Source organism: Pelmatolapia mariae, linkage group LG22, assembly GCF_036321145.2.
Source record: "Pelmatolapia mariae isolate MD_Pm_ZW linkage group LG22, Pm_UMD_F_2, whole genome shotgun sequence".
Lineage (NCBI taxonomy): Eukaryota > Metazoa > Chordata > Actinopteri > Cichliformes > Cichlidae > Pelmatolapia > Pelmatolapia mariae.
In genome coordinates this window covers 10,852,132-10,993,953 of record NC_086245.2, presented here as the reverse complement: position 1 = coordinate 10,993,953, position 141,822 = coordinate 10,852,132, and the positions used below count along the sequence as shown (strand labels likewise).

Here is a 141,822-nt window from a genome sequence, read left to right as displayed (position 1 = left end):
GGAAAACTGTAAAGTATTTAAGTTATTTTTTTATTGTTTTGTTATAATGAAGGTTTCTTTATTTCTCTCGCACTGAAGAAGTTTGGAGGTAGCACATAACAGAAACCAGATAAGTAAGAACAAACTTTTGACAGATTTATATTTTACACATCAACATTGGCTTTGAGTGGAATGGAGATGATCTGTACATCCCCAAATACTACAGTCCATTTTACTGTGTGCTTTTTTTCTTTTTTTTAATTGAAGAAGAATGGCTTCAAGCATTGTCTTTTAATATAAGAATTAGCTTGAAATTATAGGTGTATTCGTTATTTCGCCAAGTAAAACTTTGTCTGAGTTGTTAATTTGTTGGCACAGTGAAGATTACCTGATATAGTCATTCAATGCTGAAAACAATAGGGTTGCGCTTGAATCCAAATTATATCATTAGAATCAGATTTGATCATAATATTCTCGTGTCTTTCTTTGTTTTTGTTTAGTCGGTTTTAGTTAATTGTATTTCTTTTGCAGTGACCAATCATTCTTCTTTAGTTTGTGGTTCCTTGTCCATCCACTTAATAGTTGTTTGTTATAATTAATACTTTAGGAAGATATTTTTTCTTAAATGTACAGATCAGTTAATATATTACCTAAATGTCAAAGGAAGCTAAACATTTTTAATCACTGAGTTGACTAAGTCAACATCTTGATGTTTATCTGTGGAGGAAAGTGTTGAGTTTCCAGCAGTATATGCCACACCATCAGGACCCCACTCTCTATTTTGGGTCCATTAATGTGCCAGTTTAGACTTGTGAAAAAAGAGATCCTTAGAAAAATAAAATTCACGAACGAGTTCATAAGTTTGGATAGAAAAAAGATTAAAAAACACTTAACAAAGTGAAGAAAAAAATATTCAACTTTACCTTGTGTCTCCACACGTTTTTTTTTATTATTATTATATGTTTGATATTGTAAAAATTATTTGTCCCTGTTGAATGTGGCCTCACCTAATTGCTATTTTTTTTAACTGTCACAGCCACGAGCTTGATGTAAAGCAGTGGTCGTAACCTGTGTTTTGTGAGAGCTGTTTTCTCTTGCCCTGGGGAAAATGTGGTCTGTTGAGACTAGAGAGCAGAGACTACAATCATAACCAGCATAATTGTTTGACTTCAGGTGCCTCATACACACTATTCAGACATAAAGAAGTGATATCTTTTGTAAATGAAAAATTTTCTCCACTCTGCTTATTCAGAGTTTGATCATTGTAACTGATCATTTGCAGGTGAGTCTCCACAAGTCCATTAAGTTTTGCCTAAATGAGTAAAATCATAATTGGTGTAAGGGTTTAAGGTTTCAAAAATGAGCGCAGATAAAACAAAATAAAGAAATCAGCAAAATAATGCATGATATATCATATTTGGTGTTTTTGCTAAACATTTTTTCGTCACTAGTTTCAGATGTGATCGAGCCCAAATGACTATCATGTCTAACAGAAAGCAACCTGAGCTCGCTTAGTTTCCCCACAGATATGTCATCTTGCAAAGATGCATTTGTTCTGCCTTGGACTCTCTGTCTTCCTCCATATTTTACTTTTTGCTTCAAGTATACTTCTACCCTTTTGCCCATTTTCAAATCATCTCAACACTAGTATCCTTGTATATTTTGTCTGTTAACAAAACAGTAGCTAATTAATCCCAAGTTCCAGTGGTCACTGTCTGAATTAAGCATATTCATCCTGGAGTAATGAATGAACATACCTATAAATATTTTAATTTCTATTTTAAATTAATTACACTCTTCTGCCAGTATTTGCAATCTCATTTGGCTTAAGGGAACAAATGATAAAATCACCAACTAATTCAAGTAAGACTAACCATATAAGGTAGGTTTACTCATCCAATTTAAAAATGTATTTTAGTTTCTACTTGAAATTCATTTTCTTTGCTCAAAATGAAAATGAAAACATAGTAACAGAAGCCCTAAGTGTGCTGATGACACGGCAGCGCTGTGGTGGTGCTGAAGAGGTGGTATTACCGAGGAGCTCAGGTGGGAATGAACTCCCACCTGAGTTGGCACATGTGTTTGTATCATTGTCAGCTTGAGACACTCATGTTAAATCAGCAGATCCATTTTGACAGAGCCAGGTACATTTGTCAGCTTGTTGTGAAAGGTGACTGAGGGTTCTCCCTCTGAGATTTCCTGTAACACCTGAGCCTGCAGGCCTGTCTCTCACCCTCACTACGCAGATCTGCTGAATGTCTTATCAAAAAACTCTGGTTTTGACCTTTAGTGTTGTATTACATCTTTTACACAACAAGACAGCCAAACCTGAGGTTTCCAAACACTCAAATTACTGCTACTTTATCTGTGTAATTCATGCAGATGTTATATTGCAATATATAGAGCTGGGGTTTTTTTTCAGTACCTTAACACTTTAATATTAATTAACCATTTTATTTGTCTTTGTGTTAAAAATGTCCCTGGTGACTAATTTGCTAGTAGCTAAAATATTTTAAAAAAGACTAGCCGAGTAGTTTAGTGGCTCTTTCTCATAGAAAGTGATCTGCTTTTGGTACTGACTCTCATTCTTCGTGCATGCTGTATGTATCCGCTGTGCTATGCTTTGATGCCTCTGTAGACTGTTCATGCACAGTGCAAGCTATTGGAAGAATGAACACTTGAGCTCAGTCAGGGTTAAATGCAGTCTGTAGAAAGATTGCATGTGTTTTTAAGAGTCCTGAGAAACTATTTATCACTTTCTTCTGTAGTCAGTTTATCTTTTCACATTCTTCAATTATCAAGTTCAATTTTAAATTCCAGTGACATGTGTGGCACTTCAGGCCATATATAATGTTGTACACATCCAGAGTTCAGCCTCCTGATAGCCTGGTGAGTAAAGCGGGGATTACAGGGCAATACTTAATGCAAGTGCACTAAGGTCCATTTGGGTTCCAGTGACATAAATTTCATCAGTCAGTTTTTGCAAATGTCCCTCCAACATCCATTTGTCTGCCTTTTTTTTTTCTTGACTGCACAGACTCATGTGCAGAAAATTTACATTACAGTGCACCAACTATGCAGACTTCAAAGAAATATAAGAGGAATGACTGCTGAGCCATCAGGTCTCCAGCTGACCTAAGCTTAAAGCTGTTCAGCAGTCTAGCACCTGGTTTCACTTCTTTTCACTTCACAACTTAAACCAGTTGTGGAATATGGTTGACCCCCCCCGAGCCTGATTCTGTTGGAGGTTTCTTCCTGTTAAAAGGGTTTTTTTCCTTCTCACTGTCACCAAGTGCTTGATCATAGTGAGGGGATTTCGTACATCATATCTTCTCTGTGGCTGGGTGATGGACCAACAACAGCACAAGCATGACTACCCCACAGATTGGTTGTGTTTTGGCATGGCCCCCCATCTTGACAACAGACACTCTAAAGGTAGACGAACGGTCTACACGTTACCACAACCGAATCATAATTTCCCCATATGCACCAGATCTTCATCATGCAGGTTGTGATACCAAATTGACTAAAACAAAATACGTTTCCTACCCTTTTTTTTTTATTTATTTAAGGTTTATATTTTTATTTTTATGTATTTTTTTTGCATATACAATATGATGTCAGTTAGTTCTGGTTTTCTAGTTTTATTTTTAGTTCTGTTAACTGAAATTTTATTCTGCACATAGCCAAAACTAAATATTAACACTAACCATAATAATCCTGCTTGTTCATTATTAAGTCAAGAATAATTAGTTTAACTAACTGTGAGGGCAGCATCCCACACTCTTACTTTTGTGTTGGGGGGGGGCCTTTATTTCTCATTTTAAGAAGTTGACAAACATCTCTCTGATTGGCCTTAAGAGCTTTACAGTCTATCGTGCACACAGCCTTCCCTGTCCTTAAAGCCTTAATACAGATGTAGGAAAACTTTTTGACAAGAACAAAATATGCCAAAGGGTTTAACTCATCAATGTTACAGACTTTGGCCTAAAGTTAAAATAGTGTCCTGATCGGGAAATCATGAAACCAAAAAATGTCTGTTTCGATACTTGATGCGTGGAAACTTCTCTAACTCTTCACAGAAATATGTTTGGATTTATAAAATGTGATATTTTTTTTCTCTCTCTCCAAAGGGGAATTTCTGACATCCCCCTAAAGAAGTTTTAGTCACAGCTAAAAAGTTTTATAAATAAAGTAACATATTCTTGAGCATACTTTACATTTTTGTTCTCAGAAAGTCAGAAATGACAGGCAAATTAATAGGTGCTCATCAGATAAGGTCACACATTGCTCTCACGAGTTACTGCGACTTTTTTGATTTTACAGAAACAAAATCATTTGTCTTTATCGAGTTTTGTTTTTCTAAAAACATGCTATTATCTCATTGAGATTTTATTCATGGTTGTTCATTTGTAGCCCATTCAACCAAAGTACAGATGAGCTCATGCCGTTCGCCTGTCCTTCCATAGTTCACAAGAATCACTCCTACAGTATTGATCAGAACTTAATCGAACTATAGCCTGCTGTAGGTAGGAGGAGGTAGAGAAGGTCACGTAAAAGGTTGGTGGTTCGATACCTGGAGTCTTTAATCTGCATGTTGGCAAGAAACTGAACCGAGTTTTCCCAGCCATTGGTCTGTGAATGTTATAAAAGTGCTTAGGCAGAGAAAGTGTGGGTATGAATGGCTGAATGAGGTGTTTTGAGTGCTCATATGGAGTAGAAAAGCGCTATACAAGTACCGTTTCATTTACAGTTGGGTCTTCAGCCAAACTGCTCATATTTATTTTCAGTGTTGTCAGATTTTATTTGTCCTGGAGATGACTGTTTGTGATGTGATGAGAGTCGTGGACTTCTCGTTGGAGTTTAATTCTCCTTTGTTTTTGCAATACAGCCAAATGATAACAGCAAAACTTTTCACTTTCTTTCTGTACTTCACATATTACAATAACATGTGAATTGCAATACCTTTCCTGAAAATGTTTTAATCTATGTGTCAAGTTCTTTTAGCTTCTGTACAGTAAGAGGAGATGCTGAAGGTTTCTTCCTGTTAAAATGGAGTGTTTCCTCCCTTTGTTGCCAAAATGTGTTTTGTAGGGTCCCTACCTTGTAATATAAAGCACTATGGGGCAAAAGTTTTTGTGATTTGGCGCTATATAAATAAAATTGAATTGAGTCAGATTACATTTTATTTTTCTGCAGAGATTGCAATGTCTGAATCTTTGTTTTATGCATTTAGCTTATAATGTGAATTTTCCTATGAAACCAAAGCATTATACTTGAGTAGCTGGAACTAGAACTGCATAACATTTGGATATTTAGTTTGAACAGTTGCTTTAAAGTTCAAACTAGTCTAAAAACTAATGATTTAATTTGTTTTAACCTGCAGTACACATGCACAGTTTCGTTCTTTTTCTTTTTTCTTTTGTTTTTTTAAACTGTCTACTGAAGACATCTGTATGGTCCTCGATGCATCTCATGCAGTAATTTGTTAAGAGTAGTGTAGCCGCTGCCTGTCACAATAGCAGGAGGGTGAAAATAATTACAAAAAACAATTAGTGTGGCAGAGAAGGGAATGTGGGACACATCGAACGGGGGATAGGGGCAGAGGAGCAGCAGCAGGAGGAGTAGAAGAAGTGGAGGTCTCGAGGGAAACAGCTAAACCCAGAAGACAACAGCACACTGACTGGAGTGCGAGAAGGAGTAGGAGTCAACATACTCACAAAATACAATATACATGCACACAGAGGGACCTATAGGATCGAGATGGTTTTATTCAGTCAAGGTTGTGCATGTTGTGGGATAACATTTATATTCATGCCTTGCCATAAGCTGCAAGTGTATCGTTATTTTTGTGCCTCACGGATATGAATTTGGCTTTATGAGTGCAGGATTTAGTAATGCTGCGTTCTCAGGAGTGCTCAGAAACTGAAGCAATAGCACTTTCTCTTCTGCATCCCACACCTTCCTCCAGCTATGCTCTCCTCACATTCATCAACCTCCAGAGTACACGGACATTTGCAAATTATGTTGTATAAACAAGTTTTTTTGTGCCGCTACCCACCCCTCCATCCCCCCGCAGAACATCTTGTATATGTAGAATAACTAATGTGTCGTGTCTTTTTGAGAGTGAAACTGAGAAAGAGATCCTTGGCTGAAGTCTTGAACAGTCTACTGGGTGGATGTTATGATACATATTGCCATTCTGTGTTGGCCCTGAAGTTTATTTTTGGGTCAGTAATTGCTACCTAAAATAAATCTGAGCAACGCAATTAATGCAGCATTTATGTCAAGACTTCAAGTCATTGATTATTTGTAAACAATTTTTCTGTTTAATCTGCTTTTTTTTTTTTTTTTTTTTTTTTTTTTTTTTTTTAAGATGAACAAAAATATCAACAGTGATATACAGAGGAAAGGTCAAGTTTCACAGTGGTATAGGTATAAACAAATGATTCAGGTTATTAAGAAAGAAAAGGAAATTTGAATATCATTTGACTATCTGAAATCAGTGAATTTGGGATCATTTACCTGAAAAAATAAAACGAAATAAACAGATTTTTCCTTCAGTAAATTTGGCTGACATTTCTGCCCACTATAATTATTAGTCAGGATTGTTAATCTGGTATTTTCGCTTTGATTTTTGGTGGTAAAACTTGACTAATGTGTTAACTGAGTACCGACAGATGACCAGTTGTGTCTCTCTAATGTTTGGTCATTAACGACCACAAAACCATATGAAGATAGACATTATTTTGATCCTACAGGCCAATTTCTCATATATGGTTTGAGAGCCCATTTGTTGACTAAATCTAAATTAGATGTAGATTAAGGTGAAAAATGCCAGGAGTCCAAGGGAATATGCTGCATATGTTGAAATATATTTTAATTAATATGATTAAATCATGTATAGCTATTTTTTTTCTCGTTATGCCATCCTTAAATTATCTTTTTACCCTCCTAAAAAATTTGTGATCCCACTTCCATGTCCAGAGCCCTAGGTTAAAAACCAGTGGCTGATAAATTAATCAGTGGTATATTGTTAATTCACATGGCTTTATTCCTGCAGGATAAATTACAGATGAGTCCTTGAGTCTGAAAGATGTCATTCCCCAGTGGCCGCAGACCTCCGGGAGGTGTAGTTAGCTAAAGTCAGCAGAGCATGTCGGCGCAGAGACAGTGAAACCCTGCTCATATACGACTATGTGCTTACCAACCCGTTGCATAGAAAAAAAACAACCCTGGTAACCTCTGGAGTACTGCGTTCACTCAAGCTATAGAGAGGAGACAAAGGAGGGGGGAAAGCAGCATAATCACCTGAGGCCTCGGTCTGCTGCATGCATATTAGTAATGATATGTGTGAAACTCACCGTAGAGCAAAGATCCAGGGGTGAATGCTTTGCCTCTGTTTGTTTTGCTGTTCCTCTTTATGTGCTGTGATGTACGGACAGGTCACAAAGTAAAGGAAAAACCTGACCGTCTGACACAGTGAGAGGATCCGATGGCTCTGCTTTGGTATGAGGAATGTAGGAGTGGTTTACAGTCCACTTGTGCCTTTTATCAGCAGTTTATACTCACTTTTGTCATCCTGTTTTGATGCTGTGTATCAATCACAGATTAATCACCAGGATTGTTCTGGATGGACGTGGACACAGTGATGTCACTCACTGATTTCGGTTTCTGCGTTTTGGCGTGTCACAATTAATGAATGTAAAGGAGAGTCAGGCTTGGTGAGATTTAGCTTAAATAGTTTCTAGATTGCTTTTAATATTTACAGCCGTGTGTGATCCCGGCTGTTCAGATCTTTTGTAAATAAGAATTTTCCCATTTTTGTTTGCAGTAAAAGTGACTAAAATTATAAAGTTATAAGGAAATATCATGGTTGATCTATTGCTTTATAGAAACAAAAGGCAGCTTTATAGAAACAAAAGCAAACTAAGTTAAGGTGGAACATGTTTTTAGTCCCAGGACAAAACAGAAGGAAATTCCTCAATCATGGATAAAGACACTGCAGGTTGGGATCTTTGATATTGGTAGCTACAACAGGCCAAGACATGAGGTTAATTTAATGGAGGGAACCTCAAAAGGTTTGTAAATACAGCATTAAGCTGTTTTGAGGCTGATGAGGAACCTTAAATGTCCCATTTGAACAGATATATCATTCAAGTAGGTGACATTCAGTCTGTTAATTTTTTTTACCATTTTCTATAAGACTGCTGCAACAGTTAGATCGCTGCAGTGCAGTGGTGATCTACAGCTCACCCCGTATGGGTTTGTAAAATATTTTTAAGCATGGGCACACAGTGGGTACAAATAATTACTGGCACCATATTGCACGCGGCTCCCCTGCTCCTGCACAGATGAACAATTAATACAGCAGATTGAGGAGAAATGCCAATAAAGAGAACATGCCCCGGGGCAGGGTGCAAAAATAAGGGGAAGGGAGGGAGGGGGGGGAGAGATGGCAGGAAGGGAAGTGCTGGAACGTGGCAGAGGAGTGTTTAGGGATGACTTTGTGATGATTTTTTAGAAGCCTGACCTTAATTTGTGTTCACAACTACAGAGAAGTTTCTTCATGGTTTAGACGAGAAGACGGATGCCTCTCTCCTGCCTACAAAAAATAGTTTGCTAAGTTTAAATCGCACAAAGACTGGAAATTGGTAGAAAGAGCTAGATTAGGGCTTTGGAGTATTCATAAAAATGCAGATATCTGTAGGCAAGCTATCAGAAGTTTCCTGGTTTGTGTGTCTAGAGCAATATCAACCAGTCAAAAAAAGTTAAGTGTTTCTACATTTGTGAATAACCACTGCCACAGGATTAGGAAGTTTAGGGTCAGATATTGGATCCCTAACCCTGGGAACTCACAAAGGGTGTTTCTGTTAGGCCGTGTGACGAACGCAAATTTGGTCCATCATCTTCAAATCACACCAGGAGTGTTTCAGAAGTTATTTTTACTACAAGTGAGCAGATCTACCCAATATTCATAGTATCAAAACGAAACATGCACTATAAAAAATGTCTGAACCTTTTTGTGCTGACTGTCACGTCTATTTTATTTATAGGCTAAAGAACCTTTATATGAAAGGTGTGCTTTGTTGGTTAATAAGTCGTGGAAAGTAAAAATCACATTGGTTTAGTGGTGATTGAAGTGTGTCCAGAATTTGAAAATTGACGATGATTCATCTCATAAATCATGACACACTGTTCTCCCCTCCCTATCAGTAATACCGGCCCTCTATGTACTTGGTATCAAATTGATACCTGTCGTGTTCGTGTGGTTGTTGCGGGCTGATTATTAGACCTGGTGTTGTTTAGAGTGAAGTACACCTTCTGAAGTGCTCTGCAGCACTTTTGGTAGAAATGCAAACATTGTCTTGAGTGGTGACTGATTGCATACACTCAGGTTGGAGAAACGTAACACTGCCCAGGCTGTTCTTCGTATTTGTCTTCAGGTTATAGCCAGCTGGTACCCACTTGGTTCTATGTGAGCAAAAACCATTTTAAAGCTCACTGAGAAACACTAGAGCTGTTGATTATTTTATTTTTTTTAGTAAGGTGGTGGACACATTGGGGAACATGCTGTCGAGTCTGCTGACTTGGCCTGACTTGGGGAAAACACCCAATATTTTACCACTTCCTGAACAGCCGCCTTAAATAGCAGATAAGGGATATAAGCACTTTGTTTTAATGGTTTGTTTGCCGTTGTTGTTAAGGAACACACATTAATTCTTAAAACAAAAAAACATTGAGCGAGAGACTAAAAATTATAATTAGCAGATAGCCTGTGGCATTTCCGGATATGGATTAAGCCCATTTGTTGACTAAGGCTGAATTAGAAGTAGAAAAGGTGAAAAATGACAGTCATTTGAGGGAACTAGCTCCATATGTTAAAATGTATTCTAATTAACCAGATTCAATCGTCACAAATTAAAGACCAGTTAATGATCTGCTATGACAAATACTCATGGTTTTGAGACTGAAGTTCAGCAAACACATGGACTCGTTACCTCAAAGCAGGTAAAGACCGCTCAAACATGATTGGTCAGTAGAACTCGGATTACAAGCAGGAACCCGAAAACGTATCCCTTGACTACAGTTACAGTACAATCAACCATTAGTTTGTAAAGTCCGTGATGAAGCCTCGAGCTGAGTGTGTTCAAAGAGCGAGGGACAGATGTGACTGTTAGATCAACTTCACGTTTTAGTCAGTATGACCTGAAACTATCAGCTGAGCCCTTAAACTCTGAGGTCACAGGACAGCCGTTTTACCACAGATTTTTACATAAATAAAAGTTTTTGCAGTCAGAGGAGTCGCCCCCTACTGGCCAGTAGATAGAATGTAAGTTTAAGGCACATCCACATTTGTTTACTTTTCACTTTCAAAATTAAAAGCTACATGTGTCTTTTATACTCTCTGATGATACTTACAGGGTTTGTTTGGTTTTTTTTTTAATTATTGCCTCTTGAAATTTTTGTGCATGCTTTAGCCTGTAGGTCACACACTTAAATTGGTCCTGCAAATGAAAATGTGCAGTTTCCATGTTACTGTGTCACTCAGTAGCCAAATTTGTAAAGTTACACATTGGAGCTATGAAAGGAGGGGCAGTGTTGGAGTAATTCTTGGCTAGCTGTTCCTCCATCTATAGCAGGTTTGTGTCTGCTTAAGGCGATGGCATGGGTTACGAGTGAAGCCTTTTGTCTCATGGCCCAACAGTCGCCTTGCTTGGCTGTGAGCAGGAGTCACGGCAGGGAGGATTAAAACATATGATGTGTATTGTTTGCGTATTAACTGGGGTGTGAGTTCAGGTGGTAGGGTTAACAAGGTGCCTGGTTCCCTCCGAGGTGACATGGGAAAGGGAAGGTTATTTTGATGCCAAGACTGTATCATTGTTACATGTAACCAGTGAGACAGCTGTCTGGTGGGCGGGGGTGACGCCACTGGGGCGTTTGCAAGCTCACATAGGAGTTAAAACACACACACGTAAACACACACACATTAAGATATTCATCCTGAGATTCACGCTCATTGTGCACTCCTGCAAACACCATTTCTCTTTCTCAGTGTGTGTATGTGTGTGTGTGCATTCGAAACCATCGTTAAAATACACCCACATTAAAGCCTGCTCCCACAGGGAGCGCAGCGATCATCGTTGCCCTCATGGCACACACAGCGCCAACCCACAAGTCACAGAAACAAGCAGGTCGTCTCAGACATGAATTAAAGCATCAGGGCAGGTGCCTGGCGTAATGCGAGTCTTATTGTCGTTAAGAGTCCCCATTTTCCTCCTTGTGCGACACCCTTCTGCTTCTACTTCAGTCAAGAATTTAGGCCACAAGTTGTTTTAACCCCCTCCAAAAAAAAAATTAGTCCTGGTTTAAAGGGATTTTTTTTTTTTTTTTTTTTTGAAAATGAGAAACAAGAGCTTGCAACAGCGAAGATAGAAAGTTGGTGTTTTGGAGGAAGAGAAGGGAGACGAGGCTGGGAGCGTAAAAGATGTAATTTGAAAAGAGAGAGGGGGGTAGGGGCAAGAGAAACGACTTTAGAAGTTTTTAATGAGCCCTGGCGCTACTCCAGGGCACAGGGTGAAGGCAGCAGAGAGAGGAGGAGGAGGCGGAGGAGTGGGGGGGGGGCAAGTGAAAGAAGGGATGAAGACAGAGGGAGGGGGTAGGGATGGGGGGCGCTGGCTCCCAGCAGATGTCACACTGCCGATGACACCCTGATTCCTTTTTCCCCCCCTAAACACACAAAAACACTCACCTCCTCTGTCCTGTGACCCACTATCACCTTTTCTGCTCCCTCCGTTGCACACCCGCTCTCTGACTCGTCCCCTAGCGTGTCTCTCTCTGTCACACTGCTGCTTATGTTTTGTTAATGTTGCCGCTGTGTGCAGCACGCCACGTCTCTGCTAAGTGGAAAAATCAAAGTCGATAATTAGGAGCAATTTATTTGGGATAAGTTGAGAAAGAGAAGTTGCACTTTTCAAGTGCCGTCTTAATCTTGTGAGCTGGCTCCTGGAGTAAAATCATCTATGGAAGTGTTAGCACCTCTAATTGGAGCAGAGAAGTAAACTTTTTAAATGGAGACAATAAACATAGCACCGTGTTTGAAAATCGTACCTCATGTGATGCCCGATGAGAGTAGAGGCCTGCAGCTGGTGGATCCAAACTTCACTCCTCGAAAAAATATCAGAAAGCCTCTTAAGACACTTGTATCGTGTCTTCAGTGTTTCTGGAGCAGCTTTCCAGTATCTGAATAAATGCATCCAGTTGGCTTGTCAGAGGATTTCGATGGATGAGCAATAAAAGCAAGGATTAAACGCAGTAACCACTCAATCGCCCTTTTGATGCTTTGGTTTTAAGCATTTTAAGCAATAAAGTTAAAAAAGGGGGAACAAATATGATAGAAATATTAAAACTCATATCATATGATATCATATCTCATATCTGTCTTCCAGACTTACCCATAAATCTTTTAATAATCAGACAGTCTAAACGAATCATAAAGTGTCCTTGACAGAGGTAACTGAGCTTATAGTCTCTGCATTGGTTTCTGACAACTTTGAGCTGCACACGGGTAGATGTGAAGTCTTCCTACAGGTGTTCATGAGCACTGATTTATGACATTTCTGATCCTGCAGCTCTGAACTAAACCGCACGTAGGAACCTGTTTCTAGAGGTGTTGCGTTTAAAACTGAACACATTTAGTTTGTTTTGTTCACGGTTATAAACTTGAATATTAATCCTCGGCTGCCTCCTCCTCCTCCTGCGTCTCCAGACTCCATACCACGTGAACCTGTTGCTGGCGGGCTATGATGACACAGACGGCCCGGGTCTCTACTACATGGACTACCTGTCTTCCCTGGCCAAGGCCCCCTTCGCTGCCCACGGCTACGGAGCCTACCTCACTCTTTCCATTCTTGACCGATACTACAGACCAGGTCAGTGCATACGGACGCCTTGTATCTTGTTGTTTTCTCTTCTTCTCATTGTTCCTGTGAGACAGAGAAATGGAGAGGATGATGAAATCACTGCAGAGGTTATAGAGTTTGTTCACATTCGGGTCAGGAGATTGGCTCGAGGCGTGGTGATAAACGACTTTTTCCTGGTGGTGATAAATGACTTTTTTTCCTCAGTCTTACAGCACAAACTTTTTATGTTAATTCCAGCGTTTGTTAAAGTAACCTGTGACCCCTGTATGATGCACCACAAACTGTATTTTCTTTTTTCTTTGTTCTAGATCTGAGTCGGGATGAAGCGGTAGATCTGCTGAAGAAGTGTGTTGAAGAAGTGAGTTGAAGCAGTTTCTTTTTTTCATTCGCATAAATGAAAGCCGATATTCATTCAAATATTTATATTGTCAAGACTAACTTCTGACAGTTCCACACATACTCTCGGGTATTTAATAGTCATACATGTACCTCCGCAGTATTTACAGCATCTATTTCCTGTCAGAGCTATAATAGTTTTGTGAAGTTATTTCTTAGATTTTTCTTGTTTCCAGAGTAGATTTACTTGTGTTAGTTTTTTGTTTCATTTCACGTTTTTACTTATTTCACTCTTAGTTTTTGGTGATTATTTAAGTGATGTGGGAGTACTACAGTACAACCACTTGACTCACAGTCATGTAGCTGTCTCCGCTTGCGTTGAAAAAGACTGAATATAAGGACAGATGTTTTTGAGTTGACTGTAATATCTCTGATGTGGATTACACCTGAGAAAGGACAGCTGTGGAAAGTGTCCCGATCTAATTTCCGTGTGAAAAACATTTAAAGTAACATTAGACAACTTCCCCTTCTCCCTGTGCCGATGTCCCAAAGCTCACACTGCTGGCCATTTTTAAAACACTGAAAACATTTTTAGTTACTTCGGTTGTTCCAGTGTCCACAATTTTAGCGAGCTCGGTAACCTGGGAAGGCAAAAGCTCTGTCCGCCTCCTGATTTGATTGGTTGAGATTTCTTACATGATCACAGACAGATTTATTTTTAAATGTCGATATTGTTCCACAAAGGTAAAGCAGAAACACCTGTCTATTACCTTAAAAAATAATGTGTTCTTACTTTTGATTACTCTTACTATCATAATCCAGTTTTTATATGAGCGAGTTGTTTATGTTTTACTTATTATTGATTATTTTGCCTCTGTGGTGGTCTCCAAGTGTTGCCCCTGGAATTACGATTCCAGGTTATCCGCCCATCCCAATCTTGTGGTGGTGATATCTTAGGATATAAATGGACTGATTCTTATATAGCGCTATTCTACTCTCCTGGAGTGCTCAAAGCGCTTAATACAACATGCCACATTCACCCATTTAAACAAGCACTTTGTTCTACAATTTTAAGTTCTCACTAACATTCACACACATTTATATTCTGATGGATGCATCGGAGAGCAACTTAGGGTTAATATCTAGCCCAAGGATATTTGGCATGCAGACTAGGGAGAGCCAGGGATCGAACCACCAACCTTCCGATCAGTAGATGACCTGCTCTACTGACTTAAAAGAAACTATTCAAATATTCCACAAGCTTACTATCAGTTTAGCCTGTCATATTTTGGGGATGACTTTTATGAGTCGCACATTTATGAGTCAAGTCTTTTTCCTTAGGGAAGTGCATTTACTTATAATTTCTGGACATCTGTTCGAGGGTTATATTTTATGCATGAATAAATTAAACATAGTAAAAAACTGGTTGGGAATCATTTTATTACAATCCTCCTAACTGTCTTATGTGACCGCACTTGTTCTCGTCCATAAATGAAGAAGAGATGAAAATATTGTGTGTTGTATTTACACTATAACTCAACAACAGAAGAGGCTTCTGACCATATTATTACATCTGCGTAGGTTTAGATTAGATCTGGTAACCCATGTTTTGGTGCCCACGCTCGAAGCTGTGACGCAGCGTCCTCATTTTAAAACTCTCTTTGCAGAAACATTCATATTTAAAGCTTTGCATATTTTTGTGGCTACAGATCAGAATAAAAGAGGAAATGCACTTAACACCTTTTACTGAAATGCTTCGAAACGCTCGCTTCACGTGTAATGGCAACCTGGGAGCTTTGATCAGTCTTGACGGATTAATAGGTTCACATCATACAAACAGCGGGATATTTGAGTTTTTTGAACAGTGGCATGTATAGATTATTAAATATAACAGAGGTAAAAATAGCTGGAGTGTAAATTATGTCACTTTTCACCTGTTTTCTTACCCTGCTTCTCTGCATCTATTTATTTTTTTCTTTTAGATAAAGTTTGGTTTTCTGTAACTTCATCCCAAATCCTTTCATCTTATTTTGTTGTTAAATTTCCTCCTGTGTCTGCTCTCTCTCCCTCTCACAGCTCAACAAACGCTTCATCCTGAATCTCCCCTCCTTTACCGTCCGTTTGATTGACAAGGAGGGCATCCATGACCTGGAGAAGCTCACCCTCGGCGCCAAGTGACCGCACTGCAAAACTACCCACCATCACAATCGCTTCTCTCTCGTTCTCTCTTCTTTTTTTCTTTTTTTTTTTTTTTTGTACCAGTGACCTCCCTGCTTTTTCTGTTCCAATAAAAAGTGACACACAGTTGAGATACAAGCTCTTTGTCCCTGTGGTGCTTTCTCGTTCTCTCGTGTGCTCATCTGCACATTGAATGAGAACAGCCTTCTGGCTGTGTACTTTGCACTTGTACTCAGTGAGAGGGCATGTGGGTAATGTACACTTGCTTACGCTCGTACACGTGTATTAAAACACGCGTGCGCATGTAAAGAGAAAAGCAGCTTTCTTACGATTGTGTGAGATTTATGGTAAAGACAAACACGTGTAGCACAAACGAGACGTAGTACGATCACACAAGCTGTGTGAAGGGTGACCACATGTCCTGCTTTATGTGGTGCTGCACAGCATTTTTTTATTCCTCGTTCAACTTTTTCACATCTCGAGACAATGTCGTACATTTTCACTGATTATGCAAGACGTACGTAAAGTCTGGCTTTTACCCAGAACATGTGAAGGGAAAGCTTTTTATTATTATCACCTAGCACCATGCCCTTTAAAGCACCAAAAAGTCACAAGCTTTGCAGATTTTGTTGAACGTGATGAAAATGATGCAACAGTATTTTCTGAGAAATAGAGGGGTTATCTTTTTTGTTGTTAGACATATTATGAACAGAAAAAATGCTAAAAATGTTAAATAAATAAATAAATTTGGCAATCTGGGTGCATCCTCTATTACTGTTGCCAGGCTAGAAAGCAGCTCAGCTTCCTTTTAGTTTTAATGCATTTACTTAGCAAAAGAGTTGCAAAAGTTGCATTTAGATCAAATAGATGCGACTTCCTCCCACCACTGTTAATGTGTCCCACTTTGTCCCGCACAAACACTCGGTTTGTCCCACTTGTTTCTCCCCCCCGCCCCCCCCCAAAAAGACTTTCAGGGCAGGGGAAAAAGGTCAGCAGCAAAAGTGGATGGTTACAATTATGTTTTTATTATTATTATTTCCCTAATTGCAAGCTTTTAAGAAGAATTAAACACACACACAGGACATATTCTATTATTATAGGGTTCAGATGACCACCAATGATCAATTTAACTTCACGTTTAAGAGAATGAAATGAACAAGAACCCAGCATAGACATACGAACAACAAACTGCTCCTTTATTTCCACGTTACAGTCCACATACCAGAAAACAAAAGAAAAAAGAAACAAATAACAATCTGCAGGGTTACAGCAAACTATTCTGACACTCAATAAAATCCAAAACATTCACTTCTTTCATAAACCTTCACAAACATGCACTGTTTGTCTGTCGCTGTCCTATATTTCATTGAGTTTTTCTTTTCTTTTTTTTTTAAATTAATGGTATTAACCTTTAAAAAATGCTTATTTTGCGGTAATTGTTTCTTCTGGATACAAACACATTAAAAGTAGTCTGGAATATCTTTTTAAATAATCTTCTCTTACTGCCAAACAAAGAAACCTTTCCTTTATCTGCACACTTGTGTTCATATCTCCAGTATATATTTTTATTTTAACAGCTTAACTTGGCAGATGTTAAATGTGCTCAGCCAGTTATAGTGTGTTAATCTCAGGCGTGTGTACACAATCTGAGCTGCAGCACAAGCTGATTTCCAATCCTCTGCTGAGATTTCACTCACTTAAACATTATTCACTGATTTAATTATGTATGTCGGTAAATGTATCGCCGCACACATCTGTTAAACGATATTTACCTTTGAACAAGCTGAAATTGTTTGCTAGTGAGCCCTGTAGGTAATAATGGTGTGTGGTTTGTTAAATATGAGCTGCCACATTTTGATTTACCTGTCAGGAAGAGATTAAACATTAATTATCAGTCAGGTTACATTTTACAGGTGTCCTGATTGATCACGTGAGGAGGTATTTCAAAGCTAGCACAAAAACACAACTTCCCCTGAATCTGAATCCATTTAAGATGATATAACAAAGGTTATACCAGAGCAGCCACTCTGACTGGTCTCTCTGTTAACACCAAACCAGTCAATGAGCTTTCAAAATTAAGTGTTCAGTTTGTAATCAGAAGAAGGGTTAACAACAAAGAAAAACTGACTTCACAACCTCACGTACAAATAAATGATAAACTACAATTTCACTTGAAATTAGAGAAGATTGCTTCAGTTTGATATATACACCCTGAGATTTTCATTTCAAATTTTAAAGAGAAGTATTCTCATCCAAACTCAATTTCGTGCATTTGTATAAAATAGTTATGAAGTTTGTTGGCTATAAATTTCCATAAGAGGACTTAAATTTAACCAATCCAGTCTACATCAAGGTCTGAACAGTAGATAAAGTTTGGGTTTGTTTTTTTTAAAGAGGGGCACAAAGAAAAAAAAGAGAAGTAGATGAACCTTGTAAACTTTTGCTACAATGCCTAAAATAGTTTCAGATCGATGTTGGTCTGTTCCGTCTCATTTTTTTCTCTCCCTAAATATTCAAAGATGGTGTTTAGAAAGGCTAAAAAAAAGGAGTTTATCTGCTCAGAGGACGGTGGTTCATGTTGTTAATTATCTTCACTGTCCCGGTTTTTAGTTTTTCACCGGTATTGAGGAAGTGGTTACTTTTCTGGACATCAGCTGAATTTTTAAATACTTTTTTCTATTTTTTGGGCAAAAATGCTAAAGAGAAATACATCCTTGGATCATTCTGTGCCGCTGCAAAGATATAAAATATCCTTCATTTACACCAAAAGTTTGAGAATTCCTGTTACAGTAGCCAAACCCCCAAACACAGCCTTAAATATAAAAGCTTAAAGAATAGTTCAATAACAGCAAAGTTTGGCAACATAAATATCTCAATGAGGAAAAACTAAATCATGAAATGCATTTAACTAATTAGAGACAACAAAATACAGTAGAAGGCTTTATCAAGTGAAACAGCTCAAATTTATATAAAGAAAAGCAGATTAAAAATGGATTTCTAACTGTAATTAAAAGTATAATATAAACTGAGAATGAATCAAGTGTATTCAGGCTTGCATTCAGACCACATTAAATGGTTTAGAGGGCCACCACTGGACCACGGTCCACACTTTAAACCCCGGATATGTTTATTTTCACCCTTTTATATCTAATTTAAATCCTTTTATTGCTAAAAATCTGTCCAGTACTGAACCTTTAAGTGGAAATAAAAGAAATGAATCTTTGTGGTTCACTAACAAGAAGCTGAAACTCATAAAAAAAAAGTGTTCATCGGTTTTGTCTGCGTATCAGAAGCATTACAGTAAATGAGCACACTTGCATGCAGCTGGAAATAAGAAAACCAGGCCAACCTCACAGCTGAGCTGGTGTGTGTTAGAGCGACTGTAAACCCATGTGTATGAGAGAGGGAGAGGCAGCGTGTGTGTGGCTCCATCATCCCATCTCCTCTCTCCGCCACAGACAGGTGATTAATAAACATTAAACAATCCCTCCTCTCTCAAACACACCGGAATCTGACGGGAAGAGCAGCATATGTTTGCCTGGAGGCACAGGGAGAGATGGAGAGCGGCCCTGCTGAGTGTCAGATAGAGGGAGAGAAAAGGGGTGGTGGTGGGGGGAGGGAGGAGTTAGGTTACAGAGACGGAGATGAAGGGATGGGGTGGGAGGGGTGGGGGCGCTGACACAAGAGGGTAATGAGATGGGAGGAGAGAAGGGGAGATACGGCAGGTAGAGATGTTTGAGAATGTATGAGCCGGCGACGTGTATGTGTGCGTTCCCTGGAAAGCAGTAATTGTGCTGAGCGTCTCATCCTGGTTAAATAAAGTGAAGGACTGAGCATGAGTGGCGAGAGGTGGTCTGTGGGAGACGCGTGGAACAGACAGATGGGTTGAGGAGAAGCTGAGGTGTGCCTAGTTGGGCGCTGGAGGTCGTACTACTCCCAGGTACAGCGCTCAGGGCTGCAGCTGTGACACTGCTGTCTCCACAGGGGCCTCTGATGGAGGCCTGCGTGCAAAAGAGGGTCACTGACGTTTTTTGGGGCCTTTGGTGAGCCATGGAAAGTATAAAAGATGGACATAGCTTCCAGGTCCGAAAGTTATTCCAAGGTATAAGTGCCTTAAATCTGAATTTTATTGAACTTCTACCAGAGGCTGAATCCTCTTGAAAGGCTTGGAAGTCTTTTTGTTGGAACGGTCTTTGGCTTCCTCTCTCTGTGATCTCAGTAAACAATTTTTCAATTAGTTTATGTTCTCATTTAGGAGATTATGTACATGTACAATTGAAAAAAAAAAGACATTTATTTTGGAAATTACTGTCATTTTTAAAATCAGAAAGGAAAATGATCCAGGATGTGGTTTTAGAACAAAGCTTTGAGGAGTCAGCTCAAGGATTTAAAACATGGCTTCACTAACCAAAAGCTCTCTCTGGCTTTTAATAATAATGATAATAATAATAATAATAATGGTGTCACAACAGTCACAACAGTGCTGCTGGAGGCCATTTTTTAGGTCTGGCAATTCAAATCGATTCAATTCAATTTTGTTTATTTTGTGCCAAATCACAACAACAGCTGCCTGAAGGCACTTGTAAAGTATATACCCGAAAATAATACAAAGAAAATCCCAACAATTAAACAACCCCCTTTGAGCAAGCACTTGGCAAGAGTGGGAAGGAAAAACTCCCTTTTAACAGGAAGAAAAACCTGGCAGAACCAGGCACAGGGAGGGGCAGCCATCTTTTGAGACCGGTTGAAGGTGACGGGAGGAAAACAGGTGCAGTGCTCATCATTTTCCTCTTTGGACAAAGGAGCAGATTCCGGTGCTGCTAATGGGTTAACAACATTTTCCTCCCCTCTCCAGCTCTCTTGGGTAACTGTCCTTCTTTTGAGTCTGTGGTGAGACACGGCTAACCTTCTGGAAATGACCTCTATTTATGTGCCATCCCAGAGGAGCCAGATTACCTAACCCACACTCTGTAGGGTCCAAGTATCGCCTCGTGCTACCAGTAGGTACGCTGACCCCTAGCCACTGTTTTGGGGGTTGTCTAATTGTTGCCCCTCAAGTGCACCTGTTTTTAATTTCATTAACACCGAAGCAGCTGAAACTGATTAACAACCCCCTCTGCTACTTAGCTGACCACATCAATATCCCAGAATATTTACTGACTTGATACTCTGATTAAAACGTTTCCCTTTCATTTTCTTTTTTTTTTTAGCAGTATCTGGCTGCTGTTGAAATTTATCAGTGGCAGACTGATCCTGACATCTACTGATTTTCTGTTTAATAATGTAAATGTAACTTTTCTTTTGGGTTTGGGCTTTTGGTCCTAACGGCGTCACTTTGGGCTCGGGGTGATTGCTTTGTGACATTTTTTCTGAGAGTGAAGTAGACTCTTGCATCTCCTCTGGGCTCTGCTTTCAAGCTTTAGAAAAACCGGCCTGTAACTGAAGATTTTAGCCAATTTGGTTTGACACTCTGAAGACTTTCACCTCTGAGAGCAGGGTCTAAGTCATGCGTGAAGCCAGGAGTCAGTATGCTCTTATGCGTTACCTCTTATAAAGCACATACATTGTGCCTGGTGGGAGGTAGAGGAGCCAGGCTGTTTTTTTTTTCTTTGTTTCTTCCTCAAATTTAGGATTTATGTGCCTTGTGCAGATTTTTGCCTACTGCAGCTTTAGGTGTTAGTTGCAGTCCTTGCTATGACATTTCTGTTGGAACTTTGCCCATGGGGATCAATAAAAAGAAAAGGCACAGAGATTTACAATAAAGGCAAATAAAAGCAGTGGCCAGCAGCATTCAGCTGCACCTCAAGGTGCCATTGTTGTTTTTTTATACCGTATCAAAAACGAGAAACTCCACCACTCAGTTCTTAATTCTTTAATAATATATTACATTTATGCTGTAATACAATAATAATAACAACAGTAATAACATTAATAATAAACATACACAGAAAGTACAAAATGATTTGTGTTATTTTCTTAAGTTACCAACACGCAGTACTTCAAAATAAAAGAGAAAACATATCTTCTTTAGCTGCCTCTCGTGCCTTCCTTCACCCTTGCTGCTAGAGAATCCAGAGAACTCAATTTCCCATGACCACCCACCATGAAGGACTACAAATGGAAGCTGGGTTTGTCCAATCAGATGGATCAAAAAGGCTTCCAAAGTTCCAGAGAGGGGCAAAGAGCAGGTTTTTGTCTCGGATATGGCTTATGGCGCTTCCCAGATGAGTTCAGTTCAAACTTTCTTTGTGTGTGTGTGTGTGTGTGTGTGTGTGTGTGTGTGTGTGTGTGTGTGTGTGTGTGTGTGTGAGATGACAGCGGGGGCTTCTAACACACACATAATAGTGGCATGTTTACCAAAGTAAATAAAAGACAGGGGGAAATAACCAAAAGCATACTGCCGTAAGTGGAAACTCATCCTGAAAAGACGCCATCGTGACACCAACCAGCTACTGAGAAGAGAGGTCCATGCGTCATTTTGAGCGAGGTGGCTGTGGACACACATTACAGTACAGATATCATCATAAGCCCCGCCTCCTCAGTGAGAGGGGAGGGGCTATAGAGGTTTCGAGGAGGTAAAAGTCTCAGTTTGTATCCTGAGGGCAAAGGTAAAGATGCAGAGGGTGTCAGTCAAGTCTTTTCTCCCTCTTTTCTCTTCCCCTCTGCCTCTCATCCATCCATCCATGCATTCATCCACACATGTGTTCCCCTCCCTCTATTTGCGGTGCTTCATCTCCTTGTCGTGGTGGCTCTTCCCTCCACCCTCTCCTTTGTCCAGCAATTTGATCGCCTCCATCAGGTAGCTCTGGAAGGCGGAGAGCGCCGCGCAGATGGCGGGTGTACCGAAGCCGTGGGTGAGCAGGCTGAAGTGGGTGAGGCTTCCCTGGACGCCCGGCTCCAGGCAGGGAGTGGGTCGACTGGCACCGAGCGGGGAGCGGTCCTGGGACATGAGGTCCACAAACTCTTTACAGATTTCCCTGAGAAGAAACAAGATCAGCCGTCAGTGTCGTCCACCCCAGTCCACCGACACAAACACCAAACACACTCATACGCACACACATTTCTCACATACACATGGCATTTTAACAAATGCAGAACGTTTGTTAAAATGTTTTTCATGAACTTGTTATTCTTTTCTGTATTTTCTTTTATGCATTCACACCTTTACATCCGGGTATCTTTATCTTAAATATGGTCAAATTAATGGCCATCAGTCTAAAGGCTTCAGAGTGCTCCAAATGATCAGTTTCAGGCATTTTTTTCAACTATTGGCTCGCGATGATGTCACTGAGAGGGGATATCCCTGATATGGTCATTTCATGGCAGCCAATCAGAAGAAAGACAACTTGAATAGGAGTAAAACAGACACAGGATGAACTGAGGGGCTAAACTAAGACCCAGTAAAATAAAGAGTTTATTTAAATTTCATTTAAGTAATTTAGATGTGATAAATTGACTACATTTAGAAGCATTCAACTGTGATCTGTTAGACCTTCATATCTAACAGGAGTTCTCTTTAAATGGCAACTATAATGATCTCATCATTCTTCTTGCAGTCCACAAACTAACTTTTTAAATGTTCATGTCTGACCACTTCTGAGAAACAGAATGGCGCTGGTTTTTGTACGAGACTAGTTGAAAGCAAGAAGAAACACTGAATATCACCAGCCTCACGCTTTAAAAGCTATTTCATGCAAGATTAATTCAAGAGTGAAATGAGCAGAAGAAGAGACCAGCCACTCACTTGGTGGCGAGCAGCATGCTGCGTCGCGTTGGGAGCTGGTCCGGCTCGCTCTGCCTGCACAGATACTCGGCCGTGGCTCTGGCTGGGAACTCTGTTTCACACACGTAACCGAAATCCCGCGCCAGATGGACGGCCTCACCTGGACGGGGAGAAGAGGGAGTTTGGATTAAAAAGAAGCTCGAGCTGAAATCTGCAAATGGATTTATGGGGGGTTTTTTTTCACGTTCAGGGCTTCAGTTTAGTTTAAATCAAGTAATTATTCAGATAAAGACTTTTAAATATACACAACTGACTGGTGCAACTGTTCGGGTCAGGTCAAGATAAACTCACTAACCACTTTGCTCACTTTCACCACTCAAACAGTTCACTGCTCTCTGGCTACAGCTGCAGTTTTTTAAAGGACACCCTCCATGTGCGTGTGTGTGTGTGTGTGTGTGTGTGCGCGCGTGCGCGTGCACTCGCGCGCACGCATGCAGCCATCCATGCTGTGGCTGTTTATTCATGTGTGCTCACGCAGGGATTTTTCTGTGTGAATATGTGTCTCTATCTGTCAGGATGTATGCAGGTCACTGTATATGTGTACGTGCCTCTGTGTATATATGTGTGTGTGTGTTTGTGTGTGTGTTTTTCCTACCCTCCACTAGAGATGTTAGCAGAGTGACGTTGGCTGCCTTGCGTCGCCCGGCGGGCAGGTTGAGGCCAATCTTCTCCAGACGCTCTCTCAGACAGCGGCCACCATTCTTTGACTTCGCCCTGAGGGGTGGACAGGGAAACAGAGGGAGCAGTTTTAGGAGATGCTTCTTGTGTATTTGTGTGTGTGAGTGCGTGCGAGTGTGTTTGTCTTTATGAGTTTTGTTGTGGTGTGCTTCTGTGTGTCCCTCTGTACGTGTGTGTGTGCATGAAGCTAAACTCTCCCTATGTTCCCTGTCAGCTCCGATACTATCCAGTATTCTTCTCAATGTTTTTCTGCTTTGCCTCTTTATATTCCAGTAAAATTTAAAGCCAATGAATCCTGCTCATTGTTGATTTATTAAAGCTCCTCAGACCTCAATCACATAATTCATATAGACTTTATGTTTGGAGACACATACGATTTTCTTTGCAATAACCTATAAATTGAAGGTAGATGATGGGTAGTAGTATATGAAATAAGTAATTCTACAGTGTAAAAAGATATTTTGCATTAAAAATACTACTTTAGAAGAAGCATAGTAAGGCAGTGTTATCAAAAAATCCCTTAAATATTTCTACATTTCATATTAATATGAAATAGGGACTGATTTATGCATCATATGCGAGGTTAAGCCACTTTACAAACTGTAATGTTTTACAAGTTAAAATATTCATTTCTTACATGAGATAAAAATGAACCAAAACATAACGAACATACAGAGTAAAACAAATATCTTAAAAATCTGCAACACTGCACCAATTTCCAAAGTAACCAGGTACCAAATAATTGGAATAGGGTTCATTTCTTAATCTGCAAAAGCATAAAGTGGGTTAAGCAGAGGTACCTCAAAGTGATAGGCAGCGATGTATTGTTATCACTGGGGAATCTGTATCTCTCTGCAGGGGAGGCACTGGGTTTTTACGGCCCTTTAGATCTTTTAATTATGTCCTCTCAAAGTATTTCAGCCTGCAACTCAAATCATGAAGTTGTTCTCTCGCCCCGAGGCCGTAGTTCATTAAACCGCATTGCTTCTCTTGTGATTTAGTCTCATGACCCATTTTGGGTCCTCGGCGCTGGTCCTGTAGTTAGACTAAAATCAATCTTATTCTGAAAAGCTGAAAGCAGAAACGTCCTAATGTATGGTGTGTATTGTAAAGACTGAGACCGTTACAATGACTAACACGACATGATTAATGTGGCCAAAAGGAATTCACAATAGAGATATTAATGAAGTGCAGAAGAGAGAACTAAAATGACAGCTGCGTGATTCATAATTCATAATATCATAATATTAAACATTATTAGACTCTGTTTATTATTGCCATTATATAAATATTTCATTTTTAAATATCATGGTCATTGACAGTCCTCATTTATTATTTCTCCTCTATTTGATAATAAAAGAAGTTTCTACCAAGAGCCTGACTGGAGTGGTAACTTGATCCCACGCTCAAAGGTCAAAAATACAGAAAATGTAGTTCCTGTGTAGTTTTCTTGTGCTGTTGTGTTTCTAGACTACAGTTCCCATAAATACTGGTTATTGTTTGCTTTTTCATACCTCTCTGAAGAAGATAAACAAGTCACATGTGCATTTTCCTTCTTTGTCTTGTGTCATAAAGCAGCACCTAGTAGGTAAAGCATATTATATAGTAGGGGTATCAAACATAAGGCCCAGGGGCGAGAATGGGTCCGGCAAACACTTCAATCCGGCACAAAGGGCAGCCCATGAAAATTTAGACAAGGGCAAATATTTTGGACTTTAAACTGTATTTTGTATCATGTTTTAGAGTTTTTTCCTACAGATGAAGATCTCCTCCATGGACGTTCATACTATACCAAAGAAATTTATTAATTATAAACATTTAAATGACAGAATAGTTCCTGTTTTTTCACTGTCAAATACAGAAATGTATAATTATATACAGATTTTTATTTTTTTATTTTTTACATTTTCTGTGAATTAACAAAAACTTTCTGTTTTATAATTACCTAACAGTCTTGGACTTGAAAGCTACCAAAATCTTTTCTGTAATTTTACATATTAATTTCTTACAAATTAAGTCAAAAGAGTCGGGCTGTCGGAACTGCAGTTCTTCTTATCTCTGGGATTAAATGTGTAGTTAAACTTCTTTACAATGACAGAAAGAAGAGTTTCACTGGTCTGACCCCTTACTTAAGATCAAACTGGGTTTCATGTAGCCCATGATGTAAAATTAGTGTGACATCCCTGTTACAGAAGATCAAATTCAACCAGTTCAACCAGTAAGAGATGCTCCTGTTGAGGACTGCTTCGTTTTACCACATTTTTAGGTCCTAATGAGGTACAAGTTAGCATTTTTCCATTCATTAAAAAAAGAAAAGGTTTGTATTTTTCTTGTGCTTTAATCTTTAAAGACCAACTAAATAAAAACATCTTTACATCTAAGTCGCACCCTCTCGTTCCCCATCTGCTTCTCACCTGCGGAGGACTCCTCCCAGCAGAGAAGCGTTGAGGCACTCAGGTGGGGAGAGGCGTCTCTGCACCTCCCCAACTGTCACCTTGTACTTGGAGGTGGAGCTGAGCAGCGACAGGCGACCCGGGACTGAACAGAAGACCTCTGCCGGGTTGGAGACGGACCCCACTCCGAGACCCTCCTTACCGATGGACAAGGCGGACAGGGACGAGCCGTTCAGCTTGGACGGGATGGGAACTGTGGGGCAAAAGGGGGATGAAAGGTGATTATTAAAGCAACAAAGACTGGATGAGGAGGGATAAAAGGATACAGATCATCAATCTTAACATATGTCATGTGTGGCGACAATTGTGTTGTGTGAATGACTGTGTGACAGCGTGCTCCTCCCCTCCTGATTAATCTATTCAGTGCCATGTTCTCCCCTGCGTCGACAGCTCTAATTCTGGAGCGCTGCTTGTTGATTCTGTTCCTTAAGCTGCAGGTGGTTGCATTTTAACTGTGCATTCTTAAATAGCTTCGCTTCGCACCTCGAAGAGCTCAATTTGCACTTAACTATTTTAAATCGAGCTTAGAAGTTACACAGAGAAACCTTCAGGTGACTGGCCAGAGTCAGCAATCAAGGCTACTCAGGTGTAACACTCAGTGTACCTGTTGCTACCTGAGCAGCAAGGGCAGGGTCAGATTTTGTTTTTCTCCAATGTTTATGTTGTGCGATGATGAAATTACTTTCTATTTGGGCAGAAATCCTCTGAATTGAGAAGAGTGAAGGAAGTCAGACGATTTGCTTTAAGACTGCATTTCCTTGGAAGGATACAAAGAGTCCTTAGATCTGCTCCTCATCTGTTTAATGTGTTCTCATTGTGCTTTAATCTTTAGTGTTTTCAGATTTATATGTCTATAATTTTCGCCTCCTGCCACAGATTCAGTTTTCTCCGTATTCACACACTGTGGCCAAATGACTTTTAAAACATCAGCATGCTCCTTTAGAAACGATTTATGTGCACAGTAATAAAAACTGCTAACTATATGTCATCCAGAGTTATGTTAAATTTAAGTTAAATCTGAATATAAGCAGCACAAACATATTTCCATCCTCCTTCACTGCAATGTTGTGCATGCAAAATCAACAATAAACTCAAACTGTTGGGATTTAGTGAAGCGATGTGAGAGAGATAGACATGTTTATATAGAGTTAACGGTAGAGAGAGGACAGGAAATGAAGACAGAGAGAGCGAAATGAGGGCTGACAGGCTATAAAGGTCCCTGGATAGTCTCAAAATGGGGATTATGTGGTTTGTGATGAGCGCTTTAAGCGACCAAAGAACATGGAAATATGTTGTTTTATTTTATTTATTTTAATTTAGGAGATCCAGTCCTTTAAGGTGAGATACACACAGTTAAATCTCTAGTCTGAGCATCACCGATGATGATGATGACGAGAAACTTTAAATCCTAAGCCAATATTTTTGTGGAGGGGAGCATAAATAGATTTTGATGCTCATCATTTTGAGTCTTATAATTATTAATAATTATTCAAAAATCTCATACTCAGATACCAAGGACATGCAGAGGGTTGGTGTGACAGAGGATGAGATGGAAGCAAATCAGTCAAGCAGGTAATCCCTGAAGCGAACATCCGAAGGAGAAGAAGAAGAAGAAGGCATACTCTAATAGCACACAGTGTTAGGCTTAGCTGTCCTCAATGATGAGGACTCAAAATTTTGAAGGTTAAGGAATAAAATGAAGCAATCAAAGATCTTAGAAATCCAAAAGAATCTCTGGTTAAAGAAACCTTGAATCAATCTGGACGTATGTCTCTTTCATGTGAAAGAATCAGATCTTTTAGTTGAAGGTTGAAGTTGAGGACTTATTTAACTCATGTAATAATAATTCCCTCAGCCTCACTTCCTGTGGTCGTTTTATGCCTCATGGCTCTGCAATCTATCTTCTCCTTTCAGTCTTTTGAAAGAAACATTGTCTGTAAAACTGTACTAACGCTGGCGTGCCAGCTCCCTCGTTGCACTCAGAGGGCGCGCAACGGCGGGTGGCCTCTTTGCAACTCCCTGCTGTGCAGCGCAGATTCCCCCAAACTGCACACAATCTCTAAAATCGCCTCATTCACAACAAGCCGATTAACCAGGCGACAAGGCCGCAGAGCAGCAGAGTTTTTCTCCAAAGCTCCCCTCCTTTGTCATCTCCCTGCCCCTCCCTCTCTTTCTCTTATCATCTTTCACTCTCTTGCTTGACTCTTTCGTGTGCCTCCCACTTGTCGTACACCCCCCCCTTCTCCCTCCTTGCTTGTCTTCTTCCCCCCTTATACTCTATCTCATTTTTTTCTCCCTCATGGATTTTCTTATTCATGAGGGCTCTAGGTTTGCTCTGCTATCTGCTGCGAGTGCTCGCCGTGGAGAGTCTCGCTGCGGTAATTGATCAATTCTAAGCGTTTGGCAAACAAGTGGAATCACTGTCACTTCATCAAATGACTGCAGCAGAGAGATTCAGGGAGTCTGAATGAAACCAGAAATGTGTAAAGCCGCTCCCAGGGCTTGATTTGGAGAATTACACCAAATCAAGCGGCGGTTTCAGGGGAAACTTTAAGGTGTGGACGGCCAGACCAGTTAGGATTTTTAAGGTTTTGTGCAGTAAAAGAAGCACAGAATGTTTTGGGTTTTTTTGTTTTTGTTTTTTTTTTATTGTGCATGCATGTTTAAATTTGAAGTTTTTCTCGTTCTAAAGAAATACAACAAAGAACCAACGTTGCTTAAGTGTTATTTCTCTTATTCTGTCAGTCATTTCATAACACAGCGGGTGCCATCTTTAGCCTGTTTTTGTGCAAAACCTCCCTTTTTTTAAAAATGCACCTGAGCAGGGCGTCTATCTGTTTTCAAAGCATCGTGCTCGACACCAGCTACAAATCCAACATGAATTTTCTAATCGCGCCCCTGTGTCTTCTGCCACTCGGAGTCGGTAATATTAGTGTGATCATACTCTGCAAATTTCCCCACAACTCCTCTTTTATCATGTTCCCCTCCCTTTTCTTCCTTGCCCCACTTCTCTCTGCTCCTCACTCTAAGCCTAACACACACACACACACACAGACACACACGTACACACTCTCATATGACCATGAACAGTTCATTAAGAATGTGTGCCTTTGGGGTGAAGTCTGCAGCTGAGTATTAGAGGACTTCTTGACTTCAAATGAAATAGCAAAACAGAATTATTTATAGTGTGTGTGAGAGTGTGTGTTCATGTGTGCGTGTGTGTGTGTGTAAGAGAGAGAGAGAGTGCAAGAGAGTGAGAGAGGCTGGTGTTGGAGTGCCCCTAAACACAAAATCCCCTTCAGCGTGTATGGCACAATTATATAGGTGCACACTTAGACACAAATGCACACATACACAATTGATCTTTTCTCTCTTGCTCTCTGACACACACACACACACACGTGCACACACAGACGCACACGCAACTCTTCTACCTCTTACCTTTTTTAATGACAGAGTGGTCGAGGATGCCCAAGGCTGATCCTTCCTCCATTCCCTGTGTCAGACAGACAGACAGTCACTATTATTTATCCACCGGCCTCAGAGCCACCACACACTCACACACAGAGACACACTCACACACACACAGAGATATACAGCTTGTCTCTCTCAGGCCAAAGCAAGATGGAAGGTCCAACATTTACTTTCCCCTCACAGCACATATGAGCACCATCAATATCCAAGTAAATAATAAAAGCAAATTTGATTTAGTGCAAGTTGCTTTGTGCAACAGAGAAGGTAAATGAGTTGAAGTTGTGACGCACAAAGCAGTTTACATTTCTTTTTAATCAAAAAGAAGACATGTCACTTCATTTCAATTCTTTTAAGCCTAAAGCAATAAAACGTTTGGAACAAAGGCTATTTTTTGGACAGAAAAAGCAACATAAAGCAACATAAAAATCATTAATACATCTGCATAATATGTGTTAGGTAAAAATAAATAAATCTATCTTTTTAAATCATAAGAAAATGCGATTTACTGATAAGTGAAGTGTGGCTCAGCGATTCAAAGACTAAATTAGAAACATTTGAAGTTTTCTCTGATTGAAAGTAAAATCATGTTGCAGGGCCCGAGTCTCATGTTGCCTCCTTTGTGCTGACACTATGAGAGGGTTCAAACGCGGAGGATATAATCCATTAATCAAATAAAAGTCCTTGTCAAGTGGGAGCGTTTAACAGCAACATGCCCGGGTTGACTCCTCGCCCGGCGCTCCTCTCAGACGTTTCTTTTCTATTAATGACCGTGCAGATCAATTCGTCTCGGTGTGTGTGTGTGTGTGTGTGTCTGTGTGTGTGTGTGTTTTTTCTTCTGCGAGGAGGCAACAAACAGCGTCTGCAGCTGCACCTGCTGCAGGGAAGCTGACTGCTCAATAAACCATAGAAACTATTCTTCTCCCCCTAAAAACCTGCAGAAGGCAAAAAGGCTGCAGAATCACTTTGTGTCTGCGCGAGACGGAGGATAATGCTGGAGTGGATAATAAAATGGAGTGAGGCCAAATTGCTATCATTCATTTAACGAATGCAGTTTTTTATATTCATATTTTAGGGTATTGTTTTTATTGTGGATAATCCATTAAAAAAAGCTTAGAAAAAAAATTATATACAAAAAGATTTCAAGTAATAAAACTGAAAACTGAAACATTAACTGATATAAAAACTGTCTAAGACATGTCGTTATTGATCATGTCCAGCACAAACGGATAAAGCAGGAAAACAGACAACTGTAAGATGTAGAGATTTAGAAATTTAAAGACTATTTTTTTCTTGTCTTGAGAAATCAGAGTGCTGCTGTTTCCTTTGCTCTTTCGGTGTCAGACGCTAAAATTAAAGTATCAATTGTTAGGGAACAATATAAAACTGCAGCTCTGAAGGTGTTTAAAAAAAATTAAAAAACAAAAACAAATAAATAACATAAAAGATAATTTTAAATTAATTACCAGAGTTGTTAATTACACGTTTCGCTTTTTCATGTAGATGTTTTAGTGTGGCCTGCATCTTTATAAACTCTTATTTGGAATTAAAGATAAATTGCCCTGAGGCCTTTTCGCCGCACTGCGCGTTTTCTAGTATTTAGTAGAATTTAGTAGTATTTATTTACATACGCTAATTTTATAATATTTGATGATCATAAAGGAAAATTATTGAAGCACAACAAATACGAGCATTTTAAGAAAAAATTCGTGCGTCTTTATCGTGTGCCGATTGACTTTTACGCACGGACTTCACGAGCAGCAGTGCCAATGCAACACAAGCGGGAAAACAAAAAAAGTCACCTGAAGATCATCCAGGCCGTGATGTCCCAGGTGCATCCCGAGAGGACCGTCTCCGAGCGCTGCAGCCCCTTCCCCGAGACCGTGCAGCAGCCGTGGGACAGCTGGATACTCCCGACGGGGGTCCAGGCTCAAAGCCCGGTGAGACTGTGACAGTAGCCCCCCTTCCTCGGAGCGCGACCTCTGCGAGTGCCACGCTGCTTGCTGGTGCTGATGGATGGAGTTGATGGAGGGGTAGGGGTCTGACAGGTGGGAATAAGCAGAGTCCTGGCTCTGAGAGTATGGCAGTGAAGACTGTGGATAGGGGGGTGGGAAGTAGGGAGGCTGGAAGTCTGAGGCCGGAGTGTGGCAGAGCGGGGGAGCCGAGGAGTAGGCGGCCTGATTCAGGGAGGACAGCTGGGAAAGGCGCCCGCTCGGCGAAGAGCCGCTTAGTCCGTCTGCGCGGTCCTGCAGAGAATCAGAAAGTTTGTTTCATATCAGGAGCTCAACATGCTCAGAGTTTCAGGGTTAAAAACATTGAGCTCAGAGCAAAAAAAATATTTTAAACCAAAGCGTTATTTCCATAAAGGAATCGAGATTTTAAAAAGGAAAAATAAAAGAAACAAATAAGTCACAAAAACGCAAAATTAAAATATGAAAAAAAGTTTTAACGTGTCAAAAATAAAAGTCGTGAATCCATAAATAAATATTTCCATTTCATTAGGGAGGGATGGAAATAGCAGCTGCGCTTGAAGTGATGCGCCGTGGCAGAAGACGCCCTTGGCATCGCTGCTGAAAAGTGTCAGAAAGGTCACTGCCACCAAGGAACTGCACAAAGGACAGGTAACGCACAGCAACAACAACAACAGCAGCACGTCGCTCCGGGAGGAGGCTCCATCTGTAAATAATCAGGGACTGCGTCAACAAACACAAACTGACCCCACGAGTGAAAATTAAAGCAAAAGAGGGGTTCATTCAGGCTGGCAAGGCGCGCGAAACCAAACGATAATTCAATGTGACTTCACAAGTTTGACCTCTCTTATTAAAAGAGATGCCAGTATGTTCACGCTCTGTGTGTGTGTGTGTGTGTGTGTGTGTGTGTGTGTGTGTGTGTGTGTGTGTGTGTGCAAACATGTAGTCCACTAGCCTACATTTGGGCTCACACACACACACACACACACACACACACACACACACACACACACACACACACACACACATCCCGGTGAAATTGGATTTTTTTTTCTCAAAGCTGGGTCAACCTGATCGATGCTGTTGTGGTGGAAACAATGTCCATTATCTCCCTGCCAAAAATGCCGCCTTAAAAGCAGATATCGGTCAGCCCGGCACAGCTTTATTCGTGCACCGCCTTTCACCCACAGATGAATGAAAAGTGCATTTCGGGCAACAAGGAAAGAATGGGCAAAACAATTAACAGACAAACAGATATTTGCAAAAGTTTTATAACAACAAACAGCAAAATGGGTTTTTTTTATTAAAAAATACACTGTAAATATCGAAAATGTCAACAAAAGAGAGTCATAAATAATAAAGAAAAAATAAAGAAAGAGAAGAAAGGTAAGATTATAAGGTAACTGATGGGCCACAAATAAGAAGACACCTTAAGTAAAAGTGAAAATAATTATGTCTTCAGGTTTCTTCTTCTTCTTTCTTTTTAAAAAAATCTCCACTGAGGTGCAGTCCACCATTCCCTGAGGCAGACTGTTCCTGAGACTGGGACCACAGTGGCTCAGGGATGGTTCCCCATGCGTTTTTATTAAGATCCTTGGGAGAACCCGGAGGCCGGCTGCACAGAATGTAAGCCGGGATCAGCTTTGGTACATAACTATAAAACATGTCAGAGAGACTGACTGCTGCCAGGCCATTAAAACCCACTCAAATCATCTCTCACAGAAATGCAACCTAATAACTTTAAATTAATATTATTATGGGCTTTCATATTTGTGATCAAGGTCGATATTCAGTACTACAATTACTCATACTGATTGTGCGTACTTGTGCATTTCAAATTTTATTCCCCAAATTCTCTATATATTAAAAAAAAACTGCAGAAAAAGATGAGCATCCTTCCACCGTGTGGACTCCTCATGGTCACTGTCTCAGCTGCTGTGACCGTGTGCAGACAGACAAAGAGCATCGGGACAGATGCGCGGCGCAGTGTCAGTAAAGTCTAATTTTTGAAGTATCTGTGATTCTTTGGAACCACTTCTACAGGAAACCGAATTAACAGCAACGGTTGAACCACAAATCTTATATGATTTAGAAAACAATAAACATAAATTACTATTACTCTGTAAGCTGACAGCTGCTGTAAAGAATTCAACGCACTGTTTAAGTCTTTTTCTGTATCATAATATACTCCAATTTTGTTAATTTGTTTTACCGCCAGCTGCTTTTTTTTACGCACGTTCTATAAGGTTTACTGACATTTCTTATGCAAAAAACAAAATCCTTGTAAATTTGTGTTACAGTAACGACAAACAGACACCAGCAGCCCTGAAAATACTCAAAAAAACAAACAAAAAAAACAACAACCCAGAACGACTCTGTCTAACTTACCATAGCCGAATAGGTGTGGATTAACATCTGGACCAGTCTGGACAGATCCCCAAAATTTAAAATTCAACAGGAGTCGAAGGCTTCCCACGGCTCATAAGGTGTCACAAAAATGTTCCCAGATGTAATCCAGGCCTTTATTAAAGGTCCATTCAATTCAGAGGTGCTGATATTTACTTTTCCTTATCTCTCTGTCTGCCGGGGCTCTTTACGCGCAGACGAAAAGCAGCTGCCAGATACGAACACGCGCGTACAACACAACACAGAGTCCTGCAGCCTCTCCATGAGCGCACTACTTATAGGTTTTGCGCGCACCCGGCAGAATAAGGGGAGGGGTCGAGAGGAGCCACTTCTCTTAAAGAGATATATTCCTTCGCTTGCTTGTTTTGCCCCACGCTGATGGTACCGTTAGCTTTATTGTTGCCTTTTAAAATAACATCATGCAGGCTTTACGCACGAAGTAAGACTCCAGATGGGTTTTATTAGTAGTAAATATCCCCCCAAAATTCACATTTTCAACAAGGAAATCATCTCCCGTGATTATTTTAACGTCTACGTTAAAAAGTTAGTCTTTTTACGCACGAAATTTTAGAGGGATGGTTTAAAAATCTAAATTATTTTAATTTTTTCAACTTTTTTAATGCACTTTGAGTATTTCACGGTTTGAACCGACTTTAATTAATTATCTTCTGACATAAAAAATAAATACATTTTAAAAAGACGTGTGCACCTTTTTACGCGCTTCTACATAAAACATAACAGACTCACAGAGCAGCTCCAGGAATCTTCCCACCAATGAAAATAAAACTTTACCTGCGCGTTGTCAGTTTTAGTTCGGGATTTCCAGAGCATGATGGCGCTCGGGCTGTACGTCAAGCTGCAGCTGAGGGGTTAGAGATGGATGGAGAGGAGAAGAGAGGAGACAGGCTGAAGGTGCAGAGGGGAGTGAGTTACTTTGAGAGACGATGCAGTAGTTTGTATGGATGAGTCAGAGAAAAGAGCCGGGTGTGAGGAAGGAGGGGGGGTGTTAGAAAAAAAAAAAGAGGGCGGTAGGTGACACGAGTCGAGGAGGGGGGCAACTGAAAACTTTTGTCACGGTTGGTGTGAGGACCATAGGATCAGCGGTGGAGGGGTTAAACATAGCTGACTGGTGATAATGGCACGACAAATTATTAACCTAATCAAAAATTCACTTTAATATTTAGAAATATTCCAGAATTCAAAAAATTAAATTTTCCCCGCATTTCTGAGTAAGTCTAATATCCGCTACAGCATTTAATTCTTGTTGCTAGATGACTGATATGCGCCAGATTTAAGACTTTCAGCGTCCAGTAAAACGATGTCACAACTAAACACTTTGTTCTCTGTGCTGGTTTTTTTCACTTATTTTTGTTTTATTAATAGCTTCACTATAATTTAATTACCAGCCTAATTATCGAAATAACTAAAACTCTGGAAATGTGGATAGCGGAAGTTTGCCAGTAAACAAGAACTTCACCACACATTAAGTGTCATTGCGCCATCTAGTGGAAACCGACTGAATGTCTGTTCAGTAAAATAATCATTACGGTAAGGAAAATGTGCTTGGTATAAATGTACACCAGCCCAGCTCGCATTACACTGAACGTTTGACATAATACTTAAATTACAAGATTCTGTCTAATCAAATGAAGTTTGATTAGAAAGTTCATGTAATGGCCAATGCAGTAATATGACCTTTGAACAGGAAATTTAAATGTTCACATCCAACCTCATAATGCAGACCTGCATCATATTTATAATGCAATTACAGCACAACTGTCCTCAAAGCAGCAGCTAGTAAGAGAAAGCAGTTTAAACCCCCCCCCCCAAAAAAAAAAAAAAAAAAAAAAAAAAAACCCAAACCCAAAGCACAGCGTTCTCTAACAAAAATAATTCTTTATTAAAGGCATTTACATTTTCAACAGTCGCATTTAAGAAACAGCTTGTGTGCATTTTCAGCTCCTTGTGACAGGTATAGCTGTCTCTGTAAGGATTTACCTGGCTGCAGAGCTCTCAGATGTTTTCAATGATTTATGATGAAAACAATAAAGTAGGTCAGTCAGACAAACTGGGTACATTCAGAGAAATGTGCACAGAAATGCATGAGCCTCCTCATTCCTATTAAAACTCAAGACATTTTGGCAGACATCCCCAATGTAATAATACACACAAAGGGAGGGAAAAAAAAACCAAAAAACAAAACAAAAAAACGACATCAGAGCAAAGACATTTCTAACACGAGTTTGGTTTCAGCAGTTTCCCTGGTTTATTGGCTTCATTGTGCGGTTTCACTAAAAGTTAAAAGTACTCAATTAGAGAGTACACCGTTTCTCCAGAGCAGCTGGTTTTACTTCACTCCCACCGACTTCTTCAGCTTCTTCATACTGCTCAAAGCTCCTTCGCTGGATCTCGTCATCATGTCTCCAATTTCTTGTTTGCACACCGGGCACCGCTCTGCCAGGGCACACAGAGCCTCCTCCAGTGCCTCCTGGGTCAGCTGGTCAGGTAGAGCGCTACACTGATTAAGCATGGCGAGCATGTGTCTGAGCCAGCCCTCCTCTCTGATCAGGGTGGTGATTGAGGGTTGGGCACGGGCGCAGCCTCCCAGAGCCTGCAAACTCAACCTCCAGAGCTCTGCAGCGTCGTCCCAACTGTCCTCCCAGCTCAGGCTCACCTTCACTGGACCTGGACTGGAGCTCGAGTCCAGGGCGCTGCGAAGGAACCGGAGAGCTGAAGAAAGGAAACGCCGCTGGCCTGCTTCCACTGAGCCTGCAGAGAAAAGATTTGTTGAAAACCATTTAACAAATAACTAAAGTCCATTAATTTCCCAAAAACAGGACCTTTAAATGTTACAGCTTTTTGTTTAAGGGGTCTTTATTTTTTTTTATTTTTTTTTTATTTTTTAAGCATAAGGAAGCAGCGGACATTATTACATACTAATGCATACCTGGAACTATTTTTTGTAGTTATGGGAGGATCCAGATTTCATTTGTTCATATCTAAATGGGTCACATTTGTCATGTGTCACATCATAGACTAACATTGTGCAAGGCTTAGGAATCTTGCAGGACCACTACGAGAAAGACTGCAACTAGATTCTTGCAAGTTTTCCTTCTTGTAAATTTCCAGCAGAACTACTGAGCAGAAGCAGAAGGAGCTTTGGGCCACATCTGCCTGTGTCTGCGTGCAATAGTTTGTTCTGTGGGTGGTGGTTCAAAACAAAGAAAACTGCACAATGTCAACAACTCAAGGTTACTTAGGTTTGTGATCACCTTATAGCAAAGGATTGAGATGGGAACATTTGTTGGCTAGCATTATGGTGACACAGCTTTGCCAGTCAGTGCAGGGTAATCTCTACAAACTGGTTATATGTATAAATAAATACAAACTGTAGGGAAGGGAAGAGATTTTGGGTGCAGCAAGCTTTAACTTTACCATCTTTAGCCTTTTAAATACATTTACACTTGTAAACTATGAGCAGTTTGAGCCAACACTAAGTGGAGGGAAACCGAGGTCATGGCATAGATTACTGTGGTTACACTGGAAAGCCCTGAAAAACTGGCTGTTGTTCCAGTAACTAATAGCTTTAAGCAGTGTGCAGATATGTCACTGCAGAATTTCTATACAGAGCGTTTCTAGATGAAATGACTTGAAGGTTATGCAAAAAGAAATTACAACCCCCCCCCCCCCCAAAAAAAAAAACAACAACAAAAAAACAAAAAACAAAACCCAAACCTAAGAGTATAAAGAACCAAAAGCCATTTTCACCTCCTTCCTTTAATCTGCCAATCATGAGTCCCAGAGTGCAGCAATTTGCTGTTAGGACCAGGAGGCGGGGCTTATTCACCAAGAGGGGGAGTGCTTCACTCAGAAGGACCTCAAGGCTTCTGAAACACGAGTCCTTTCTAGAAAACAAGAAGTTTACAGGTTTGCATTTTTAAACACAGATGGTGTGATAAGTACTGCTCATAAACATTTGGCAGACACTTAGAAACAGACGGTTTGCTTGTCACATTGATGATTATGATGATGAACCAGCTACCTGACTCTTTCTGGCTCTGTAACAGTGAAGTTGAGCAAAGCAGAGCAGGCTGTCTCCATGCTGGGATCCCTTGTGGATGCGGCACTGGTTTTTCCCCTGAGGAAAGTCCAGCTCTGAGACAGGAAGTCCACCAGCAGGGCCGGGGTGTCGACATCGAGCAACACCTTCCTGGGAACTTCCTCTGCTGACAGGTGGCACAGAGCTGGGAGGAGATACCTAGGGAGGAGGAAAAAGGAAAAGAGGCAGTGCGACATAAAACCAGCACATTTTCTCTAAATGTTACCAATCTCCTCTCAGATTTCATCTTTACCTGAGAGCCTCTCTGCCCGTCCATGCGCCCCTGTCCTCACCAATAGACATCTTGACCATCCAGTCAGCGAGGCTCTGCTCCAAGATCCCACCCTGCAGGTGGCTTCGGGTGTAGTTGATCAGAAATGGCAGGAGTTTAGTCACTTCCTCCTTAAGACAGGAAGTCTCCTCAGCCAACCACGAGCACAGAGAGCGGAATGTGGCGAAAACGAAAGGGTCACCATAGCGGCTCGGCTCCACCTTTAATATCATGAATAAACAAGTCATTTATTCACATTTAATATTTTCTCTTTACTCCTAGGCTCTACACGCCAGCACAACAGAAATAATTTTGTGCACAATAAATCATCATATTTCTAGTATCACCAACAGATAGCTTGTTATGTTAGTTTTCTCATCATCTCTTCACCTGCTGCAAGAAGTACATCAAGCCAGAGAAGGCCTCCTCCAGGACCCCGAGAACCTGCCTGCTCTGCTGCAGACTGAGGGTAGAGATTGAGCTCTGAGAAGATGCAGCAGCCTGCGGGACTCCCGGACTGCAGGCCTGCTCTATGGCCGCCTCCATGATTCGGTAACAGCCTACGAGGAGCACAGTTCAGATTAAATGACTGAGGTGGTTAACCTTGATTTGATCTCAATACCTAGAAAATGACTTACTGAGTCAGATGATGCCTGCTTATTTAATTAAACTTCAATTGTACTTGCTCCCAACAAGAAACGTTGTTACATGACAACCAAAACATGCAAATGACGCCAAGATAACCACTTTAAATCAGCTGAGTGAACAGTTACATGCAAATCATACAGCATAAATGAGATTCCAAGTCAACATTCAGCTCTAAGATTAAACTGAAGTAAGAAAGCTTTATAGCAAGATTTAATCAAACTTCTTCCTTTTTTATGAAGTGTCATCCTGGAAAATAATAAATTTAAAGTTCCAATCAACATACTATTATGATTAAGTACACTACCTGTTATTGTGTGTTGCACCTCAGGGCTCAAATCATTACCAGGCAGTTCTTCCAAACCCATTCTGACCTCCACGCAGGCCCGGTTCACCAGTAAGCAACAGAACTTTGGAGGTCCCGCCATCTCCCAGCCATATAAATCCAGCAAGCAAGCACTGAGGACCAGGATTGGTCCGATATGTCTCGGTGTCAATTTAGCCTGCACCATAGGTCTCAGTATCTCCCATAAACGGCCCACGACTGCCTTCAGCTCCTCACTCTCCACTGCCACTCCTGCTGGGGGCAGAAACTGCGCCAACTGACCACACATGCCTAACCTGGTTTCGTCTGTGGACTCGCAGAAGTCTTTGGAGAGTCTGACCAGCAGCGAGAGGAGCTCTGGAGTGTGTTTGCTCCATGCTTTGTCCTTGTTTTTACCAGAGAGGAGCGAGCCCAGCAAGGTGAGCCCCTTCTCGTGGCTCAGAGTCTGGTTCAGTTCCACCGCTTGGCACAAAGCCGAGATGGCGCCCCTGCTCAGGAGCTGCTCCGGACCTCTGGGTAAGGCACACACAGCTGTCAAAACCAGGTAGCAGTCAGCAGCCAAGGCCGCATCAAGGCTAGAAGAGGGAGGGTTCTCCTGAGACGTTGACACTCTGCTTGCTTCACTGCCATCATCACCTTTTTTCTTGCTGCTCTCAGTCTCTTCTGCAGATTGTGCCACACTGACAGGATTACAGTCTGGGTTTGAAGTGTTTGCTGACTGGACTTCACCGTCTGGACTCTGCCCTACTTGGTGCTGTTCCCGGGCTTCCTGTTTCTGCTGGTTAAACATAGGACCATTTGCTAAGATGCCCAGCAGGAGGGGGATAGTGGCAAGGAGCTGGGGACTGGAGGCCATGTCTGGCTCTGTGCTCAGGGCAGCCAGCAAAGCCGTGCCCAGCGAAAGGAGCTCATCTGGAGGTAAGCCAGAGTTCTCGTCCCCTCTGACTGCTGTGACCATAAGCCGAGCTGGAAGATTGAGGCCCACTGCCTCAAAGATGCGCCTCAACGTGGGTTTGTCCAGTTCACTGGCTGGGCACAAGCGACTTATCTGAGGATGTGAAGATAGAGTAGAATTAGTCTTTGTTGAGGCACAATTTAAAATATAACATCAGTAAAATCTGTCTACTTAAAAACAAAAATAAACCAAACAGTGTTATAGCACGCAATTTTTAATGATACTTTCATCTGTTTGCAATTCCTTGTTGTCCATTCATCCAACTGGCATGCCAGCTGTTCCAGTTCAACCTAAAGGTGTTTGATGGTGAAGGCTCTGTTCCAACCAGTCAAGTTCTTCCCCACCAAACTAATCCAACCATGCCTTTATGAGACCTTGCTTTCTGCACTGGGGCAGACATACTGGAACAGAGGAACCTCGATGCTGGCTAGTCCAACAAAGCTAGAAGCGTAGTTGTCCAAACCTTCTTGGTGAGCTTAACCATGAAGATCTCATTCACTGGAACCAAATACTCCAAAGCAACAGCCGTCCTCCAAACTTTACAGTTAGCACAACGCAGTCAGGCAAGTAACTGCTGTGGCATTTGCAAACCTAGACCCGTCCATTAGATTACTCACCACTTCTCCAGAGCAAGATTCCTGATTTGCTCGGAGTACTCTTTTGGAGTAACAACAAATATAAATGTCTTGTTTCTGTTTAGTTCTATAAAAGAATATCTAGACATCCAGCAGTTAATCTCATCAGTGCAGCTCAGTGTGTGAACAGGGGCTAGATTAGAGGGAAAAGATAAGTACAACTGTGTACTATCTGTATAAGAATGAAAGGTATTATAATTCTTTATGACAGTACCAAGCAGAAGCTTTAAAGCTTTAAGTTAAATCCCAGAAAAGACCCTTGAGAAAACACTGTTTCAGTTTTTAATTGGCTGGTTTCTTGATTTTACACACCTGTGACGATGAGACTAAAAACCCCAAAATTCATAGATTAAGAGGTGTGATCCAATACTTCTGCCCATTCAGGGCTGCAGAGGTAGTTTAAAAAACAAACAAACACACAAACAAAAAAAAAACAAAACAAAAAACAATGTTTGCAAATAACCATGAGTTTGGTAAACGCAACTGCATTTAAAAAAAACAAACAAAAAAAAACAAAAAAACAAAACACCCCAAAAGGAACATGCAAAAAACTCCCTTAATTGTTTAGTTTCATTTTGGGGAAGCTTAACCCCCAAATAGTTGAAAATCAATTTTAAAATAGTTTTATATCAACTCCTTTAACAATATTCATGTTTTTATCTCGATTCTTAAATTAAACGAATACTTACCAGAAGAAGAGCAGCCAACGTTTGACTGTCGTTTTTAGCGTGCTTCAGCGCATGCACACACCTCTCCAAGACGCCTCTTTGGGCATCAGTCAGTCCGCCTTTTACATCCCCTTCTGAGCCTCCTCCACCTTCACCTTCACCTCCTCCCTGCTCCTCTTTTCCAGGAGACTGGCTGTTCACGGTGGGTGTAAAGTCAGCACTGTCAGCCATTATGACCCCGGTAACTACGCGACCGAGAGAGACGTAAAGAGGAGAAAAACTTTTTCAATGAATTTCCAATCAGTCTTTCAAGCACTGATTGCAAGAAACAGCGCCACATCGCTGGGCCAACGGGAGTAGTCCAATTTACTGGCTGTCAGTTGTCCCGCTAACGGCTGACAAAAATGTACATGTATATCAATTTAACATTTGAACAGGTGAACGTTAACAATGCAACTTACTTTGTTGACAACCCTCTTGCACGCCGCAACTGCTCGTGCTCACTCCCCCCGGAAACACACTGTCAAGTTAAAGATGTCGCGAGCCAATAAAAAGGCTCGAAGAAAATCAGGCAACCAATCATCAGGCGGATTGTTGGAAGGCGACACCGCCATTTTAGCCCGTGTCATAACGTCAGATAAACGAGGTTATCCAGCTTTATCGTTTTAATTTTATTTTTTAAAAACATTATTAATTTTTTTAATATAAAAGAGAAAAAGTTTATTAGCACTCGTTGAGTTGAGCATTTACCTTTTTAAACGGCTCCTCGTTAGGAGGCGTAAACCGGAACTAGCTGGATGAACGTTGAACGTTTTCAGCTTAAGACAACAAATTAATTTAATTTGTATTGTACGTGAAAGGAGGAATAAATAGGGTGTTTTCATTATGCACCAAAAATCCACGTGTAAATAAATAAATAGATTAAAAATAGAAAATGATAAAGAAATAACAACTGGTTGAAAAAGAAAAATTAAGAATAATCTGTATCGCAAGAAATAAAATGGGCTCATATCCAGGTTATTAAAACTATATAGCTATTCAGTTAGGACTTTCGATTTTACTTTCAGATGTAACACGTAACTGTTCTGGCTAACCATCGCATAACTGCTGTTTTCACTGCCTACTTTGTTTTGAAAATCTCATCACCGGAACCTTTCGTAAAACGTATTGTATTGACAGTCAAGCACTCACTCACGGCATATCAGCTGTATCAGCGAGAGGAGTACTGACCTAATTTGGAGAGCAGGGGACAACAAGAGACGAGGCTACACATCGGAACGAGCAGCTGAAGAGAAAGTCTACCATTTTTTGTTTGTGTAAGTCCGTGCACGCATTCTCTCTCTTGTGTTACTCGGGGCAGTTGCCGTTAAAACGCATTGTGTAGGGTCCGATGAGAGATGTCAGCAGCTGTTAGCCTCAAGGTGCCTTGGATGCGAGTGATCCCGGGATTAAACAGGTGAAATACCTTACGGTGCGCTACTTCAACCTTCCCGTGTCAGTGCTTGGACGTCGACATGCCTTATAACATAACACCTGCTAAATGCGCGCAAGTGGCACTTGGGTTAATACATCAACCCCCCCACACAGTTGTTTATAATATTATGACAGTGCAGCAGACTGTGCTGTGGGCAGATACCGGCCTGTATTGAATTATCTGACAGCTGAACACGTCTTGTCCTGTCTTGAGTAATTCTGAATGATTTGTCAGTTTCGCAAGATACATAATGCACGAGCCCACCATTTTGTCTTAGTAGTGTGAGGGGTTTTTTGTTTTTGTTTTTTTTTTTTCAGTGCGTTTACTCATGCGTCTCATTTGACTTGACAGACTTTCATTCATATAGTCAAACATGTACCAATTTGCGCTTTAAGCAGTCCATTACGCGCTGCATGGGAATAAGAAGAGACAAGAGTGGAGCTTAGTCAGCAAATCAGGGTTATTTTGTTTGTTTTATCAGTCATTTAGTTGACAAAATAAAATAGGCCAGCAGAGGCTGAAGTAATGTTCTTTATTTACTCCCTCTACGTTTCATCTCTGATAATGAAGCTGGTAGATACTGAACGTTTTTTATTCAGTGAGGCAAATACTTGGTGTTATGAAATTACTAAGAATGACTTTTAGTTGTTGTTGTTGGTATCATATGATTAAAATGTGTACACATGTCAATAAAAAACCAAGAACAGGCAACATAGACCATAAACAAAATAACTGAAAGCAGATAAACGGACAGTAAAAAGATATCACTGATGAGAAGACATAAAAGGCCAATTTAAAAGTATTTTTAAGGAGATTTGCAAGCCTTCTCTCCTCAGGCAGGTCACTCCAAAGCCAAGGGGACTTGATGGCAAAACCATTAGATTTAAATCTAAGGAGCAACCAAGAGCTCAAACGGGGGTCAAAATTTCTGCTATGTAACTTGAGACCCAGACCCAGATGTACTTTAGAAGTGAATCTAGTTTCAGTTGCTCCGTTTAAAATACATAATGATTTCATGGAAATCATATGAGTGCTTGCAAATGGCACACGTTTGTTACCCAAGATTAACTTGAACTAGAATGATGTGAAGAGAAAATTATGGAATATGATTCAAAGCATACAACATTATCTGTCTAACATGATAGAGGCAGTGTTGTGGCATTGGTGTGTATGGCTGTGGAACAAAGTCACTAGTGTTCCCTGATGATATGACTGCTGATAGAAGTAGCAGGATGAATTTTGAAGTCTACAGGACTTTACTCTCTGCTCAGACTCAGCAAAAATGCTGCAGACCTGATCAGACAGTGCAAACTGAAAATGATTTAAAGCAAACTGAAAAAGCAACCCAAGAGTTTCTCAAGGAAAAGAAATGGGATATTCATCAATGGCTGAATCAGTCACTTGATCTAAACCCAACAGAGTGCGCTTTTTCCATTGTCAAACACAAACAAACACAAACAAGCAGCAAGTGAAGGGATATTACTCCATCAGAGATCTGATATAGTAACTCAAGCAAGGAAACTCAACATTTGGTGATGCCCATGGGTTTAGACCTCAGGCGAAGTTTTTTTTTTTCCATAAAGGTATTAAAAAGAGTGTTTAAATTTATGTTCATTAATTTTGAATCTCAGAATTAGGGGACTGTGTATAGCAATCGCTGTAATTCTTAAAAAGTACATGTAAAATTTTTATAAGGCTCCTTGAATTAAAGCTGAATGTCAGCACTTCAGTCACATATTGATTGATTTGCAATCCACTGTGATTGGGACAGAACTACAAACTGTCTTTGTCCCAAACATTATGGAAGGCGCTGTATATGCAATAAGTGAGAAAACCCTAAAGCCAAGATCTAGGCAAACAGTAAAGTTTAAAGTGAGTTAAAGACTAATGTGATGTACTCGTACTTTCTGTTGGGTCTTTCATTTTTAATCTTATTTTAGGATTAGTGTAGTTATTGCTCTAAGGATATTTGTAGAGTTGTCACAACAAAATAAGCAGTTTGTCATGATTATTCATTTTATTTAATTTTTTCCTGGGTATGCTGCCTGAAAGAGAAATAAAAACTTGATTTTCCTTCCCTGTGGCAGCCGGAGGAAGCTGTGCGTGGGACAGAGAAAAGCTACATCAGCCTGTCTGCGGAGAAGCCGATGCAGAGCTGACTGCTCCTGCTGAGAGAGGAGGAGGAAGAAACAAGTCAAAGAGAGAGAATTTGCCAGATGTAAGAGGAGGAGAGAGAGAGAGGGCGGGCGAGGGTTTCGGTGACAGAGATCATTGTTCTGCAACAAACCCCTCGTGGGTGAACTGGCCATTAAAAAGTCAGTAATGGCCAAGCTGTCATCAGCCCAGGTGACCGTGTGCACCTGAGCGTTACTGCTGCAGCACAGTGAAAGTCACCACGTGCCTCAGGGCAGCTGCTGCATGGTTTAAAAAAAATCCAGGCTGCCGGATCCTAACTGATTCCTGCACATTTTCTGCACTGGATCATTTTCACCTGGAGCTTTTTCCCCTTTTGGGCGTTCTCTAGGGAGAGAAAAATAAGCAAAAGCGGGATACGGAGCAGTTTGGATATTTGGACAGACTGAGCCGGTGACTACAGCAGAGAAAGAGACTGCTCGGTGCTCCAGTGTCACGTGCAGGAATGCAGATTTGAATAAGGAATCAGACCAGCAATCCAGGTTTGATACTACCACGTTTTCCTTTTAAAAAATGCAGTACGTAACATAGCTGTAGGTTTGTCTCAAGAAAACAGTGCTGTTTAAACTTTTAATGCTTACCTTTGTTTAAATAAGATCATTATCAGTTTAGTAAAAGCATCAGGACATTTTTAACAGTGCCTTACACAAACATTACTTCTTTCTCTCAAACTATATTTTCTGTTTATTCAATTTCTTTTAAACCAACAAAGTAGTAACTCTGCAGAGGCTGGCACCGATGGCACAGGGTAATTACTAATGTGGAAGATTAGGGATGTGCTTCCAGCCATATGGATACAGCATCTAGCTAACCTCTTTAGAGTGTGATCATAACAGATGGATATGAAAGCTTGATTTATTACTATATTGCCCCACAGTAGTTTCCTGGTGAGGCCATGTTGAGAAGAGGTCTGGCCGTGCCTTAAACATTGTGTTTCAGGAGCTTTGGTATTTATTTGACAGGGACCATGCACAAAAACACTGACCTCACAAAACAAAGCATGCTTCATACCTAATTTCCATATACAGTCCCCAGAGGATGGCAAACACAATATTAACTAATCCAGCAGTTGAGGTGGGCTCGAGTCCAACTTGGATCGACCTTAGGGCACACCCAGGACACACTGGAGTGATTATATCTCGGCTGGCATGGAAACTGTTATCTGGGTATCTCTGCTTAGACTTTTGCCAGCCATTTCCTGCTGCTTATCCAGCAGAAGGAAGTAGGTGGATATTTGTATACATGGACAGACTTATCCAACTTAACAGTGAGGATGAACCTAGCCGAGCCGTCACAAGGCAAGAGACGTGGTACATCCTGTCTCACATACGGCCAACGTTGAATTAACCTAAAGAATGCTCAGGACTGGCCAGGAGGTTTAAACTTCTGACCTTCTTCCTGTGGGACACCAGATACAACTTAAAAATGTATATACATACATACCCTCAAGCCCACTCCCACACACAAACACATACACACTGTTAAACCTTCCTATATACAACCCCCCCCCCCCCCCCCCCCCCCCCCCCCCCATTCAATATTCAGGATGTTCCATCAGTGTATATAAACCTATTATAAAATGAGGGTATTATAAGGAAATCTTAGCATCACCGGTTACCTACAAGCTTTTTTTGGATCATGAGAAAACATACAAATCTGCACCAAACTGTAAGGGAGCTTTTCCCATTCATTTCTTAAATGAAAACCATTTTTCCATAGCAGAACGACTTTTAGGAACTTCACGTCCACGTTTCCCTTGAAGCTCTGCTCATCTGTAATCATCTGATATGCACACAGAGGGCTTTGCAGTGGTGGAGGTGCAGTCATTTTTATATATTTTACAGAAAAGAACATCAGAGTACAAGATTAGGCTTTCATAACTGAACATTTTGTACCTACTCAGGATATCACAGTGGTGATACTGCTTTGGTTTCCTTATAGAAATGTTAAGGAAATTAGTTTTAAAAGTTGTCGCACTGTCTTGACACTAGCAATAGACACAATAGTTGATAAAAGAAAGTATCATTACATTCAGCCCTGATGTTCCCAACTTATCTGAAGATAACTGTTTAGTGTTTCAGTGTGCTACCACTCATGCTTAATCCTACTTTTACGATTTCTGCTGCAATAACCTAAAGGGAACCATGTGTACTAACACAGCGGTTAAATATTGCGCATTCTCAGATTTTTATCTTTGCATCAGATGAAAACCACAGAAGCTGAACAACATGAGGTTAAAACCTTCCCTTCAAGCAGAACAATAATCTGAGTCTTGCCTCTTTTTTGGTGACTCATTTAGTAATCATTCTGGAGGTAAACATGAAACCAAAAGCTTCCTCCTCACACTTCCTGCACAAGTGGATATTAAAGATGAGGAAGTTACTCGGGGTCCCGAAGGCCTGTGACTAAGGGTATTTGTAGCTTGAATTTTGGGTCATGGTTTTGTTCTTTTTACAACAGAAGGGCATACTATGAAGCAAGATTATTGGGTTAGCAAGCTCCGTCAAGTTTAAAGTCAGAGTTGTCTGTCTCTCCTTTTACCTGGTTAAATCACCATGGTGATTTTATGCTGAACACATGACCTAGTCAGAAGCAGGTTATGCTTTGACTTTCACTTTAGAATCAGGTTGAAGTGCCACATTTATGCTTTTATTTGCAGCATGTTGTAAAAGCAGTACAGATTCTCTGCTGGGGCGAATGTGTTTTATATGTGCACCCTTTTAAGATGTACCTTACTAACACCACTGAATCAAACTCAAATTGCCACAGGAAGGTGCATGTATTAAATGTTTTCATTCTCGATTCTAATCTGCCGTTAAGTCTCTGTTACACTTCTGTAACTGCAGTTACTAGAACAACAGCACACACACCAAGAATACCTATCCAGTCAGTAACATTAATTTGAATTAATGTTCAATGAATTTCTTTGATCCACCAACAAAACAAAGCAATTTCCACATCTCCTTCCTTATGCTGTGGGACAGGAACACTTAATGTTTAGCCCTAACCAGTTTAAAGCAAAACAGAGAGAGCACTCAGTGATCAAATAATTAACTTGAATTAAAATGTTGAGTTTACTACTCTAATATTAGTGATTTTCTGCCACATTAAGCTATTGCTGTCAATGCAACTTTGTTGCGTAATTTTTTATGTTCTTTATAGAGTTTAATCCCCCTTTTATCACTATCTTCATCTGAGAAATTGTCTGAATGGAGTAGGTGGCACTCGGGGATCATTTTGTGTGGAAGAAGAATCCAGAATCATACATCATTATTGGAAATAAATAAATAATGTGCTTAGTACCAGTTTAGTCAGAACCTGAAGGATTTTTAAATATTACAACTTCCACCAGACTGGCAGAATTTACCCAGGCTTTGGGAGCGCTACATGACATCACAGTACGAGATGATGCAACAGCAATTTGTCTCTCTTTAAAGAATTGTTTTAGCCCTATGTGTTTCTCTGTCCTAATCATAGATTACCGTATGATACATTGTTTTTATATATCTGGTTTTAATACCTTTTAATATATTGTACTGATGAAATTGTCTCTCAGAAAAGGTCAATGTGATTTCTGCAGGTTGTTCGTTTAGACGGGTCCTAAATGAAGAAAAGTTGTTCTCAATAACAAAACCTTTTATCACTTACAATACTCTTTGGTTAACAAACTGGATTCTTTGAGTTTTATCTTCAAAAAGTATAAATAAAAATCTGTATAGTTCAGCATGATTCAGGCCTCTGTAGCCTCCCTGGAATTGAGCAACCTTTTCTTGGCCTGAGTTGAAAAACAAATGAACAGTGAGAGGGCCAGTGGAGACTCTAGTCATGCACTAAAATTTTTCCCCCTTTTGGATTGAAGCAATTCTCTAGTTATTGCCAGATATTAACCAGTGTCTACTTTCATGTTCACATAGGCTTAAGATTTGCATAACTTATAATGTTATCAAGTCTGCCTTTAGGCATACAGAAGGAGAAAAGACCGGTTGTATAACTTCAGAAATTTGCTTATGATTCATTTTCCTGTTTCAATTCTGCATAGTTACAAGGACATAGCCCAAAACTGTGTGAATCATTTTACACCTCCTTAGGTGTTGCTGTCAACAGGATATTGACAGAATTGCTGTGTTAGTTACACCCTTAAACCGATGACAGATTATAGAGGCAGGCAGAAAATACCTAGTAAGTGAAATCTGCTGTGTATTTATGGCCTTAAAATTTGTGGCTTGTTTGTTCTCTTTTGCAGAAAAGGCCAAAAACAATGAAAGGTCCATACAGTTTCAGTGAAGGTGCCTTTTCTTTAGTTTCTCAGCACAGTATCTCCGGGTAAAGAGTCTCATTTTCATTAGCTTTTCTTATCAGATTTAGAAATTACAGACTTAAAATTCTTCTCCTCTAAAAAGCTGAGGCAGTGTTGGACATAAGCAATCAAAGAAGAGAAGGCACAAGACCTGAATAATTTAGAGTACAGATGAAATTTCAGAATATGTAATCGTGTATGTCCACATCCATGTGATGTGAATGATATTGAATGATTAACAGCTGAATTCATTTCTCTTTCTAGCCTAGTGTTGGAGCAGCTGAGCCTGTGAAGGCCCCTGAGGCGGCCATGTTGGATCTCTTCGTCAGAGTGCTGGTGTTGGCCCGTCTTCACCTGTCACCTCACAGCACCTTCCTGCCAACCTAACTCCTCACTCCTTTCTTCCTTCACCTTTCTTCCACTGCTGGATTGGGGGAAAGGTAAATCTGACAGTTTTTGGTTTCTTTTGGGGTTTTTTTTTTGTAGCTGTGATTCTGGTTCTGTATTGATTTGGGTAAACATAGTGAGTCAGACATCAGCTCTTATCTAAAGATAAGAAAGAAGAAACTTGGGAAATTACTGTGCTACAGTAGCAAATTAAATAGAAAACACCAAAAATGTGGAGTCCAGTGAATCAAAATCTTTGTAGGTGTATTGTCAGCAGAGCTGAAACAGATGTTGGAGTAAGCATTCAGCTGCATGTGCAGTTAGTGGTGCAGAGGGCAGTCTGAATCCATTAAATAGCTGATGCGGGATGACCTCTGCTTAGAAGAAGCCAAACAGTGAGTTGCACTTAATTGATCATTATACAATGATTAATTCTCTTGTCAAATAAAACAGATGCATAGTAACTACTGTTTGCAGTTCAGTATTTAGGCCACAGAACTTTAGACAAATATGCAGGATTATACCACAAACAAGCATTTCACCTTTGGAATATCACAAAGAACAAGAACAAAATCAATGTGATAAGGTGATAAAGTCATTTAAAATAGCAACAGTGTAAGCATTGGATTTGGGAAGTAAAAAAGTTGGGGTATATCCACTGGATACACTGAAAAGGCTATAATCTACCTTTTTAAAATAAAAGAGTGGTTTTATTTATCCCACACTGTCTGACAAAATCCAGTTTACTCTTTCAACGTATTTGAACCCTCCATTAAAGCTGTGAAGTGATAAATGATGGAGTAAAAATTAAAAACCATAGACATTTGACCAAAATTCAGTGTTTTGTGGGAGTCAACCATGTTAGCGTATGCGCTGACTGAGCTGCATTTAACTCTTCCTCTGTCTGCTTCCCAGGTCCTTGTAGAAAATGTCCTATGCACACCACAAGCTGCTCACCTGGTGCTTACCTCACCTCCTCCTCCTACCGCTGACCTACCTCTGGCTCCTGGCTCTTCCCACAGGTAAAGTAAACCAAACATCACCCTGGACTCAAAAATCACATGGCGTGAAACTGATAAAGAAAAACATGTGTGCGTGTTTCGCTTCCAGCACTCATCTTTACACGCCTTTGATTACTCAGGGTGGGTCTACATCCTTCTTAGTGTTATTATGATGCTAGGGTACTTTTAGCTTGGTTGGTGTTTACTGTCCCTGTAATCTTAGGCTGAGAGATGGACGACTGTTGGCATCCCTGCTGTGTGAGTTCTTTCTGATGCCACTCTGCTCAGTGGGTTACAGTGTGAAAGAGGACAATAAAGGCTCTGTGAGTAGTGTGTGTGTGCTGAGTGGTGGGAGACAGAAGAAAAGAGGACAAGGGGTAGGATGACTAAACAGAGGCCAAAGGGGGGTCCTTCCTTTCTCAGACAAACCACAGAGCCTTTGTGTGTTTTCATATGAGGTAAAATTCGTTTTTTCCAGACTTGAGTTACACTGATGCACCACAAAGTCACCCTTGCCTCTCGTGTTGCTATGGTAGCAGTAGTTGCCGGTTGCTGTAGCAGGGTCTAATATGATCTGATGAACTGTGTATTTGTTTGTTTTTGCTTTTGATGCTACCGTAATATATTAATAGACATGCCAAGCTTTCACTCAGTCAGTGCACACTCAGCTGAATGTTATCTTATAAACATCTAGAAACATTGTTTCCTGTTTTTGCACAACACCGGATTTTAGAAAAGGGTACTATTATAGTTCTCATCATTTTATGAATGTGCTTTATTTTTTTCATGAAAGGTCCTGTTACCTTTAGGTATTTTGCATTCTTTAATTACCTCTATATATTACAGTTTTTATTGTAAGTGGTGGAGTAAAAAAAAAATGGCATCTAACTCAAATGATCAACCAGTGTTATTTGCACATAGTGGGCATTCTTGGCAAAGAACCATATTTAAATTGTCTCAACAATATATCACTTTGTTACTGGATAATTAAATGGATACTTTGATCCCACAAAGGGAATTGTTTTGTTACAGCAGCATGATAAAGAGTAAAAAATAGTACAGTCTACAGTTTACAGTGAATAATAAAGATAAAATAGTGCCACTAGCACCTGGTAAGGACCTTATAATATGAGATAATACAAATACAACAGTGATTAAAAACAACAAAAAAAATGGTATAAATGAAGTTAGTTAAAACAGAAAAAGTAAGACTGACATTGTGTAAGAGAGAAGTGGAAATTGCATTAATAAATAATATGTACACTAAAAATCTAAAAACAGAAGCAGACACTAGCAGCCTGATGCAGCAACACTTAATTTTTTGAGCCTATGAAAAAGCCAATAATTCTACAAACTGACAGGCATTAAAATTGTGTTTTTACCTCAACAAGGTGATTCACAAAAACTATTAGGTGATAACTTGGCACATGCCGACATGATGTGCAGTGTGTTCTACAAAGTTTGAGGAAACTGGAGAAGCAGAGAACAAAAGAAGAATCGGCAGACCTAATGATCTATCTACAACAGATTACCAGTATTTGAAAGTCATGTACTTAAGAAATACTACTGTTAACTGAAGCTCTCAGTGGAAGAGTGACTGTCAAAAAAAACATTCTTAAGGAATGGAAACTGTGGAAAAAAAGGGCCAAGGTATGCCAAATGACACAAAAACTAAACTGTAAATCAGTGGCAACAAGTCTCATGGAGTGATAAATCCAAATTTGACTTTTTTGGTTCAAATTGCCATCAGGATTTACAACATAGGTCAAGAGAGAGGTACAACAGCCATCTGTGGAACACAAGGGTGTGTCATGATTTGTGGCTGCATTTCTGCCAGTGGTGCTGGGGATCTAGACTTTGTTCTGACATACAGTACCATCTGGAATGCAACTGATTGACAACTTCTTCATTTTTCAGCATGACAAGGATCGTAAACACACTGCTAATGTTGTCAAATACATAGACCGGCCTACCCAGTGCAATTGAACAACAGGCAGCCAAAATCCAAAAGAGTTTTGAATGACCTTCAAGAAGCCTGGAGTACTATTCCTGAAGACAAGTTAAAGAAATTACGAGAAAACCTGCCTAACAGAATTAATGCTGTGTTGAAGAATAAATGTGGGCATTCTAAATATTGACTTTCAAGCTCAAAAGAATTGTACAAACTGTTTTTGCCTCATATACTTCATTTTCATACTTTTGCACAGTACTGTAGATTCTCTGCTGAAAGAATCCATTAAGGTGTAGCATACTAACACCACTGATTGAAGCCTGGTCATCACAAACTGTATGTGTTGCATTTTTCACTGGAATTTGCAGTTAGTAATGGAGATTGCATATCCACATGCTTTTATTCTTGGCCCTAATCAACCATTTGAAAATTGGTCACTCTATTTGAAAGCTGGTTACCAGGAATATTCAATTACTAAAAATGATTTCACTTTAATCTGGCTGCAAACTAAAGTGATTTCCATGTCTTCGTCATTGGGCTGTGGGACTGTGCAAGTCCTGAGCACACAGCGTAATCTGTAATACTTAAAAAATGATCTAGTTTAAATTTTCAGACCTCTAATGTGCACCTGGCTGTCACGTTAGAAGTACATGGCAGCATCTTTTACGTAAGCACACACAGCCTGAAGCGGAAATACTGGCTTAACAAAGAAAGTTGATTAGCTTAAGCCATCCACTGCAAAGAGAGCCTGACTGTGTTGAATTTGCAGCTTAGTGCACTGCTCAGAAACAAAATCTTATGGACCGTAACTTTCAAAATGCCAGCTGGTGTGAACATGAGCCTTAAAAGCATCAGAGAAGATGGCATTAAACACAGCGTGTAACAAAAGTGAATTTAATGATATGGACATTCACATTAAGTGTGCGCAGTTGGCCTCAATAAATAGGAGCATGTTTGAATTATGTCTGTGAGTGGTGTGCCTCGGAATATTTCTTGTATATCACAAATATGTTTTGGCATGGTACGGACCTGCTCATGAGTGTTTACTGAATAAGATCAGTGACAGAAAAACATTTAGTTGTCTCTTTATCGTGTGTTGTACTCTGCAGGCGGAGGCTTATAAGCAGAGGCCACTAAGCATAGTACAGTAACCAGTTCTTGTGCTGTATTCATTAACAAACCTTTGCAGAGGAATGCTGTGGGTTGCAGATAAATTACACAAGCGTGTATGTGTGTGTTTGATCTGCTGCAGCAGTGAAAAACTTACAAGACAAGATTTAAAAAGCATTTTTATTATGTTGTAATGCCGCTTAGTTCACAGTGACTTGGCTGTACCATTTTCGTTGCTCGTTTGGCCTCTTTGTGCTGGTGACATATAAATTCCCTTTGCTCCCTCTCTTACTTTAACAGTCTGTGGTATTTTAAGGGTTGTGCCCTTTTACTGTACCTGGCTGCACAGTAAACCGCTTGTCAACGATAATGGATGGATTGACCTGAACCCATTTGAGACTAGAGGTGTAGGACAGTAGTGCTCTTGAAAATGAACACACACACACACACACACACACACACACACACACACACACACACACACACACACACACACACACAGGGCAGCTAATCAGCTCACTGCGTTGCTGATATTAGTCTGATAATGTCTGGCTCAGAGGGCAGACTTTAGTTTGTACTGAACACTGTGCTTTGGTTTTTAATCAGCGTCCTGTTTTGTCAGGGAAAAGCCGCACTTCCTCTCTCTGCTGTAGCCTCGGTTGGCTCCTCAAACTGCTGCTTGTCGACTTTTCTTAGAAATGTTCAGTCAAAGCTGAATCTGAAAGTCTCAGTAGCTGTGGCTGGAAGCCACTACCCTTTTCCCTTTTTTAACAATGCTGTTGTGGTCATAAACATGTGAAATGGTGAAAAGAGTAGGGGTAGCCCTATGATGTCACCTTCGATGCCATGATGATGCCGTTGATTTATTTAATTAATTTATTTTTTTAATGAAACAGTCCATCAAGGACTAGATGTCCGTGAAGGTTGTTTTTTCCAGGCTAAATTCAGTCAGCTAGGCATGGCCTTTATTAGCCCCAAAATACTTTTCCTGATCTCTTAGCAACTTTTAAAGGTGAGAAGTCGGCTTTTCTTGTTCTTTAAGAGATGCTGTTGTTCACCTATATTGTACTGAAAGGTGAAGTGATTTCATCATTTCTGCTGTCCCTGTTGGTTGTATAATAATGTTTGGGCTTAAACAAAGCTATCCTCAGCCTTTATTTCGGTGTCTTTCAAGAAATCGGGTTCAGATTTGCATATTCGGTTTCTCTGTGGTATTTTCGATTGGCATAGTGGTATAATGATTAGCACAGTTGCTTCAGAGAGGTCTTTTTCCCTGAAGCTTGCAGAAAGGTATGGACACGTTGAATGATTTCTGTCTCTCCAGGTTAAAACTGTGATATATCAATCCAGGGTCAATAGGGACAGGATAAGTGGTGAAGAAAATTAGGGACGTCCTTTCAATTTGCTGTCCAATATAGATGTAAGAGAGAGGTGTTGTTTTTCTATGTTACGAGCGGTTGTCTTATTACCTTTCCTTTTTAAACCAAATGTCATCTTCTTTTCTGCTAAGTCCTTTCCAGAATGTATCTGCAGTGAAACCTTCAGTTGGTGTTTCAGAAGAATTTATCTTCTTTCCTCAGTCCGATTTTAAACATGGGTACAGTCCATCATAGATCTTGACTTCCTTTTGTCCTGGTCCAGGTGTGTCAGCAAATCACTGCCGGGTCACCGGTGGAGTTCTGGGCATCCATTGGAGCAGCATCATAAGCCTGGGTTGGTACCCTCTAGCAGATGGGAGAGCCGGAGCGAGGTGTTGGGAGTTCTGCTGCCTGGAGCCAAAGTGCAATGCTGTTTGGAGTCTCGGCGGTCGCTGTGTGTTTCTTAGCTGCTCGCGTGAAGGAGGCTGCCCCATCTCTATCCTGCCTCAGCCCCACGAGGAGTCCCTCGGTCTCCTGCAGCTGCTTTCCAAGGTATGGTTGTAAAAGAAGAGATTGTCTGTTCTAAGAAAACAGCATCTGTCTGCCTTTTTTGGATGATTCAGTAATTGATTGTGATACTGCTATCAGATGAGAATTTTTATTCATTTATTTATTTATTTTTTAAAGACGGATAAGGGAACTTTTATCTAAGTGCCACTGTTTTTGTAACTTCACTTTAAGGTCCCTGTCAGTGTGAGGCGGAGAGCGATTCGCCGTGCACCACCTACAGGAAGCCACAGAATACACAAAAGACCCCATATCCGCTCGGTAACGTGACAGAAAACTGATGTGAAACTCATGTTAAAAAGTTTTCACAGGACTCAATGCAGTTCTATACAGCTGCATATTCTGATTTCAGTAGAACATTTTCAAATTTCCAGATACATTTGGAGAACCTTTTCTTATTCTGTGATAGCATTTAGTATGTCCTACTCTTAAACTGTAGAAGTTATTTGTACACAGGTACAATTCCAATGAGACAAAATGTTAAAATAAAGTACGTAGTTTTTTTTTCCTCCATTAAAATTACTGGCTAATGCACTCTCAGTTTTATAAAGCAGGCCATTCCTCCTACTCTTTTGACTTGTCACATTTCTACCCTCTTCCCTGCAGTCACTTATTGGTTAATTTGAATGATACATACATATCTGCAGATATTAACCCATACATTTTTGATGTGATTCCTCAAATCTCCCCAATTTCAGACACAGATCTGCTTTGGATTTCTGACTTTATAGCCTGAGGTCTTTAATTTCTGCCTACAGGGAAGCTCCAACACAGAGGCGGTTCTGCCAACATCAGCAGCACCCAGCACCATCGCTCTCATCCAAGTCTCCCAAAAGAACATCAGCCAGATAACGAATGGGAGTTCAGGCACGCCTCCTGCTCCATCGCCGCAGAACTCAACGATCAACGTCGCCCTTGATGCTGCTGCATCGTCTTCCAATGACAGCGATGTCAGCGCGCCCACAGCAGCTTCTTCGACCATCAACACAACCCCGACACAGGCCGGTAAGTGAGGAATCTGTGGGTGGCAGTGGGTGTCACGTCCCCTGACAGCCATCGCCTATTTTCGGGCTTGTTCAGTAATATGTCTTCATGTATTAACTATGAATTAATTAATAATGTAACAGTACTGAACTGGTGTGAAGTCAGACGAAAATTCCTCTTCTAAATTTGGTTTAAGCTTTCAGCTTGCATATTTCAGCCTCACATACTCATAATGTACAGAAGACGCTTCACCGTCCTGTTTGAAATAGTTTAACAGAATGCAACAGTTTACTTTGCCCACACATTTTATGGTAGACTGCTCACATGTTATTTTTCCCAGATGAAATCAGTGTGCTCTGTGGGTGTGAAGCCGAATGAGAGTAAGCTGGAGGAATGTGTTTTGAGAGAAAGCGGCCGGGCTTCTACAGACAGGACTAACTCGTATGATCAGTCTGTCCTCCCCTACAGAACCGTCTCTGTAGAGAAACTGGAAGAAGAGCAACAAACAAATCTCTGCATGTCCACACTAAAAGAACCTTTTGACTTTAACAATAGAATATCTACACCAATGCGGCCTGTGGTTTTATAGCCACAGTCACAGTTTATTTGAAATTCATAGTAGTTACACTTTTACACAGTCAGTTTATTATTCCTGGAGAAAACTATTGATATTATAAACTCTCCAGTTTCCCTGGAGGAGCTTTAAAACATCTGAAGAAATCATCTTGATGATGCCACCAGAGTTTTAAAAAAAAATTTTAAAATAAAAAGCCTGTTGTGCAAACTGGGCCGAGGTGTTTACCAGGCAGGGAACATCTAGCACTAGGGTTCGTAATGCTTGGCCTGGGGGCAAATGGCAGCTTTTGGTAAATTTTTATGTGCCCCGCGGGCATAACAAGGAAACATTTCACTGCTGATCATTAATTAGGGATTCTCCTGGTGTCTTATTTCCTTGTATTTTAAATGGGGCATAAAAAATCTGACTAATTCATTTACTCAAAATTGACCCTGATTTTTCAGAAAAGATTCTCTGTGCAAATGTTGTGTATCCATGTAGTGAGTGTGCCACAAAGAAATTAAGCAGGTGTTTGGGGGAAAAAAGGGCAAATTTGCAAGAACAGAACACTAAAAAAAGAGTCCAGGAGCAATATCACTTCATAGTAGTTCAACAGATATTTGAACATCTTCTATCAGAAAACCAAAATCACCTATTTTTACGTACATCACTACGACAGGAACAAACTACAGGTTTGATTTCATTGAAATGAGTCATCCTCAGGGTGTGCAGGAACTGTCAGCATTTCACAAAGTTGGACCTTTTTTCCTTTACTTGTTAGATTAACAGCTTTTAGCTCATCTGGTTAAAGGATCAATGAGCTTGTGGAATGGTGATGCATCTTCCACAGTTCACAAAATCTGTCCACAGTTCACAAAAATTGCAGGCCTAAAACCTAATGGGTCTTCACACAGATGTGTGTGACTCAGGGTCAATAGATGTTCATTAGTTTGTGCATTAAAGCTAACCACTGTTTTATACCACTGTATCAGACTAAATGCAGCATACAATAATTTATTTTCTTAGGGAAAGAAAGTTTCAGAGTCAGTTTTTAGTCTTTAGAGTCAACAGATGTAACAAACTGACAGTTGTTGAGTTGAAATGGCAAACAGTTGCCGATATGCACATTCAGTTCAAATATTACAACTGATTTTGAGTCTAATGTTTCTATTTGTCATGCTTAACTCCAATATTCACCCTCCTTTTAGTTCTGTATGTGGTCTCCATCTGCTCTCGGGGAAATCTTTGTGTCTTAAACTGCTAAATGCTCCAGTCTGTTCAGCAGCGAGTTAATCGGCTCGTTAATCTTTGTGCACTTGGTGTTTTGTGTACAGTTTGTGTACACAGTTTTGTCTCTGCCTGCTGCTTCTGCAGCAGTTACTGCTGTCAGCATTAAGAGCAAATTGAAATGAAGACAAAGACACTGAAATGATTAATAAAGCTGTCAGAAGCTGCTCAGTCTGTGTATTGCTGTGAGCTGTGCCTGTCACATCTGTTTATTGGCTTCATTGTAGATATCTAATTACTGATAATAGCAGCTTTAACCGTTTTAAACAGTAGATAACACTCGTTTATGTCGTCTATGGTACATGTGTAAACTCACATATATTCATCTCTTCCTTGAAGTGACTTGAGTGAAGTCCAAATCACTCAGAAAGGAACAAAGGAGGGAAGTTCATCTATATTTGATCTATATTTTGATGTTAAAATAGTCGAATATATGGCCACGTTACAGTATTCTTTGCCCTGTTTGAGCTGTTAGCAAATTTATATAGTTAATCGCATTGAGAATATTTTAATGTATTTGTTTTTTTTAAGGGGGTAAATGTAAAAATGTATTATTTAAAAAAAGAAAGAAAGAAAGAAAAAAAAGAAAAGAAAAAAAAAAAAAAAAGAAGGTAATTTTACCCCGTTGCCAGGTGGTTTCTAGGCAATGTGATGAAAACTTGTCATGCCCAGTTTTTGTGTGGATTTTGTGGATATAAATATGATTCTATTGTCGTGAAATTAAAATGATCCTGTCCCTTTTATAAAGTGTTACAGGTGCATCATGTCATAATATCTGTTACATATAAGAACCTCCAGGGTTCTAAGGTGTGCCCGAGTGCCAGTTCAGGTTGCTTAACCACTGGTTAGAGGGGTTCACAGTCAAAGAAACAAACCAACACATACTCAAATAAAGTTTGTTTTGCAAGAAAGAACAGATAAGGATTGTGTAAACAAAGGCAGTGTTGTTTACGCAATTTATTTTTTTAACTCCCTTTTTGCATGAAAAAATGTTTGGAAGCCATAATTAATGACATTAGAACATTATTAGAATATTTGTTACAACACAGAAAGAGCCAATGGAAAAAAACGTTCCTGTGTAAGATAAAACTGACCCCACTTGGGCATTTCTGTCACCACTACTGGTTGGTTGCTTGAGGGTTAATTCTATCCATTTCAGTATTCATTTTCTAATTACATATAAGATTTTCAATTAAATGACTGTTTTTTGGGGGGGGGTTTTAATGTTAAATGTTCTGTTTTTTTATCACAGTGAGGGAGCTGGTGGTATCAGCAGGAGAGAGTGTGGAGGTAACGCTGCCCCTCAACGAGGTCAAACTTTACGCCTATGTGGTCCCAACGCCCCCAAATGGTGAGACCAATGGAACGCTGTATGAAATAATGCAGTTTATTACCTTTATTTCATCAGTTTCCTGACACCTGAGGAGCAATTAGTGTGTAGGAGGAGCAGAATTATGCATGGAGTGGATTTTTCTATGCGTACCAGTTACTAATTACTAATAAACTGTGCGTTATTTGTGCTGTTCAGTAATGCATGGACTAAACTGCGCTTGACATGAGTCTTAATCATTTTGTACGTCATGCTGAACGCTTGTCAGAGAATTTCAAATCTATGCTGAAAAAGATTATAGAGTTCAGAAGAGTAACACACATCATGAGTCTGTTAATCCATTGAGCCCTCCTTAACATGCTGCAGTGTAAAAACTTTGTATCTAGTAGATTTTATTTGAATGGATACATTTTTATTACACTTGGGTATTTATTTTTATGTATTTTTCTCTACAGGGACAAACTATGCATTTGACTGGCGTCTAAAAACTCATCCCAAAGATTACAGCGGGGAGATGGAGGGGAAGCACAGCAAGACTCTGAAACTCAGCAAGGTACAGATCACAGTTTCATATTCATGTTTGCTATAAATAAAATCATGCAGGTGGCACTCTGTTGACCGTGTAACCAAAAAGGATCACTTCTTCTTTCTGGTTGACTCGATTCCCTCTCTTTGGGTCTCCTCAGCTGACCGTGGGCCTGTACGAGTTTGAGGTGACAGTGGACGGGGAGGGCGCCCACGGAGAAGGTTACGTTAATGTTACAGTCAAACCAGGTATGAAAACTCTTTAGTTCCTGTCGTGGCTCCTGATTTGGCTTCTTTTTACACTTGTTCTCAGTGGAATATTTATGATTTACATTTTTTTTCTCAATAATATCATTTTGTATGACTTTTGGGGTCTCTTCCTCCAGTTTATGAAGTGACTGTTTATTCTACTTTTGAAACCACCTTATAAAATCAAGGTCACGTGAGGACTGGAGCCAGCTGTCACAGACTATAAGGCAGGGTAATGTAGTGTTCACACCCACGGGCAGTTTAGATTTACCAGTTAAGCTAACGAGCATGTCACAGGCACTGGAAGAACGTGACACCGCCACGCCGGCTCATCACTGTGCAGCTGCTGTAAATCACAAATGAGAAACGGTATCAAATAAAGCTACACAGGAGAGCGATGTTTTAATGCTGACGCTTTTATGTATTAGTTGCAAAATTATGCAGTGCTGTTAAAGTGTGTGGAAAATTAACTCTCTTCTGTAACACCAAAACATTTTTTCTTTTTTTTTTTCATATAAACAGCTCTCAGCAAGTGATAATTCACAGCAGGCGCGTTCTCACTCCTGTAAATTAATCCTTTGTGTGTGGTGCTGCGTAACTGCAGAGCAGTCAATGTGTGGTTTGGGTGGGCGAGTGTGACTACACCAATCAGGACAATTCACTTTTACCTGTGCTACCCTCACACATCATCAGCAGGTTAATGTTACTGTTAATGTAATTGTTTACTGTGTCAGACGCATGCTCACATGCACCTCCATGTGGTGACGTGTAGAAAGTTCGTGGTGTGAAACCCATAGACCGTATACAAAGTTGAGCGGTTAGAAGCAGGAAAATATGGAAAGCGTAATAATTTGAGAGAGTTTGACAAGGATCAGAGCATCTCCAAAACGGCAGCACTTCCAGGGTCTTCCCGGTCTGCAGTGGTCAATATCTATATGGTTCTGATAGAAAGGTGTCAGAACAACCTGTGCATGTGCAAAGCAGTTTTATGGGCCTGCATAGCTTCAGACCAGTCAGGGTTCCTATGCAGACCCCTGTCCATTGCTGAAAGCCCCAAAAATATGAGACATTTGAGCATTAGAACTGGACTTTAAGCAATGGAAGGAGGTGGCTTAGTCTGATGAACCATGTCTTGATGTGGATGGCCAGGGTGTGTGCACTGATTACCTGGGGAAAACCTGGCCCCATGATGCACTATAGGAAGAAGACAAGCGGGCAGAGGCAGTGCTTTGAGCAATGTTCTGTTGGGAAACATTGGCAGCCACGTGGATGTTATTTTGACACGTGCCACCTACCTGAGGTACAGACCATGTATATCCTCAACGAATTCACGCATCAGTGGGATGTGCTGGACAAACAAGTCCGATCCACGGAGGCTCTGTTACTAACATCTTGATGCCAAATGCCACAGCACATGTTTGGGTCCAGTGGGTCCAATGGAGCTTTTGCACATCTGCATTTGCTTCATTTTGCAAAAGTGCACATTAGGACTTGGTGGAAAAACACTGGCGTGAGAGATGTAAATGACTGTTCGTGTGTGTAGTAAGATTATAATGTTGATGCTGCTTTACATAGCCATATTTGATTTGCAAATTACATGTGCTTTTGAATTATACCAGGACTATTTTAATGTGACCTGTTTAGTTTATTTTAATTCATATCCATAAATGTTCACTGTGTTTGTTTCTTTTATAAAGATTTGCAGTTGTAATGATCTGTATGTTGCATCTAATGAAGCTAAGTAGTCATGTAAGGTGGTTAATCTTCTGCAGTGTTTTCAATGTACTGGTCCCCCCCCCCCCCCCCCCTCCTCCTCCCCCCCCCTTTGAAATAGTATAATTGCCAGCTAGAAAGCACTCATTAACCACTTTTAAGGAAAAAAAAAACCCTTATTGCTGGAAGACAGCCCAGCATTTCTCCCACACATGGTTGTATTTCTGTATTTGCCAGGGTATCCTCTAACCTGTTCTTACTGCATCAGTCACTAATGTCTAATGTGCAGCTCAGTAAGCAAGTTAATTCCTTATTTTCCACCTGACAGAGCCACGGGTAAACAAGCCTCCTGTTGCCGTAGTTTCCCCAAAGTTCCAGGAGATCTCCTTGCCAACCAGCTCTACGGTGATAGACGGCAGCCGTGAGTCTCCCACATGATACACACACAGTCATTTAGCACCAGTTAAAGAAAGGAAAACCAAATCATCTTGTCTTCCCTTTACAGAGAGCACTGATGATGACAAGGTGGTGGCGTGGCACTGGGAAGAGGTCAAAGGTCCTCTGAGGGAGGAGAAGGTCTCTGCTGACACCCCTGTACTCAAACTCACCAGCCTTGTGCCTGGGAACTACACATTTAGGTAAACAGAAACCACACTTATCTCAGTGAGATTAGTCATGAAGTCTGAAAACGCACACCTGTTTTGCTGAAGTGTTGGCCTGCAGACAAATGCAGCTGAGTAAAACTGACTTTACAGATGTTATAGAGGTGTTGGGAAGCTTTAGGAAGTAATTATGCACAACCTGTGTAAGTAAACGGGGAAAATCCCTAGTTTTGTGTATTTAGCACATCTCTAAATACACTGGCCAACTAAAGGAAATCTTTTTTTGTGATGTTCTTTTATTTAGCATGGACATAAAAAAAGAAAAAGAAAATTCTCTCCTTGTTAAATAAATAACAGAAAAAGCAGTCCCTTTTGAAAATAGCTGATTGATTCTTTGGTACTCAGCTTAACACGTATATTTTAGTTTCTCTAATATGGCCTCATTAAGTGGGCAAGTGCGTGTCTTCATAACCTACTCGTATTTTTCAAGTGCCTCCTTCTGGATCATTTTCAGAGAGAGATTTATGATTTATTTGACAAAGTGTTCTTCTTTTGATATGCTGGCAGCAGCAAATAATAACAGTGAGCTTTCTTTAAAAAAAAATTAATAAATAAAGACCCGGAGCACAGCTTTTAAGTTATGGAAGTCAGTAGTAGTAATTTAGAAAAAGAGGAGGATTTGCAGCTGAGACTAAAAAATAACTACATGGGTGTTTAATATGGGAGGAAGTGATGGAGCTAGAAACCTCTGTCTTCTAAATTTATACAGTGGGAAGGTTAAACGTGATGCGACCAATAAGTATAACCTCTGAGGTCAGTTTTGTTAAATTGCTATTTATTTGGGTTTATATTTGAATAGCATATTACAGATTGTGATATTTTTTAAAATATAGTTCAAAAAGCAAAGAATAAACACTAAATACTTGTTGTGTAATTGACCGAAAAGCTAAAACAAAAAAAATCCAACCCAAAAATAGTGATGCGCTGGTTCTGAGTTAACGTCCATCATTTCACTGCTTGGCTTATCTGGGTTGACATCATAAATTTGTGCTATTTCAAATAAGGTTTGAATAAGGGCTGAAAGTCTTCAAACAACATTGTTATTTATTTATGATAAAGATTTATGTTTTCCTGGCAGAAAAGTCAAGATGAATCTGAAAAGAAATGCAAAAAGAAGCATCTTCTATGAAATTTTGGCAAAAAGATTTTAATTTCTGCAGCACACATGTCTATGTTTGTCCCATAAATCCATCTCCATCTTCCTTTTGTATCAGTTTGACAGTAACTGACTCGGACGGAGCTACAAACTCAACGCAGGCCACGCTCTCCGTTAACAAAGCCAAGGACTATCGACCTGTGGCCAACGCCGGCCCGATCCAGGTTTGTCGTCTCTGTTTTATGATGCCCCAACTTGCAGGTGCTGCTATCACATGAAAATAAAGTAAGTTATTTATGCCAAACTGCGGCAATCCTAATAACTTTCCTCTTACTTCTTCCAGGTCATCCAGTTACCACGCAACTCCATCACTCTGTATGGCAACCAAAGCACCGACGATCACGATTCCCTGTCCTATGAGTGGTCCCTCAGCCCAGAGAGCAAAGACAAAGTGGTGGAGATGCAGGTACAATACTCCACACAGCTGAATTCACGTGTTTTGGGTTATTTTTCTGTGGATAAGATCATTGTAGCTAACAGTGGCATATACTGTGCTTTTCAGGGTGTACGGACACCCATCCTACAGTTGTCAGCAATGCAAGAGGGAGACTACACCTTCCAGCTGACTGTGACGGACTCAGCTGGACAGCAGGACACTTCTCAGGTCACCGTCATCGTGCAGCCAGGTAAACAGCTGGAGAGTTCATGCCACCTCAGCAGATATCACTTCCCAGCCATCACAGATGTCACACATTAGCTCAGGATTTTTCAGTGTTTGTTCAGCTCTGAGCTATTGTTCACCATATGGAGCGAATAAATCTCTTTAACTTGACATTTAAGAGATACCGTATCTGAACACAGTGTACCCTGTGTGGCTTCTTGCTCGCCCTTTGTCTCTCCCAAATTTACACATCAAAGAGCAAATTGAGCCACAGTGTGTAAGTCGCCATTAATTCGTGACCTTTCATGCCGTGTGAGGAGGATGTCGGCACTTAAACTGCTCCTGTTTAGCAAACAGTGAAGGGTAATCATATGAGGGAGCAGAGTGCACTCAAGGTGATAAGCACTTTGTAGACTGGAAATGTACTGTTTTATGTTGGACCTCGAATGTGAACACACAACAACAAGGTCAAGGTCTGCTAGGTTTAGACCGAGGCAATCTTGTGAGTCATCGCACCTGAAAGATATGACGATGTTATTAGTCAGAATCTAATTCCAGGTACTTCAGAACATAACTGCTGTGCTTTAGTTACTGTCAGAAAGACACTGGTCCTTTATATCATAGAAGGGTTTTCGTTACAGTGATGTTATTACATTAGCTGTGTTATACAAATATTGGGTTTTTCTTCGTCTCAAGCTAGCTCGGCTTGAAATGCTGGTCAGTCTCTCCAAATCGCTGAAAATTTTAGTATTGACCACCCTGAACGTCCAGAGCTTCCTAGTTTGAGGAGGCCTGCTCCCCAATCCAGGTTTTTCTGACAGTAATTGTAGCTCTGTGCTTTAGTAGCTCGCATAGGTTGTTTTTCCTCAGCTCTTCTAAGATCAGAGGAAAACCAGCTACTTTTGACAACCAGCATATAAGAGTGTATATAAAAGGTGGCCGTGCTTACCATGATGTCACACAGCGGATAACGAGGTCCCATTTTGAGTCTTTAAGCTCAGGGTTTGGGCCATAGTCAGTTTAACTTTTGAAATCAATACCTAGTCAGTTACTAGGTAAATATTTATTTTTCTGTAATGAGATCATGTTTTATCAATTAACATATAGTTTTATGCAGTAAGGCTCGAAACTTTAGGGCAAGCCCCTGACGTTATCAGGAAATTATTTACCGAGGTCACAGAGCAAAGAAGACCAAAGCTGTTTTCTCATAGTCTCATTATATACAACTGGACTTCTTTTTGTAACCAATGGAACTGGACTCTTCTGGTCATTAGAGAGATTGCAGATATAAAGCACTTTGTAATGCCTTCAGTTTTCTGAGTTGGATTTCCATCTTCTACAACCTCAATTCGGAAAGAGTCGGGAGTCTGTGCAAAATGTAAATAAAAACAGAATTGAATCATTTGCAAGTCTCATAAAACCAGACTGTTGTCACAATAGAACATGGAAAACACATAAAATGTTTAAACTGAGAAAATGTTTAAAACAATTTTTTTTTCAAATTTGATTTGGGTAAAACATCTAAAAAAGAAATTGTGTCTTTGTTTAAATATATTCCCTCTCTTCTATTAAGAGTCTGTGAACATTTGGGGACTTTCAGCATATCTTGATGGTGCCTTCCCAGATGTGCAAGCTACCAAATCCATTGGCACTGATACACCTCCGTACCACCAGACTTTTGAAAAGAGGGTTGATAATGTTCCTCTTTAGTCCAGAGGATGCAGTGTTTGTGTTTCCCAAAAAGAATTTCAAATTTGGATTTATCTGACCACAGAATAGTTTTCTACTTTGCCTCAGTCCATTTTAAATGAGCTTTGGTCTAGAGATGACAGCAGCATTTCTGGCTCATGCTCACATGTGGCTTCTTCCTTGCATTACAGACCTTTAATCTGCAACCTTTGACCTGGCAGACGATGATTTCTCCAAGTCTTCCTAAGCCCATGCAGTGATTTCATGACATAATCACGTCTGTTTTTGATGCAGCAGTGAAGGCTCAAAGATCACAGAATTATAGATAGATAGAGCCCACACTTTTGATCATATTTTGTAATACATTAGATATTTTGAAGTCTTTGCAAATTTATGTTGAGAAAGATTATTGAAGTTTCACAGTTTGTGCCAGTTAACCTAATGAGCTGCAAAATGTTCCCCCAACTCTTACTTTTCAAATTCAAAACAAACTAAAAATTTTCATATAATACTACTTGTTTCCAACAGTTGATATGTTGTTGATATGTTCTATTGTGAATAAAATCAGGGTTTGAGATTGTGTTTTTGTTTATATTTTACACAATGTCCTAACTTTTTCGGAATTGGGTTTGTGTATACAGTACTATTGTAGGGATCCAACCATTTCAGTCTTCATACAATAAATTCGCTTTGGGGATCTGCTGATACCAAGAGCAGATCCAATGTTAAGTCAACAAAGTATTTTTCTGTCTGTGAGATAGAAACAATTCACACATTTGCAAAATGACCAAAGCACTGCTACAGATGCATTGTAAACGTGGAACAACATTGATTTAAATAGAATGGGTTGACCCGTTGTGGCCTTGCCCAGTCAAGCTGATCCAAACACTAATATTGAATCTGTCCTTCTATACTGTAATTTAGTGTGGTCCAAATAATGGAGTTGTGTGTGTCATTTTCACATTTCATTCAGAAAATAATAAACCACCAGTAGCAGATGCGGGACCTGAGAAAGAGCTGACGCTGCCAATGGATCACACCACACTGTATGGCAATAAGAGCCACGATGACCAGAAGATAGCCACCTATCACTGGACAAAGACCAGGTCAGATAAATATGGATTAATGCAGTTTGTATTTTTTTGTTGTTAAAGTCTAGATTGATAGTTTATGTGATACCTCAATCATAGTTACTGAGAGGTTTATAATATAAAACACTTGAATTCACAGGTTTCAGTCGCTGTCACTAACATTTCTACATCCTCTTTAATTCCCCTTGTCCCTCCCTTCATGTTTCGATCTTTTTTGGTCCGTCTGTTCCTCTACCAGTGGTCCCGATGGTGTGAAGATTGAAAATGCAGACAGCGCCGTTGCCACGGTGACAGGTCTCAAGGTCGGCACATATGAGTTTACCCTGACAGTAACTGATGAGAGGAAGCTGGAGAGCAGCGACACTGTCACGGTCATCGTTAAGGAAGGTACGGAGTTGTGTGTTTGTGTGGGTGTGGACTAAGACTTTTCCTTTAAGCAAAATAGCTGCTGTAGGTCAAAGTCAGACTGCTGAGTATTACAGATGTTTTGAAATTTACATGTTAATTACAGAAGCAAGAGCACAGTTATTATCTGGAATAATATAAACACACTCGGATATGTAGACAAACGTATGGTTTAATGCATGCACATACACACAGAGATCGATATAAATATAAACTAATTCACTCTAGTGCGGTATTTAAAGTATTTGTGCTAATACATGCCTTATTGCATCAGATGCCTTAGCTTTATCATTATATTGAATTTTAAACTTTTTTTAGTTTAATGTTATTTATATAGCACCAAGTGGGGGGTTTCTTTTTTCTAATGACCTGCTGGATATTTGATTTTCTCCTTGGGGATAAATAAGTTATCCATCCATGCATATAATGAATTCCCAACATCAAGTCTTTCTATATTGGAAGGTAAAGAGCCTACAGTGCTGGAGAGAAAACACCAACAATCAGTTAGTCCCCTTGGAACAGCACTTGGTAACAGCAGAAAGGAAAAACTCCCTTTTAACAGGAAGAGACCTTCTGTAGGGCCAGTCGGTTACCCAATATGGGATAAATATGATCTCTCTCTTTCTAGTCCCTATCCAGCTCTCAGTGTAGCCTTTTGGATCTGCTGAAGGCTTTCTGTTTAGAACAGCCTGATTAAAATGGAATTACAAGAATGATTGTCCAATATTGCTAAAATTAGGAGCAATCTGTTTATAAGCATTATCTTAGAATGATTATTGGTCCTTCAAACGTAGGAGTGTTTTCCAACTATTACCTTAGGTGCCATTCAGAGGCCTGTTCTCTGTACATTTTTTTTTAAATAATCCCAGATCAAAGTGTGTGCGTGTGGGTGTGGTGTGGAGTGACGCTAATCTGGATTTTGTTCAGATCTTTGAACCCATGAGAGAATTTGATTAGGAAAGCTGGAGATCATTCTGCACTCCCATTATCACTGACCAGAGTATAAATATCAGTACTGGAAACCATAATCGGGTGGAGTAATGAGTGGAGGAAGCAACAAAGAGGGGGGAGAATATTCAGATTAAAGGTTAAAAGCAGCACAAATGTGACACATTCATTCATTCATTCATTGCTTGGAGAACAATAGTAGGAAACTAAATGATGAGTTACTTTTGTCAGTTACTCCCTCTTGACTTATGCGCTAACTCTAATAATGACTCACAATATTCAGCAGTTTTTCCTGTCATCGGTGCACAAAATGGAACTGGTCCCCACCCTTCCCCCTCCTACAAATATTGCACAACCAAGGTTGGGCTGATTTCCGTTAAACAATTCTGGTAACTCTTGATCTTGTTTACAATGAACAGGCCTGTGACAAGCAGGTTTGACCTCATGGATGCGTTGTGGTAAAATCCAATCCTACCGTGGCTCAGGGGGTTGGGAAGCTCATCTGTAACCGGAAGGTTGCCGGTTCGATCCCCGGGCTCTCTGTCCTGGTCGTTGTGTCCTTTGGCAAGACACTTTACCCTACCGCCTACTGGTGTTGGTCAGAGGGGCCAATGGCAGCCTCGCTTCTGTCAGTCTGCCCCAGGGCAGCTGTGGCTACAACTGTAGCTTGCCTCCACCAGTGTGTGAATGTAAGAGTGAATGAATAGTGGAATTGTAAAGCGCTTTGGGTGCCTTGAAAAGCTCTATATAAATGCAATCCATTATTATTATAGCTGAAGAACTGAAATATTCCACATCAAACCAAATCATCAGCAGTTTAAACCAAATAATGTGGCGATCTATGTGCTAGAACAATGAGAACAAGCCCTCTGTGAGCTCATCCTGTTATATTGTATAAACAAAAGACTGTGCTATTAATGGGAAACAGTCCAGAGGGAGTGACAGCTGCACAACTATCATAAACATGTGAAAACGGTCTGGCTATAAACGTGCAGTGAAGTGGTGTGGTTGCATATAAGCTTTTGATTCTCTGAATATTTAGAGGGAGAAGATATAAGGTCTCCTGTAGATCTGAGTGATCTGAATGTGCCTCAGTTTGAATGAGAAAAAGCATGATTGTGTTATTGAGATGCTGTTTTTGTTTGTGCGCTGCTTTCAGACAAACTGTAGGGGTTACAAAAAAGATGTATCCTGTATCTTTGAAAGTGTGGGATAGGTACCTAAATGACATCAATCTACAGCACATATTATCTAATCTATTTAAACTGTGTGGTGTATTCTCTCTAAAATACTGTAGCGCATGTACCAGATTATCAAGGGTGACCAGCAGGGGGCTCTAACAGAGATGCGTTGAAAAGGCGTTTATGAAATTTTAATGTTTTTTCTCCAGAAAAGGACCAACCGCCAGTGGCTCGTGTTGTGTCGAGTCCACCCATCTCTTTGCCTGTCAGGACCACCACTTTGGATGGATCTCAGTCCACTGATGACAAAGGTGGACTCAGCTACCTGTGGACCAGAGAAGACACCAGTCCTGCTGCTGGGGTGAGACGGACCTTTATAATCAGGCCTTTAACTGATGTTAGTTCTGGTTTAGTTTATTGCAGGGACCATGAGATTTATAAATAAATAAAAATGTATTGGGTTTTTTTTTTTTTTGTTTTGTTTTGTTTAATAGGATGTGCTGAACAGCTCCGACCACCAGGCAGTGCTGTTTCTCGGAAACCTGGTGGAGGGCAAATACAGCTTCATCCTGACTGTAACTGACAGCAAAGGACAAAGCAGCAAGGGGAGGGGCACAGTGGAGGTCAAACCAGGTAAGCAGACCTACAAAAACATGCATATGAACACAAATCCCCAATATATACTCATTATTTTTAACAATATGTTTCTTTATTTCATATACAAATTACTCCTTATGTTCAACTTAAGAGAATACACATTCTCAAAAACAACAAAATTCAAAAACGTCTCAAAATGGGCTCAGGTGTGACTACATGTCTTTGGTCCACATATAGTTGAGTCAAGGAGCCTGTGTTAACTGAATAAACAGAAGGCTGCTGGATGGATGGACGGGCAGACAATCCATTTTAGACTTTAATAAATTAAACAGCCAACTGTTAAAATATTCACACAGTGATGGTGATTTTTTTTCCTATGATGAAAGGAAAAATTTATATCAAAACTGATATGAAAATGGATTCATATCAACCAAAAACACCACTTCTTTCTTTTCTAGTATGTATCATTTGGTTTACTTTTTTTTTTTTTTTTTAATCCAAGAACAATCCTATAAGCTACTTGTGTAGAGAGAAAAAAAAGAGGTTCATCAGTGTTTTATCACAACTTTGACCTTCTGGATCCAAACCAAGTAGAAAATGCTTTGAATGAAGTGAAATTTCTTTTGAAATAATCTTCTTATATGCCACTCCGACCCCTTCCTAAAATGTTTTAATCTTTTTCCACTGACTAAACAACCTATGCACTTGTCTCTCGACATTTACTGCATACAGTTTATCTGGTTTATTTCATACTGATTTAACTGTTTTACCAGGAGTTGGATATCTAGGTATTAACCATTTATAGTGTTAGAGTGAAGGGTGTTGAAGTTGTTCAAGTGTAAAAGCTTAAACATTTTAAAATATTTAAAAACCTCCCGGTTTGGGGAAAAACTGTATATTTATTTGTATAGTGTAGCAACGTAACGTGATACTGATGCACTGAAACCCTAATAAAACTGCTGATTATTTTCCGGTGATCAGTTTTTTTGTGGTGCAGTGTCCCAATAAAAGACCTGTGGTTTCTATTCAGGCTTTTATTTTGTAGCCAGATAAAGATTCAAACGAGGGGAAAATAAATTCTTGTGATCATTAAAAGACATTGTGGAAAAATATACTGAAACGCAACTGCTGCATGGTTTATTTTTTCTTCAAACGACTCTGTGCATACAAATGATTTCCACACAGCAGGAGCCTCAACAACCAGCAGCAGAAGGTTGAGCAGGTCAGCACAGCATACGGTGCACAGACACACACTCGGCCAGAAACTAATCCGTCACTTGGCGCTCTGGACTCTCTCCCAGATTTCAGGGAGTCAGATGGATCCTGCAATCTGCCCATTTTCCTCATGTCACTTTTTCCGTCTCACTGTCACCTTATGTGTCCTCCCTCTTCCCTATTTTTCCTGTCTATCCATCAGACGTGCGGGAGCGGGACCTGGTGGAACTGGTGTTGGAGGTCTCCGTATCGCAGGTGTCCCAACGTCAGCGCGACATGCTGCTGCGACAGGTTGGGGTTTTACTGGGTGTGCTCGACAGCGACATCATTGTGCGAGAGATCAGTGCATTTAATGAGCACAGGTGACTTTGTCTCCAGATTTTAGACAAGTGTGCAAACCTGATGATGAAAGCCATGAAACCAACTGTGAACAGAGCTGGAATTATCCTTTGACAGTTTGTTTGTTTGTTGTCCACCCTCTTCCTCCATTCTCAGTACTCGTTTGGTCTTCCTGGTGTCCGGCGGCCCGGGGCGCCCTCCGCTGTCGGGCCGTAATGTTGCACTCGGCCTGCGCAACAAACTGCGTAAACAGAAGAATGACTTCCTCATCTTCAAAGCCCGACGAGTGGATACAGTCAGTGAGTACCACATAAACGTTACGAAATGGAACAAGCAAAGGGAAAAAAGAGGTTTGATGCTTCTATGTCACAGCAGACTCTGGATCTTGATTAGTTTCTGATTCTTGTCTTTGATTTCCAATCTTTTTTTCTTTTTTTTTTCAAAAGCCTAAAATCACACATTTTTCACCAAAAGGTTAAAATAAGGCTTCATATCAGATCAATTTTATTTATCCCAAAAGTATGAAATTACTTTTACAGCAGCTAAAATGATAAACACAGTCTGTAAATAAAATAATGTAGCTCAATAAAAAAGAATAGAAACAAAAAAGTAAAATAAGTTTGATCGAAAAGTAAATAACTGAATATAAAATAACTAAATGGCTCTATAAGGTAAAATAGCTCGATAAAACAAATGCACAAAAACAAATAAAATAAAATAAATTAGAATGAAAATAAACTTACTAAATGTAGCAAAAATAACGACAGTAAAAATTTTCATTGACATTAAAGTGTACACAGAGTGTAAAACATAGTGTACTCATCACAGAAAATTACTCAGTCCTCACAGGGTTACGTTTTTGAGTAATCCCACCTACAGACAAACCATACTTATCACAGACACTTCCTGTTTAATGCCATAAACCATAAAAATCTGACTGTTATTATTCAGTCATGCTCGTGTAGTCTGCAGTCTTTGGCTTGGTTAATGATGCAAGGTCAAAGTTTTAGATTTCCAAGCTATTTCTAAGTCATATAAGTATTACCAGTTTCTTTAACACTTTAAATCTGCTGTTTACCAAGTTTTAAAGCTCTGACGGTTTATTGAACATTGCTGTCGCTCTCCCCCCTCAGTCTGCCAGCTGAACTGCTCCGGCCACGGCGAGTGTGACTCATTCACGCGGCGCTGCGTCTGTCACCCTTTCTGGATGGAAAATTTTATCAGAACTCAGTTCGGAGACGCAGAGAGCAACTGTGGTAAGAAGGGAGGCATTACAGTATAATATAGAGTCGATAAACAAAAGTCAATAAATAATCAATTTTATTGTTGTGAAAATCTGGCCCGGCAGATTATTATTTTAATTCTGTTTATAAGAATCAGAATAATCTCTGTCGCTGTATTCAGGGACACACGGCGAGTCTTTTGTGACTTTGTTGTCGAAGCTGCCTTGCATTACTTTAGAGAGCTGTTTTAATATTACACACTTTTTACCACATTATTTTTTCTGTTTTCAGAGTGGAGCGTGCTCTATGTGACGATAGCATCCTTTATGATTGTGGTTGCTGCGGCAACATTTGTATGGGGGATAGTTTGTTGCTGCAACAGGTGAGTTTGTTACCTAAATTCTTTTTTAATATTCTGTCAGGATTATTGTTAAATAACTTTATGGGGGTAATGGTCATTGATTTCCTGTGTGTTTATTTTCCTGTAAGGCGTAAGAGCAAAGTGCGCAGGAGTAAAAGTCGATACAAAATGCTAGAAGCTGATGAGCAGGACTGTTTGGAGCTGCAACTGCCAAGAGCTGGTAAGATGGACGCGTTCACGTAAACTCACACCACCGCCTGCATTTAGCCTGTTAACACTCACAGAAACAAGCAGAGAGTAAATTCTGCTGCTTCTGTATTTTGACTGGAGCTTGAACATCTTGAATCAAATTTTACAGAGATAACAACAATACCAGTACTTCCTTACTTTGTAATAAGATTGCATGCACAGCTACGGTTTTTCTTTTGTGTATTTTTCTAAGATTATTTGTTTGGGCCATTTTTTTTCCTTTATTAGATTAGATTAGATTAGGAAAGTATATAAAGCGAAAGGAAAGCGAGGGAATATGCAGAGCAAAGGCCCGCAAGTTGACCCGAGTCGATGCTTTCGGCCTTTGTGGCATATCGCAGCATGAGCTAAACACCGTTTTCCAACTTTAGCAAACCTTTTTTTTTTCTTTTTTTTTTTTTAAATGATGAGTGTGAATGTTGTTAGGTTAGTCATATTTACAGTTAATTTACCCAATGCTATTCAAAAATAACTGCCCAAATAAACACTGAAGGTGTTAACAAATGGTAAGACTCGACTTTTTTTTCTTGTGAAGATTTCTTTTGATAAGTTAACACTGATGTAAATGTTTAGACAATGTTTCTATTTTAGCCACAATACAAAAAAACTGATGTTTCAGTTAAATGAGTTCAATTTTCTGCATAGTCGATGTTTAGGACAGCTCCATCACACTGTTTCTTTCGCTTCTGTTCTCCTCTTCCTCGTTCAGCACGCCTGAAGCCTGTTCCCGCTCCCACTTCCTCTGCCCTCATGCACTCGGACTCTGACCTGGACAGTGACGAAGGGCAGGGCGGGATCCCGTGGACGGATCAGGAGCGCGGGCAGCTTCTGAGGCCTCAGAACGGCTCCCTGAGGAACGGCCAGGGGCCGGTGAGGGCCAAGAAGCAGAGAGAGGAGCGGCTATAGCAAGAGAGGAGGGGGGAGCTCACAGCTGCCCTCACACAGCTCTTCCCCTTCACCCCTCCTCTTTCCCCTTCGTTGGTCTTCAACACAAAAACCTCACACTTCTCCTCCGTGAAGACAGACTGGCAGATACCCGAGTTAGGAAGAGGGAGAGAGGAGGAGATGCTGGAACCGTGTTGTCCCACTGTCACAGAAAAAACACCACGATACTGAAGCTTCCCTGCACCCACACTGAGCCAGAACGACGTGAAAAAGAAACTGCCATTACACTGAGAACCAGGGGTGAGCACTGTGTTTTGAATGACATAAAATATTAATTAGACCCCTATTATTTAACACAGAGACATAAAGAATGTAGTGCTGCCCCTCTCCTGCTGCTGGCTTACAAAGGTTGGGAGACTGTGTGAGAGGAAGTAGCTCGAGTGACTTTTTAAGATGAGGAATGACATGAAAACCAGCCACCTGACACGCTCACACCTTGCGTCTTGTAGACACGCATGTACAAACACGTTGTATTCACACCGTTTCAGGTCGACCTGATGCTACCAAACACTGCCATTTTTAAATTAATGGTTAACTTTGCTCTGATTGTTTCTGTTCATCTGAAGAAGGAGGGAGAGGGGAAAAAAAAAGACAACCAAACAACCAAAACTGATCTGAGCTGCCAACAGCTCGGAGAAACCACCTCAGAAAATATTTTAAATAATTTATGTGCATGAAGAGCGACAGATTGCAGCTCTGGTACAACCTGATACGATCGGCTGCATGTTTGTATGTCAGGTATATGTTTGGATTTCTGTGGCTGCTGTGCCAAAAGATGTTTCCTCAGAGCAGTTTGTATGCTTTTTTTTTTTTTCTCCTTTTTTTATGTTTTTATGAACCCACAGAAGAGTCACAGTGTTGTAAGGTTTTATTCTAAAGGCTTCTTTGTGGATTAAATTACTGGAGTACACAACTGTAACAAAGGTGGTCTCAGCGGGGAAGCCAGTTGGGAGAAAGATGAAGAACAGGAGACGGAAGGACAGAACGCTGCTTCCTCATCACCTTTGTTAATGTGATGACTGCTTCAACCCTGAAGACCACAGAGTTTTTGTTACTGTTTTTACAAACAACCTTTTGGCTGTGATTAGACGTGGATGCACTTTGATTTTAATGTCTGCTGTCTCACTTTGTCTCTTGTTGGTTTTAAAAAAAAACGGGAGAGGTTCGTATGTGACGGTTGGAAGTTGGGAGGTTCAGCCATAAACGCAGGACTTTGCGGTACTGAATATGTAGGAAGAACATCCATCAAAGTTATCCAGTGAAGAAAGATACAAATCAGACAGTGTTAACAATTTTAAGTTCATTCAGTTCTTTGTCCGTGGTCATATTGCTGAGATATTACTTATAAAGAGCCAGAGGAGGCACAGCACTGGGACATGGGCAGAAGTCAGTAATGTAATTCTCCATGCTTTACGCTCATCTCCATGATGCAAGCAGCTCTAAATTTTGCAGACTCGCAGCACACTTGTTAAAGAATCCAAAGAGCGAGATGTGCTGTTGTTAAAATTCTGTGCATTGAGGATTATGGCTGCCAGTGTCACTGATAATAATGCAATGAGCTGACAAAGTTCATACCATTGTAACCCTAAGAACAGGGTGTGTATTTTATTTTATTTTTTAATCCTGGGAATACTTTTGCAGTTTCTGTGAGATTATAGCAGTCAGTCGTGATTTATTTGCTTCTAAAGAGGACAAGCATACCTTTTTTACTGCTCATTTTTTAACAAACTGAATGTTTAAATCTGTCAAAAAGCCAAGTCACAAGTCACAATATCATTTTTCTGGATTTAATGGTATTCATCCTCTTCAGTCTGACCATTAAAAGATCTTCTTTTAAAGTGATTTTGATGTTATGGAGTTGGAGTAAACATCCACAGGCCCTGTGCTGTGCAAAAACATAGATTAGTGTTTTTTAGCAAGGTTAAAAAAGTTAAATCAGTTTATTTCTTCCAAAGTTTTAATTTTTTTAATTATAGGCAACTCTGTGTATTTTGAACAGTGTCATTATTAGGCATACAGAAACATTAAGGGTTTGTACTATAATGGTTGTAAAATTAAAGTTGATGGAGGGTTAAAGTTGGCTGGGAGCTGCAGATCTCAAGCTGACTCGGATGTGAGAAAAATCTTTGAAGCTTTTGATCAGAAAAGGTAAAATATGTTTCCTATTTTCTAATGTAAACTTCCTTTAAGTATACGAGTGAGCTGCGCATCCGATCGGCGATAAAACCGTACTAAATCCCGAAAACAAATTATTTCTTCCCACGGACAGGACATGAGCAGGAGGTTAATCTGAAGGATGTTTGCGTACGCTTTGAGCAGATTACCAGAAATAAACCACAAACGGGGCCCAGCAGGAAGGCTTTGTTTGTTCATCAGCAGTAATCTGAGGTGTTTCTTGGCTGGACCGTACCGACAGACAAACTTTAGCAGAATGACTCTCCCCGATGTATCATCTCACAGCGTGATTGCTTTGCATGCAGAATGTGAAACTGACACCTGTAAGTCCTCATCTGGAGGCACACTTTTCTATGTTTGTTGTTGAATGTTAAAAGGGTACATCATTGATTCAGTTCAGTCTGTACTCTGTGCGAAATAAGCTGGGGTTTGTTTTTGTTTTTTTCTCAAATTACCGCAAAAAGTCATCTCATGCCAATGTTGGATCTGCTGCACTAAATGTGTTTTATTCGCACCTGCTAAATTTATCGGGCCATCTTTTTTTGCCCTCCTGTGGGAGACAAATTAAAATCAAGCACACCCAAGTGCCATCAACATCAAACCACTGAAAAAATCTCATGTTGTCTTCATGTTTTATTTTGTTTTTTTTTATGGGGGGGGGGAATAACAGCCAAATTGTTCTGATGTACTCATCTTTTTTTTTCTTTTCTTTTCTTTTTTTTTTTTTGGACTCCCAAAGCTCCTTTTAAAAGGAGGACACAAAAATGTTGCATTTCTTCTGTTACGTTTGGGATTTCTTTAGATGCAAGTGAACTGACCTCGACTCCAAGAGTCCACTGTGAAGGCAGAGATAAATGAGGCAAAACTGTTAAATGAAAGGGGTGTAATTGTTTTGTGTGGGTTTTTTTTTTTTGGTTTTTTTTTAGTATTTTATTATTAATAAAGTTTTAGTGAAGGATGACCCCTTCTTTTGTTCTGTGATCCTGCTGATGCAACTGGATAATGTGTAAATTAAAATTAAAAAAAACAAAAAAACAGTGTTGGCTTGTTCTTGCGTTGTGTAATCTGAACAAAATTACCTCTGATTAAGGTAAAAAAAAAATTGACTTTTATTCATTTTTTTTTTTTTGCAGATTATCACAAAGGGGCTTTCTCTGTGTCTTTGTATTAGTTGTTTTTTCTCCACAGCCTGAACAGTTCAAAGGAAACGCCTTTGTGTGATCTGAGAAGACTTTGTGGGAAAAAGTTTTGCCTGGAGAAAACTTTTAAGGTGTTTGTTTTGCTCTGAAATGGAGATGAGTCATTTTTATATTACACAGAAATTCTGCTTTATTACCTGGTTGGAAAATAATTTAATTTCTTTGTTGCGTTTTCATCACATATTATAGGTTCGGTATAACATTTACTTTTCTGATTACAGGGGATCCAAACACCCGTGTATCGTTGGACTGATCCTCTGGTTGGTCTTTTCATTTACTTTTATAAGCCTGCTGCCCTCGATGGTTTGTCCTTTGTACATTTTGGGAGATAATGGAGTCCTTAAAAGATGATAATCGAGGTCTCCCTTCTCTGTACTCTTATTCCTCCTCACTGTGGAGCGATGCCTGTTTATAACACTTCCTATCACTTGATGGATATTTATTTTTAAGACTAGACAAGTGACATGTAAGATAAATATAAATGTTTAAACAGTTTACATGTGCCTTTAGGTGATCTCTGTGAAAATGTGACTTCTTTATTGAAATCTTTATTTCAGCCAAAAAAATAAGGTAAATAAGAAGACAGGATAAATATTTGCATGTTTTCAACGTCTCTGCAGTCAAAGTTTTGCTTCTTTTCTCAACTATTCACAAATACAGTGTCTTAAACATGAAATGGGACAAATCATGAATGTGCAGCTGACAAATCTGTGTGATGCTATCATGTCGATATGGACCAAGATCTCTCAGGAATGTTTCCAGCACCTCCAATTTCACATGAATAGTGTCTTAAACATGGGACTATAGAGAATTCATATTTATGTTATCATAATGGGGTTTTTTTTCTCTTTAAACACTTAAATTTGATATAATTTGCAGAAGTATGATAGTGACAGTGATCACCAGCTTTATTCAGTGAGTGAATGAGTGTGTGGTGCTGATAATCCACAGCCACACTCCAGGATGGGGGCCTCTCAGGAAACCTGGGAAAGACTCAAAAAGGGTCCAGCTCCAGCAACACTTGCAGTGTAAAGAACAGCTTTATCACTTGACCAAGTAATAATTAATACTTGGCACTACAAGTGTTGCTGGAGCTGGGCCTTTTCAGACTCTCCATTCACACCGCAAGTAGGTGAAGTGCTAAAAGCATCTTTAGTGACTCCACACGGACAATATATAAATATATTTGTTTGTTTGAATATTTGTGGGAATAACTAAGGGGGATTATTATATCCCGTTCTGTGTAAAACAAACACTAGATTGTTTGGTTATAATAATAAGAACCCTTAGTTGTCGCCCTCATTTGAACCAGTGAAGTCACTTCATTGCTTTTGTGCACATTTACACAGTTGTGTCCATGTTTTCTGTATGTGTGACAGCTTTTTTCCAGTCTGTAAAGTGGGGCAAACATGTCCAGACAAGAAAAAAACACCACATGAAATACACAACTCTGCGTGTTTTTCCTGCAAATGTTCGGAGGAACTTCTCCTTTAGAGGCGCTGCCTCTTCTGTTATTTTTATGATGTCATATCTCACTGCCTGCAGATATGTTGTTACGAGGGGAAGAAAAGTACTTAGTTCTTCTATGTTTTCCCCCTCTGCCTCTCTTCGTATATTGCTGCCCTCTGCCTCTTGCACTCCTTATATGGGAAAGGAATTAGTTGCGCGAACAAGGGCGGAAACGTGGCGCGGTGAGCGCTGGGTAAATTCAGCGACATACAGGAAGAAAGAGACGAAGCCCAGTCTGCTTACTGCACACTCCCACAGCAGCGACAACATAAAGGACCGAATCACTGCTCGACCAGTTTAGCAGGTAAGCAGCCGGTGTGCTGTCTTTTTCGGTATTTGCACTGCGGGGTTTGTGACTCGATTAACGGCTTTCTGCAGGAGCGGAAAATCAAATCTGAGACGAGAGAGAGAGAGCGCACAGCCGCTTCCTCCTTCACCGAGAATCATTCAGAAATTACATCTTGAGTTCGGTGTGATGCTAACGCAGCCGGCTAGCCGAGGTTAGCCGCAAAAGCTGACGCTGGTCTGACTTAAACCGTTTACATGTCTGCAGCCCTGTAGTCAGCCTTTACTTCTTCTTGCTGTGCTCTCTTATTAAAAGTGGAAACTTCTCTTTTTAGTCTTTTTTTCCCTTCCCTTTCCTCCTCTGCAGAGTAGTGCAGCATTAGCTGACACAGGGAGGGGTGTGTGTGTGTCTCAGAGGAGAGAGAGAGAGATGAAAAAAAATCCAGGAAATAGTCGAACTGACAGCAGACGCTCAACAGCAGGGAGGGGACGTATAAAAATGAATAAGGTGGTGTAATTAAAAAAAGAAGAGGTTTATCTGGGGTTACGTTAGCTAGCTCTGGTTGTCGGCGTTGGTGTTGTGGCACATTTTGTACCCCCTTTAAATAATTTCTAAGCGGTGTAACGACTCTTCAGGACGGCTTAATGCTATTTCTTAATCTGTAACTCTTCAGGACACTATAACGTTACTTGAGAAAGGTGTTTCTTAACCTCAAGAGCCACGAGTACACAATAAAAACTGTTTCTTTTCCCACTCATGTTTAACTGAGGTTTGAGTGGTGGGGCTAAAGTTGTAACGGCTAGCTTTAGCCGGTGATCGCATTATCAGCAGCGGCTTGAGCGCGATTTGGTTGAGCTTTGAGCCCACCGAAGTAGGTCTGGGAGGGCGCCCTGCTTTCCATGTCTGCCACGGTTACAAACAGTGTTTCCCTATGCAAATAGATTTGGAAGAAAAACTAAGGTTGCAAATGCAGGAGTGGACGCTCGCTCCTTTATGTCTGGACGTCTTGCCCCCAGGCAGACACACAAACCCTCACACAGGCCTAACTAACCTACTTCACTGCCCCTGCATGCTGATGGGAGCTCTGTGCACAACATTTCTTCCATATAGACAACAAATGAGGTCGATGAGATCAGTTTGATAGGGTTATAGGCAGATTTCAGATTTTTAGTTACAAAGGTATTATTCATTAGTACAATACACTAGAAGACTAATGAGAGACTGCCACTCCTCATCTAAAGACTACTTGGAATTTGTAGTCAGACGTTAAGATTTTGCATAGACTGGGGTCACTATTTGCAAGGAGACAGGTAGATTCCTTTTAAGCTAATTTCCCATAGTGCACTGCGTGGAAATGTACAAAAAGCTAAAGTTGCTAAAGGCAGGCTTTTGACCACACCTACTCTTGTTTGTGCAGTGGTTTGTTCTGAAAAACCAGCCCAAAAGGGAATAAAAAGGGGAGTAAATGCACCTGTTGGATGTTGATGGTACTCATGTGTTTGAGTTTTAATATTTGCATAAGTTGAGACAAAAAAAAGAAAGAAATGTAATATGTAAACTACGTGAGGAAGACCACGCTGATTGAGCTTTATGATCACTTTACACCAAATGATTGAGATAAGAGCATGCCACAACTTTACAAAACTCCCAGTTTTATTGCAGCATCAGTCATTTGTTTGCACTGTTTGAAAGTGTGCCTTCATACTCCTGGTATGAACTACAAGCTTCTATAATTGTACATGCTACAGATTTAGCTTTAATCTAAGGAAAATAGAACTGAAGGAATGACTCCCTGGCTGCCGTCACGTCTCTGGTTTTGTCTTCGTCTGTAGCGTTTCCTTGGTGGTCAGCACTTGGCCCGAACCTACGCCGCCACTTTGCTTTGGTGCACATAAAAATAAGCATTTGAAGTGAAGTAACTGGACATCAAGTAAACTCAAATGTGCTTTGCTCTGGGATTTGCAATTTGCTAGATATGGATAAAGTTTGTTAGTGTTGGTGTAAACATCAGTTAGCCATCTACAGGGCTGGGTTTGTGTTGTTTTTTTTGTTTTGTTTTTTCCCAGCTGTTACACCACTTACGAGCCGCTCCCTCCGTGTGCTGCAGGTGAGTCATGTCTCATGAGACCAGGAAGTGCTGGACTCTGGTATATGCAGGTATAAATGCTCACTGCCGTGGTGCTAAACAGAATGTGGGTCAAGGGTAGAGAGGGCTTTTGTTTCCTGCTGTGATCTAATTCATCTCAGAGTCTGCTGCACAAATTAATGCGTAACTCTCTGTGAAAGACAGAGGAAAAGGGGAAGTTTAGGTATTGTGTGCTTCTTATTCAGTCTGCTGTAAAAGGAAGAAATATTGCAGTCTTTTAAAAATAACTTTATGTAATGTCTTGCCACCTCACCTGCTGATAACTCTATTGAATGGATTCACCTAACAGCCTCAGGGTTGATATAATGCAGTACATGACTGCCTCTCCTATTTAATGATCAGAAATCAAGTCGAAATGCTGTAATTATTTTTAGTGATGCAGTATTTTACCTTTATTTAACCAGGAAGTCCGACTGAGGTAGGAGTCATGCAGACTCAAAGCATTATTAAAACTGCAACAAATGCAACATAAAATACCAGATCCACACATGATATACACCCACATAAAACCCCCCCACAATAAGTTGGTTCTTAAGGAAAAAGATCCATGCATCTTGTTCACCATGTTCCTTATGATGGTTTTAAACTTAAAAAACATGCAAAAGCTTGTTTAAGTTTAAGATGCAGGGTAAGAAAACGCTGTTGTCATCAGATCTGTCTGAAACCTCAGCAGATGAACAATCAGCTTTTTGGAAGGAAAAGAGAAGTATACAAAGTTAAACTAAATGGCTGCTTTAGTGACCATAACTCAAATCTCAAAATAGTTACTGATTATTTTGCTGTTGATAAACCGATGAGTGACTGTGGCTAATTGGAACAGTATTGAACACCCATTGATATGACTTCAGAGCATCTTCAGAGTGCCGCTTCTCAACATGAAGGACTTTATAAGCTGGTCACAGCCAAAAATTTAACATCGCAGTCATTTGATATGTAAAGATTTCACTGAGGAGTGAAAGTGAGATGTTGGCTGCAGCTTTATCTTGCTCATTAGTGAGAGTGGTCTGTGTGGATCCATTCAGCGACAGCCAGGTATAAGGACCCGAGACTGGAGGGGCTGTCAGTGGCCCAGGTAAGGGCAGTGTCTGCCTCATGTAATGTTAGCCTTTCTCTTCAGGTGTGCGTCTGGATCTGTGAGTACTCCTTTATGTGTTAGACTTGGATTGGAGTCAGTTAATCATGTCTTTTGAATAGTTAAATCAGGAGTGTGCGTGTTTTTGCTCCAAAGGTGCTGCTGACCTTAAGTTGTTTTCTTGTGCGATGTACCTGCATGTTTAAAACTCTTAGCTGGGATCTCTCTGTAGTAACTCGCAACGATCTACATAGCTTTACGCAGCAAGTTCTGGCCTGCTCTTCCTCTTTTGTTACTCAACCTCAACACTAATAGGTGGATTTTTCTGTGACTTCCTTAAAGCTTGCAAATGAGCATATTTACATCTTTTGGCTCCATTTATTCAAACAGTCGAGGGTTCTGTCCATGTGGCCGATTCAGGACAAAATCTTCATTATGTCTGTGCAGACGGTTTGATTTCCAGCTGAAATTCACTCTGTGCTGTTTCTTAATGGGAGGGTTTTATCATCTCCTGACATCATTGTTAATAAAGTAGTCATTCCTGTAATATTCCAAAGGTGGAAATGTAGGTGTAGGGTTGTCCAGAAAAAATGTGCCAAAATCACATTTGATTGTGTGATGCCTAAGCATCAGGAAATGTTTTGTTTTTAATGTTTGTTTTTTTTTAATTAGCGCTCCGTTTCAGAGGAAGTAAGACAAATTAAAACAGACAAAACTTAACAGTTTACCTGAAGTTGTTGAGCTACATGTGATCACTAATGAAAGCGCCAAACCTTTCAGAGTTCTTTCTTGTTGCCAAAGAAAGAGGCGACAGTGTAACCCTTGTCATAAAAATGCTGGACAATCGGAAGCCATCTGGTGGTTGCCAGGTAGTGACTGACCGGTCTTCAGACCTGACTGAAGCTTCAGTATATGTGCAAGTGATCCATGTGAGCCAAAAAATTCAGGCTTTAGAGTACTCTAAATACTCAGTTTTTCCTAATATTGGCTCTTGGTGACATCATTGGCTTCATAGTGTAGTTAACACATTCACCTTATGCACAGATGGTCCTGGGTTTGACATCCAGATTTTAAAATCACAAATGGTTGTGATTTTTAAAGTCACAACCATAAAAAAAGGAGAGGAATAAAATGTTAAAAGTTTAACAGTGTATGGGTGTTGCTTTAGCAGCTGGTGCATTTTGGTGCAGTGTCTCCGTGGATGTCCCCAGAGAGCCTCGGGCTCAGGACTGATGGAATTTACACCACATGAACGCAAGCAGACAGTCGTGTACTCATGGAAACTTTAACCTGTGGTTAAAGTAACCTAGGGGATAAGAGTAGAGGCTAATCTCTTTATCTAGTACTCCTGTGAAGCTAGTACTGTCTGGTTTGTAGCAAGTCAGAAAATTCATGATTATAATTTAAATCTGTTGTTGTGGTCATTGAGTAATAGTGGTGTGGAGGGGTACATTATATTGAGGATGAGGTCTAATTAACTTGAGGGATTTATTTATTAAATGAATAAATAAATGTCAGCACTATGTCAGATGGGGAAGGATCCAACTGTTTGCCGTATGTGGTTGAAATGTTAGTTGTGACCTGTAGGAGGTTGTTATGCACGCAAAATGTTGTTAAAGCTTTTAAAGTTTCTGCAAAAGCACCTGTTGGAGACTGGTTGGATTAAGCAATAAATGCTTTGTTTAGTTTTAGGAGAAAAAGAAAAGCTTCAAATGATCCACCACTGATTTTATCCTATATTATAATTATTAATATTGATAATCAGAAACATCAGGGTTTTTTTTTTTTTTTTTTTTACTGTTTTCCCCACACAGTTTCTGGAGAATATTGCTATGAAGAAGTTTAAGAGCAGCAATAGAATAGCCCTTCTATTCTATTGCCGATATTCTATTGCAACATGATCTAAACCTGAAATATGGACTTGTTGAAGTAAATGCACACATGTAAACTTGTTTCTGGCACAAAAGACAAATATGGGCAGCATTCAGAGCACTGTTGCTGTTTTTAATTTTTTTTTTTTTAATTGCAGTAATTTCCTTCACTGCATGTCCCAGGTGTAATCGAGGCCCCAATTAGCTTGAACAGAAAGTTCCTATGAAAACAGTGTTAACAACAACTGTGTAATAAACACAAAGGATTTGGTGGCTTGTTCGGGAAGAAGTGATCTGTAGATGTTAAAATTCACAATAAGAAATCGACTTCTTCTTCTAAAGTTTGGTTTAAACAGGCAAACCTTAAATGAGCTGCAGCTCATTTAAAAACTTGAAACAACACCAAGAAGCAGATGATAAGTCAGGCTGTAGAGCCAAATGAAGTCATTAAAACACGTTGCATTGTAGTTTTAACACAACAAAAACAGGTTCTGGGATCGCAATACTGAATAAAGTTGTTTTTTCAAATCGAAACTGATGAAGGATAAACTGAATGGCAGTTTAGTGATTCAGTTTAGTCTATTTCTGTAGTTCTGCACTACTTCACTAATGTAGGTTCAGATCAATGCAAGCAAGCACTTCTAAAGAAATGCATCCTCCTGTCTATGTTACTATTGACTAACTGTATATAAATAGGACGGATCAATGATCATTTTCTATCGTGATTTCTTTCTTCCTGTGTTTTAGTCCCTGGGACCTCCCTCCCAATAGTGGTAGCCAGCGTGACACTGCTAGCCTTTTTATTAAACACAAAAATGTCCTCTCTTTCTGACAGGTATGGCAGAGTTGGCGAGTCTGGTGCAGCGGCTGGAGGTGGCGGTGGGCCGCCTGGAGGCCATGTCAGGCCCTGGAGGCAGCGCTGGAGGTTCAGATGGAGGAGGTATTACTGTTAAAGAATACACTGAATAATATGTGTAGAGATCAGTGAGTAAAGTTTGCATTAATACATGAAAATGAATCACTGCGCTGAAGTCAGCTTCTGGCAGGGTGGACAGCGAAACCGGAGCCTTTTCGAAAACGATGACAGATTTTAGTCATGTGATGCAGTCATGTGACCAATTAAACTAAGATAGCGGAGGGCATATACAGCAGTTGTTTTATTTGCGCTCAATTTTGACAGCCCTATTAAAGATTAATATCAGTTTGTAAATGCTCCAGATAGCTTTTCTTCAAATTCTTTAATTCTCACTCGCTTTTGCAACTTTGTACTTTTGTGTTACTCGCAGCAACAACTCCACCTCATTGTTAGTCCATTTAAAAAACTGCACTGAAGTCAGCTTCTGAGCTCACAAAAGCCACTAGATTATTTTGGCACATACGATGACTGAGTGGGGTGATTTATCACTAAAATGTTCTGATGTTGTTAATTATGGCTTTCAGTCAGTTACTGTTAGCGTTTGCAGCTAGGCTTCTGCAGCGGTAGATTTAGCTGCTCTTGGTGTGTTAGCCATGGTTCACTGCAAAGCGTTGCTGTGCTGAGCATTACTTGGGGAATTTCATGCAGATTAGACAACCCGAGTAGTTGTTAGTAAAGATATCAGTTCCACATTAATGTAATGTGTGTAATGTATCCACCTACAGTTTAGATATTCTGCCTACCTGCTGTTTAAAGTGTTTTCAGTTGTTGTGGCTGAAGTTTGCATTTGTGTATCAAACGTCAGCTCTCTCTAATCTGTTTCCTTAATCCGCCTCAGTGTTTGCCAGATTTTAATCTGAATTGAAATCTTCTTTATCTTTGCAGCTGTATCTGCACACGTTGAGGGCTTCGATGAGATCATCAAGGGTCCTCTGGCGGAGTACCTCTCCCTCAGCCAGAAGATAGGGGGCGACGTCCAGAAACATGTAGGTCACGAGTTCAGACATTACACATTTACATGAGGCACTGGTCACCAGTCCTACCAGAGCTGAGTTTAATTCTTTCCTAGGAAAGATGATTTCTGAAGGGTTACTTTAACTGCAGCAGCCATTGTAGAAATATTTACTGGCTACAAGTAAACATTTCTTCTTTCCTGATGAGCACATTCTTGGTTTATTGCCTCCACCTGCAGATCAGAGGAGCGGGTGCAACCTGTGGAAGGACTAACGCAGCCTTTCGTTTGTGCTTCATGCAAAACTCTGCAGGAAATCTCTTAATTGCAGTTGACGCTGCTGCTTTTAATCGCTTCTTTTATACAGCATTGTTTTACATTTACAGTGACATTCCTCATTTTCCAAGTCCATGTTTTTTTTGTTTTTTTTGTTTTAAATTTTCCCTGTTGGCAAGACTTGAATATTTCTAAATATGAAGCCCCTTAAAAGCAGTTTCTGTTAAGTGTTTGTGAAAGATGATTAAAAAATGGCACAATGATAAATTAATGTAACTATTCTTTCCCTCTTTTAGGCAGAAATGATGAAGCAGGGGTTCGCCACTGAGAGACAGCTTCTCATCACAGCCTCCACTTCCCAGAAGCCCTCTGATGTGAGTTAAACACACTCGTAAAACTTTAAGTTGAGCAAGCACCGCATTGATTGATCAATTTCAACTTTGTGCATTATTTATTGTGTTCGTCTGCAGTTTAAATGGACGAACCCCCCCCCCCCCCCCCCCCCCCCTCCTCTGTACAGGTTCTGTGTTGTGATATTTCTGCCTCATTATATTTCGATTTAAAAATCTGCTGTAAAGATTAAATATTCAAGCTCGGCTTAGTTGTGATGGAGAAAGCTTAGCGGGATTATTGGCCTTGTTAATTTGCTTCAGAAGTTGGAGAATTTGAAGAGTTTTTTTTCTTCTTCCTCTTCTTCTTCCTTTTTCTTTTTTTCCTCCAGTTGTGACACAATTCAATACAAATCCTTATCGAGTGCTAAACTTTTGTCCTTTCTCGACTCTTCAGGCAGTTTTGACGACTCTCCTGCAGCCCGTGTCCAGCGTGATCCAGCAGGTGCAGGCGTTTCGGGAGCAGAACCGCAGCTCACCGCTGTTCAACCACCTCTCCGCTGTCAGCGAGAGCGTGCCTGCCCTTGGATGGGTCGCTATGGTGAGTCCAGGGGCTGAGAGAGGTTAACGGGCAGGAAAAGAGCCGTTTTGGCACCTCTCTCTGTGTGTGTGTGTGTGTGTGTGTGTGTGTGTGTGTGTGTGTGTGTGTGTGTGTGTGTGTGTGTAAATGAGTGTATAATGGGCAGAAACAGGCCTCTCTTTGATTCTGTCAACAGTCTCTGATGAGCGACGGTTTCTTGGCTGACATTAAAGCACCAACAACAGAGCTTTGCTGTTACAGTAAATGATTCATTCATTGTTTGCTGTTGTTTTTTTGAGACTTATGAATAATGGATCAGATTTTCAGATACACATAATGAATGTCTTCATTCTCTGTCCGCCTACCTCTGTATCCTTAAACTTCTCATTTGCTTTGCAAAACATTTGTGACAGCAATACATATTTCAGAAGAACAGTCATTCTTTTTTTCTTTCTTGCTAATGAGAACTAGACAAGGAAGCTGATTAACTGATTAATACGTCTTTATCTTAGTTATTTTTTTTTTTTTTAGTCATGTTGAGACTGATTTTTGTGACCTTTGGACAAAGCCTCTTTTTGCAAAGCTTGTGGGTGTAGCTTTATGGCAGTAGGATGGATTAGTCTTTAATTAAAGGCTTCACTCGTGGGGAAGCAAAGATTTTAATTTCTCAAAATGTTGAGCTTTAGTTTTATACTTTCCCCTTTCTTCAAACATACCCGACGGCTCTGCATCCATTTAATCCGACTCTAAAAGACAGACTGGAAAAACCGGACCCACAGAGTCCTAAAGGAAAACAAAACAATAAGGGGCAGGAGGCATGTCAAAGCAAATGACTGCAGTGATTCTCCACTGCTGTTTAAGTTGATTTTAATACTGTTTATTTCATCAAGTGACCTCTATAGTGGTACATGTCAGGTAGGAATCTACCAGCAATCAAAATGCTGACATGGTGCTTGTGCTTTTAAGTTGTTAGCTACAGGTTATAATTAAAATCTTACTAAGTTCAAACTCAGTTATCCAGTGTTTGGGGTTTTTGTTTGTTTTAACGTTCTCTGTGGACATTTGGACTAAATGGTTTCCCACCCATGATATACGAGATAAGACTGGCTCTCTTTATCCCAAAATTTGGGGAAGTTCCTGTGTTACAGCAGCCAAAAACATTAAGTACAACCTAGATCAAAATGCTTAAACAAAGTGGACTGGACTGCTCAATAAAATAAATGCATTATGACAAAACAAACTGGTTCAGTTGGGTAAAAACTACACACATAGATGGAGCTAAATTAGCCATTAAATGCTATAAATTGTTAAAATTGAGCTTCTTGTATTGTCTTCAATCTGTAAAAATAAAATGTGAGTAAATAAAATCCACTAAAACATTACACAGAAAGGTAAATATAACACAGCAAATGTGACTGTTTGTGTTTTATGAAATGAATCTAAACCTTTTTACTTCGTGTCAGGCTCCCAAACCAGGCCCGTACGTTAAGGAGATGCAGGACGCCGCCACGTTCTACACCAACCGCGTGCTGAAGGACTACAAGGACAAGTCAGTAAAACTTCCATTATTACAGCCTGTTTCCCTCATTGTCCGCAGCAGATGGGCCGTACAAATTCAATTTGGATACAAAGCTGCTGGGATTTCTTTCACTGTTTGTTCTTATTATTTTAAACTGTATCATATGTTTTTATTCTTTTTATGTTGAAATATCTAATAAACAAAAGGGTCAAAAGAACTTTTAAATGCAGCCAAACAGTTTGCTCGACCCATCTGTCTTCCATCCTTTCCTTTCCTTTTTGAAATTATGGTACCCCATGGTTTTACTGAGTCAGCACTGCCACATGATACACTGAAGCATGTCGGTGGCAGACTTCCTGGATTTAAACTAGTAATAAAAGCCTGAAAGTGAGGCAGACTGTTCGTGCTCTCAGCTCGTGTTCACATGTCATACAGCAGGCAGTCAGTTTGCACAATGAGAAAATCTGAAATGAAATAAAATAAAGTTGTGTTATGAGTTCCAAGTAAAGGAAGAAAAATTGCGAGAGCTAAAAAAGATGCCATAAAATCATGTGTCGTCTTCACAGGGACAAGGTGCACGTGGACTGGGTGAAAGCCTACATCTCCATCTGGACTGCGTTGCAGCATTACATCAAAGAGCACCACACCACCGGACTGACCTGGAGCAAGACTGTGAGTTTCCATCAAAGAAAGGAGGAGAGAAAAAAAATTTAAAAGGAAATTGCTGCAACTTAAAACATAAAGAGCAGCTCTCAAGTGATCAAATGCAACCTGACTCATGAATTAACACCTTTACCTTAGGGCCAGTTTTACTAATACGTTGTGCCAGTGCAAACTGGGCTTTGGCATTAGAGAAAATTGTACTGTTGGTACTTAGAGTTAAAAAGGTTGCATGTAAGAGGTGGGAACTCTGAGATTTTCTGCAGCTCGCCCTGTTGCATATGTATTTCTGGGAGTTCCTTTCTTGTGGTGCACAATAAAGGAAAATGCTGCCCCCGAGCAGGAGCTTTTGGGGTGCAAAACAATCCTGGAATTGAACATGGGCTCTGATTTTGCTAAAATAAACCAAACTAAATTTAGCCCTTCAGAATAAACTTTATTTTTGTTTACACACACACTTAAGGCAAACACAGGGAGAAGGTGGTGTAACTGCCCCTGAAATGCAAACAGTCTGGTTTGAAATTATAGAGGGGAGAATTACTCCAGAGTTTGTCTCGTGAGTGTGCTCTCCTTTGCCTGCTTTAAAGGCTAAAAGTGTGTCGTCCGTGACCTCAAGTCACTGTTTTAACCGTTTTCTGCTCCTCTTCTTCAGGGTGCAGTAGCTTCATCCGGTGCCGCTCCACGTGGCGCTCCTGCTGGAGGTCCTCCACCACCTCCCCCTGGACCCCCTCCTCCCGCTGACCTGAGCGGACCCACTGGCGGTGCTGGGGACACTGGTGCTGATAATCGGAACGCCCTTTTTGCCTCCATCAACAAGGGCTCTGACATCACCCGGGGTGGGTAGCTACAGCTCCAACCAACAGTGATGAGAGGAGCTGATAGTGTTTTTCTGGCCTCAATATTGAGGATTTGAGTGCAGCAGTAGTCATGTAGCAGAGCTACATGAATCAATACAAAAAGGCTTTGTTGAAGTAAATCATATAAAGGAGTCTCCTCTGGTCCTTCTTTCCTTTTGTAGATTACTACTCCTTACACAGAGTAATAATCTGTATTGATGGACCTCTCTGGACAAATAAGTTGATGGCAGAATGTAGTATGTAAGGGCAGACAGTGTATTAAGACGGACCTTTTTATTTCAGTTATAAACTTTTATGCTCATTTACACTTATTAATATATGGGTTCCATTCCTTTATTTATTTATTTTTGTTATCACATAAATTAGATGTGCTTTGGATGACGTAACACTCCCTCTCTCTCAGACTAACAGTGCATGTTTCATCTCTCCCTGACCTCTGCAGGCCTAAAGCATGTGTCTGATGACCAGAAGACCCACAAGAACCCCAACCTGAGGAGTCAGGGCGCTCCGGTGCGCTCTGGACCAAAACCCTTCGCCTCAAGCGCCGCCAGACCTGCTGCATCCGCCACACCAACCCGTACGCTCCCCCCTGTGCTGGAGCTGGAAGGAAAGAAGTGGAAAGTGGTACGTTGAAGGGGCCAAAATGACCAAAATAGATTTTTAAACTTGCTTCTGGCTCAGACAAACTGACCTTTCTTTTTCTCTGTTTTCTTAACATTTGCTTTTTGCAGGAGAACCAGGAGGATGCTCAGAACCTGGTGATCAGCGACACTGAGCTGAAGCAAGTGGTTTATGCTTTCAAGTGTAACAAGAGCACCCTGCAGGTCAAGGGCAAAATCAACTCCATCACTTTAGGTAAGAAAGGAAACTCACTCCTCAGAAACACACACGTCGAGGGCTCTCGTATTGCCCCTGATAATAATGCCCAAACATTTATTTATATTTGCCGACACAGCCGCCATAAGTGAATAGAAGATTCTCTTAAATATACTTATTTATTTTTCTCTGACAGACAACTGTAAGAAAATGGGCCTGGTGTTTGATGACGTTGTGGGCATCGTGGAGATCATTAACTGCAAGGATGTCAAGGTCCAGGTGTGTACATGATTTTTTTTGTTTTTGTTTAATTTTCACTGTTTGTTGCATTTCACGAGATCACTGAATGATTTTTGCTGCCCCGTCATTCTTCGGCTCTTTGTAGTTTCTCTGCTGAGGATTTATACATTTTTCATGAACTCTGTTTATTATTCATGTAGTTAAATATTGGAAACTGCAAGCTGCTCAGTTTTTGGCAGCTTCACTGTCAACTGGGTGCAGTGTTGGGCTTGAGGAGATTTGTAGAAGCTGATTGTAGATCGGCATTGTGTATCATCTTCCTGATAAAGTTACTGGCTTTCAGCCAAAGGGTCTACTGTTCATTTTTTCCTTTTGTTTCCAGGTTATTGGGAAGGTCCCAACTATCTCCATCAACAAGACAGATGGCTGCCACATTTATCTGAGCAAGGACTCTCTGAAGTGTGAGATCGTCAGCGCCAAGAGCTCAGAGATGAACGTGCTGGTACCCAACAAAGATGGAGAGTTTGTGAGTATCTCTGACTTCATTTGTTTGGCAGAGGAAGTTTAACGTGACCCAAACAGGACCTCACCTGACTGTGATAAGCAACCTTACTGCTTCTGTAAACCTTATGGGGTATTTTTGGCTTTGTAAATGCTGTCATCACTAAGTTTTCAGTGCTGCTGCTTTTATTTAATCCTTATTTCAACCAGAAAATCAATTGAGATTAACATCTGTTTCTCAATGAAGACCTGGACAAGTAGGCACGTACCTCAAGTTAAAAATCAAATATACTATGAAAATAAAGTGAAAGAAGCCAATCGAATAATACAAATAGAAGGAGGACTAAGTCTTTATGAGAGCTCTGAACTCTCCCGGGGAGACAAACACATTCAGCCTCGTTAGGTACTTGTTAGTGTCTGTGAGGCAAGCGTCACACATCAATTATGAATTTCTCTATAAAAGGTCTTGGATAAAAGTCCAGTCTTGCAGAAGTTTGAAGTCAAAGTCGTTAACATGCAAACGGTCACATTGGTCCAGCGAGTAGTGTGCATTTGATCTTTTGAGCTGCTTTCAGCTTCGCATGCTCGGCATGTTTAATTAGACCATGAAGTGTTCCTTGAACTGTGCATCTCTGAGTGTGGCGAGCAGGTTTGTGGCATAGTTGCTTTTAGGATTTTTGTTAAATAATGAGAACATGAGGTTAAGAACAGGGGGGCAAAGCTCTTCAATCCTCGTTTTAGTGCTGCTAGGAACCTTTGACCAGAACCAGAATAGCCCGTTTATCGAGTCTTCATCCTGAGCCGAGCAGATCAGCTGCTGACTATAAAAGATAAGAATTCAAAGCTGGTCTGAAAAAGCTTGTTTGATCTGACAAAAACCCTCTGTGTCTCTCCCTTTCAGACGGAGATCCCTGTACCCGAGCAGTTCAAGACCGTCTGGGACGGCAGTAAGCTCGTCACCACAGCAACAGAGATTGCCGGATAAACTGGGGCAGCATATTAAAACGGCCGCCCCTCCTCAACGCCATCCCCACTCGTCTATTTTAATTTTTTTGCAGAGTCCTATCTGACTGATCGACAACCCCACCAGCTAACTCTCACACTGTACACTGAGATTCAGACCTTTCCCCTCCTTCCTTATCAGCCAATCACAGCTTAAACTGTTCCTTCTGTAAGCCAATTAGAGGGCTGCTTGCCTTATCTGGAGCAGATCCTCCAGCCAATCAGCAGGGAGCAGCTTGTCATTCAAATTAGGGTTTCCCTGCAAGCACTTGAAAAGATTTGAGTTTTGCCAACAGCTGGGAAGCTCTGTATGCATTTTTTTTTTAATTTATCTGGATGATGCTGAGCAAAATTTAGAATAGGCAATGTTGATTCCTCTGCAGCCAATCAGGCTCATTTCTTTCCCTTCTTCCTGGTCAGCTGGGGGGCTGGCATGTTTAAGTTGTGGCCTCAAGGTTTGTTCCATTATATGCAATTCACTGGTGAAGCACTTGTCAAAAAAAGCCCTTTTTAAAGAGGATAAAGGCATCCATATCATCTCCACTGATGATGACTGCAACCATGAGACTCATAGTGGATAATGATGTAAAACAAGTTCTCTGAGCACATAAAACCAGAGTAAAAGCAAGCTGTGCAAAAACATTCTCTCTAACATCATTTTTAAAGCATAAAACCATCTAGATGATGATGTTTGAACGGTTTAAAGTAAGTTTTCACTTAAATCTACACAGGACATTCCTGAATGAAAGGAAAAAAAACATTCCATGTTAGGAGGCATTTAAGAAAAGTGTGTGATAAAGAGCAAAGAGATGTTTGAACTCGGTGGAAGTGAATTTTAAAAAGTAAAGGAAAACAGACTGGAGTAAGTGATTGGAAACACCTGCTGTAATCAGCTGTACAGCTATGAATAGTCTTTGAATATCAGCCTGACCATCAGCATCCTGCTCCTTCTCATGTCTGCAGCTTTCGTAGCTGTGGAGCTCTTCGCTGAATTTTCTTTTATGTCTCTTGTTTTTGTTTACCTCTTTCATTTCTCTTTTTTGGGGGGTCCAAACTCAGAAATCTGCTCATTAGTACTGGAGACATCATTAAAAATGTTGCAATAAATCAAAGTATTTGGGTGTCTTTATTTTATTGATGTTTTATTTGTACAGAAGCATTATTTCAGTTAAGATCCAAATGAGGCAAAAAAAAGTGGCTTAAAACCCCCCGTAAAACCTGCCAACAATGATGAATAGTGTTTGACCTCATCAGTAAACTGCACATGTAACTGCTAAAATTATGATGGCATCACAAGACACAGATTAAAAGCCAACACGCTGGAAATGATCAGTGCAAAAAGAGTAAATGATGCTTTCTGCTAAGCTTGAGCTTCCTGTTAAACTGGCGTTATATTGCTCTTGATTTCAACTGCAGCTACAGCAATCTGAGACTATCAGTATGGAGCTGCTTTAGTGTAAATAAGGCAGCAGGTTGGCTTTGAACCACTCTTCTTTGAACTGGAGGTGGTCGCCTTCGGTGGCCAGAAAAACCAGCTTCCCTGCTTTGTCCATCGCCGCCAGACCCAAACGATCCTACACACACACAGAGGGTCTGTTTTACAACTGGCATGTGCAACAAAGTTTGATTAATAAACATTTGCTGATAGAAAACCGAACTAAGATATATCCTGCTACATGCAGAACCATCGTAAGGTGGTTAAGGCAAAAAACAAAAAGCTTCTGAATTTTTGGTAAGGCATAAAAAGGCAAAATAAAAGCAGAGATCTATATTTATCGAGGTAATCCTAAGTGTTACAAAGGTGGTTCATTTCCATTGCCATGGTAACTTGTGCTGCAGCTAACCTGCTCCAGGCCTTCCGTGTACTACAAACCAAGTTCACCATACCCAGTTAGGCTCAGTGCTCGCCTCAACTCGATAAGTCAACCCAGGGTTTATAATCTAGCTATAAGCACATTCATAAAAAAACATTTAGCTTTAGTTATTGTTCTTGAGTTAATTGTAGTTTTGCAGCATTTTAGTCACTATCTGTTGTGTTTCGATGAGTCATAAATAAATTGACTTGACAAACAGTCTGATATCAAATAATGAATAAAAACAGGGTTAGTCTGTGTGCAGACTTGCAGTATAAATATGTCCTGTTCTGGAATCTCACATTAATGCCTACAGAACAATAAAAGTGTAAAATTGCAACCAACGAAGGAAAAAAATTATGAAGGAATAAAGTTGCTCCTTAAAAAAAAATAAAAAATCTATATTGTTGTAAATGCACACACATATTTTCCATGTGTCTCATTGGCAGATGCTGCACACCAGCACTTTCATGTAAACACATAAATATACTCAAATACAGACTGAGACCGCGGTTTGACAAATAAATCTGATAACCACCTTCTTGTGACCGCTTAGCCTTCACATTCACAGGAAACACTGGATAACAAAGTGTGTACTGCTCACACCGTCAGCTCTCTTCCCTCATCAGAGAACCTGAAGTGATTACCTCCTTGTAGAGAACGCTCTCCTGTAGAGTCTCGGTCTCTTTGGCTTGGCCAGTTTTCAGGAAGCCGAACCACTGCGAGAAGAATCGGGACAAGACTGTGACTGGTCTTTATTCAGCAGTTTTAACCTTTGATTTTATAAAAGTATTTTTTGAAACTGACTTGTGCAGAATTTAGCTAAAACTTTGGCCATCAGGGGACAGAATTTTACCAGTGTGTATGCTGGGATGATTTCAGTTAAGTGCTACTGCTCTTTCCTTACAAGGTGTTTCACCAGCCCACTGGTACCGTACTTTGATGGTTAAATAAAGGTTGCACTGACTCACTGCACCATCTTGTGGTGTAAACTGGTATCACATGAATGTACAGGCTGGCTCCAGTTCATTCAACTTTAGCTTACATCTCTTCAACACATTACACAGAGACTTTGAATAAGAAGTCGCTGAAGTTTTTTCTTCACATTGTGTTTTTAGTTCTGTTAATTTTTAAAATAACTACGTGCATTATGTTTGGTACCTCAGTATCGACAGGATCCACCACAGAGTCCTGCAGGAACTTGACCATGACGAACTTCTCTAGCTGCTGAAGATTCTTCTTGTAAGTCTCGTTCACCGCCTTTAGTAGAAAACAAAAACATTTTTCAACAAACAGAAAAAGAACTTTGCAGATGTGCACGAAGATTTTAAAAAATCACTCAGATTCAGGAATTATATAAATACAATTAAATGTCTCCATGTGTCTTGTGTGGCTTTCTCTACCTCAAACAATCCCAGGCTACTCCTTTAAAAACGAATTAGCACCCAGCTCTAATAAAGAACCCTTAAAGAGTTTAAAGGACATAATTAATGTGAATAAATCATTTCCTTGTGTGTCGTAGCTCAGTATGAAGAGAACATGAGAAATTGTGAAACAGCCCTTTAGCTGGTTTTTATTAAGCAATTATTCAGAAGTTGATTGATTTATGGATTGGCAGAGATAACCCTGCAGGTCAGTTTGTAGCCACACAGTCTAATCTGATCCTCTGTCTAATGAAAGGTTAAGCTCTTAGCGATCTAAACAGCAGTTTACGTCAGTGGGCAAACTTCAGTTTCACGCTGATGGCACGACACAGACTTTCTTCTTTCTGGACATGTTGACCCTGGAGCAGACTGTTAAGCACTAATAGGGTGTAATCTCATTGTCTTTTAATTATTAATATCTTTCACTGGACTTAAGTATCTTATACAGTAGCAGCAGCCGTCTTCCTTTTGTGTTGCCTTCTGTTTTTTTTCCCACTTGTTTATAGTTTTAATGGAAAATAAAGAAATCTAAAAGTGTATAAAGGTGTGTTGTACGTTGAGAACATTTCATGGTTATAACTCATCTTTGAGAGGACAATAAATAATTTATTAATGATTAACTAAACTCTTTAGGCACCAAAGTCCACTTCTATAGTTATTCATAGATGCATCTCTTTGATTTCATCAGCAGATGGCAGAGAAGGAGTAGATTCAGTCCTCCAGCTGCTGATAAACACCGAGATGCTGGAAAAAAAACTCAATCTCCTTTTTGTTTTCCTAACACAGCTACTGTCTACACTTCTGCGACCTCCTGATACTGACTACAGGGCTGTTCTGGCTCTACTGACCCGCTCTTGATTGATGTCGGCCAGGAAGCGGCTGTACTTCTTGTAGAGATCATCATTCAAAGGGTCATGCCAGTACTGGGCCTGCACCAGGCTGATAACCACAAACACACAAACGACTCGTCACAAGATACTTGACATGACTTAACAGGAACAACAGGCACAACAGGCTGATGCAAGACGGAAAACTTACTGCTTTTGAAACCAGCCCAAGTAAGCTTCCTTATTCAGAGCTTCACGAATCATGTCACAGATTTTAGAGCTCTCCCCAGGACACCTGGGCAGCCCGTACACACCTGAGGATTCAAAAAACACACAGGGTAAGATGCCAGCTTGTTTGGAAGCTGTCAGGAATTAGTAGGCAGCATAGAAAACTGTCAGGAAATAACCTGGACCATTCACTCCCATAGCTCCCTGGTCTGGCTCACAAAGCACTTGAGACTCTTAATAAGTCTCCAGTGGGAGACTGAGCTGTTTACATCTTTACATAGAGGCTTGAATGTGTTTAATTTGAGGAGAGGAGTTCTGTTTTCAAAGATCGCCTGTGATGTGTAACTAGAGCAGAACAGAATAACAAGTCTGACGTCAAAGAGAAGGAGCTACACAGTCAGGTTAAACTTTTATGTGCAGCTGATTAATGACAATAGACTGAGTTTTATTTGACAAGTTAACTACATCATAAAAGAGCTTTTAGTTTTGTTTCCAATTTAACTTTTTTTGCGACTACTGAGTTCAGATCTGACCTGTGGTATCAATTTGAAAATCCTACGTCAACCCGTTCTCAAGTTATCATGTTCACGGCGCCTGCCCGCTTGGTGGGGTGATGGCAAAACCTCATCAGCCTTTTTTGGCTGAGGGGTAAAAAAAACCTAAACACTACTTTTACATCAGAATATATCTGGTTTACAAAAAAGGTAAAAAATGTCACTACACTATGTATGTCACTGTGTAAAGGCACAACTTGGTCTAAGGCTTTGATCACGTTTTGAGCAGGAAATGACTCTTACTCCAACACATACATGAACAAAATTAGAATCTACTGTAATTAACATTAATATAAAATACCCAAGTGCCTCTTAGAAAGTTCCCCATACAAGAAAATGTACTATAAGCTTAGAATATGATTCGAGCACATGGTTTATTTTACTGTCAGCTCTGCTCACAGGGAAGTGAGCTAAAGTTATCATTATAGTATCACCTTGGTGCTGACCGCCAACAGAGATCAGGTTTTTCATTGGTGGAGAGGGACAGCGCTGAGCCACAGCCCTCCTGCGAACAGAGGAACCGGGACAAAGAGTCAGAGCGAGCTTCCTCATTTCAGTCAGGAGACAAAAACTACGAGCAGGAAACGTGCCGAGGCCTGAGAGTTAGGTTTTTTTCAAACACACAAAGCTTCCAATTTCTCTCGCATAACACGTAAGAAAACCAGAGTCCAGAACAGGAGTTACATACAGAAATTGCGCCCCCTGGGAGAAGCCCATCGCATTGTATCCTCCCTTCAACTTGGGGTCCTGAGCCAGCTGATTGCACACCATGGACACCTGCTCATTCACATCTGAGAAAAACCCATTTTCTGTGTCCTGCAGGAGGAAAAACATGAAAAGTTCAAATCACAAGTGACAGATTAAAAGAAGAAAACGAGCAGAGAGATAAAGTTACGGCGTCACCACGGATCAAAGCCGTACCCGTGCAGGTTTGGTATAAATATTAACACAGAGGAGTCACACAGTGAAGCTGCAAAGGAGCCATTTTTCTGATGTAACTTATGTCACTACTACTGCAAATACCACAGAATAGGAGCCATCACACATCATGTGGAAAGCTGCTGTGGGACTGTTAAAGTTAAAGAAAAAAAGGCGTTCTTTATTAAACATGTCATATATTCACTTTTACTGTGTGTTTCTGTGAGAAGACGAGTGGCCCTGAGTCATCTTCTGAAGGTAGTGAAGTAATGCGACGTCTTAATAGGATAACAGCGATTTTTTTAGCTGTGAAACAGCATTACAGGAAGTTTTATCTATGCGTCCAGTCTGTACAACAGCTTCAGCGTCTTTAAAAGGTACAGGAAGTACGTAATCTTTTGAAGTTTTTTAATAGAAAAAAAAATAAAATCCATTATGATAAATTTAGAATGAATTTATTAAAAATACACAGGAGTGGGTGCTTGTTTGTGGAAGCTGCCGTGTTGCCTCACCTTGTAGAGACACACATATAATACAGAGGGCGAGATGAACACTGCCTTACAAGTTACTTTTTATCTAAAGATCACAAATAGTTCTTTCAAACTGTTTATGACCATTTAACATTGCATGTATATTTTCATTGTATCTTTCTATTATGTCAGTCTCCTCCTCCACCGCTGCATTTTCACTTCATCATCGTAAATCTCATCTCACTGAAGCCAGGGCTCAAACACATGAAAATAAACACAAACATGTTTATTTATTCCTAATATTTTCACAATTACTTATCGTCACCAGATTAAACACGTAACCCTCCCATTGCTGGACAATGAGCCAGCTAAACAACAAGAGCTGGTTTTAAGCTAATGTTACGCCAGCTAACGTTAAGCTAGAGTGTTCTTAAAAAATTAAATAAAATAAAAATTTGTAAAAAAATATATCGCATTTTCCCTTTGATAAAAAAACTTGACATTGTCACATCATACGAGTGTCTGAGACATTAAAAACATTAGATACATTTCAAAGAGAGTTTAACTAATGCCAGCTAATTGCAGCAAATGCCAGGTAACAGCACTTAACAGAGGCTAACAGCAGCTAATAGCAGCAAAAACAGCAGCACTTACTGACAGAAAAGTTCAGCATATCCTCAACAACTCATCTCGGTATTGCTGTCAGTGGACAGAAGTGGGCTTCACTGACTCACTGACTCGTATCGGACTCCTTTTACTAATTTTTACAGAATCGTCCAGCAGTAAATCGTAAATACATATGGACATCCAGTATATTACTAAGGTAAAGTAAAGACTAACAGCCTGCAGTCACTGTGAGTGATGCACTTTAATTGGGAAGGGTAAGAAAGCTGAATTCTACAGTCTGCAATCTATTAAATCTAATGGTGAGATTTCACACACTCTACCTTTAATGCCATTTAAATTTTTACTTTCATACTATCAATATTCCACTAGTTACAGAGATGAGGGGAAGATTTTGCTTTTTAAAAATTGCACTTTTCAAAAATGTGTGAGTCTTCATAACTTCTTAAGTACAGAGCAGAAAAACAGAAAACACATTCAAGCTCTGTTAAAACAGCAACGAATCTCTCTACCACTGCCACAATCTAAAGCTAAATTATTGTTTGTTGTTTTTTTATCAAAAAGAAATATTCTTTAATGAGCTCTGAGCATTAATATAATGAGAAATATCATTTTTCAGGCACAATGCTGCATATTTTAATGATTATGATGTAGAATTAAAAAAGCAAGGATCGGTATTTCGTCTGTTTCCTGATGATTCACTGGAGAAAACCTCATGGCTTTTTGGGGGTTGCATGTTCATATTAAATTAAAGCTTCCAATAATGAAATCAGACATCTATCCTTTCTGTTCGTGACTCTGTAATACGGTCATCTCTGTCCAAAAACCTTCTGTTTATGAGGGGCAGCCAATCAGAAGAAAGTTGTCCTTATATAGGGAGGAGCTAAACTATCTTATTAAAAGAGATGCATCGAGGTAAAAATAAGGATTATTTTGAACAGTGCAAACGTAGAGCCCAAAAATATAAATTTATACCTGAAAATTCCTTGAACTATTCTAACATTACCATGTGACTAATGCAAAGACCATTTTCTTCACAGAAAATATTTTCACTTTCATAAATGTCTTTACAGCGTGAGGTTACCTCCACTATGTTTTTTCCAATCATCACCGAGAGCACGTAAACTCCTGGGATCTCCTGCTCAATCATTTTCTTTATATAGCCCATGCTCAAAGGGTTGCAACACGAGTCACCTGATGAAGAAAATACAAATAAACACAAGCCTTATCGTCCAACTTTATTGAAGGGAATCAGGCATATCCACAGTATTTTTATGGCTTATTTTAAATACATATAAATCAGATAGAGGCTCAGTGCAGAGCACAGTCTTCTTTGGTTCAAGCTCTAAAATCCTCTGTACTGAGTTACAGGTAGTGTCTTTTTTGCCTGAGGAAGAAGAGAAAGTGTTTTTCTTTTCACTTCCTCAGGTGGGATTTCTCCATCTAGTATAGGATTTAATGAGCAGCCTATCAGTTTTAAGCACACTCCTCATCTCTCACATTACAGCTCAGGTTTTTATCTCACTGCAGTATTGCTGTAAACATGTGGCTTTCACTTTCGTCAGCAGGAAGTAACGTGAATCGATGAATCACATGTTACCAAGGTAAGTTATTAAAGTGTGCCCCCACTGAATAGTGGGGGCAAAGGCATCACAGTTAACTTTTTTTGTACTGTTCTAGATTATTTTGTGTAAAACACAACACAATCCCAATAACTACACATCTATGGATGCATCTTCTAAAAAAACCCCAAACAAACCAAAAAACAGGCTTAACTATCACATCAGAGATTTTAAAGATCCTTTTCATGGCAGGTTTACATAAAAACATGCAAATTATTCAGTTCTATTTACATATTGTGAAAAATGAGCTGAAGATTAAATATGCATCTCAGTGTAAACATAATACAGAAACTATGTACAGTTAGGTGAGTTTTTTCAATCTTAAAGCTTCTTAACCCAAAATAAAAGAGGAACACTGGATGTTTCATGGTTTCATAAATCAATCTGGTTGTGATTTTGTCCACAATAAAATTTATTTTCGTTCATAGTTTTGATTAAACAACTTGCAGTATTCGAATTGAAAAACTGAATTAGAAAACAAATGACACAATTGCATGGGCCTCTACATATCAGACCTTTAACAGTCAGCAACCCCTTATATATGTCTCTGGAACTTAAAACACTCTGCATCAGCTCATAAGCTGGTGTACTGTGTGTTTATGGTTATTATGAATACTGGTTTGTAGCGTGGTTTCAGAAAGGTGGCTTATGCTTAATTTTTTTTCTGTGAATACTATAAAGGTGCCATTTTTAAGATTTTTTTCCAATATATCCCTACAGTAACACAGAACAGAGTCACTTACCCATCCCATGCCAGAGCACTAGTGGCACAGTCCCATTGTCGGAGTCATGAATTGGGCTGGAGGTAACAAGCAGCACTGGCGCAGCCAGGAGAAAACACAAAAGGACAGCTGCCATTCTGAGTCCTGACACATGGAAACAAAATGAACTAGTTTTTCCTATTTTATCAACATCCAAGAAATAACAGACCCCTGGAATCTCTCGGCAATATGAATTTATTAATGTTGTCTCTATATAAGCAATATCTGCTGTTATTCAGTTAAATGCTGTATACTTCTATTTATTACAAATCCCCTTTGTCATTTAACCTTTTTTTCTAAACTCCTGTATGTCATGGTTGCTAATTGCACTGGTCCATGTTTGTCAAAAGATATCTGCTGTATGTTTGTATACAGTCAGTGGTCCTTGCATGTGAATGAATATCAAATAAATGGGAAAGTACAATAAAATGTTCGACAGGAAATCATCCCTGTGCTTCCTAGTATCTCCAAAGCTTCCAGTTTATTAGAGCTGGTCATCCCGGGTATATTTATATCTGTATTAGAAACTCAGCTCACTTCAAGTGCGTCAATGAATCATCCTCATGTCACTTCGAACAAGCTAACTACAAACGAAAGAGCACATGATCTACATCAAACGCATACTTATTACGTACATTTTGGAATATGCAGTAGCGTATTGGTGCTGTACCAAAGGTTTAAATCTACGCAACGTTTTCTTTAAAATATGTATGTAAATATACTTAGATTAAATAAAATATAAGATGTCCAAAATTCCCCCAAAACACTACTCACCGCTTCCGTATCCTTACTGTTTGTCTATTGGACTGCTTGTCACATGATAATGTTTGGAGCGTGTAGCCAATCACGTGAAAGGGGAGGAGTTAAAAGCTAAAGGGGGCGGAATGTCCAAGTTACGTTCAAGTTAGCCTTTTTTGAGTCATTTCTTATCCATTTAGTTTGATTTAACCAACTTTACGCCGGTATTAGGATTGCTGAACATTTTCTCCACTTGTGTAGCAAGTTTCACATGGATACGCTACCATCTGGCCTCTTATTTTGAGACCTAAATACCGCACTCCAGCTACCTGCTAACGCTTAGCTTGCCATGCTAGCTCGTTGTGAAATTCCTGGACAACAGCATTCCTGCTCGGATTATTCAGCGAGATTTCTGGAGGCTTGAGGCGGAATTGAAGAAGAACGAGCAAGTGAGATAATAAAGGACAGGATGAATATTCAGTACGAGGATACGACATTACCAGGGAGCTACGGCGTCGTGGGGTCGTTCCCCAAAAGTTTTGGTTATGGAGTGGAGGTGCCAGACCTGGAGGACAGCCCGACATCAGCTGATAAACCCAGGATCCTGCTGATGGGGCTGAGGCGCAGCGGCAAGTCCTCCATACAGAAGGTATGGTCATTTATCTGTCCCCGAACACCATCCAGATCACCACAGGACAAGAAAATACTGAGCTCATAGTAAACAAAAAGCGAACAAAGGAAACCGTTTGGTTACATGTACACCTAAAGGAGCCTCGGGGGTCTTGGTACAGATGTTTGTGGTTGTTATGTGTAGAAGACGTGAAGTGTGGTGCCAAACCTGTCAACCCACCTGTTATAACGATTAAAAAAAACCAAAAAACTAAAACTAAACATTAGTTTAAACTGAATTGAAAACAGTGAAGCTGCAATGAGTAGAGGAGGTGAAGGTGGATGAGTTCAAATGCCCACAGTCAACCATCCAAAGAAACAGATGAGTATCAGGTCTGATTTGTGACAGAAGGATTTCAAGAGTGAAAGGGAAGATTTAAAAGATGGAGAGTGAGACCTGCAATGCTGTGTGATTTAGAGAGGCAGGCATGTGCAGAGGAGGGCTGGAAAAGGGTGTTGAAGGTGGAGCTGCCAGGCAGGAGGAAAGCTTCATGGATGTGGTGGAGGAGGACACGTTGGTGTGACAGACGAGAAGGTTAGGGATAGGCTGAGATGGAGGCCGATGATCCACGGTGGCGACCCCAAAGTTAGCTTTGAGAGGTGGATAAACCTTTAGATCCAGGGTAGTGGTGAGAAGTGACTCTTAACAATAAGTCACATGAAAATTTTGATTGTCAGCTTCATTTGTGGTCAACTGTCCTGTTATGGATTTAGTCAACTCAATTCAACAAGACATAAGCAGAAGTTTCATGTTTTAAGTATTTCAGCTTCTTTCTGATGTCTAGGCAGTATAAAGCTGCAACAAAAAAGGGAGCCTTTAACTCATGAAACTAAAGAGCATAATCAGCTTAAATTTAAACTGAGCCTTGTAGCCTTTGATCAAGAACAACACAGCCTGCTCTTCACCAGTCTAACAAAATCCATTATGTAATGGATTTGCATTATTATAGGGCTTTTCCAGTATTAGTGACCACTCAAGGTGCTTTAGACTACAAGTCACATTTTAACCATAGATACTTATATCTGTTTACCATATACAATTCACTTTATCTCACAGACATTTCCAAATTAAAATCACCAAATAAAGTAACATGCACGTCTTCAGACTATGAGAAGAAGTCCAAACAGGCAAACTCGACACAGAAAGGCCTGAGCTGGGGTTCCAACCAACAACTTTATTGCTGTGAGGGGTCAGTGCTGACCACTCATAATAAGGATGTTGATAACTGATAATTCAGGATGTTGGAATGCTGTTCCACGTCGTTCTTCCCACTTTAACCTTTCTCTGAACTCCATCTTCCTCCAGTTTCACAGTCATTAAAAGTTTCAGTCTTTGTTGTTGCTGCATTTCCATTTATTTGTGAAAGATTTCATCACAGGCCTCAAAAATCGGCATAGCATGTGACTTTGTGGTGACTTGGAGTTTTTCACCCAGGATTTAGCGGACGACACGTTAACCTGCCGGTGACTTGTGATAGCAGCCTTTGCTGCTTTCTTCACAGCCATTCAGTAAAAGCCAGACTTTAGAAAAGTTTCTGACTTCTGAGAACTAAAGCTAGTCGAAATGTGGGCGTTTCAATATGAGATATATATTTACAGCGAATAAAATAAGTATTGAACACATTATCAATTTTCTAAATATATAGATATTTCTAAATGCCATTATGTCCGTAACAACCCATCCAATTCAGACATGTAAAGACATGAAACCATAGATGTTCATCAGTTATGTGTAATAATGAGAAATGACCCCAGAAAAGATTATTGAACATGCTTACTGAAAATGATTTAGTATTTCGTACAAAAGCCTTTATCTGTGACAGTTTAGACGCCTCCTGTGTGGAGAAACCAGTCACATGAATGAGCCAGGATCACGCCTGAGCAAACAGTCTTCAAATCCCGAAGGTTCTGTGGGCCCCTTCTATGACCTCTGACCTTTAGTTCTTTCCATAGATTTTCACTTGGATTCAGGTCAGGTGTTAGGCTGGGCCATTCTAGCAGCTTTATTTTCTTTCTCTGAAACCACCTGAGTTTCCTTGCTGTGTGTTTGGGATCATCGCCTTGCTGAAACGTCCACCCTTGTCTCTTTTTATCAAGAATGTCTCAGTACATTTTTCCAACTTTACTTTGATTATATGAAGCATGCCAGAACACCATGGTGTTTCCACCACCAAACTTTACTGTTGGTATGGTGTATTTGGGGTGATATGCAGTGGCTTTTGACAAATATGGTGTGTATTATGGCATCCAGAGAGTTCAGTTTGCCTCTCGTCTGAGCAGACTATATTCTCCCAGTATTTCACAGGCTTGTCTAAACGTTGTTCAGCAAACTTTAAACGCGCTTCAACATGCTTTTTCTTCAGCTGTGTGGTGAGTGTGCGTACAGTTCATGGTGGTTGAGTGCATTACTTGTCGTTTCCCAAAAAGTTGAATCTGTTCATCTGAATGTAGCAAATTGGTGATGTTTAAATTTCTGAGAGTAACTGTAATCTTTGTGCATCACTGCTCAGGTTGTTTTCCACAAGATGTCACCCAATGAGACTTTATTCCTCGAAAGCACCAACAAAATCTACAAAGATGACATCTCCGGCAGTTCCTTTGTCAACTTCCAGATCTGGGACTTCCCCGGCCAGGTGGATTTCTTCGACCCCACATTTGACAGTGAGATGATCTTCAAGGGAACTGGTGCTTTGATCTTTGTCATCGACGCTCAGGTACGGTGACTTAAGTGTGACTTGGTGCTTACGTTTTGGGTGGTGAATTAAATGATGTGTTAACTGAATCAGCACATCCTGTCTTCTGTTACCAGGATGACTACATGGAGGCTCTCAGCCGGTTACATCTAACTGTATCCAGAGCCTACAAAGTGAATCCAGACATCAACTTTGAGGTGTTCATCCACAAAGTAGACGGTCTGTCAGACGACCACAAAATCGAAACGCAGAGAGATATTCACCAGAGGGCCAACGATGACCTGGCAGACGCCAGCCTGGAGAAGGTTCACCTGAGGTGAGAGTCTGACGTGTCTACACAGGTGAAATACTGCAGAGCTTCTTCTCATGGTTAAGGTATAGTTTAACATTCATACTAGTAAGTCAGACAGCTAAGACTGATCCCATTCAGTGATAGACTGTCCAGATAGTCCCCTAACACAGTCATTCCTAAAGTGTGAGGCCCCCTGGTGGATTGTAAAAGGTACTGCAGGTGGGCTGAAGTAATAACAGAAATTCAGTTTTAAAGTGCTCACATGTATGAACAGTTACATATTTATATAAATGTATTTATTTATATAAAAAATGAATTAAAAGTGGTAACAGGAGGTGGTTAGTTTGTGATAATATTCACTACTCTGACCTAAATTTACTGCTTTTGTATTGTATTAAAGTTTATGTCCCTGTGACAGGTCGGTCACACATTGGCTGTAACACTTTACATATGACTGGGTAGCATTAGCTGTTTATAGCCAAAAGCTGGTGATCATGTTTTTGTTTTCTGTTTTTTGTTGTTGTTTAAATAAAAATTTTAACTAAATGAATCACTTTCTGTTGTATTTTCAATTAAATGAACATTTAAAATTGGCCAGAGGATTTTTTGGGCTGCAGCACTCTTAACTTTGGGCAGGTTACTCTTACAAGTCTCATGAAAGCAGCATTAGCCATAGTGCAAACTAATCTGACATCATGCGGCAAAATCTCAAATATTTTTAGCAAAATTAAAGATTCTCTTGGATTGTGAAAAATATCATGACTGATTACTCTTAAATATAGATACACTATTTGAGATTTCTCAAGTTATTAGTCAGAGCCATTGTGCAAATATTCAACTATTTGTTGATAGGGTAGGTATTCAGTTTTCAATTTTGGGATTCTCTGGCTGTGCTGTAATTTCAACAACAGTCTTTTAACTCTGAGGTCTACCAAACCTGACCCTCATCTCAAACCTGACCCTAGTCCTTTCTTTTAGTAGGAAATAAAATATAAATAGTTCTTTTGTAACCTGATTGCCCAGTCCTGGGAGAACATTTTAAAAAGAACAGATGTTACATATTCTGATGCTTAGAGCTTAGAGTTGGAGTCATCAGTAGTAATGATTAAGCCTCAAAGGTTTTAAGACACCCTTGGAAAGCAGACGTGCTCAGAAGCTAAAACTTAAAACTTATATCTCAGTTTTAGTAACTTCTCTTCGTCTTTATTTTGTGTCCTCAGCTTCTACCTGACCAGCATCTATGACCACTCCATATTTGAGGCCTTCAGTAAAGTTGTCCAGAAGCTTATTCCTCAGTTGCCGACACTGGAGAACCTTTTGAACATTTTCATATCTGTATGTTTCATTTATGTTATTTGAACCACAATAAGAAGCCTCATTGTATTTTTTTTCTTATAATAAACACCCCTCATGCTTTGCAGCACTCCGGGATTGAAAAGGCCTTCCTATTCGATGTCAGTAGCAAGATTTACATAGCCACAGACAGCGCTCCCGTGGACATGCAGTCCTACGAACTCTGCTGTGACATGATCGACGTGGTCCTCGACATCTCCTGCATTTACGGGTGAGAAAAGTTATCAAATTTGTTTTGAGCTTTGGCGAAGAGCAGCGTTTAGAGGTGCCTTTCTCTTTGCCTGCCAGGCTGGAGGATGGCAGCGGCTCCGCCTATGATGAGGAGTCTTTGGCGATCATCAAGCTCAATAACACCACAGTGCTTTATTTGAAAGAGGTCACGAAGTTCCTCGCGCTCGTCTGCATCCTCAGAGAGGAGAGCTTTGAGAGGAAAGGTGTGCACTTGTAATTGCTCGTGTTGGCTTTATCAGGAAAATCTTCCTACGTAAATGTGTAAAAAATCTGAAGAAATTCATATAATAAACACACAAACACTATACAAAATTGTAAACATGCTCACTAATTTTCTTTGCAGGTTTGATAGAGTACAATTTTCACTGTTTCCGAAAAGCCATTCACGAAGTGTTTGAAGTCGGCAGTTTGAGCGACGGTGCCGCCTGGAGACCAGCGAGCTCGTCCAGCAACAGGCAACCAGGCCTTAAATATGCTTCTCTGAATGGAAGTGCTGTTTAGAGGGGCTGTAAGCGGTTTACATGAAGTCCAGTGAGGCTGATGAACGATGACTCTTTCGTTTCACAGAGCTGAAACCAGCCTTTAGGCTAAGTCTTATCTATACGTGGTTCCTCCATCAAACGCGAGAGTTTTTCTGTTGTGCCAGCAAGATTGTGAAAAAACTACTCGGCTGAATGTAACGAAATTTGGTGGAGAGGCCGAACGAGGGCAAAGGATGTAGAGGTTTTACTTTGAATCTGAATAATTTTCTGGAAAACTGAGATAACGCATTGGCCGTGATTGAGAATGCGCTCTGCCCAGTGCCAGAAATACTGTCGCGTACGAATCGTATTTTTTCTCTGCCATCCTGCACAAATGTTCAAATATTCAGTCAACTGTGTTTACCTTCTCGGCCAGTACTCTGGAACCTAGAAACACTTGTGGCCCAGTTTAAGTAGAAGTGCTCTAAAGCCATCTGAAAGTGTATTTCCTCCACATCCCGCAGGAGCACACACTCCTTCCATGTTCCTGCTGGTTTTGCAGTGAAATCTTGAATTCTTTAAGTAATCCTTAAGTTTAGGGGGGGGAAATACTCCTGTGCCTGTGTAGCACCATGTTCATTCTTCTGTGTGTGTTTCCTTGATAATGACATGTGATGGATCTCCTCCAATCAAAACTGTGCCAGTTACACCATCGCAGCCTCGGGTGATTAACAGAGAGGGTGATAGTGTTTTGGTCTTAATGGAGTCTGGGACTAACTTACGATGATTTCACTCGGACAGCCTGCCAAACCTTTGGAGTTTTGTAGCTTGATGAGCGTGTAGGCCAAACTGTGTTTGTAGCAGATGTTTAGGTCTTCTGTGTGAGCGCTGAGTGGGACCTGAATGATGTTTCAGAGGCCATGCAGATGTGTTTTCATTACTGTACGTAAATCTTTAATAAAATATGTTTTCGTACTTTGCTCAGTCACTGTTATCTTTGTGTAACAGACGTCACTTCACACATCTGTTTTTTATCATAAAGACCTAATTATAATGGGGAAACTTAAGGTTTATTATTATAATATAAACAGACTTATAAGCTACTGGGCTGCACTTGTGTTTAATCCTCTGCTAGCAGCTGCTTCTTTTAATGTCGCCACCACAGATCATCTCGCTCTATCCCTACATCCTCCTCTATTGCATGACCTCCTTCACTGTGTATCAACTATACCTCCTCATCATGCATGTCCAAATCATCTCAGCCATGCCTCTCTGACATGCTACTCTGAGCAGTCTCCACACTCCTCAGCCGAAGCTGCAGTTTTCCACCTCCTGTGTGCTACCATGTCTCACTGAGTGAACCTTCCACTTAACTCTTGCTGTCTCCACCCAGCCTGCACTCTCTTCTTCACCTCTCTTGCTTTGGATGGTTGACCCCAGGTGTTTAAACTCACCTACCTTCACTATCTCTGCTCTTCATAGCTTCACTTTTCCACCTGTCTCCCTCTCATTCCTACTCATTCTGTTTTGCTTCTACTGACTTCTCTACAGAGCATACCTCCGCCTCTCCAGGCTCTCTTTCACCTACTTTCTACTCTCACTACCGATCAAAATGTCATCTGCAAACATCATAATGCGCAGAGTCTCCTGCCTCACCTCATCTGTCAGCCTGTCGGTCTCCACTGCAGACAAGAAGGGACTCTGACCCGATCTGCATGAACCTGTCTGTCTGTAGGTCCTCTTGCATATCCTGCACTACCTTCACATACTTCTCTGCCACTCCTAATTTCCTCTCTTGGCACGCTGTCACATGCCTTCTCTAGATCGACAAAGACTCAGGCAGCTCTTTCTGACTTTCGTTATACTTTTCCATCAACTCTCTCAAAGCAAACATCACATCTGTATTGCTCTTTTTTACCACAAACACTTCATCGTCACACTATAACATGACGTCCTATTCTTATGATGGCACATGTGGATGAAGGAGCTGGACTACAGGTACCATGTTATGATACCAGTAGCAGCAAAAAGCAGAAATAGAAAAAAAATCAAGCAGGAGGGGTAAGGAGAGAGCAATGGTCTGTGGACACCACCTGCAAAATCTACTTGTGGGCTTGTCTTATTGCCTCTCCGGTACACCAAAGCAGGTGGTGGGAAAAAGCACATGAATTTAATTTATTTCTCATGTGTTTTTAATTTAAATGGCAGTATTAGGCTTCCATAGACTTGAAGTTAAGAAATATGAGGTGAAGACAGGTTTACAGGTATATTTTCCAGGCTTTTAACTTAATTTATTTTAAATTTAAAGTCACTTCTCCTGATATGCTGTAACTATGAAGTCTGAACAGCAGATGGCATCATATTTGCATTTAAGAGTTTCATCCTAGTTTAGCCCGGTCAATTCAAATCAAATGAATGATAAAAAGCCAAAATGTCTGAGACACAGAAATCTATCAACAGGTCCAGTAAATAAGTAAAAGCTTTCATCACACTATGCTGTGTACATCCTGATGTAATGGGTAATGGCAGGATGGAGCCACAGCTGAACCCTCTAATCGTCCCCAGACCTCCTGCTCACCACTGTGGAAAGCGGAGGTCAATGAGAGGGAAAATGATATCATGCTGTCCAGGATTTTCCTCTGTCTTTTATTCCAGGACCCTGCAGTTTGCTTCTAACCACAAATAAAAAAAATGCATCAAACCGAGAAAACTCAGAAGAAACCGAGTACTGTAAGGTGAAAGACAGCACAGAGAGATAGTGTGTGTTTGTGTGTGTGTGTTCAGGGTTTAAAGCTGATCTCAGCTCCTCATTTGTGTTTGATGGATGAAAAGTGTGCAGAGAGAGGACAGCTGTGGGGGTGATACTCAGCTTGTCGGGAAGAGAAAATCACTTCCAGAGTTGAGATTAAGTCCCAACTCTGACTTTTACTGTGGTATTAAATCCGATAAAAGTCACAATAAAGTGTTCCTGCAAGAAAATTTATATTTAGAGAGAATTTTATATTGCCCCTTAGTGTATTGTATTGATTTATTGATTTTAGATAGCAGTATATAAAGAAATAAAACACCCCCAACTACACTGAAGTGTAAAATTTCCCCTTGTGGGACTAATAAAGGTATATCAATCAATCAAGTGACAAATAAACACTAAGTAATGAATAATTATAATCCAAAGGGGTACTTTTACTTGTAATTAAAAGTTAAAGTTTTTTTTTATTAAACAGGACTGTAGCTGTTACGTAAGTCTAAACCAATGACTGTTTTCTACAGTCATTGGTCTAAACACGTTTCGTCACTTATTTTATGCATAACCCTGAAATTCTTACAGTATCGCTTTTCGTGTAGTAGACATGTTTGAGGACACATGGGGCTGCTGCACATGAGCCTGAAAATCGTGCCCAGTTTTCTCCACAGTATTTATTTCCCCGCTTTTTGCCATTCCAAACAATCCCGGAAACGCCCCTGCACTAGCCCGAGGATCCCTTAAAGTCTACCATGTATTTAAAATATTCAGTTACGTCCAGAAAACACATGGAGTCTACCGTCTTTCAGCTCCCCGCAAAGTGAAATAAAGAGGGAGTGTAAGGACAGAGAGGTGGGTGGGGGCAAGGGGCGGTGTTTTGGAGGAATGGCTTTGGTTTTACGCACCAGAGACGGCGCAGATGCTTCTGTCAGTTGAAAACCGTCAGCTTTCAGCTCGCTGGAGTCCACGGTGGATTTAGCTATCTGTCATCTCAGCAGAGCAGAGCAGAGCGGCTGGCTGAGGCTGCAGGTCCTGCAGAGGCTGTAGAGTCTCCTGTGAGCATCTCCAGAATCTGCTGGTGCGCCGAGAGCGGTACGTGTACATTTACTGACAGCTTCACAGCATAATGGGGTGGGGGTGGGGGGGTAAAGGAGCAGCTTTACGTGGCTTTACTGTGTGAAATTAAATGAATGTTTAGGTGAGTTTTTGTGAGGTCTAGTTTTATCCGCGGAGGCACAAACACCTGTCTTCGCCTGCTGCAAAACTAGTTACTGACATGTTTTAGTCATCGTTAAATATCTGCGTGGATTGAGGCTTTAAAATGAAAGGTTCCACTCTTTAAGGAGGCTCTCTTTATGACCCAGTCATGGCTTTACTAATAGTTAGTAATTGATCAATTAAATGAGAAGCTTGCAGGTTGCCAGGTTGTAATAACTCACTCTAGTAATTAGGTTTAAAAGTGAATAACTGCTTAGTTGAATTAAAATGTGTAAATTCAATGTACTCTAAAGCTGCACTGTTATCTTTAAATGTGCCTTATTAGAAAGTGGACTCTAAAGTTATGTGGGACCGATATAAACCAAATCTTTGAAGCCAAAGGAAGTTCTTTTAGTGTGAGGAAATAATGATGCTATTTGGGGGTTTGGGAGCCTGAACATGGTCCAAATGAGTAACTGATACTGTGAATAAGTGCTTTTGAAGTCGGATTTATGAGAAAAAGAACAAGGAGACCCTTGAGGAAACACTTCCCCCCTCAAGAGCTGAACTGGCTCAGATGCCGGAGGCACACAAAGTAATATCTGGCCAATAAAATCCCACACAAACAAACATGTTTTGCACTCTAGTCTGTTTCGTGTTAACGAGGCCCTTCGGTCCTGTTCTGTTGGAGTGATGTCATGTCTCCATCAGATTACAGATTTTGTTCTGGAGACTCAGCAAACAGCTGCCCCCCCACCCCGCCTCCAGCACTCATAGTTTCCATCACCGCACACCATCCCCATGTTCCAATCCATTTGGTCAAATTAATACATTCATTGAAACAATCATCTCCGATTGCGCTCTCACCCTGAAGAAAAGTGTTTTTGTTTCCTGCAGAATGGAATTCCTGACCTTTGTCTTTTTTTAGAAAACAGAGGGCAGAAGAAGAAAAATGCCTTTTTGTTTTCTTTTCTTTTTTCCCCCCTTCATGGTGGAACCACACAGTGTTGCCACGTTTTGACCACAGTCACATTCCTCTGAAATTCTTGTGTTGGGTGAAGGTTGGTTGGCTCCAGCTCAGTGGAGATAAACCCCAGACTTAGAAAATAAAGGGAAAACTGTCAGAGAGGAGATGACTTTTACGACTGTCTGCCACACGTTCAGACCGTCAGAGTGTCATCGTGAGTCAGTCTCACACACATCCCTGTCTTTTCCATTTCCTAGTCCTGTTGTACAGCCTGGGATGAGTTTGTTGGAATTTCAGGAAATTCTTCTTGCATAGCTCTCCTAAAAAAATACCAAGGTTAAGCCAGGAGGCAGCTATCACTGTCATAATAATAAAAAACATTTAAAGTGTTTCACATAGATACATTAAAGAAGTGGACAAATCTCTGCATTAAAAAAAAACACATTTAAGTACATGTTCATACATAAATTCATAGAAACAAGAAAGTGTGTGAAGAAGAGCCAAAAGTAAATGGTCTGGTTCTTATATAGCGCCTTTCTACTCTATTTGAGCACTCAAAGCACTTTATACAACTAACTCATTCACCCAAGCACTCTTTCTAATCTGTTAGTGCCTATCTAACATTCATACACATTCACACTCCGATGGATGCATCGGCAACATGGCCAAGGATATTTGACATGCAGACTAGGGGGAAGCCAGGAATCGAACCACCATCCTTCCAATCAGTGGATGATCTGCTCTACCGCCTGAGCTACAGCCACCCCAAGTAAAGCGTGAATTATTTGGAAAATATTTGGTTCACCTGGACGCAGCATTTTCAGCAGGAGGAACATTTCCTCACCCATCCATGTGACTTTTTCAGTCTCATCTAACTGCATGCTTCACCAAACATATAGCATACAAAGTGAGCGATGAGATCAGTTTCACATTTGCTGATCAATGGCCAAGAACTGGAGGATGGATGAGCGCAATCGCAGTGTTCTAAGATGGTGAAAGATGCACTCGTAGGCTCCCCCCTTGGTTCACTCCCATTTCTATGGCTTCACTCACTGCTCAAACCAGTGTTCACGATGTGTACAACCCCATCACTGACAGAGTGGCCCCTTGGTTGTAGGTGTAAATAGACATCTGGGGAGTCCTGACACAATCAGGCATCTTTTCAGTGTTGTCCCATTTGTTTAGCACAGAGGTGTCAAACTCATACAGCCCACTTTCACCAGACCAGTGAAGCTCCCTTGGCTGTTAATGTAAAAGAGTTTTAACTTTTTTGTTAAGTTGCTGAAGAAGAGAAAGAAGTCCAGTTTTAACATGACGTCTCAATGCTGCTGTATTAAAGAAAGAAATCTGTGAGCACATCTCTTTTGGGCTTAAATTATAAGAAACCGTTGTGTACAATAAAGCAGAAAGTATCTGTTAATTCACAGAAAATGGCCTTTTTTAAAAATCATTTTGAACCTAAAAAATAAATAATTTCTATGGAAGATAGTAGAAAATGAAAAAAAAGAAAAGATTTTTACTGTCATTTAATTGTTTGTCTATTACTTTGATGCAGTATGGCCATAGGTGAGGCTTTTATCAGTAGGAAAAGCTTTCCAAAGCTGTCCAGTGGGCCAGATTGGAGACTTTGACAGGTGGATTCTGGTCCCTAGACCTTATGTTTGACAACCCTGGTTTAGTCAGTGGTTGCTTGATTTCTCTTATGTATAATTCAAAGCAATTCTTCTGCCACTTAACCACACAGGTGCCCAGTTTATTGCTCTGTTTGTGCCAGGGGATCCAATCCTAGGGGTGGACCAGTTGGTGGCATTTGAAAGCCAAAGAAAAGAGCAAATGTTTAAAGGCAAAGTTAATCTATGAAAATAAGCTTTCAGGAGTCACTTAAATCGTGCTGCTGTTTTAGCCGAAGTGCTGGAAAGATGACAGTTGAGGAGATAGAACATCAGAAACGTGTTTATCCCGGTTTAAAATTAAAGCTTTACACAGTATATCTGCTGTATAAGCAGGATCCTGGGCACGTCCGGCTAGTTAGTGTCCAAAAGCATCACTGAAGCTTTCTAATTAATGCATTATGTCCTGTAGGTTTAAGTAACACTCAGTCTGTTACATGGACAGTTTGTAGCACAACAACTGTTCAGTGAACCCTGACCAGGAGCAAACAAAAAAAACCCAAAAACCATTTTGGTTATTGTAAAGAAGATAAAAATGTAAATCTGTTATTCAGCAGCACTGCAAACTTCCCACTTATTAAATCAGTTCAATTCAACTGTATTTAGCAGTGTCAGTTAACTACAACAGTTGCCTCATGGCAGTTAATATCATGAGGAAAAGAGGCTAAAACATCAGAGAAGGAGCCACAAAACCTGTGAGAAAGGAATTGGTGACAGTGAGAAGGAAGAACTGGCTTTTAACAGGAAGCAGCTTCTACCAGAACCAGGCTCAGAGAGGGGCTGCTGTCTGCTGCGAACTGTTGGGCAGTGAGGGGAGAGTGAAAAGAAGAAAGGAGGGTGGCAGCATTTCAATCAGGTTCAGGACTTTGACTGGACCTTTGTAACCCCCTAATTCTTTTCATTTTCAGCCTTTCTGTTTTGTTCCTGCTTAGGATCATTGCGCAGTAGGACGATCAAATATGAGCCAAGCTTCAGCTGTCAGACAGATGGCCTCACTATTTGTTCAGTCTTTTTCTAATTGTTCTGTAATGAACTTTAACATTTAACATGCTAACTGAGGCCTGCAGAGTCTGAGATGTAGATCTGACTGGCTGCTACTTATCGTCTTAATTCCTGTGGAAACAGTGAAAGTATACTGAGTTTATACTGTCCTGGCTGTATTTAGTTAAGTGATGCGTATGAGATGCACTTATGCATCAATGCTGCAATCAGCTAGCTTTGAGGCTGTGAGACAGAAAAATATTTTTGACTATATCTGTCTCTAATTATTTACTCCGCAACACAAAGATGGAGCCCTGAACAAATAAATCCAATCCGTTTTCTTTTAACTGCTCATCCATCTCAGAGTTGCAGGCGTGGCTGGAGCTTATCCCAGCTGTCAGAGGGCACAAGGAAAAGCTAGACCGTGGACCGGCTGCCAGTCCATCGGGACAAATAAATCAAACAGTAAATATGAAACAGAGACAGCAGCTTCGGCACTCTGTCAGAAAACAGTTGTTACATTAACACCCAGGACTTGAACTCGATGTCCTCTGCTCGCTGACAGCTGATGGGAAAGTGTTTACTCGTGTATTTGTGTTGGATTATAGTCTTCTGTAGACTATTTAAGAACAAGCTTACTGTTTATTTTTTTCAGTCTTTTTCCAAGTTAAACAACCGCTTTGCCAAAAGAAACCTAGTTTTAAGAGACTCCACAGGTCCACTTGATTGTAATCTTTGTTTTGAATCCTTCTTTCTACTTTCTTTCCTTTCATCTTTATTTCAGTGTAATATTTAAATGTTTTAAGTAGATTTTTGGCCATACTGCTCAGCTCGGGGGTTTGCAGTTTCAGTACAGACACTGATGTTTCCCGAGGGATGAATTATAATGTCTCTTTGATGATCTCCTGACTGCTGTACAGTCAGTTTGGCAGTTTGGGGATTTAGTTAAATATCTCACAAACTGTTCAATTAATTGTCAAGACATTTGGTACAAACATTCATTTCCTCTCAGGATGAAGATTCCTCAGCTTTCTTCCAACTCATCATTCATTGTTTTTAACCGTGTACTGCATATCAGAAGTTCACAGGTACTACATCAGGAACAGGTTGTGATACAGGTGAGACTACAAGTCCTCCACAATATGATGCGGCAATGTGAAAGGAATGTAAGCTGCGCCTTTAACAGGTGGTGCGCAGGTGGGTTGATGTAACTGGGATTGGTGAAGGCGTCTGTGGGCATTTGGTGGTGGATGAATTGGGGGTTGGGGTACAAGAGCTGTTGAAACATCCCTCCATCCATTCTCTTCTGCTTATAACTTGTCAGGGTCACAGGGAGGCTGGAGCCTATCCTAGCTACCATAGGGCAGGAGGCAGGGTACAGTTCAGGTCCTTCTTGCTGTGAGGCAGCAGTGCTAATCACTGCACCACTGTGCTCCCCACACCATAAATGTACAGTTATTTAATCGCAGAGTCATTTAGTCCATGTGGATCCCCAGTGATCTGGAGCCTGTAGCCACTGGGTCATAAAAATAATACTTTCTTGTATTTTTGAAAGTGTTATTGAGAAATACGTTTCTTTCTGAAGTCTTTAACACTTTTCTAGACACTGGCTGTTTTAAGCCCAGGCCTTGTATCTGACAGCTCATCCCTGACAGATGAATTATTCAAACAGAAAAAGGCACCTAACACAAGGGATGAACCAGTGTTTCTGCAGTTTTAAATGATATCTTTAGGCACTTTGTTAATAGCGGCCTGATGCAAAAAAAGGTAAAAAATAATAATCACATGTTCCCGTTCCTTTAGCTTCTGTAAAAACAAAAATGCCAAAGTTAACCCATTTGGACAGGAGTAAAAGAGTAATTTTGGACAGCTTGACACAATTGTGACACATCACATCATTCTGTTGTCAAATCCTCCTCAGGGTGGAAAAAAGCTTTCTTGCTGTGCAGCAGTAAAGCTCTGAGTCAATCAACAGAGACGATGATGCTAACACATAATTGGTGTTAATCTTTTGAGGGGGACCTTATAAGGGATCCCTGGCCACAAAAACTTTGAGAACCCTTGATTTAGTCTGGCCAGCTGTAAAATCTCCAGAGACACCAGCAGAGGCTAAAAACAAACTGATGAATTGAACTGAAACTGCATTTTTCCAGTGTTCAGCAACATTTCCAGAGTCTTGTCAGTGGTTAAAGTTTGCTTGCGTGAACTTAAAGGAAGGGAGTGGAAAATGTGGCTAATGTAATTTTTGAGTAACATTTTAATCAACAGTACTCATAAAATAAAGCACTTTAAAGGTTAAACTGGTTAAAATCATGCAATATTTAGCTAAATAATTACAAAAGGTTCGATACAAATATATGTAATATATATAAGTATGTGTATCAAACGCTTCTTAAGGAGTACACTCCCCTGGAAGCACTCGTGTGGCAGCCAAAGAACAAACAGAGTCATTAAAATTTGAAGAATTAAAGCAAACTCAGGTAAAGTAATCTTTATGAACAAATGATTTGATGTTACTGGGAATGGCAGCATAACACTGAGTGGGCTATGACAGAGTGGGAAATATAGAGGAGGGATACCAGTGCAGCCAGAGCCTGCACCATCCTGCGTACGTGGACAGGACCGCTCCTTTGTGTGCGAGTCCTTCAGGTCCGAGGGTGAAACACGTTTGCAGTAGTGACTCTTTCAATTGTTTGAGTGTGAAATGTTTGTCAGCTGAGTCGACAGTAGCAGCTGCGGCCCACATTGTTTCCACAGATAAACAAACAGCCAGCTGGAGACTGAAAACTAAGCTACACACATCTTTAAAAGAACTTTATTTCCTCGTGTTTTTGGATTTAATGACGCAGGCTGGGTGGCATTAATATCTAATGATACCTAATTAAACCATAGGTTTGAATCAAACGAACCCGACAAAGCTTACCTCACAGGAAATGTAGCTCTTCAGAGTTTAGCTGGAATTAAATCTGCAGAAAGACAGACATTTATCATCCATACCGATCATGTCATTTTAGTGGAGTTTAACCGATTACTAAAGACACAGTCACACAAAATGAAGCGTAACCAGTTTGTTTATAATCCCCTTGAATCGCTGATACTGAATCTGACCTTTCAAGGATTTTACAACTGAAACTGCTGCTTTTTCCCCTTCTTCTTCTTCTTTTTTTTCATGTGCAAGTAACCAAAATACTGCAACCGATCTGCCAGCTCGGTGTCTCAAAATAACATCAGTGTTTACAGCAGCAAGGAGCAATTCATCCTGATGAGCTCTTTAATCAGAGCCAACACAAACGACAATGTGTGTTCATGTTGATTTGTGTGCCTGCAGCCGAAATTGACCATGTGATCTGCAGGAAGCCACGCCACATTGAGCGTCTTTGTACTGGAGATGAAAGGAAGCAAAGTCATCTGACGGCCTTGACAGACCGGCCTTGTTCTTTTTTATTTTATTTTGTATCGGGCTATAGTTGAAACCAAAAGGGTGTCGCTTTGTTTCCATGCTGCAGGGCTCTACTGTGGGTGCTGTCAATATTCTCATTCACCTCAGACAAATCCAGGTTGTGTAATGCAGCAGTCGCACAATATGAGGACTGTTTGGAGCTTTGCAGGCAGTTAAAGCACCCTAATCCATTTCGGGGGGGAATAAACACTGAAGTGGGGTGAGGTAATTGAAAACCAACTTTGTCACACACTCTCATAGTCTGTGGATTTTTAAAGGGTGTTACTGTACAGAAGAAAGAGGCTATTGTATTGTTAAGGTTATAAGAGGAAGAGAAGGCAAACCTGATATATTTAGTGAACTTTATTTAGGAGTATGAGACAGGACTATATACTCTATATTCACATGGTTAGTTGCTGTTGAGACACAAGTGTTCACAATTAAACCACTTGTGAAACTGATGAATGTGGGGTAGGAGATCACAAAGGCGGGAAAGAGAGAAAAGCAGGAAGTAAAAATGAAGCAAGACCCATGAGAAAACTAAAAGGAAGTAGCCAAAAGTAAATAAGTAAATAACACAGAGTCATAAAGAGTACAAGTGTACTCACACTTGGGCTACCGGAGCGTGTTTAACCTCTAAAATCTAAATATGGTTAAATAAACTCTTCCGTTAGGATGGCTGTGGCTCAGGAGGTACAGCGAATCGTCCACGAATTGGAAGGTTGGTAGATGTATTCCCTGGCTACTACAGTCTGCATGTCAACGTACCCTTAGACAAGACACTGAACCCCAAGTTCCTCCAGTGCATCCATCGGAGTGTGAGTGTGTCTGCGACTGACAGACAAAATGCTTAGGGATAGAAAAAAGGCTCGCATTAATGTGTGTGTGTGACTGAGTGAATGAGGCTTGTAGCTTTTGAGCGCTATGTAAGATTACCAGCCCATTTACCATTTACCACTCCATTGCCTGCTTCAATAACTGGACCTGAGCATTGTTCAGCTGGACTTGGGCACAGTACAGGATGTAGCATGATCGCTCCAACTCTTCCTCAACTCTGGCTGCCTCTAAAAAGTTTGTCCCCACTTATCCAATCAAGTGACAGCATGCATAAAAGCATCATAGCATAATCTTTTATATTCAGCAAAACGACTTTTCAATGTTAAGATGCTGCGTTGAGCGGAAGTGTTTTTGGGTTGTTGCAGTGCAGCTGGGTGAGGCAGTCGAGTGTGAGTACAGCCTAACACTAAACATTATAACTCAGATAGGAAAGAAAAGATACACAAATATAACAGGGACCATGGCAGGGCCAGTTTGTTGAATTGACCAGCAGACAAACACTGTCACCCTAATGTTAAACCAAACTCAAAGGTCAACATTATTTTGGTGCTAGAGGAAAAGTCAGACACTCACAGGCACCCAGGTTATACTCTTTAGCTTTTTTTAAGGACCACAGCCTAAAGAGGCTTATGTATGAGCCTTGATTTGAAGGGAAATATTTTTCCAGTTTCTGAAACTGTGCTTGTTTAATGTGCGACTTAAACAGAACCTAAACGCTGGCAAACTGTTGGCTGTTAAAAGGTTAAAAATTTTAGGCGCATTTCAGTCTGGAACAGTTTCTTGACCAACATCACCATCTCTGGAGCCACTAATTTAAAAAAAAATTGCCTGTTTTCTTAGCTGCTTACCAGTTTGAACTGTTGAAAGAGGCTCTGTTTTCAAATGTGGAGAAAGCAGCGACTGTAAGTTAAAATAAAACACATTAAAAACATCCTTTTTTAGACACACTGGAGGGTGTGCCGGTGAGATTCAGGTGGCTGAGGGGAAAAATACCCAAAAAAGGCTCTGAGTCTCTTTTATACGGCATGACTTAATATTTTTGTGCCTGTGACAGATTTAACACTTTCCTCATATATGCTTTGCTTGATTTTATTGCATGTGACAGTGGTTTTCATCATGGAATAATCTGGTTTGAGAACCCCAGACATAAGTCTAAATTCCTCCGTAGGGAAAGTAAACACTAACAACCAGAGGAGCAGATTTCCTGGCTCCTGTCGCAAGAAACCGTCACATTGCTGAGGAGTAAAACGACAGAAGCAAGCCATGAAGGGACATTAGACAGGAGGCTGATCCTGGGAGACACTTGCCATTTGGAAGCCACTGCAAAGCGCCGCGAGCCGCGAGCCCGGTAAATCTCTCTCCAGGGCAGACGGCGTATGAGCGAAAAATTCAACATGTGCAATCACCGAAGTGAATTGTGGGTTTAAATGGTTTAAGCAGATGTGCTACTTGAGTGAGAGTTAGAGTACTCAGACAGGATGGATGACTGTTTGGTTTAATGTGTCATGAAGAGAACAGCGTGACATGAATTCCCAGGTACGGTTGCAGAGGACACCTGTAAAGTGATTACCTCTTAAACAATACAATTACTGCGAAGTCAGTCGGTGTTTCAGACAGCTGAGTGTGTCAGCCTGTCTGGATGGTATGCAGATAAAGTCATTCTTGTCAGATTGGTTATTGCTACATAAGCATGACGTTTCTGGAGGCGTTCGGAGGAATCTTGTCTCACACCTCATTCAAAATGGTTAAAAAACAGCATTGTTTGGCATCACTCCTTATGAGATATCTACCTGCTTTCATTTTATATAGTTAATTTGTCATTTTGTGTCAATTTTGTGTTCAGTAAACGAGGTAAAAAAAAAAAGAAAAAAGAAAGATAAAGTATGTGTATATCTGTGCAAAGGCAAGAGAAAAGTCTCTGCAGTTCACAAAAGAAAGGAAAGGTCTGCACGCCCACAGCTTCAGTTTGATGACGTTGAATCCCTTTTAAAAAAGCCTTGTGAAGGCAGCATTCCAGTTCACGGGCTCTCCTTCAGGCATGGAAAATGTTATCTGTGTAAATCAAAATCTTCCCCTTAAGAAATCAAAAGTTACACAGAAAAAAACCCTCCAGGCTTTTCTTTGTGGGTTTACTTTTCTTTTCTTGGCTTCCCATTCTATTTATATATGACATATAAAGTGTACTTAATATACACTTATTTGCACTAGGCTAGTAATTTGGTCACTTGGTATGGTGGTCAGCTCTGGTGCCTCAGAGCTGACCACCAGGCTGGTCCAGGCTGGAGCCTTTCTGTGTGGTGTTTAGATCGGTTCTCTCCGGGTACTCCAGCTTCCTGCCATGGAAACCAAGACACGCAGGTTAATTCTAAATTGGCTGCAGGTCTGAATGTGAGTGTGAATGCTTCTCTATCTCTAGAGTGGCAACCTCTTGCCTTATGACCACTGGGATGGGCTCCATCCCACTTTGAATTGGGTAAGTGGGAAAAAATGGATGGATGAATGGACTAAAATGATAGAAGTCCAAATCTCAAAGCACTGAATTAAACTTGTTAGTGCTGCTTGGCGTTTATGCCTGATGCAAAATGCACTCAAACACTGAAGGATTTCATTCAGTCTTGGCTTGCAGTTATAATCTTCTTCATTTTGCCTTGTTTTTGCTGGGACGATGGTACCAGCCATCTTTTTTTCCCCCATTATCTGCTGTTTTTATTTCACTGGTTTTTGCTTCTTTTCTGGACACATAAACGTGTACGCAGCCATGATGATGAGCATCTCCTCTAGTTGCTAAAAATCTTGCATTTCTCTAGAAGTCTACACCCGCTGCCCCTTTGATCTGTGACCTCAGTGAACACCTTCATAATGACTTTACAGGCTCAGTTTCTAGTTTCAGGACACATTGCAAAATTAATTTTATATCTTGTCATCATTAGAGTCAGAAAGGGGTGGCTAACGATGTGACTAACAACACTTTGTGAGTTTGCAGTCAGGTCTGCCTCTGGCTCATCACATCTGGCAATGATACCAAGGCGGCGATGGTGATGGTGAAAACATTCAGGTTGAGGCTTCACTGTGGGCTTTTGTGTCCGGTCTCACAGTCACTCCAAATTATTCTGTGCCACTCTCATGTTTGTGTGTGGATCTGGAACAGAAAGATAATACATTCACTAAAGAGACCAGTTGTGATGCCCTGGCAACCACCAGTTGCTAGGAAAAGATGAGTAGTTCCACACCGACCACGTAATGCATGAAAATGTGAATTTGAGTCACTTAGCAGTTGCTGGACTTCTCTAAGCCTGTGTGAGTGAGGCTTTAAATATTGTGAAATGGAAGCAAGGCAAAACATGTTTGTCTCATTCTGTGTTTATAGCTTGTTTAATCCACGTTTGATGGTGTTTGACATTTCTCTTAGTAAGGAGATATGCCCTAACAGGTTAGCTTTAGGCATGTTCTAAACTTTATTTGCACATGCTCCCACTAAGCTGAACTAATCCTGCTGGTCCCACGTGCATTCACAGCCTGTCTCACCCTGTTTTCTATTGTATAGATGACAATACAGCTAGAGAGTCGACTGTCCTACAGGAGCCATAAAATCTTGTTTTCTGCAGTGATGCATTTGAACACCGGTCCCATTAGAATTCCCGACTGGAAGCCTACAGGAGAATTTGATGAAAGACAACAGCTGGAGGCTACAAATGTGTTCACAGATGTTGTGGTCCAGGAAGAGAAACATGAAGATCTAAAATGTGGAGACTATGTCCGGAAGGAAAGCTATTGTTCTATCGGTGCATTCAGCGCAGACACGCACGGACGAGAATAGAAACTAAAACCTCTTTAGACGCTTTAGGAGGGAAGTTGAGCTGATTTCTCCATCCAGACAGAAATGTGACAGAAGCCAGACATTGGGATGTAATGGTTTTTTTTATCAGTTTGCTTTTCCTCCATGTTTTGTTGACCCGGCTTGGTGGCCTTTAAGAGGAAGCGGCGCTGTTATCTGCGAGGAGGGAGGGGGTCCCCCACGTTCCCCTCCTGGAGAAAATGTCCTGGAGGAGCGGGAGTTTCTGCTTCTGGCATCTTTGCCGTCCATGACCGAGAACAGACAGTGTTTATTCTTTTCATGTTTATCTGAAATTACTGCATCACTGGTTATTTGAAACAAAATGTTTGATAGCGCTGGACACGAGGAATGTAAACTGCACTTCCACCATCACTCCTTAACAGACCAGATGCAAATACTTGGAGGTTACAGAGCGTGAAGCAAAAAGCTTCAGAACAACACTTAGTTCATGCCAGCCGAACACTAAAAACACTTGCGAGCGGCCTTCTTTAGTTCGCGTGAGCTCTGGGTCTTCTCATCGTTACGTCCGATGATGAAGAGAGGAAGAGGGGGGCTTGGCTCATTCCTTGATCCCTCGGGGAGATTTGAAAGTCTCTTAGCTGCACTGTGTTGAACCTTTCCGACTTTACAGAAACATGTCAAAGCCACTCTTCGCCCAAAATAGGTTAGGCCTCTTTAAGTGCTTTTTTTTTTTACGTGCAGTGATCCTGAACACGACCATATCCCCAAACTGGAGACCTTTTCTTATCTGTGATCCTCATTCACACCGCATATATCTTTTCAAGCCCACGTCTGTCCTGTCTTAAATGTTTTCAGGAGGATATTTAAGCCTCCCGCACTTCATTTCCTCACTCATTTCCTTTTGCTGCTGCAGAAAATAAGGGTCACATGCCCTCCTAATGCCTCTCTGTGTGCTCAGTAATGACGGCGGGATGTCTGTGTGCCTGGCCTTATTTCCACCTGTTCTTCCACGACCTGCCACTCTAGTCATTTGTAGATTCAGCAAACGGTGAATGTAAGTTCATCATTTAGGGACTGATGCAGAGCTCAGAAAGCAGGCTGAGTACGGCTTTAAAGTTGGAGTTGAACTTAGAGGCTCATTCCACACAAAATCCATCTAATCTGAACAAAAATCCCTGAACTGAGCCCTCCAAATAAGTCAGTTTTTTTCAAAATTACAACAATGTTGGTTTATTAGATAAAGCCAGGCAGGACCTTACCTTCATACTGTGAGCATTTATCATGTTACAGACCCTCAAATTTACCTTTGGAAACTTTGAAAACTTCATGCGGCTCCTGTGCTTATGAAGTTAGGAGGGCTCAAATGTAACACAAACTAAAAACTGCAAAATTTCAACCTCTTCAAAGGCTTGCAACTGAGGAATATTCAGGATGAATGCAAAGTTTTGCACGACTTTATTAAATATACTAAAGTTCTTGCTGATTTATAGAAGTGCCAGGTATATTTTTAACATGAGATGTGTCACATTTTCCAATGATGATTAAAGCTTCTATATTCAATAACCCTGTAAAAAGATCAGATTTATTGCAGGAGTGCTGCAAACGCCACAGTTTTCATGGTTCACTAAAGAGCCAAAGCTAGAGCCCTGCAGTTTGCCAGTTGCTTGTCACTTTTCTGCCTTGTGTGTATTTTCCTAGTTTCTTGCGATAAACGTCGCACGTCCAAGTCTGCAGAAAAACAGTGTTCACGAGGAAGCTGTTGACAGAAGAAACAGACCGGACAAATGAGCTGTGTGGCCCTTGACATGCAGTTCAAACGCAGATTTTAAAAAAAAGTGCTTGAGAGCCTTTGAAACTGAGAATGTCGTGTCAGTTCGACTCCCAACAATTAACATTGTTTAGTCCCTCTTTTGTCAACACCAAAAACGCCACAGGGAGTTTCATGCAGGAGCGAGTTGGGAATGAGCTTTTACTCTCTGTGAGTAATGATGAAACGGGAGAAGCTTGTATATCATTACGGCAGTGAGTTACAGTATATCAACATTAACTGTGTGCTTATTCAGCCCATTCTGTGCTTATAGCAGCTGAAGCATGGAGAGGTTCCTGAGTAATGTTTAACCTCAGACTGCAGTCTAATATTTTTCAGTAGATTAGCTCTCTCCTGTTGGCCTTTATTTCCTCACTGTATATAAAAAATGAAAACCTTCTTCCTGCTTTCTCTCTGTGGCTTCCTAATCTCACTTCTCCTCCTCCTTCCTGTGCTGCATTCTTGCTGATATTGAATCCTAAACTGCTTCTGTGAATCATCTGTTTTTTGTTTTATTTTTTTGCAGGAGGTCAGCTTAAGGAAGAGGCATCATCATGAGTGATCGGTTCGACTGTAAAAACTGCAACGAGTCCTTGTACGGACGCAAGTACATCCTGGCGGAGGACAACCCCCACTGCATCCCCTGCTACGACCGCCTGTACGCCAACACCTGCCAGGAATGCAAAGAAATAATTGGACACAATGCAAAGGTGAGCTCGCATTATACACTGTTGAAAGATTTAAGTATATCTGCTCAACCTTGTACTGTTATTTTAACTGCAAGTTACCATCAGACATAATTTAGAAGGACTTTTATACTGCCTGGAGCATTAGGCTTTTAAATGGAAAATATGAGAGTATTTTAAAAGGCAGAGCTGCAGGTAACTAAATGGATTGGTTATTTAGTCTGTTAAACTCCCATCACAGTTTCTTGGAGTCCTGGAGGAAGGCTATCTGAAGAAAAAAGAAACAGGAGTTATAGTTTTGCATCTTTGTCCAAACTTTATTGGATCCATGTCACGTGGTGTGGACTGGAAAGAATTTATAAGTCTGCTGAAATTGCACAGAGTTTCAGGGTCTATGCACATACTCATAGAACCGAAGTTACATCCAGTAACAACTATGTTTCTAGCTGAGCTTTTGTTAGGGATATTTTCTTTTGTTAGGGATATTTTTCCCTGTTACACTACTTCAGGTAGGCTGTGATTTAAAGGCCAATGCCCATTCCATCTGATGGTTGCTTCCTGAAGTTCAAATCACCTGAAACCGATTTCATGAACATGAAAATGAATTTACCAGAGTTCACCAGATCTCAATCCAATAGAGCACCATGGGGATGTGAACAAGAGATTCACATCATAAGTTAAGAAAAGCAACTCAACCTGCTCTGTATGCTCCCAGTTTGGTCTATCCCTCCATCACTCCCTGCTGTTTCAACCCCCTCACCACCCCCACCATCCACCCCTAGGCTCCATCACTCATCACTCCCCAATTTACAGTGTAACATACTTGTGGGAAATGATAAGCAAACATCTCCCTGGAGCCGACAGGCAGACGTTTGGGTGGTGGAGGGGTCATAACTCCTCAGTTTACTGTGCATCAGATTTGTGGGAAGTGATGGAGTCTAGATGGTAAACTATAACGATGTAATGTTGCTCTAATAAATCAAGCATTTGATCTACTATTTTCAATCTGCTCTGTCGTAATTAAGATGCACATAAAACTTGAATAAGTACGTAAATAAAACAATTTATATATGTGAAAAAACTGTCATACTATCCAGTAAAAGTACTTGTTACACTGTAGTGTTGCCGCTTTTACTTAAGCAAATGTTTCTTCGTCCAATAAAATTTTGCATGTCGGAGTCCCTTACTATAATTTTTCCAGCTGCTGTGCCTGGAAAACATAACTCTAGTTACAGACCACCAAATTGTCAGTAATCCCCTTTAAGTTGTCCAAAAGCCTTAGCTGAGTGAAAATTAAAAACACTGTCCTGAAGGAAACACCCACAGACGCCACCAGGCCACCAGTGTCCTGTGAGTTATGGACTCCCTGTGAGGGAGCGCAGTAAATTATAGTCCTGCTTGCTTTGGCTGCACAACACGTAACAGCACGCATCGCTCATCCCGCTCCATCCCCGTTCCCCGCTGTGAAACCCCATGCCTCAAAAATACGTTTTTCACCCACCGTTCAATGGAGCCATTTATCACAGAGCTCGCGTGAACTGCATGTGAACTGTAACACAAGCAGCTGTTACGGGGAGAAAATACAAAGTGAGTTATTCTGATTTTTAAGAAAATAATGATGAAGAAAGGGGGAACGCCTCTGTTAACTCCTCTGTTTGGAGACAGCGGGGTGCTGTGGGCACATGATCTCTTGTCTTTTTATAAGAAACAAAAACAAATCAAGCCTAAACTTGTAGCCTACATTGTTTTAGTTCCCTGCTTTTAAATAAAACAGTGAAGCGGGACTACTGTGTGTCCACAGAGGCTCAAGAAGTACAATCATTTTCAACTTAGCTGCTGCTGCACACTTACATCTAAAAAAGAGTGCAGAAATACACTGTGTCACTTGCATTAAACGGTAAATAGTTTAGTACAAATAGTTGTAACCAAGACAAAATGACTCATACCTTCATAAAAGTATGTTTTGAGCTCTCTTGGCTATAGTGAGGCATCTGTCCATCCACAGTTTAAAAGAATAATTACTCCTCAGCATTTAATCAAATGTGCATGCAATGATAACATAATGCAGAGGTGTCAAACGTAAGGCCTGTGGACCAGAATCGGCTCGGCAAAGGCTACAATCGGGCCTCACTTCACAGGTGTGGAAAACGTGAAGAAAAGAGCAAATTTGAGACTTTTAACTGTATTTTCATAAGTTTTACAGCTTTGCCTTTACTGATAAATATCTTCAACATCATCATTCATGTTACAAATTAGATAAGAGATTAAAATAGATTCACTAGTTACAATAGAAATTAGTCTTTTGTACACTGCATACACAGGATACACTGTGTATCCACGGCACACTGTCCATTGTTTACGTAGATGCACTTTTTCTGTAATTTTACACATTTATTTCTTACAATTTAAGAGTCAGAGTGACAGATTTTTTTCCATAACTACCACAGCATTTTGTTATGGTGTAGAAAAACTTAGATGTAATGTTAAAATTGAACTTCTTTTCCTTATACAGTGGAACCCTGGCTTACGAAGACCCCATTTAACGAAAAATTCAAGTTACGAAGGCACTTAACGGCAATATTTCTGCCCGTGGTACAGCAAAATGCCCGCGTAACGAAATAGATAAAATAGAAAATAAAAATAATTAAATTCCATGCATGCATACATGTACACGTACATATGTATGCATGCATACGTATGCTTTCTGCAACCTCCGCCACCTCCTCCTCCACCAAGAACTTTGTCTTCAGCCAGCATCGCCTCACTCAAAAGGCGATGGAAAAAGGTGATTCGACTTACGAAAATTTTGACTTACGAAAGACCCTCTGGAACGAATTAATTTCGTAAGTCGGGGTTCCACTGTATTGACAAATATCAAGGATTAAATGTATAAATAAAACTTCTGTACTCTGATAAAAGGGGAGTTTTGTTGGTCTTTCCCATTCAGGATCAAAGTGGGATGCATCTGGCCCATGACGTAAAGTTGTGATCGAGATCAAGTAACATTTTTAAGAATCATCCACCCATGTCCACACGTACCTCACTGTTGTTAAGAATCTCTGCAAGTTGAAAAATCTCTTTTTCAATACAGACCTGACCAACAGGGCTGGACAGTAAATATAACACAATATAACACATTTACAGTATTATATGAAGTATTGCGTGCAGTAACAAGAGCAAGATCAAAAGCAGTTACATTAACCTCCTAAGACTCGAACTCTTCCACGACATGCATTTTTAATTTCTCTTGGATATTTGGGCATATTGGGGCCCAATGAATGTAAAAACAAAGAATTTCCAGAATTTTTTAATACCTTATTTTTGTTTTTAAGAAAAATGAGAGCCACAAATGAGGATATTCATTTAAAAAACTGATAGAACAGTAGCAGTATAATGTCCTCGTAAGTGGATATCAGGCCCATGTAGAGCAAAATTGAGTATTTTGGTCTAAATAACGCAAAATGTGATGTCCACATATGTGGACGGGAGGTCCTAGGAGGTTAATGAAGAGAAGTGTTTTCTCACTCCTTGAAAATGGGCTCAAACTCCCTCGTTGAGACCAGTTCTCACAGTTCCAGCTCCTGTAGAATATTCTTGGGAGAAAAAGCGGAATATTTAAAAGTCTTTTTTCCTAATTCTGTTCTGACTCTGCAGACAAACATTTATAACATATTGCAAGACTGTAGGTAGTACTGGATGTGGTTTTTACACTTACAGGCACACAAATAAGCAGGAAACAACCCAAGCAGAGATTTAAATGCAAAAACCAACCAATAGGAAAGAGAGAACAGGGATGTTCATGATTTTTACAGCCAGTAATAAAAGATAAAGCAACATGGTAAACAATGTCCAGCCTCTATAGGTACTGGCCATGTTCATTCATAAAGAGCAGGTCCCTGTAATCCAATAAAGGTAAAAACGCTGCAGACATGTTTCTCACAGCACCTAATTTGAGCTTTTGGGACATCCATGTACCAGGAAATTAAAGTGGAAGCTCATTTCATGCCCCAGATGCATTTCTTGCCACAATAAAAGCAACAATTTTCCCTTTGGAAGAATTCATATTGTTTATTGTGTGCAGTTCAACAAGCAAGTCAAGCTTTCTGCAGAAAGCTAAGGGCCATATCATGCATAAGAAATGATCACTGAAACTCTTTTTTTGGTATCCATTTATTTGAACTTTTCACCATCATGTTTTAAGTAGAAATGTTCATCCATCCACCCACTTCTGTTTATCCAACTCAGCCTATTCTAGCTACCATAGGGTGAGGCGAAGAGCAGGTTTAAACCCAGTTCATCATCTTTATTAGGTTTCATTTTAGCTTCTTATTGTGTGCCTTTTTAAGCAGATAACCAGCAGATGTGTGTGTGCCACAAGAACAAAACAGAAGAGAACAAAACTGTATTTTATTTTCATTACCCCGAGCTTCTTTAACCAATGACACGCTTTAATCTGAAGCTTCACATCTCTCGTCTTCCCTCAGGAGCTCTTCTATGAGAACAGACATTACCACGAGCACTGCTTTCGCTGCTTCCGCTGCGACCGCTCTCTGGCAGACGAGCCCTTCACCAGCCAGGATGACGCTCTGGTGTGCAGCGACTGTTACAGCAATGAATTTTCCTCCAAGTGTGTGGCCTGCGACAAGACAGTCATGCCAGGTAGAGACAATGTAGACCGGCTTTATCACTTTTTTTTTCTTTCCACTGAACCATGTTCATAAGCCGCCTCCTCTGCAACAAATCGCTCAAACTCGAACATTCACTGCCTTTCAGAGCCGATACCGGAAAGTTCACACCCTCTCTTTGCAGTAGTTATCAGGGGGTGTGACAGCTTAGATGTGACAGCGTGATTGTTTCCTCGCTCTGCTGAAATCCTCCCAGCAGAGTTCCTGCCGCTGTGACGAAAACACGCAAAGTATCGGGGTCAGATGACTGAAAATTACATGGGCTTGTGGATTGTGGATGTTACACCAGTTCTCTTCTTTAGTTTCTGATCAGACTGGTGTGCCTGCCCTTTTACCCCATTTCTTACATGTGCAGCCAAGTTCATGTTCAAAACACCATCATGCTTTTGGGCTGCCTTTCAGGTCCCAAAAGTTGTAAAACAAGCTCAGTGATTAAAGGATCTGATGTCCAGTTTCATAAGCATATACATGACTGGCTCCCAGCTTCTCTAAACCTCAGTGGTGAGTGATTCTGAACTAAAGGGCGCTTACAAAATGGTTAAAACTGTGCTAGAAGGCCGTGGAGACATGTACGCAGCATCTACGTTACTGCTTGTCATGCTGTTTTGATGCACTGGAGCTGCAGCAATTTACCAGTGCCAAAAGAGGTTCAGCCGTCACACCGAATCACCACTTTTGGGTTTCACAGACTTCGTATGAATGTTATCAGATTTCATTCCAGCTTGTATTTACAGCAGAGATCAAAGAGGAGCCAAGACTTACACATGGAAAAACAACAACAAACGATCAAAAGGTTTCTGCTTTCGGCGCTGATTTGTTTTTTTCTCTTACAGGATCGAGGATGTTGGAGTACGACGGCGCCACGTGGCACGAGGACTGTTTTGCGTGTCACGCCTGTGAGAAGCCCATCGGTACAGAGGCCTTCATCCCAGACAAAAACAACTACTACTGCGTGCCCTGCTACGAGGGCAGGTTTGCTCCTCAGTGCAGCCACTGCAAAAAGGTGCAGAAATGATCTTTTTGTTAAAACAGAATACACCAAAATATATCACTACAGAGCCCAAAATGACAGGGTTTTTTTCTCTCTTCCTGACAATTTAAACTCCTAAAATGTATAATCTACCACTGATGTCAAAAAGTTATGTGGAATGAACCCAAAGAAGGTGTATCATACAAAATAAACAACATAAGGGAAAGCACACAGAGTCCAAAATGCTAAACAGCAGAATGCGAGCAGCAGAAAGCACACAGTACAACACAACAAGTGTACACAGGCAGCCTGAAGCTACTTAATCACACACGGTAATGTGGGAGGTGGAGACAGCTGGGACAACTAACACAAGTGTAGGTGTTTGCAGAAACAAGATGAAGACAGGTAAAAGTAACACAAGGAAACAAACAAACGACCATCAAAATAAAGCAGGAAGTGAAACGTGATAACGGAAACACAGACACAAATGAACCTAATGCAGGGGAACTGACAAATTAGGATGAAACTAAACTCTAAAACAGAGAATGAGACTGAAAAGGAAAAATACATGAAGCAAACAAAAACTATAACCAGGAACTAAGAAAATGGGAAAGTAAGAAGCATATTTTTAATAATTAAAAGATTGTCTATAGCACTGTACAGCAGATCAACCTATTGACCGTGAAGGAGAGGTCAGAGGTCAAATATATGATATTTTAAATCTTTATACAGTACTTTCTACATTTTGACATTACACAGCACACTTGTAAGAATCACAGTTTTAACATTATGAGGTTTTTGTTGACCAATAAATCATTAAGTTGATTTGAAGACCTCAGTGGATGTCTGTCAGATTTTAATGGATTGTTAACAGGACCCCACTCTACACCTCTACAAAGCTTTATGAGAATTCATTCAAAGCTTTTTGTGCTATCGTGCTTATAGACAGAATGCATGCATGCAAACAAGGGAACATAAGAAAATATTCAAATAAACAAAACTAGAAAGTCATAACTCAAAAATACGTTGTCAGCAACACATGACGCAACCATGACAGCTCAAAGAAGTTATTGCTTTTCCTGAAAAATGTATGTAGTGTGAACAAGTTTGTTAAACAAGTTCACTTAGAATGAATTGAACAGATAAATGCACATATGTGTACACAATACAGCTAATCTAAATCTAGCCTGTCAAGCTAGATTGTTTACAGTGAAGTCAGTGGTTTGCATCCACCCATCGTGGGCATGAATATCATGGTAATTTTGGGCTTTTGAATTATTTCTTTGAACTGATCTTTTTCCAGGATGGAATGATTGTACAGCTTTAATGACTTTAAAAAACAAGAATCGGTACACAAGTTTGATTTATTTTGGATTTTCTCTAAATGTTTCTCCAGGCCATACAGTTTCTCACAACTGTGTGGCCTGAGGGCCACAATCAGTCTGGCAAAGAGTCCAAACCCGGCCACTGGACGATTTTGCAGAGTATAAAAAGAAGGAAGCCAAAACTTTTGGACTTTTTATTGTATTTTGCGTCAGAGAGTTGGAAGTTAAGAAGGAATCACATCTTGATCTGTTCTTAAGTGGTGGTCCAGACTCATTTGTTCCCAATCAGAGGTCTTAATTACGCCAAATTTTACAGCCCATTTACCGACAAAGACATTACCTCTGACGTGCCATAATACAACAGCACCCAGTGAGGCACGCTGATGGGTTTCGTTAATTTACTGCAGAAGCATTTCTGTGTAATAACATTAAACGGCCTGAATGTGGAAAAACTGAGATGTATTGTTGACATTCCACCTGTATTTAATCTTAAAAAAACCATAAACCCACTGAAAAACAAAGTCCACAGAAAATGTCCTGAGCTATGTGCCAAATGTGTGCCAGGATCAGGAGCTTTAGAAGCAGGATCTTAATGTGTTACATGTCTTACTGACCCAGTTTGTGTCTCTCAGGCTCTGACTAAAGGAGGGGTGACCTACAAGGACGAGGTGTGGCATAAAGAGTGCTTTGTGTGCACGGGCTGCAAAACGCCGCTAGCTGGCCAACCCTTCACCTCGCAGGGGGAGAGTCCGTACTGCGTCAAGTGTTTCAGTAACATGTATGCTAAAAAGTGCGCCGGCTGCAACACAGCCATCACAGGTTAGTAATAAGTGCATTCCCCCAGAGCTTACACAACGAGTTGTGGACTTGCGAAACGATATGCATGCAGTGCTCCTGGTTTCATTTCTTTCAGGTCGGAGACACCGTGCGCCTCTCCTTTTTTCTGTTTCGTGTGTCTTCATGGTCTTCTGTCAATAAAGGCCTAAACAGTTATCTTTAGCAAACAGGTTTCAGCAGGTCTGGTGACTCAGGGCTTAAATTCTGAGCCTCTCTATGTCCTCTGTGTGGATTCTCCCTGCTATTCAAACAAATTAATTCACAGTGAATGCTTTTAATGTCAGACAGCAGCAGAAAAAAAAAGTCCAGTTTCCATTAGAAATGATTTAAACACATTGGATATAGCTGTGGATTGGAGAGTGAACCTTCAGCAGAGATGCTGATCTAAGGCTGGATGCTCCACTGGAACGGGAATGCTGCCATTATGGAGTAAACTACATGCTGTAAACACTTGTGATGGATATAAATGATAAAATTGTACTATAAACACCAGTAAAAACATGATTTTATTTACTTTAATCTTCAGAAACTGATTTTCTTGGCAAATTCCACCAAGATTTGATCACATAGCATTCTTATGATGCTCATTTTGAGCTCCATGTGTTTATTCTTGGACTCTACTGGAGTAGCTTTGCATGATTGATCTTCTAAAGTAGTCCTCATTTATCCTATGCTGAGGCCTTTTGGCCTCTGTCTAGCAAAAACTTTTTAACTCCTCTCCCTTTCATCCAGTGTGTAACCCGTGTGCCTAAAATGACCATATTAGTAGCATCCTCTCTCTGTGACATCATACAGAGCCAAGAGTAGACAAACTGTGCAAAACTCGGTGCTTAGAGCAGTCTGAAGCCTGAATGTTTGGCTCACAGTTATTACATTCACATAAACTGAGCCATAATCACTGAGGCCTAAAGACCGGTTAGCAACCCGCTCTCAGCCACAGGTGACTATGGAAAAAAGTGATTGGCAAGTAGTTGTAAGGAAGGAGTAGTAAGGAAGTTGCTAGCAGGTGAAAGTGGACATAAAGAGAATGCTGCAACAAAAACCTCTTCGTGATTTCTTTGGTCACTGGAAATATGGAGCAAGCATTTTCTTAGTAAAAGCTGCACCTTCTGACATGAATTGGTTTCACTTGTAAATCACACCGGTTAATGTGAAGGTGAAAAGCTTGCATCACACTCAGCGAGTACTTGGCACATTCATTTTTCCTCTAGCAACAAGAGGTTGCCAGATGGCCTCCAGGCCTGATCTCATTATTTGAAACTTTGACCGTCTTTAAGCTTCCACCACTGGAACTGTATATAAAGAGGAAATAAAGAAAAGTGTCCAGACAGTTAGCAAACACTAAAGAGCATCACACACACATCTGATTTATTTTGTTTTCTCATGATTAATGTAAACAGTCATTTCCTTTAGCTCTGCTTTTGGCCACTACTAATTCATAAGGGAAATATTTGTCAGCTAATTGCAGCATTATGTTTTTAGCTAGGCCAGCTCATGCTTTGCTCCATGTGTGCAGGAGTCTGTGTTTTCATCCTGTGTTTAAAGGTCTGTTTGCCTCAGGACACCAAACCACAGCTTTTTTTAGGATAATCCACACAATAGTTATTTTATAATTAAAAAGTAAAAAACAAACGAACAAAAAAACCCATAAAAACATGCCTATATACTAAACACATAAATGCCTATTTCTTCAAACACCATCTCCACCAATGATGCCAAAAGTTTCCAGAATTCCTGTGCTGTCCGAGCACATTGGTTGGGATCAAAATGCAAAAAATTCTGATGCAAAAATTTTTAATGAGTCTTTGAGTTGTCTATAAAATTATGGCCAGAAAGCAAAATATTAACTGAAACTTATAATAAAGCTTGGCAAATCTAATTAAAAAGCTGCAGATTTAGGTGCTAGTTCTCTGCAGTATGAGTCAACTCATAGACTGTATTTAAAAGATGTAGCAAAGCTGTTGTGACGTCACCCACTGGTTTGAGATGTGGTATTTTGAAGCTTCTACATTAGCATCTTTAGCTGCTACTAATTTGTTTTTGTTTTTATGGAACCAGGAGTGACCAGATTTACATTAGTAAATGAAGCTGTATTCAAAAGGCCTCACATTGACCTAAAGGCTCGTTAGCGACCCCTAGTAACCTCGGGTTGTTAGGGAAAATATATATTTCCCAACCTTTTTGTGAGTGGTTGGTTGCTAGGTTAAATCAATGAAAAGAGAGTGATGGGAAAAAAAAAAGCAGATTGCTGCCCTCACCAGTAGCTTGCATGGTAGATGCTGACTTGTCTGCAGATACTTTCAAACTAAAATGGAAATGGAGACTTTCCACCTTCAAATTAAAAGTTGAAGATGAAAGGTCGCTAGGTTGTTGTGGTTGCTAGGGGAGGTCACTGACTGGTCTCTTGGCATTTTGTAAGGGGAGTCTGTGAGGACTGACTCACTTTAGGAGTCAGCCCCAAGTGGCCACCAGGGGAACTGCATGTTTTTTTGGCCTCAGCTTAATTTTTCAGCTCAGGAGCTTGCCTCTTAATTTAACCTTGGTTATGGATAATGTACACAAGCAATCTGAAAACAAGCTACTGACTGAAGCGTTTTCATTTTCTCAAAACAAACATTTAAAAATAATTTTAGAGAGAACCACAAAGCTAAAAAAACAAACAAACAAAAGATCTACACATGGTGGAAACAAAACAACGGCGCAAAACAAGTACAAGAAGACTCATTATGAACTTTATCTTTTTCCATCATTAACTAAGATGCCAGAGATAAATGAGGATTTCAATTAAATGCTCTTGACCGCAGCTATTAGCTGCAATACTTGAGGGCACACAGAGCTGGCAGTGCTTTCCTTGTTACTGCCAGCTGCTGATGTTATCACGAATTCACGAACGTTATTTCCGCAGTTTTACGAGGCTGTTATGAAAGCCTGCTTTCCACCCCGAATGAAAGAAAAAAATCCTTTCATTAGTTGCTTATGTGCTGCGTGTTTGTCTTTGCAGGGTTTGGAGATGGGAAGTACGTTTCTTTTCAGGAGCGGCAGTGGCACCAGCCGTGTTTCAAGTGCTCGCGTTGCTCCGTGTCGCTGGTGGGCTCTGGCTTTTTCCCAGACCGAGACCTGATTCTGTGCACAGACTGCAACAACGAAGACTGACCCTGCAAGGCCACGGCAAAATATCAAAGTCTGCAGCCGCCAACAGAAGAAAACTTCTAACCCTCAGCTTTGCACATGCAGTTTCAACGATCACTCAGCCTAAAGCTGAACCAAAGCTCAGTTTTTACGACTGAAACCAGCTCTTAGCACACGGACATGTATGTTTAGATGCAGAAAGTCTCGTGTATTACTTACTGTTACTGTTACTGTTTTTTCTAAATGTTTCTGTTTTTCACATTAAAGAATTGATAAAATATGCAAAAGATCTATGTAAACATCTAAATTAATGTCCTGTGCTTGGCAAAATTGTTCCTACTTTTTTACTGATTCTTTTTTAAGCAGTCAGTCTCTCACTATGTTAACACCTTTTCTTTTCAGCTTATAAAAAAGTTTTACTGCTGTACATGCAATAAGATGTCATCAAATAAACAGTGGATTGTAATTGGTGGAGTCATCTGCATGAATACACAGATAGCCTTAGACTGTAGAAACTGAAGGGCGTCCTCATGCCTCCAGCTGTTTTATTCTGATCTGAATTGGCTAGTGGATAACAGGGAAAAATGATAGTAATATTTGTACTTTTCCGGGCAATTTTATTCATTTTAGGGTCCGTTGTTACAGTTTGTGTATTCTGCACGTCTGTGGTACTCTACTGCATTCCCAGAATATAAAGCATACCTATCTATGGGAAGGCATTTAGCTCTGACATGCAGCTGGTTGCTGGGTCAGACCGTAAATGAACCGTTCTGGAGTTTATTTTGAACCACACTGACACCACCTCCTCTAAAGGGTCTCAGTGCAGCTGTTTTAGAGGAGGTGGTGGTGGCAGAGCTGAAGATGATGACATTTTCATTGGATAAAGGATGCTGAATATGGATCTGCAGGGCAGGAGGAAAAGAAGAAGACCACAGAGAAGGTACATGGATATAGTGACAGAGGACATGCAGAGGGTTGGTGGTGACAGAGGAAGATGCCAGGGTGGGGTGAGATGGAGGCACATGACTTGCTGTGGGAGCAAGTTATTATTCACATCTGCACAAACAAAGCAGTATTATTCTATTAGTTTCCATGTTACAAGGAAAATAAAGATTTGTCTTCATACTTAATGAAAACCATTACGTCATCCTAAAATGTCATGGCAACCCATTTCTTAAAAAAGCACAAAACAATCACAGAATAATTTTCTTTTTGAAAAACTCCACCCATTTCCCAAAGAAAGGTTCACGAGGGTCGTCCCAGGAAGACTTTCCCTTACTATTACTTACATAATTTGGATAAATATTTACAGTTCTGAGCTTCTGAGCTCATCTGCTTTGATTGTGTTTATATGAATGCTATGCCAAGCTGGTGTTCATGGCAGGGGAAGCAAACACAAGACCTCCTCACCAAGCTGATTATTTACTGCAAGGTTTTCTAGCTCACTGAAACCCCTTTAACTAGAGATTTTCAGTTTTGACATTGAAAAGATAATGGTCCAATTTAAAAACTCCAAAACTTAAAAATACAAACGCAAAAAGACAAAATAAACATGTGAAGTCCGCCTTAAGAGGCAGTAATGTGAAAATCTGACTGCACTTGTCTCTCCACGCCTCTGATTTTTCTCCATAAACTGAGAAATTTTAGCTGTCATCCAATGATAAATGTTCCTATCACTTCCTGCTTTTGATCATCATTTTGTTGACTTGCTGCATCAGATCACAAGATCAACTCCAGATGAAAATAAAAGGGCCATGTGTGCTGTTATTTGTTTGAACTTTTCCCATGACTCTTCCTGAAATATGTTTGACCTTGTTTTCGGGGACGTAGGAGAGTCTTGTTTGGTCCCAGGAGGAGGGGGAAGGAGGCTGAAGGATGGGATTGAAGCTCCTCAGTGAATAGTCAAGATTTCACATCACCCTGCTCAGCCTCTGCTGGGACTCAGGCTCAGCTGGGATCTGTGAGCGGAGGCTGCTAAAGTAATTAAACGACGCTGCGCTGATGGATGGACCACAGAAGAAGAAAGCGGGCTACGCCTTGTGCATGATCCTAAAGTATTTTTACTGCCGACTTCTTCAAGTCATCTGAGGTCCTTGGATGACTGTTTGTGTCTACGGGGATTCATTTTTAAACGTTTGCCAGCTCAATATATTCTCTGTTTCCTCAGAATTTCCCCTGTTTGAATTATGGGGACAATTTTAACCCTGTTGTGACATATCCAAATTAAAAATGGCTGTGGCGCCTTAACCACAAGGCCTGCATAAATCTTTCTCAAAAGGAAACGTCCTCAAGTTTATTGTGAAATTATCTGAAACACAGTGGGTGAGGAATAATGTCAAATAACTATCTGTGGGTTTATAGATGTCATGCACATCAGTGCAACAGCTGACTGACTGACTGCTGCTCGCTGAGGACGGCTCTTGACTTCACCTGCTGAATAAGCTGAGCTTGGGGGGCATCTTATGCCCTTTCAAGTCATGTGCCGAGGCAAACCTGCTCAGTGGGTCTGACTCATGAACCCTGACCGTATCACAGAGAGGGAAACTGGATGGAAACTACAACTGCATGCTTTGTGCCTCCTTAAATGCTTCCTGGAGGAGCAACACCGCCAGCATGCAGCTCAGCAGCCGCCTACAGAAGATCTCAAGCGTCATCTGCGATCACTGTCTCGCTCTTCCTGTCCATGTCATGTGTCAAGATGACATAGCTC

At 40.4% G+C, this 141,822-nt stretch overlaps 8 protein-coding genes across 10 annotated transcripts in view; 5 read left to right on the top strand and 3 right to left on the bottom strand.

The window, feature by feature from the left end:
* The window catches only part of psmb2 (proteasome 20S subunit beta 2), a 17,705-nt gene extending 2,151 nt beyond the window's left edge, over positions 1-15,554 (top strand). The window contains exons 4-6 of the mRNA XM_065471829.1: positions 12,749-12,911; positions 13,211-13,260; positions 15,315-15,554. Coding sequence (XP_065327901.1) covers positions 12,749-12,911; positions 13,211-13,260; positions 15,315-15,416 — 315 coding nt within the window. The 3' untranslated portion in view covers positions 15,417-15,554. The remainder of the gene's footprint in view (positions 1-12,748; positions 12,912-13,210; positions 13,261-15,314) is intronic.
* A 6,117-nt stretch (positions 15,555-21,671) lies between these two features.
* tfap2e (transcription factor AP-2 epsilon) lies at positions 21,672-35,099 on the bottom strand. Of its 2 annotated transcripts, none has more exons than XM_065470559.1 (7): positions 34,970-35,099; positions 31,604-32,047; positions 29,772-29,826; positions 26,292-26,523; positions 23,795-23,913; positions 23,161-23,299; positions 21,672-22,393 (listed from the first exon to the last, which is right to left on the bottom strand). In XM_065470559.1, the coding sequence occupies exons 1-7, from the start codon at positions 35,006-35,008 to the stop codon at positions 22,132-22,134; spliced, it is 1,290 nt and encodes a 429-aa protein (XP_065326631.1). In that variant the 5' UTR covers positions 35,009-35,099; the 3' UTR covers positions 21,672-22,131. The 2 variants fall into 2 exon arrangements, with proteins under 2 accessions (XP_065326631.1, XP_065326632.1); XM_065470560.1 differs by lacking the exon at positions 34,970-35,099 and adding an exon at positions 34,160-34,412.
* A 987-nt stretch (positions 35,100-36,086) lies between these two features.
* ncdn (neurochondrin) lies at positions 36,087-42,282 on the bottom strand. The gene is made up of 8 exons (XM_065470548.1): positions 42,237-42,282; positions 41,797-42,020; positions 39,500-40,565; positions 38,938-39,107; positions 38,530-38,768; positions 38,220-38,435; positions 37,946-38,082; positions 36,087-36,946 (listed from the first exon to the last, which is right to left on the bottom strand). The coding sequence occupies exons 2-8, from the start codon at positions 42,004-42,006 to the stop codon at positions 36,525-36,527; spliced, it is 2,460 nt and encodes an 819-aa protein (XP_065326620.1). The 5' UTR covers positions 42,007-42,020; positions 42,237-42,282; the 3' UTR covers positions 36,087-36,524.
* Positions 42,283-42,972: 690 nt separating this feature from the next.
* kiaa0319l (KIAA0319-like ortholog) lies at positions 42,973-78,597 on the top strand. Of its 2 annotated transcripts, XM_065470546.1 has the most exons (25): positions 42,973-43,091; positions 45,337-45,924; positions 50,004-50,179; positions 51,042-51,148; positions 55,830-56,098; positions 56,288-56,374; positions 56,872-57,118; positions 60,193-60,291; positions 60,726-60,823; positions 60,957-61,044; positions 63,086-63,178; positions 63,263-63,395; positions 64,634-64,739; positions 64,859-64,981; positions 65,078-65,201; positions 67,839-67,971; positions 68,195-68,343; positions 70,700-70,851; positions 70,985-71,123; positions 72,505-72,664; positions 72,798-72,940; positions 73,775-73,897; positions 74,156-74,246; positions 74,354-74,445; positions 75,184-78,597. In XM_065470546.1, exons 4-25 carry the CDS (start codon positions 51,055-51,057, stop codon positions 75,378-75,380), a joined length of 2,940 nt encoding a protein of 979 aa, XP_065326618.1. In that variant the 5' UTR covers positions 42,973-43,091; positions 45,337-45,924; positions 50,004-50,179; positions 51,042-51,054; the 3' UTR covers positions 75,381-78,597. The 2 variants fall into 2 exon arrangements, with proteins under 2 accessions (XP_065326618.1, XP_065326619.1); XM_065470547.1 differs by lacking the exon at positions 45,337-45,924.
* Positions 78,598-80,478: 1,881 nt separating this feature from the next.
* cap1 (CAP, adenylate cyclase-associated protein 1 (yeast)) lies at positions 80,479-95,426 on the top strand. The gene is made up of 13 exons (XM_065470542.1): positions 80,479-80,606; positions 86,513-86,617; positions 87,479-87,579; positions 88,118-88,195; positions 88,608-88,751; positions 90,194-90,279; positions 90,816-90,921; positions 91,562-91,745; positions 92,209-92,390; positions 92,498-92,621; positions 92,779-92,861; positions 93,205-93,348; positions 94,225-95,426. Exons 2-13 carry the CDS (start codon positions 86,515-86,517, stop codon positions 94,306-94,308), a joined length of 1,419 nt encoding a protein of 472 aa, XP_065326614.1. The 5' UTR covers positions 80,479-80,606; positions 86,513-86,514; the 3' UTR covers positions 94,309-95,426.
* ppt1 (palmitoyl-protein thioesterase 1 (ceroid-lipofuscinosis, neuronal 1, infantile)) lies at positions 95,061-104,422 on the bottom strand. The gene is made up of 10 exons (XM_065470544.1): positions 104,381-104,422; positions 103,589-103,711; positions 102,308-102,417; positions 99,900-100,027; positions 99,646-99,716; positions 98,641-98,743; positions 98,451-98,541; positions 97,340-97,438; positions 96,826-96,897; positions 95,061-95,899 (listed from the first exon to the last, which is right to left on the bottom strand). The coding sequence occupies exons 2-10, from the start codon at positions 103,701-103,703 to the stop codon at positions 95,777-95,779; spliced, it is 912 nt and encodes a 303-aa protein (XP_065326616.1). The 5' UTR covers positions 103,704-103,711; positions 104,381-104,422; the 3' UTR covers positions 95,061-95,776.
* Positions 104,423-104,474: 52 nt separating this feature from the next.
* rragcb (Ras-related GTP binding Cb) lies at positions 104,475-110,990 on the top strand. The gene is made up of 7 exons (XM_065470543.1): positions 104,475-104,993; positions 107,524-107,727; positions 107,823-108,022; positions 109,219-109,333; positions 109,420-109,562; positions 109,640-109,785; positions 109,926-110,990. The coding sequence occupies exons 1-7, from the start codon at positions 104,814-104,816 to the stop codon at positions 110,081-110,083; spliced, it is 1,146 nt and encodes a 381-aa protein (XP_065326615.1). The 5' UTR covers positions 104,475-104,813; the 3' UTR covers positions 110,084-110,990.
* Positions 110,991-113,719: 2,729 nt separating this feature from the next.
* On the top strand, positions 113,720-139,578 carry fhl3b (four and a half LIM domains 3b). Its single transcript, XM_065470545.1, has 6 exons — positions 113,720-113,878; positions 128,007-128,190; positions 132,651-132,825; positions 133,685-133,854; positions 135,779-135,965; positions 138,985-139,578. The coding sequence occupies exons 2-6, from the start codon at positions 128,035-128,037 to the stop codon at positions 139,134-139,136; spliced, it is 840 nt and encodes a 279-aa protein (XP_065326617.1). The 5' UTR covers positions 113,720-113,878; positions 128,007-128,034; the 3' UTR covers positions 139,137-139,578.
* The last annotated feature ends 2,244 nt before the right edge of the window (positions 139,579-141,822 follow it).

Coding starts and splice junctions, on each gene's coding strand:
- tfap2e (XM_065470559.1), bottom strand. CDS start 35,008: ATGCTCTGGAAATCCCGAACTAAAACTGACAACGCGCAG. Junction 32,048..34,969: donor CTAAAACTGACAACGCGCAG/GTAAAGTTTTAT, acceptor GATTCTCTGCAG/GACCGCGCAGACGGACTAAG. Junction 22,394..23,160: donor AGCATGCTGCTCGCCACCAA/GTGAGTGGCTGG, acceptor GTTTCTTCTCAG/GGAAATCTGTAAAGAGTTTG.
- ncdn (XM_065470548.1), bottom strand. CDS start 42,006: ATGGCTGACAGTGCTGACTTTACACCCACCGTGAACAGCCAGTCTCCT. Junction 40,566..41,796: donor CGTTGGCTGCTCTTCTTCTG/GTAAGTATTCGT, acceptor TCACATCCTCAG/ATAAGTCGCTTGTGCCCAGC. Junction 38,436..38,529: donor ACGGGCAGAGAGGCTCTCAG/GTAAAGATGAAA, acceptor CCTCCTCCCTAG/GTATCTCCTCCCAGCTCTGT.
- kiaa0319l (XM_065470547.1), top strand. CDS start 51,055: ATGTCCTATGCACACCACAAGCTGCTCACCTGGTGCTTACCTCACCTC. Junction 56,099..56,287: donor TCCTGCAGCTGCTTTCCAAG/GTATGGTTGTAA, acceptor CTTCACTTTAAG/GTCCCTGTCAGTGTGAGGCG. Junction 65,202..67,838: donor CACCGTCATCGTGCAGCCAG/GTAAACAGCTGG, acceptor CATTTCATTCAG/AAAATAATAAACCACCAGTA.
- cap1 (XM_065470542.1), top strand. CDS start 86,515: ATGGCAGAGTTGGCGAGTCTGGTGCAGCGGCTGGAGGTGGCGGTGGGC. Junction 86,618..87,478: donor TGGAGGTTCAGATGGAGGAG/GTATTACTGTTA, acceptor TTATCTTTGCAG/CTGTATCTGCACACGTTGAG. Junction 93,349..94,224: donor CCAACAAAGATGGAGAGTTT/GTGAGTATCTCT, acceptor TCTCCCTTTCAG/ACGGAGATCCCTGTACCCGA.
- ppt1 (XM_065470544.1), bottom strand. CDS start 103,703: ATGGCAGCTGTCCTTTTGTGTTTTCTCCTGGCTGCGCCAGTGCTGCTT. Junction 102,418..103,588: donor AGTGCTCTGGCATGGGATGG/GTAAGTGACTCT, acceptor TTTCTTCATCAG/GTGACTCGTGTTGCAACCCT. Junction 99,717..99,899: donor TCCCAGGGGGCGCAATTTCT/GTATGTAACTCC, acceptor CTCTGTTCGCAG/GAGGGCTGTGGCTCAGCGCT.
- rragcb (XM_065470543.1), top strand. CDS start 104,814: ATGAATATTCAGTACGAGGATACGACATTACCAGGGAGCTACGGCGTC. Junction 104,994..107,523: donor GCAAGTCCTCCATACAGAAG/GTATGGTCATTT, acceptor ATCACTGCTCAG/GTTGTTTTCCACAAGATGTC. Junction 109,563..109,639: donor GACATCTCCTGCATTTACGG/GTGAGAAAAGTT, acceptor TTTGCCTGCCAG/GCTGGAGGATGGCAGCGGCT.
- fhl3b (XM_065470545.1), top strand. CDS start 128,035: ATGAGTGATCGGTTCGACTGTAAAAACTGCAACGAGTCCTTGTACGGA. Junction 128,191..132,650: donor TAATTGGACACAATGCAAAG/GTGAGCTCGCAT, acceptor GTCTTCCCTCAG/GAGCTCTTCTATGAGAACAG. Junction 133,855..135,778: donor AGTGCAGCCACTGCAAAAAG/GTGCAGAAATGA, acceptor TGTGTCTCTCAG/GCTCTGACTAAAGGAGGGGT.